This window comes from Rattus rattus, chromosome 18 (genome assembly GCF_011064425.1).
Source record: "Rattus rattus isolate New Zealand chromosome 18, Rrattus_CSIRO_v1, whole genome shotgun sequence".
In the NCBI taxonomy this organism is placed as follows: domain Eukaryota; kingdom Metazoa; phylum Chordata; class Mammalia; order Rodentia; family Muridae; genus Rattus; species Rattus rattus.
Genome location: NC_046171.1, coordinates 18,032,891 through 18,177,069, shown reverse-complemented (window position 1 = coordinate 18,177,069; position 144,179 = coordinate 18,032,891). Strand labels below are relative to the sequence as shown.

At 42.2% G+C, this 144,179-nt stretch overlaps 1 protein-coding gene across 1 annotated transcript; it reads left to right on the top strand.

Annotated features, from left to right (window-relative positions):
* Positions 1-66,140: 66,140 nt before the first annotated feature.
* On the top strand, positions 66,141-110,266 carry Tmem26 (transmembrane protein 26). Its single transcript, XM_032888831.1, has 6 exons — positions 66,141-66,578; positions 82,698-82,776; positions 88,301-88,414; positions 92,168-92,388; positions 105,394-105,470; positions 108,405-110,266. Exons 1-6 carry the CDS (start codon positions 66,388-66,390, stop codon positions 108,821-108,823), a joined length of 1,101 nt encoding a protein of 366 aa, XP_032744722.1. The 5' UTR covers positions 66,141-66,387; the 3' UTR covers positions 108,824-110,266.
* The last annotated feature ends 33,913 nt before the right edge of the window (positions 110,267-144,179 follow it).

The following is a 144,179-nucleotide window of genomic DNA, read 5'->3' as shown; positions in this document are numbered from 1 at the left end:
TCTGGTTTTAGATGTGAAGTTGGTATTTTTTTTTTTTTATCAGTAATGTGTTGTTTTTTTTTTTTCTATGGCTTTGAAGGATTTTTTTTTTTGTTCTTAATTTTCAGAAGTTTAATTTTTATGTATTTTGGCATGATTTCCTCAGGTCTGTTCAGTTTAAAGTTTACTTAGCTTCTTGAATTTGTAACATTGTTGCTTGGTTGTTTTTTTTTCTTGCCAACTTTGGAAACTCTGTCACTTCACAAATATTTATTTCAGTTTTAATTATGTGTATATATGTGTGTGTGTGCACATGCATGTGCACGTGTGTGTGCATGTGCAAATGCATGTGTGTGTATATGTGCATGCCTCGTCTCTTACAGCTTCATTTCACCTCCCCATGCTCTGTGGATGTGTAAGTTCAAAGTCCAGCTGCATCCTGAAGTTAGGTAGAGGGGAAGCAAGCCAGTGTGCACCAGTCTCACTCTTGCCTCCTGGATTTCTCATGTGGCAATCATGGTGATCCAGTGAGTTTACTCTGACAGTATCTGGAGTACTCACTACATTTACCAGGCTGGGTGTGGACTATCATATCTCTTTCCACTCCTATTGACATCAGGGTCATGGAGTGGAATCAAAGGACTACTGGTCTACTTCATCCGGATACGAGAGAGTTTAAAATCAATTCCTCTTCAGTGGGTCCAAAGTGAGTCTCTTTTCTTTCAGTGTCTGCCTACAGTGGAGCCAACAAGGTCAAGACTGGTTTCTAATGTTAGGCTCAGATTTCCTGGTCTTCCGGTTTGGGATTAGCAGGCTTCTCCTGGATCATATTTGGTCTGTGCTTGTTGGCATTTTGAGTTTGAAGGCCTCTTCATTGACCTACCTTGGATATTTGTCAGTGTCAAGAAGGAGACCCACGGACTGTAGTCCCATGTTAAAGTTGTAGCCAGTTTTCATTACTCTTTTTTTTTTCTGATCATTTTTATGCTTGCTTGTCCCTGGTGTTCAATATATTTCATTGGGTAAAAGAAAAGGGAGGAAGAGGAGAATGAAGAGGAGAAGAAAGAAGGAAGAGGAAGAGGAGAATGAAGAGGAGGAGGAAGAAGAAGAAGTGAAGGAAGGGGAGGACAAAGAGTAGGAGGTGGGAGAGAGGAGGAGGAAGAGGAGGAAGAAGAGGAGGAGGAAGAATAAGAATAAGAATGAAGGGACGTGCCTACTCCAGCTTGGCAGAACCAGCATTCTGTACTGTAGAAAGATGTGAAATTTGTGCAGATCCTAGTCAGCCTTTATTTTTTTTTATTTTATATCTTTCATATTAACCTAGTCGGGGATCCAGTTGGGTGACAGTCCTATCCTGTGGAATCAAAACCCATGGGTCAGGAGCAGACAAGGTCGAAGTCCTCACTCCCCTGTTACGAGAAGGCAAGATAGGTGCAGAATCTTTGCCTAAGTCACTGAGGCAACCTTCTAAAACGTGCCTCCCGATGATGAATGGTGAGTGAGGATATTTGATCTAAGGACAAGCGTATTTTCTCTGGATTTATATCCACCATTTGGCAGCACCAGGTTTACTCGGAACACACTTGATGATAAATGTCCCTTTTACATTAATTTTTCTATACCTAAAATAGAGGCCTGGTGCGAAGTGATGGCCAATCCATTCCCAGATAGCTCTGGGTAGGGAAATACTGAGTTCCTCATCAATATTACCTTTCAACCCTCCAGGGAAGATTACCTCTGTAGAGGGTTATAAAGATAAATAAATTCAAAAGATCATCAGTGCAGTGATAAATCTCACCACCAATTCATGATTCTGGGATCCTATTCGACTCACCTGGGATAAGGGAAAAAATGACGATAATCATGGACTTATATTGTTCCTGTTCATTTACATAAGAATATCTTCAGTTGAGCCTAATCACTGCTGTCAGTGCATCTTCAAAGACATGGCTAAGCCTGGAAATATTCACACAGGTAGATGAGTCTCCTACGAAAAAGGACAGGCTTCACCGACTACCGCTGATATATCTGCAGACTAAGCGGATGCTCTGCCTGCATGAGATGTAGCTCAGAGGTGGCCTTTCTCTCTCAGACTGCTGTCCCCAATTTTGCTGGGGACTCCTTCTTGCCACTGCTAAACCCTCTGACATCAGGAGAAGGAATGTAGAGCGTTATGGAAGTAGTTCCTCCCCCAACAAACGACGAATCGAGTATCACAAGTCTAGAGAAAATGATTGCCCATTTTTTCACATACACATCTGTGGTACAGAACATGTTAGTGATCACAGAGGTCAACTGATGAAGTTCTTTGGTCATGAGACAGAATGTACAGCCTTGCCTTTCCAGGGATATCTACCAGTAAGGTCAATGGCTGTGAAGCAGTACACTGTTGGGAGCTCATGTAGAGAACAGAGAACTCAGAACCTTCTAGCAGTTTGTGGTGAGAGGTTCCAATCTGGAACCTTAGACACATTCCAATCTGGTCTCATTTGGTTTAGGGAGGACATTTGTAAGTGGGGATTTCCATGTTGAGTATTTGTGAAGCTTTAGAGCACAGAGGGTGTTTCTTCACACAGTGGAGACTTACCTGTATGCTGTCTGAGAGAGAGAACATCAGGAATGTTGTCAGCGAACCTGGAAGGGTTTCCTAGAGGGTTAGGCTGTTACAGGTGACTCTTAAAGCAACGAGGGATAAAAGTGTCTAAAATGAGGACCATAGTTGTGGCAGAGTCTTCAAATATTAGGTCACCTCTTGAGAATGCAAATTATGTTGGTCATTGACTTTTTTTTTTTCTTTTCTCTTTTTTTCAGGGCTGGGGACCGAACCCAGGGCCTTGCGCTTGCCAGGCAAGCGCTCTACCACTGAGCTAAATCCCCAACCCCTGGTCATTGACTTCTTATCACATAGGGATGTGGGCAGCTGGTTGTAGAATTCTCACCATGATCACGGCCATCTCCTTTTATTGAAAGAAGTGAGCCTTTTGTCCCTAGGGCTCCCTTCTCTCCCTTCTCTTCTCCTTATATAATGACGGTGACATTTTGGAGCCTCTGGCAGACCAAGAAGACCTCCATAGGTTATCTCATTTACAAGGATACAAGGTGGGCTCCTAGCTTAGGAGTTACTGGCAACTCCTAACTGCTGGGAGACAGAAAGTCCATCTTCTTTAAGAGTACGATTTCTGGTGGGTCGACCACACTCCAGTGGGAGGCAACCCATCCAGACACATACAGGCAGCACTAGTTGAACTCAGCGAGTTAAACAGGAGGAAGGGGAAGAGGAGGCGACATCTCAGGTGGGTAGAGAAAGAGGGACAGAGCTGGGAGCTGTTAGGTGAATACATTCAAAAGACAGTGAATAATATTCTCAACTAATACAATTGCAGAAACGAGAAAGAAAAATTTCTAGCTTTTTCTTCCGTCCAACTTCTCCTTAACTCTTATTGAGTGCCCAGGAAATGCTAAGTACAGGGTTTCCCTGCATTTGAGCCTTACTACTTAGAGAAGCACTGTTTTAAGGTGTGGGATTTACTCTCTTAAATATAAGGCTGTGCTTTCTTTGGCTTAATGGTAGGGAGGCTCCAAGACAATGCAACAATTAGCAAACATGGCATCCAGAAGCTTCGGAAGTAAATTCCGCAACCAGTTAGCACCCATGGCTATGTAACCTAAGTGGTTAAACTAAGCTACTCCTGGGGTGGGGGAGGGCAACAGAGGTTCCCTTGGAAGCCAGTCCTCCCTAGATTTTAATGCACATTGAACAGATAAGTTGGTGTTTTCTTTCTTTCTTTTTTTCTTTCTTTCTTTCTTTCTTTTTTTTTTGGTTCTTTTTTCGGAGCTGGGGACCGAACCCAGGGCCTTGCGCTTCCTAGGCAAGCGCTCTACCACTGATCTAAATCCCCAACCCCAAGTTGGTATTTTCTTAAAGACTGTTGGTTCAGCTTAACGAAACATTTGTGGATTTCCTACTGCATGCTACGATGAACAGAAATGGAGAAAGCATAATCTTTGTCCTTTGGTAGCTGACAAATGGTCACGATCTGTTTCTATCAAAACTTGATCCTGAGTTTCTCAAACTTGCACCTTGGGTTTGAGAAAGTGTTGTTTCGGTTCGTAGCTCACTCCTGATCACATCATCAACTTGGATCCTTAGTCTTCCTGGACCACAGGACCTATTGGCCTATGCATAGTTCATTGTACATAGATAGCAATGACTAAAGCTTCTCTGTATGAAGGGCTCTGCAAGTACTCAGGTTATACAGATATGGATCATAAGATCTAGTGCAAATGAGGAGAGTTGGTGGCTTTTGAAAGCCCCAGCCGGCAGCCACCATTCTCAATATTTGTCAACCACTTCTTAAGTGTCCATGGGCAAACAGAATATTGGTCGCATTGTGCATGTCTGTGTAGTGGTATATCACCCAGGCAGCTTTAATACATTGCATTTTGATGCAATCAAGGGAGAATAAACCAGAAATAAAAAGATTATGGTAGATGCATATATTGCTCTGAAGTATGCAATTTGTTCTTACTCATAACAGGGGCAGGATTTCTCTATAGGAAATGAGCGTCCCAGGATACGTTAGATGCTAAAGTCACAGTTGAAGAAAGAAAGTTCCACTTGAAGTTCAGAAGCAGAGAAATGGCCAAGATAGACACATCTACTGGGTCGTGTTACCACTTTCCATGTTGGCTAGCTAAATGATGTGCTCATTAGTGAATGGGTTTAATTAATGAGAAGCTAAAAAGAAAATGCAATATTTTCACAGAGACTTGGAGAAACCATGACCAATCTAGGTGAGGCTTCGGTTCTGTCTTTGTGAGGATTACTCCCAGGAGATAGTCAATGCATGATGCATCGAATTCTCACTTGGTCAGTGACTCATCAAACAAGAACCTGGTAAAAAATTCTCACCCCATTGGACTGTACCCCTTTGCAGAAGAAAGACCAATGTTCAATAGAATCTTGGAGCACTATCTAGGTCTGTAACTACGCCACCGAGTCTAAGGGGTTTCATATTTAGGACTTAATCTTACACATCCTAAAAGCCATCTGGTGTTATTAAAGCAGATTCTTGTCAGGTCAAGTTCATTTAGTGACACAGTCAGTCACATTCTAGGCTGAGAAGACTCCAGGGCTAAGACCCATCCTATAGCTGCTGCAATTAAATTGCTGGGGTCCCAGAGGACAAGAGCGCTGATGATATATTTCCATGAGGTAGGGTAATGTAAGTGAAAATGTTCTGCAAACTGTTTTGGGCCATATATATGCCAGGCATTGGACTTCACTATTACCTTCTCTGTTTGTCGAGGGACCCATTTACAGAACTGACTCCAGCAGCCTCCATAATGTGTTAGGGGCAACCTGGAAGAAGTTTCATTTTCCCTATTTCTCTGTAGGAACAATATTTACGGAGTCCCGGATACCTGTAAAGTACCAGTGTGGTGGGAATTGTAGCAGCTTATAGGACAGTAATGTCATTCTCTGTGAGTGCCTGATCTAGTAAATGTGTATAAAGCTGGGGTCATCTATGTCCAAGAATGGCTATTTGTGTAGAGAACCATTTCTGAAGTTCTTGTCCTAAGTTCTTTGAAGTTTTAAGTTAGACTTTTACTTCTTTGTACTTCAGAAGAGCAGAAAATAATCTCTACAATAAGGCTTAGAGTGGCGCTTCTCAACCTGTGGGGCGTGACTCATTTGGGGGTCAAATGACCTTTTCACCGGGGTTGCTTCAGACCATTGGAAAACACAGATGTTTATATCATGATACACAACAGTAGCAAAATTACAGTTATGAAGTAGGAACAAAAATAATTTTATGGTGTGTGTGTGGGGGGGGTCACCACCTCACTAGAGTGTATTAAAGGGTCACAACATTAGGAAGGTTGGGAACCACTGGCTTAGAGCCTCTGCAGGTAAATTGTCACCTGTGTTTAAGTCTTTGTCGCAATTTGAGAATGTGTTTAGCTGCTTAATTTTACCCAGTGAAACTATACTGACCCAACCACCAATGCAAAACAATAAATAATGCATAAATATTTGCTAATTATCACTGTGTGATACTTATAAAGGTATCATTTCTTTCATCCCCCCCCAACAATAACATAATGACAAAATGTATCGTCTCGCAGATGAGTAGGCTACAGTTTTGGAGAAGATGGAAATCATAGAAGTAGCCAGGAAATCACACACTAGTAACTGAGAGTAGGCAGTGTAGCGGCCACCACAGGAAAGGGATGTCTTGGCTAGAAAGCAAACTTAGTTATCCACAGCATGGATGATACCTTGCAACTGAAAGCCACCCTGTGTAGTAGTTGTCCCCGGTTTTGATGTCCGTGATATCTGACACTCTCTGTGGACATTTGCAGTTGTCACACCTGTGGGAATGCAGTGGGATCTGGTGGGGAGAGCCTCGGGGTTACTGCTTAAGAGGCTTCATTAAAAAGAGGTCCCTTCCCTAACAGAATGACCTAGACTCGAATCACCATAGAATCTGCACCTCTCTTCCTATGCCAAGATGGTTCTGTTTTAGATCAGGGTAGTCACAAAGACACACACCCTAAGAGGTAGCCATGTTTAATCTTCTGTACAGTTGACTGGATTCATAAGTCTCACTTTTTGATGTGTGTTTGAGGGTATCTTCAGGCAAGTTTAACTGAGGAGGGAAGACCAGGGACGTGAGTTGCATCATCTCATGGGGTGGATAATTAAAAACAAAGCTTCATCCCTCTTTGCTTCCCAGCCAAGGATGCTATGTGACCAGCACCACCTTACAACCCTTAAACCAAAAGACACTTTTACGTCCTTCAGTTGTGTCTGATAATTTTATTGTAACTATGAAAACAGTGAATGACACAGAGCCTAAGGCAAGCTTAGGAAACGCCGCTGAACCGTGGTGGTTCCACCGTTATCGTTTAAGATGCATTTTAGAAAGCTTCTTTTATTTTTTTTCCCCTAGAAAGTAAGAGTTGTATCCTCTTTGGGATACTTTTAATCACATTTGGAACTTGTAGAGTTTGACTGGTTAGGTCATCTCCTCACCGGAACCCTCTATACTTCTTGCTAATTTAGCCCCATGTCCTCTAGCTTTCTGAACTATAAAACACCACTGAAGTGGTTCTCACATCTGAAACACTTTCTATCTAATAGGCATATAGCTTTGTCTAGGGCTGGCTAAGATAAATAGCTGTAGCAATTTCAAGGTACTTAAAGTCACATTTCTTGATAATCTCTGAATTTTCAGGGACCATTAGAGATCCCTCTGTGAATCTTCGAATAATGAAAAGTACATTTCGGCAAAGATTTTTTTTTTTAGGTACTCTGCTCTTGCTGCATTGATTTAGAAACACATTTCTAAATCAATTTTTTTTCCCCGAGATTTTAACTTGTAATAAAATGAGTCTTGGCTGAAGTGCCCTTTACAATCTAAATGCTTAGGCTTGAGAACCACAGGCCAAATTGAGAATTAATTAACATTTCGAAGCCATGGTGCTGTATTGCTTAATCCTAAATTGTACTTCAAATGGGGATTGATTTCTCCACTATGGCAAAAACAACTGCTCCCTCTACTTGTGCCCTTTCAAATATAACATATATGGCCGGCGTGGATTTGGAGAATAAGATAAAATCACGTGATCATTATATGTTTTTAATGAAGCCATAATCATATCCCATTACAGAATCTGTGTTTCCCAAGTCATCTTTCCTACCTCAAGAAAACAGGTATTACAAGATGAGTAAGACAGAAAGCCACCCAATATGGAGTGCATTAGGATAATTTATGTATTCCTACAATGCATAATAGACATTTATTTCTCAAAATTCTTAAAGCACAGGTAATAATGGAGCCAGTCAGCAATTTGCCACTTGCAATTAGACACCCTCTTCATATTCTCAATATTCAATTTTTCCTGCTATTTGAGGGAGTAATGATTAATTGATAAAAGTTTAACAAATGCCATAATGGCAGGTGTTCCAAATTACAAAGTCTTCCAAGTGATTCTCCCCAAAACTACTTTATGCTAATTTGTACAACGTTAGTCATAACACTTTATGATTTTACTTTTAAAATGGCTTCTCTTTCAGTCACCCTAATTTAATTAAGAATTTTAACTAGTTCCGTGTATCAAGAACACCAGTGAATTTTAAATTTCTGAGTTTGATTACCATAAGAGATTAACAAGAAGTCTCATAAAAAATGCACGGCTGCCAATTAGAGGCATCAACGCTGCGTAAATTAGAATTTGTTAATTGGTTTAGCAAATGTAAATTCAATTTTTTGAAATTTTATGAACTGAAAAATTGATTATATTTTTGTGAGCCTCCAGAAGTACATTATTAATGCTGATATTTGCTATGGCAGTTCCTGAGATATTGCTTGTGTTTCAGACACAAAACCTGTTTCATTTATTTCAAACAGATATGACTATAGACTTCATTTTTCATCCCCACAGGTTACCCCCGCACCTGCCACAATATTAAATGGATACTGAACCATACATTTTTCTTTCATCTGTCTATGCCCTCCGCAAGACAGACAAAGTGTGCAATTCAGGTACAGTTTGCTGTGTGTGTTTTCACTAATAAGGCACAATGTAATTAATTTCGTTCTCTTAAACGCTCTGTGTTTATGGGAAAAAATGATAGATTCCTTTAAAAGGATGGGTGTGGAATTTGCATTCAGGTATGCAGATTAACACTGCCCGTCTCTGAGAAGTAGACCTAGCTATCTTGCATGTTATAATTATAAGGGGAAAAAATCTATATTTTAGTATGCACTGTGGAACGGGCAGGACTGTTAGCAATGGAAAATCAGAATCTATTCTTAGCCAAGTCTGCAAGCAGCCTGGTCACGATCCGTCCGTCACTCGCTCCCATGCTGGGCTGCTATCAGGAAACGGGAGGGCAGAATTTAGGACAGGCTGGACATATTCTCATGGTGAAATCTTCATCTTGTGAGAGGGAGGGGGCGGCGGTGGGGGTAGAGGTGCACAGCCCTGGATGGCTCGGAGAACCCATCACTTTAAATTTGCTAGATAATTTGACTCATTTGAGAATAGTCATGAACACCCTCCTTTTGCCCCTGAACCTCTCCACCTCCCCCGAGAGCTGTTTTTAAATCTCAGTGCTCTGTAATCTCCCCCGAAGGCTCGGAGATCAGCAGATGTACGTGGTTGCTCAAAATCGATGGATACACCGGTTGTCCAAAATTAGTGTAATTCAATTACTGTAGCCATGATTAGCTTCCCAGAGGGACAGCATGGGGTGAGGCGAGGGTGAAGGAAGCTCAAACTTTCTTTTTTTTTCATCAGTAGGGGTGGGGAGGGCTTAACATGTAAAGAGAATACACTTCCTGAAGTTGGTTCTGCATCTCATCAGCTCTAAGCAGGACCAGAGCCCAGATAACCATACTTGGGAACTAAATTGTGAAAGGGAGGTCCAGGAAGGCTGTGACAAACACCCAGGCTTCAAAGTGCTGTCACCAGAAGCCAGCATCGCTGTAGGGAGCTTACAGGGTGATTTTTTTAAACCCCCAATATTTCTTCCTTTCTATATACTTTTCACCAACATGTAATGCAAGTTTAAAGGAAAAAAAATGGAAACCTCAATTCCCCAAACTAATAAAAATTGTGTTTAGTACATTTGGATCTTAGTGGAATATTATAGTTATTAAGGTAAGGTAGGTTATAAAATACGTGAAAAATATACTCCAAGTTTTTAATTCGTCCTCTAAATATTTCTTAGGTATCGGGTTCTGAATTCGACCTTTTAGCAGTCAGACCCTCGAATTAAAAACTAAATAAATACTAAAAGTCATTTTACGATCAATGATTGCCCCGAAGAAGTGTAAAGCAGATGGAGGGGTCAGTGTGAGGTGCGGGGGACAGTTCTTCGGATACCTCTGTAGGGGACCTTAGTGTCCCGCATGGCTCTGGAAGTGAAGACTCACCTTGTCCTGGTAATGACAAGAACATTCCCAGAGCCGATAACAAGCCTGAGTGCTCGGCGTTCTGAATGGGAACGGCAGATATGAAGGCAGGAAGTGGGCGGGCAGGGCAGGAAGCAAAATAGCTGAGAAGGAAAATGGAGGAGCGCCCTGCTCAAGCCGGAAGCCAAGATCTCACAATGCTTTCCCATCCCACCTCTCATGGGCTGAGTCGTGCTCCCAGCGTTGCTCCTTCTGGGTGTAAGAAAGAATCCCTTCATGGTGGACTTCATGTTTAATAACCAATGATGCCTGGCACCTTGCATCATATCTGACCGACTGTAGACCAGCTGCATCCTAAATATGACCAATATAACCAGAATGCTGTATCTGTGAGCTCTTTGGGATGTTTTGTTGACTATCTGAGGAAGGAATGTTCCAGAATAACAGAAAATGCGTACAATGGTTAAAGGAAACTCCTGACTGGTCGAGCTCACTTAGGGTGCTGTTAACCCCTTTCATCATTCATTTAGGAATTTTATGTGTCTGAGTGTTTTGCATATGTGTGTGTATGTGTACCACATGTGTGTCCGGTGGTCATAGAGGAGGGTACTGTATCCCCTAGATCTGGTTTCAAGCTGTCGTGATCTGCTACGTCAGCGCTGAGAAGCAAACCTGGGTCCTGCAAGAGCAGGAAGTGCTCTTAACTGAACCAACTTTTCTGTATCCGTCCAAACATGTTTTTTTTTTGGGGGGGGGAGAAGTTCATACATGTGTGCACTGTATTTCGATCCGATCCACCCACTGTACCCTCTCTCCATCTCCTCAGAGAGCCCTCATTATCATGTCTCCCTCCAACCTCTTGTATTTCCCCCGCTCTCAGATTTGCTGGGAACATTCTCAGTCTTCAGAGGACTCTAATTATCTACTTTCCAGTTGAAATTTTCCAGGCAAAATGATTGCACTCGAAGTCATAATATATTAGGCTCTTCTGGAGGAAAACAGTATCTGTGTTCCCCACAGCATGGCGGGGTGGTTGACTAATAAACACTTATATGTTGTCTCAAAGATGACAAGGGCCAACTATTACAGTGTATTATTATCATCTCATTCTCTTTTTCCTGAGCTGGAGTGAGCCTTGGGTTATGGCTGGCTCGCCCATTGACTTACGCATGTTCTCTTTACTGGAGGAGTCAAATTCCAGCCTACCACGATCAAAATGTTTATGAGGCTCATTGTGGGTCTGGACTCCCCTCATGCGCAGTGCAGTTTTGAGCAAACACTAAGGCTTGGATTTGAACCTCCTGGTATCTGGCGCTGACCGGCTTCACTTCTGTCATGGTTCGTGTACTCGGGACCTCGTTTCTGTATTCTGTGGACAGCTTGGCCACTTGCTGGCATCGCATAACTGTCCAATGAAAATAGTGATAAAGTTGTGAATTGTTCTCTTGATTTGCCTCCTTATTAAAAAACAGACTAGATAGGAAGAAAAAGGTTCTCATATTTTGGGCAAAAGGTAATTCCAAGCCTTGGCTAATGGGAACATGGACTCTTCTCTCTTCTGCTTAGTAATCATGAAGATGAAGGATCCTGGCTGGATCATCCTTAAATCATTTATAACTCACTAAGTGCTTTGATTAATGGAGAAGCTTGGAGGGCCCTGATTCAATTTTATCTCCTTTGTTTCTTTACTATCTTTGTGCTTTCTTGCATTTAGGAGAAATGGTACAGAAAAGAGAGTCGGGATTTTTTTATATATATAAAAAAGAAAGCTATTAAAAGCTTTTAGAAGGACTTGAGCTTTAATCAAACCTTTCTGTATTCAGGGAGGCCAAATCTCCCCGGACCGGGAGACAGCCCGAACGTTAAACATTTGAAAAGCAAACTAAATTCATGAGCTAAGCCTTGCTTCCTTCCCCTGTCAGCCTTATCATTCCTATAATAGATGCGACATTAGCTCAGCCCCATTCTACGACACAAAGTCTCCATTAGATCACGGTATCAAATTACGGGAGTGCATATTTACCTGACATTTTTCATTTATAAGTGCTACATTACATATGTATTCATTTTCCTAGGCTAATTACCAAAAAAAAAAAATCTCGTTGGTTTAAAAAAAACCATAGCTATCTTCCGTGTTACTGTTCTGGGCTCAGCTCGGCTCAGCAGGCTCTCAGATCTAGCTTAGCCGCTGAAGTCAAAGCTGTACAGGGTGTAATTGCTTTCAGGGGACTCTGGGGCTGGGTTCAACTTTGAGCCCTTTTACGTGGTTATCAGAGCCCCATTCCACATGGCTGTAGGGCTGTGCTCTCTGCTTTCTTGCTGGGAATTACGTAGATGTCTTTCCTCAATGAGTAACAGGGTACCTGCATCTGTTGACGAACCACCTCCTCTCTCTCTATCTGTAAGCTAGACGTGAAAGGTCAAGTCCTTTCAGGTGTTAGCTCATCTCTCTTCTCGATGGCTCACTTGATTAGATTAGGCTCACCCCAGTCACCTAGCGCCATCTTATCATATCCACACCTGGAAACTCCATTCTGCCCTCAAGTTCCCTTGCCATGTAACACAACATGGCTTGCAGTGAGTCAGCGTCACACAACTCTGAGTCAGGCAAGTGTGCTTTTATTCCTGCTTTCTTAGCTTAGGACATACATTAAGCAAGGGTTCCTGTGTTAGCTTGAAAGGTTCGCTTTCATTTTATGTGTCTGAGCATCGGTCAACACATGTCTATGCACCATGAACCTGCAGAGCCCGTGGAGGTCAGAAGGGGGCATGGGATCCTTCAATGTTACAGATGGTTGTGAGTTCCCTTGTGGGTGCTGGGAGCTGAGTTCCGATCTTCTGAAAGGTGACAAGGCCTCTTAACCATAGATCCACCTCCCAGGCCTCAGTTGTCCTCATTTATAGATGAAGGAGGTCAGTGTCTTTGTGGTGTAATTAGTTGAACAATTACTGGTGATGAGAAGGCCAGTGGCTGGAAATGTGAGTTTCTACTATTGTTAGCTTTAGTTGACATCCAAGAAGGCATAGCAAGATATTTAGTCTGGGCACATGAGGATGAAAGATACTTTAAATCCCCTATACAACTTACAATGAGTAATCTTCATTGTTATGGTACCTGGACTTTGAATCAACTAGAAGCCCTACCCTTGCACAGCCTTGTGAGGGCATTTCCAGGGAGGCAGGACCCATCTCAAATGTGTGTAACCCCATCCCATTGTCTCTGGTCCTAGTCTGAATAAAGAGGGAACAGTGAACTGAACACCCACATTCATCTCTCTCTGCTTCTTCCCTGGAGATGCAACTTGACTAGCTTCCTCATGCTCCTGTCAGCATGGCTTCCCACAGTGATGGTCTGTATCCCTCCTCACAGTGAGCCAAAGGAAATCCTCCTCTGCTTAAGTTGCTTCAGTTAGATGCTGTGTCACCGCCATAAGAAAAGTAGGCCATAGGTTAGATGATGGCGCAATTAATCTTAATATAGTTTGTGAAATCAACCATATTCCTGTACCAAACCCCAAACAGATACATACACAGACATTTTAAAAATAGATCTTTATAAAATACCAATTTTACATTTATCTTCAGATCTCTCTCTCTTTCCCTCCCTCCCTCCCTCCCTCCCATTTTGTAACTGCCCCCTACTCCTCATATCAGACTTCATGTTTTAGACATGGGGCATTTTCTGAAATGGAGACATAATAGATTTTCTGAACTATTTCAGGTCTCTAAGACACTAGCATCCACACCATCTAAAGAGGCCTGTGGGGTACACTATACGGGGGTGAGACTCAAATCCTGTGTTTTTTATTGATTGATTTACAGGCTTGTTTTGTGTGTGTGTGTGTGTGTGTGTGTGTGTGTGTGTGTGTGCTGTAACATGTGGCAGTATGTGGCATATCACAGTACTTGTATGGAGGTCAGAGGACAGCACTGTAGAACGGCTCTCTTTTACCATCTGTATGTGGTCCAGGAACTAAACTCACTTTATTAGGCTTGTATAGTACGTGATTCTATTCACTCAGACATCCCATCAGCATGAAATCCTTGACTTTTAAATACCTTTTTCATTCTAAAATTTAAGTATACAAGTGTTTTTCCTGAACACGCCACACGTGCCTAGTGTACGTAGAGGTCAAAGAAAATGTTGGATTTCCTGGGGCTTGAGTTACAGATGGTTGTGAGCCACCATGTAGTTTCTGGGAACCAAACCTGGGTCCTCTGGAAGGACGTCCAGTGTTCTCAATTGCCCAGACATCTCTCCAGCCTGAAATCCTGTATTGGTAACCAGTCCCTAGATGATGCTGATGCTGTCATCCACAGACCATGCTCTGATCAACAAAGCATTAGGCCATCGGTGGAGAAGCCACATCAAACATGAGGAAGGATGTCAATGCTGAGGAAAGCGAAAGCCCAAAGTCTTGTAGAGAGAACAAATGTCAAACACACAATAAAGATGGGAGAGGGCTCTTCAATGCAAACTTAGAAATGATCAAGAATATGGTCTGCAGTTTGACCAGAAACATTTTTTGGTAGGACCAGGAAGTGACAAGTGTTTTCATAAGATTTGTACTGTTTTCCCTGTGTGGACGTGCACATGAAAATCTGGGCAAGGCCATGAAATCATACGGTAGAGAAAGCAGCCCTGGATGATGTGTCCACACACTTAGGGAAGCAAAGACATGGATGGAGTGGAATGGATGGGATGGGATGGATGGGATGGATGGGATGGATGGGATGGGATGGATGGGATGGGTGGGATGGATGGGATGGGTGGGATGGATGGGATGGATGGGATGGATGGATGGGATGGATAGGATGGGATGGGATGGATGGGATGGGATGGATGGGATGGGATGGATGGGATGGGATGGATGGGGGGGATGGGATGGATGGGATGGGATGGATGGATGGATGGGATGGATGGGATGGATGGGATGGATGGGATGGATGGGATGGGATGGATGGGATGGGATGGGATGGATGGGATGGGATGGATGGGATGGATGGGATGGATGGATGGATGGGATGGATGGGAGGGGGGGATGGGATGGGATGGATGGGATGGATGGGATGGGTGGGATGGGATGGATGGGATGGGATGGATGGGATGGATGGGATGGGATGGATGGGATGGGATGGATGGGATGGATGGGATGGGATGGATGGGTGGGGAGGGGAGGGATGGATGGGATGGATGGATGGGATGGATGGGATGGATGGGATGGGATGGATGGGATGGATGGGATGGGATGGATTGGATGGATGGATGGGATGGATGGATGGGATGGATGGGATAGATGGGATGGGATGGATGGGATGGATGGGATGGGATGGATGGGATGGGATGGATGGATGGGATGGGATGGGATGGATGGGATGGATGGATGGATGGGATGGATGGGATGGATGGGATGGATGGGATGGATGGATGGATGGATGGGATGGATGGGATGGGATGGGATGGATGGGATGGATGGATGGATGGATGGGATGGGATGGATGGATGGGATGGATGGGATGGATGGGATGGATGGGATGGGATGGATGGATGGGATTGGATGGGATGGTTGGTTGGATGGGATGGGATGGATGGGATGGATGGGATGGATGGGATGGGATGGATGGGATGGGATGGATGGGATGGATGGGATGGATGGATGGGATGGATGGGATGGATGGATGGATGGATGGGATGGATGGGATGGATGGATGGATGGGATGGATGGGATGGATGGATGGGATGGATGGATGGGATGGATGGGATGGGATGGATGGATGGATGGGATGGATGGGATGGGGATGGATGGGATGGATGGGATGGATGGGATGGATGGATGGATGGGATGGATGGGATGGATGGATGGGATGGATGGATGGATGGGATGGATGGATGGATGGGATGGATGGGATGGATGGATGATGGATGGGATGGATGGGATGGATGGGATGGGATGGATGTGATGGATGGATGGGATGGGATGGGATGGGGGATGGATGGGGATGGATGGGATGGATGGGATGGATGGATGGGATGGATGGGATGGGACGGATTGATGGGGATGGGATGGATGGATGGATGGGATGGGATGGATGGGATGGGACGGATGGATGGGGGATGGATGGATGGATGGATGGATGGGATGGATGGATGGGATGGATGGGTGGGATGGGATGGATGGGATGGGATGGATGGGATGGATGGGATGGGATGGATGGGATGGATGGGATGGATGGATGGGATGGATGGGTTGGGATGGATGGGATGGATGGGATGGATGGATGGGATGGATGGGATGGATGGGATGGATGGGATGGATGGGATGGATGGGATGGGATGGGATGGATGGGATGGATGGGATGGGATGGATGGGATGGGATGGGATGGGATGGATGGGATGGATGGGATGGATGGGATGGGGGATGGATGGATGGGATGGATGGGATGGATGGATGGGATGGATGGGATGGATGGGATGGATGGGATGGATGGATGGATGGATGGGATGGATGGGATGGATGGATGGATGGGATGGATGGATGGGATGGATGGGATGGGATGGGATGGATGGGGATGGGATGGATGGGATGGGATGGATGGATGGGATGGATGGGATGGGGATGGGATGGATGGGATGGATGGGATGGATGGATGGGATGGATGGATGGGATGGATGGATGGATGGATGGGATGGATGGATGGGATGGATGGGATGGATGGATGGGATGGATGGATGGGATGGATGGATGGGATGGATGGGATGGATGGGATGGATGGATGGGGGATGGATGGATGGATGGGATGGATGGGATGGATGGGATGGATGGGATGGATGGGATGGATGGATGGGATGGATGGATGGGATGGATGGATGGGATGGATGGGATGGATGGGATGGGATGGGATGGGATGGATGGGATGGATGGATGGATGGATGGGATGGGATGGATGGATGGATGGGATGGATGGGATGGATGGGATGGATGGGATGGATGGGATGGATGGGATGGATGGATGGGATGGATAGGATGGGATGGGATGGATGGGATGGATGGGATGGATGGGATGGGATGGATGGGATGGATGGATGGGATGGGATGGGATGGATGGGATGGATGGGATGGATGGGATGGGAGGGAGGGGAGGGATGGATGGGGGATGGATGGGATGGGGGATGGGATGGATGGGATGGATGGATGGGATGGATGGGATGGGATGGATGGGATGGATGGATGGGATGGATGGGATGGATGGATGATGGATGGGATGGATGGATGGATGGATGGGATGGATGGGATGGGATGGGATGGATGGATGGATGGGATGGATGGATGGGATGGATGGATGGATGGGATGGATGGGATGGATGATGGGATGGGATGGATGGATGGGATGGATGGATGGGATGGATGGATGGATGATGGATGGATGGGATGGATGGATGGATGGATGGATGGATGATGGATGGGATGGATGGATGGGATGGATGGATGGATGATGGATGGATGGGATGGATGGATGGGATGGATGGATGGATGGGATGGATGGGATGGATGGGATGGATGGGATGGGATGGGATGGGATGGATGGATGGATGGATGGGATGGGGATGGATGGGGATGATGGATGGATGGGATGGATGGATGGGATGGATGGATGGGATGGATGGGGATGGATGGGATGGATGGGATGGATGGATGGGATGGATGGATGGATGGATGGATGGGGATGGGATGGATGGGATGGATGGATGGGATGGATGGATGGATGGGATGGGATAGATGGGATGGATGGGATGGATGGATGGATGGATGGGATGGATGGGATGGATGGGATGGATGGGATGGGATGGATGGGATGGATGGATGGGATGGATGGGATGGATGGATGGGATGGATGGGATGGGATGGGATGGGATGGATGGGGATGGATGGGATGGATGGATGGGATGGATGGGATGGATGGGATGGGATGGATGGGATGGATGGGATGGATGGGATGGATGGGATGGATGGGATGGATGGATGGATGGATGGGATGGATGGGATGGGATGGATGGATGGATGGATGGGATGATGGATGGATGGATGGGATGGATGGATGGATGGATGGGATGGATGGGATGGATGGGATGGGATGGGATGGATGGGATGGATGGGATGGATGGATGGATGGATGGGATGGATGGGATGGATGGGATGGATGGATGGGATGGATGGGATGGATGGATGGATGGGATGGATGGGATGGATGGGATGGGATGGGATGGGATGGGATGGGATGGATGGGATGGAATGGATGGGATGGAGGATGGGGTGGATGGAGGGGATGGGATGAGGTGGGATGAATGGGGTGGGATGGGATAGAATAGAATAGAGTAGAATAGAATAGAATAGAATAGAATAGAATAGAATAGAATAGAATAGAATAGAATGAAAGGGATAAATTGAGAAAACGAGAAGGAAAATGTTGAGTACTTATAAAATACCCTAGAATCAAGAGCTGTAGTTTGGAGCTGTGATCTCAGCACTTGGGAGTCTGCAGCAGGAGCGCCCAGAGTTTACAGAAGTCTAACCACAAAACATGAGTTTTGCCTCAACAACTAACACCACATAAAAGTATCCAAGTCAAATCCGTCGATGGCCCGGTAGCCTTCTATACACAGTACACTTTTCTTGCTTGAAACAATGGCAGACAGGCTGGTTATTCCAAGCTGGGTATTTACACACTTTCTTCAAAATGAGCGAGTGCATCTCATTCAGAGGAAGCAAGTGATGGTTTTGGTTCTCTGTGAGGACATCTGAGCTTTCAAGCTGAGCATCTCAATCCTTAAAGGCTTTTCTGGTTTTGCTGAGTTTGTTTCTGAGACAGGGTCTGTGGTCCAGGCTGGCCTAGAATTCACCAGCCCGTCATGTGCTGAGATTATGGGCATGTGTCACCACATACAGCTTAAAGGTTCTTCTCTGACAAAATTTGATGGTGTGTTGATTGATGTACTTTTTGATATCTCCACGTCGCTATTTGGATTGTTTAATCAGGTTTTCAAAATATCCGATTGGAGACACTCCAGACTGCTAATGGGTGACAAGCCATTGAAAGTGGAAGAGGGCACATAGATGGCTGAACACCATGGCTGAAATGGCTCTCCGAATGTGGGTCTAGATCTACACACAATTTATCCAAAAAAAACAACAACAACAAAAAAAACACTGCCATTTGTTGTGTTTGAGTGTTGGACCAAAGGATACCAGAGCTAGCCTAAAATTCTTGATAAAGGCTGGAGATCTAGTTAAATTCAGAGTGCTTGCTTAGCATACACGAAACCCTGGGTTTGACGCCCAGAGCCATAAAGATTGGGCATGGTGGTGCGTACCTGCAGTCTAGCACTTGGGAAGTGGAAGAACTAAGATAAAAAATGGAGCACCACTTTCTTCCACACAAAAATGCTAAAGTCCAGGCTAGACTATATAAAATTGCCCTTGTCTCTAAAAGACAAGAACATACACCAAAAACTTTACACATGGGCTGGAGAGATGGCTCAGAGGTTAAGAGCAGTGGCTGTTCTTCCTGAGGTCCTGAGTTCAATTCCCAACAAGCACCCATAAGGATATGTGGTGGTGCCCTTTTCTGGCATGTAGGCATACTTGTGGGCAGAACACTGTAGAAGTAATAAATAAATAAATCTTTGGAAAAAAACTTGCATGCTTCCAAGATATGTTTCTGGGATGACCAAATTGCCTTCACACCACAGCTTCTATGTACATTGCGCATGGAATGCAGTGTGGGAGGGTAAAGTCCATCTGTATTCTTTAGCCTCAGACATGACAGGGACTTTCCAGATGGTGGGTCGAGGCCATCTGTGTCACCGATGATTCAATTTACTGAAATAATCATCCTTTTTCATAAAAGTATCTGATTTATCTTAGCGTGCACTTGGCTTAATGTTATCTTAACAGCATCAAAGGGAACATATTTTTAATCTCGTGGTTTAAAATGTTTTTAATTATGTAAATGGGACCAGAATCTACAGCAACAAAAGCTCCTTGATGTGCTTAATGGTTTTCAAGATTGTCAAGAAGTCCCGAGATCAGAGCGTCCAAGGAAACATGTGTTCTACTTAATAGAAGTATTGACCATTTTAGAACCACAAAATAATGAAGTCTTTTAAATGGAAAAACCTTTAGCAAACAACTAGAGATGATAAAAATGAATACAGGGTTGCTGGCTTTCTTACTGCGTTTTAATTATAAAGTACATCATGGCTCTTTATTCTTGGAATAGATTTCTGTCATCTAGTTGGTTAAGCTATTTAGACCAGAACCTGTGCTTTTAGCCTTGTTCAGACAAAAAGCAGCTGTAAGTATGTATAATTAATCTGCCTTAAATTCTAGGCTGAAGACCAGTGGCCTCACATGAATAAAGCCTTACATTCTGTCCTTGCTCGATAGGAAACAGGTGTGGTGACCCAGGCCCGTTATGCCAGCGCTCAGGGGATCAAAAGTTGACAGTCATCCTTGGCTATATGGTGAATTTGAAACCTGCCTGGGTTATGGGAAAGATAATCTAAATTTAGTGTATACCGTGGGGCATTAAATATCTGTTTTGTTATTTAACGCGTGTTCTTCAAATAAAACATAGAGACAAGGCTGCTCCCTTCTGAAAAACATGCTGTCTGGCAGGGTTCCTGCTCATCCTAGTGTCTCTTGCTTTCTGAGATGTCAGTTCACACCGTGGTGACTCAGAACCAGAGGTCTCAGGTTTGGTACTTTGTTCTTGCTTATATTTTAAAAGAAAACGTTTATCACTGGAGGGTGGGCAGTAGCTGAGTCCTGTGTGGTTATTGACTAGGGGTGAGAATAGGAGGTTTCTTATGAGAATACTCAAATTCCTTCCATCTGGACAGAAAGCTGTTGGTCCCTGGTGGTGTCCACAGTAGGCTCATAGCACCCCGATGCTACTGCAGGTGCCTTACAGAGCTGGACACTGTGAAATGGCTTAAGGATCCTGTTAGAGGCTTGTGATGACATAGGAGATTACACAGGTTAAGCTACTCTCTCAAGGTCGCATGCCTATTCAGCATGGGAATCTAGGCAGCCTAGCTGGGGGTGCATCCTGTGTCAAGGCACGATGCTGAAAGGGATCTCGATAGAGCATTATAGATGTGCTCTGGGTCAGGACACCCCGAAAAGAGGGGACTCAGTGGAGTTATTAAAACTAATAAACAACTCCCTTTTGGTAGGAATGATCTTAAGGTGTGCCCATGCCTTATTCAAATAGCCTGGTGTTTCCAGGGAGTCTGAGAAGAGATTTGAGAGAGGTTGAAGGTCCAAGGATAGTTAGTAAAAGTCTGGGAACAGTCCACAGGTTTTTCTGGTAAAATGCTCAGTAGTTGTACCAAGGGTGTAGACGTTGGCTCCCCTTAGAGAGAGCTAATGTCTATGAAAAGTCTCTTTTGGACAAATGTTCCTGAGTTCTACATGCTGGCATTATGTCATTGTGCCTTTTGATTATGAAAATTAAATGTTGAACAAATCATCTTTGAGTAAAGCCTACCTTCCAAGATGATGCAGCTGCCATAGACCCTGTGATTTGAAGTGGTTCCTTGGAGCCTTGTTCCCCAACTCTGCTCTAAAACATTTTAGGGTGCTAATGGGAGAACGACTCCTTTGTCTCTTTACACACTACTGCTCAAAGACACTGCAGTAACCCAGATTTGGATAGATACCTTTAATTAAATAAATATAGGTATGAAAGTTCATAAGGAAACCTATAAGCTAAGATATCCATGGTTAGCATTTTCCATGTTCCTTTGAATTTATGCCAATAGTTGGATATTTAAGTGTATGAGAAATCAGTGAAATTAGACTAGAGATGCACACTGGAGGGGCACTGGAGGGGGTATTTGTTAGCTCATTTAGCTAGGGGGCAATTTATCCCTCCAATCCAGGAAGAACAGATTCAGGTTGTCATATGTTCTGGTTTTTTGTTTTAAAATCAGAGGCAGAGCAATGAATTATCTAAAGTGAGCATTTGCATTTTGTTAAATAATTCAGTTTTCCAGAATATAGTCACATTGATAGACTCTAATAGAACCCGTTTTCCAAACTGGTTATGAAATCAAATATGTCACGATAGCATGTAGAATTCAGAGATATTTGCCGGAAGGAGAAGTTTCACGAATGTTACCTGTCCGTCATGGGAGCCAAGGTTCACTCACATCCTTGGTACCGCTATAAAACTTTCCAGTAGAGGGCGCATCAATTGTGTTGCGCAGTGATCTGGTTGGCAAATGGATTTCCTTTGATAACTGGTGTGCCAGGGAAAGTTTGGAAAAATAAGTTTTGTTTCTACTTACTTCCAAATTCTAAGAGATAAATTTAGAAGCTGTTTCTATCCTGCCCTTGAGGGGGTTGAGGCTAGAGGATCGGATACGTTCAAAGTTGTCCTTAGCTGGAGTTATTAGAACTAAAGAACAACTTCTTCCTTTTGGTAAGGATGATCTTAAGATCTGCCCATACATTATTCAAATAGCCTGTATGGAGGTGCAAGGCCTGTGTGGGTGACCAGCAAACCTGTCTCAATGGAGAAGGGGGGGAGAGGGGGGGAGGAAGGAGGGAGGGAGGAAGCGAGGGGAGGGAGGGGGAGTAGGCAAGGGGGAGGAAGGGGGAGGGGGGACGAAGGGGGGTGGGAGGAAGCAAGGAGGATGAAGAGGGGAGGAAGTGAGTGGGAGGAAGGGGGAGGAAGGAAGCTAGGGGAAGGAAGGGGAGGGAGGAAGTGAGGGGAGGAAGCGAGGGGAGGAAGGAAGGGGAGGGAGGAAGGACAGAGAGAGATAGGTGCTTCTTGGTGGACAGTATAAATAATAGCCTCCTTATTTTATTTAAGGCATCACAGTCTGGGGATCATGGATGCTTTTAATCTCCTTTAGCCATAAAGGGGAGGGACAACATTTGATATCTCCCTCTCTCTCTGTCTCTCTGTCTCTCTGTCTCTCTCTCTCTCTCTCTCTCTGTCTCTCTCTCTCTCTCTCACACACACACACACACACACACACACACACACACACACACACACACACACACACACACACACACACAGGAGTTATTAAGGCTTTCTTGCTCATGTCTTTGCTTTCCCAGGAAACATTACAACTTAAATCCCTACATGTTTCCTTAAGGATTTCTGCTCTCACTCTTTATTTTCTCCTCAGACCTCTGGACCCTGTCCACTCTTCCCATCTCTCTCCTACAACACAGCTGCAATGGAGCAACATGTGCCCATGCAAAACGAGCCAGGCCAAAACACAAAGGCAGCCGCATTTGCAGTTGCTACAAATGGAATTTCAAACAACACTGATGCTGGCTGGTCTATAGCGTGTGGTCATGTTTACTTCATTTGTGCCAGCTGGTCCCTGTCCTGCCCCTGGGTCTTCCCTACCTTATACCCCACCTTAGATAATTTCCTTTTTACCTGTTTTTTTCCCTTATAACCACATGCTAGAATTTAAATAATGACAACTGTATACTGCCCACTACAGAAGCCATGGTGTAACCAAGATGTGATTTGATTGAGACAATGTATGCCTCAAGATCTTGTATTGAATATGACCAATTCAGGACCTAGATTGATTGACTGATTGTGGTGGAACCTGTCTTTTAAACCAAACAAAAACTCTGGATTCTTCCAAGAGGCAGATTTGTTTTTATTTTAATTTTTTTTTTTTTGAAATCTTGCCTTTTGCTTTTCAGTAGAAGTTTGATTCCCCTATGTAGTGGTTTTTATATGCTTGGCCCATGGAGTGGCACTTTTAGGAGGTGTGGCCTTGTTGGAGTAGGTGTGACCTTGCTAGAGGAAGTGTGTCGCTGTGGGGAAGGGCTTTAAGAAGCTCCTCCTAGGGGGTTGGGGATTTAGCTCAGCAGTAGGCACACTTGCCTAAGCGCAAAGGCGTAGGTTGGTCCCCAACTCGAAAAAAAAAAAAAAAAAAAAAAGCTCCTCCTAGCCACTTGTGAGCTAGTCTACTCCTGTTTGCATTCAGAAGAAGATGTTGAACTCTAAGCTCCTTCTCCAGTCCATGCCTGCCTGGATGTCGCCTTGTTTCCACTTTGATGATAATGGACTGAACCTCTGAACCAGTAAGTCAGCCCCAATTAAATGTTGTCCGTTATTAAGAATTGCCTTGGTCACGGCGACTGTTGATAGCAATGAAACCCTAACTAAGACACTGCAGATCACTTGTATTCCATAAATGTGTCTCTTTCATCTAGAACAAGAGGTTGATAAAATTTATCTTTAAAGTCTGTGACGCGTTTGAGTGGGACATTTTTTGTTAAATTCTTGAGTTATTGGTACATAATGACTTCTTCTGCCCAACACTTGAAGACTAAGTAGAAAACAAAATAACTCAAAAGTAGGACATGATATATAAATATGTTAGAGGAAAAGATGTTTCCCTTGGCTTATGTTTTCCCTTCTGGAAGGTCCTATGCTAGAAGGAATTTCTGGAGTCTAAACAATTTATTGCTCGTGGGGTGCCTCTCAATTCTCTTTCTCACTCTTCTGCCGACATTTCCTTCACAGCACAGGTGACATTCGCTCTATGGAGATTCAGAGCAGCAGGAGTATCACGTTCATCACCGGCATTGTCTTCATGCCACGTGGGAAGTGTTATCCACACATGCAAAAAAAGAAAAGGAAATACAGGTATTAATGCTTTGGAAAGAGTTCAGAGGAAAATATTTAACATTTAAGGTTCCAATGGAAGTTAATTTTATTCTTCACCAAAGAATAAGCAGGCTGTCCCCAAAGCATATGTGGAGGAAACTCTGCATTAATCACTTGGGCTGGTGATGGTGGCACAGGGTCAGAGGACTTTCAAAGCGCTATAGGTAAAACAACAGAGTATTAACTGTGGCCACCAGACTATCATAGAGCTGTAGTAACAAGTAACAAGAAAACTAAGAGGAAATGCCCTTTCAGATGAGATTTATGGCAGCACAAGACTAATAACTTACCAGCCTTCCTGAATGTGAAAATCCCCAGATTCAAAATGGTGGCCTAACATGTGGGCTTCGGTAAAAATTCTTTGTTCAAGTTCAGACTTAAAGTTTAACAGAAAAGAAATGAGTTAGTTGTTCCCAGGACTTCGGCATCCATCCACAGAATTTCAGAAGGGTATGTCTAGCACCTATAGGTGAAGAAGCTTTGCAAAGACCTCTGGGTTTTGGAAAACACTCTAATAAATCCTGGGCTTAATGTAAGCTGCAAGTGACTTGGTACTTCAGAGTCACTTGAGCTAACAGACACAACTTTCCTAAATTCTGTGGATAGATGATGATGAACTCACCAAAGCCCTCTGAGAAACTAACCTGTTTCTTTTCCATAAAACTGTGTGTCTGAACTTGAACCAAGAACACCGGATGCTCACATTTGAGGTGCACTGGCATGTGTTAGCTTTATGTGGGCTCTGGAACTTTGGAACTATGTTCTCTTGCTTACGTAGTATGTTCTTGGCCCACCGAGCCATCTTCTGGGCTCGGGTAGCCATGTGTTATTCTGAATTTGAATAGAAAAATATGTGAGCTACATACACCCATGTACAGGCATCGACTTATATATTCTCCTGCACCATGCGATCAAAAATGACGAGCTATAAAACACGGTGTTATGATTTATGATTCTGATTTGAGGGAAACACGTATCAATTATCTACAAATGCCAAAATAACAAAATTATGATATTTTAAAAAAATGCAGTATCAAATAAAACAAACAAACAAAAAAACCGGACCTCTTCCTTCACTCACCTCAGCCCTGTTCCCCAGAGTTAACTGTCATCCATTCTCCTCCTTTCTATTCCAGGTGTTTGAGGATCAAGATGTATACAATTTAGAGATAAACCATCGACAACATTATGTGAGTTTCTATGCAAGCCTGTTGGCAGCTTAGCCTTCAAATGCATTCTCTTTTCATGGAAAGGCAAAGTTCACAGAAAATACAGGCATTACGAAATGGGTTCAGTGTGTCCATCACAACAAGGCTCAGGGCTGGGTGGACAGGTAGAGGTGGGCTCCCTAGGCAGTCTTCATGGAGGAGGCTGTTACCTTTATTGACAGCCATCAACACACCTTTTCCTTTTTGATGCTAAATAGGCTATCAGTCCGTCTCTGCTTCATGTTTGTACTTCGGATTATTATGGGCTGTGTATCTTAGGATATACAGAGTCACTGAATCCAGCCATCCAAGGTAGTTGTGTTGTAATGCTGTTTCATGAAGACAGTAGTTGAAGGGTTAAGGGAGAAAGGGGCAAAACCTGGAGTCAGTGTGATAGGGAACCCGTGGAAGATTGTCTTGTTTGAAATGTAGGGTATTCTTCAGAGAAATCCGAGTTCTGGCACTGGTGTGGATGTGCAGTTGACAGGGGCTGAAGAAGGTGCTGGGTCAGAGTGAATTTCATTCACAGTCATAGCTAAATAATTGCTCTGTGCTAATTTAAGTGACTCTACGGTGGTCCCAGAGAAGCCATAATTGATAAAGCCGTTCGCTTTCATATCTTATATTCTCCCGTCTCGTGTTGAACTAATGGCTGTGAGGAAAGCCTTTGGCAGAAAGAAATTCTACATTTTGGCTCATTTCTGTAGAAGAGTATCCCTGAGGTAAAGTTCAAATCAGAGGAAATGAACGCTCTATTGATGTTACCTCTTCTCTCTCTCCCAGACTCACAGCTAGCTACAACTCTGGCCACTTCCTTTCTGTGCCCTGCCCCACAAACTCTCTTTATTGGGTATCTGCTAACTGCAATATTCATATCTCAAGGACGAGAAGAAGATTTTGCTCCCATTTTTATTGCAGTGTCTAATACACATTCCTATTTTCTCCTTTGTGAACTGCTGATTAGTAATGAAAACTTCACACAACCCTAACAGCGAACATTTTATAGACAGCCCATCTCTGATCATCATCAGGGTAAGACTGCTGCTAGTTTATTTTCTTCCTTTTTAGCTTTAGTTGCTATCTTTCATTATGGAAAGTTATAGGAAATTATTGTAGGAAGCAAATGGATGACCACCTTCTCCAGTATTATTGCCTTTATTTCTCTTAAACAATGCAATGCGTTGCAGACAAAAACAGAGTGTCAGTTAACAACTCTAAGCTGCTCCCTTAATTACTGGACCCTGCACAGCCATATGCTGTCATTACTAGTTTAATTTCCAATGTGTAGACTAAAATGTGAAGTATGTTCAAAGGAATTTTAATCCAGCAACATGGCTGCTCGGGCCAGGGTTCAGATATCTGTCTGGACTATAGACATGGTACACATCTTTAAACTCATGTGTTGGAATTACATCTTTAATACCGCTGGCTAGACTATACAACTTTGATTCCTCTGGTTGGAACACAGACATGCCCTTGGTAAACACCCCAAAATGGCATCTAATTGAGGGGCAGACAAAGTCATCACTTTGTCATCAGAGAAAGATTTGACAGGATGAGTCTGAGATAGGATATGGTCAACTCTCATGAGAACAGATAGGAAAGAGAGGCTACTCAAAGAGCAGTGAGGGAGAAAGAATTCAAGTCAGTTCATTCCAGTTCAGTTCTGTTCATTTTGGACCAGCTCAGTTTGGAGAAGTTCAGTTCATGGAGTTCAGAGTCAGACTTTCTAAGCAGAGCATTTCAGTCAGAAGCTGAGAGAAGCCAATTTGAGTCAGTCAGCATGGAGAGGAGTTTGAACCATTCATCCAGAGACCAGAAAGAGCTAGAAATGGTGAAATTATTTAGCAGTAAGTCTCAGAAACTGAAACTTTTAGGCTTAGGTTAGTGATGGACACTGGAAGCTGAACCCTTCTACGTTCAGGCTTGCAGAAGATTAGATTGCATGGAGGCCAGAAGCTTCTAGGTTTAGGTCTAGGGGTAATTAAAATAGAGAAAGAATTCTCTTGGCTCAGCCCAAGCCATGTAGTCATAAAAGTTGGGTATGGCTCTCATCTCATCTCTTCATCTGAGGAAATAAAAGTGACATTTACATTTAAAAAAGTATGACTTCATCTTCCCTTGTCACCAAAACTCAAGACATATATAAGCAACCAGCATGGTCTACAATTCTTTTCTTTCTCCAACCTTCTCATTCTATTGGTCACTGATTGGGTGAAATAATTTCCAACTGCATCTTGTCATCCCCATGTCTAGGATAATTGTGTAAATAGTCCCCATCTTCAGTACTTTCTCCCCCACAACCCGCCATCTTTGGCAAGCCTTCAAAAGCTACTTAAAATGCACTGGCTTTTGAAAACCACCGAGTAGTTATCCACTACAATTAGATTAAAGGTTCACACTTAGCTATGTCATAAGGCTCTAAAGGGCCCGGTTCCTGCTTATTCTCGAGCCCCTGCCTTTCCTCTCTTCTGAAAACCACTGTCTGTTTATTTCTCTGAACCTTAATCTTGTTTCTCAATACAGATGAAGGATACTTCCTTCCTTGGGATGCTCTCTGTTTCCACCCCGTATGCACACATCTGTCCATCATAAACAGGAAATACTGTTTAAATTTGTTCCTCCTCCATTCACCATTGCCAGCAATAATCGCTTTCATATGTTTACCTTACCATTGCAATCAAAACATCTCTTTTCAGTAAATAATCACTTGGTTAACATTTAGCTAATATTTATGTGCTCCATTAACGGTATAGAGCTTGAACATAGACTTAAGCACCAGGAGAGTATAATCTAGACTGAGGCACAGGTAACAAAATATGCTGAAAATATTTTAAATTTTATACAATTCTTTTCTTTCTTCAGCCTTCTCATTCTATTCAATGATTGTTACATGAACACACACACATACATGCACAGTCACACACACATACACACACACACACACATGCGCATATATATATATATATATATATATATAATGGGCACACGAATGTATTTGTAAGGTAGACTTGACATTTTAATTTATTATGTAAACTTATAGTACTCTTCATATTACATATTTATTTTTTCAAATAATTAAAGGTATCTGCATTTCATGCTTTCAAACCAAATGTCTTATTGCTTTTTAAAGGCTGCAATGGCTTACATTCCCATCAACAATACACGAAGGCACCTTTCTACCAAGATAAGCGGAAAACAGCTCATGACGGACGTCTAAATTGGCTTCTTTGATAGTTGGTGAAATTGAAGGAACAGTTTTAATCTCTCTGGGATTTATTTCAGTATATGGTAGAATGATTAAATTCACTTTCCCTCCTGTTATCCCAGCAACATTTGTTGAATAATCTCCCCCTTCCTCTTTGATTTGTTCCATCATTAATCTTTATCATATTTTGTTATATCGATGGCTTTGATAATGTAATAAATTCCTGTATACAGTAGGACTCACTTCACAGACATCTATTTTCATCTATTCGTTTGTCTTTTCACTCTTGCACCAGTGCCAAGATGATTATATTAATAGAACTTCTTAAAAGTCATCCTCATTAATCTCTTTCAAATGCAAAAAAGAATCCTGATGCTTCAAATGATATCTACAAAGTGTTTCGGCTAGCTACAAGAAAATAAAAAATGGCCACAGAGACTTTGATTTGCAACCCATTTCATGTTGGGTTCCTCTGGATGTCAGACCCAGAGATGAAGATTTGTAGGCCGTGCATTCATTTGGTTCATTTAGAAGTGTGCACGGCAGCAACACCTGTGAGGAACTGAGGGACCCGGAGTAGATTATCTGAATGAGGTGGGAACAGAAGTGTCAAACCATCCCAGGGACCATGGATCTGACACTCTTCCTCAACGCTGACCTTCATTAAACAAAGGCGCAATATCAGACAATCAGACTTCGAATGGATGCTGACTGCCTCATGAAAGGGAGGGCTGTAAGGACAAGGTTGGGGACACTGCTTAGATGAAGCCTCAGCCAGGAGCTGCCAGAGGAGGGCACGCTCAGCCCCTGACAGTGAGCACTTGGCTATGTCCACAGCATCTGGGACATGGCCTTGAAAACCGTGCTTCCTTTCCCGTGAAAATGACATGTTCTCTTACTCAATTACTGGATGTCACAGGCAATTTCCTCAAGCTGAAAGAATGAAGAAAGGAGTCGCAAACAACCAAGTAATGTCCTTACAATGTCTGTAGTCAGAAAAGTAAAAAGTTCGAACTCAGTAGACTGGAATAATAAGCTCGAGTCTATAAGAGAGCTTAACAAAAGCAAATGACAATCATTTCCTTCATATTAGCTGAGAGCCTAATGCGGTTCTTCAAAAAAAATAAAAAGCAAATTGTTCCTTTTTATTCATTTAGTTTTGTTGAAGGCTGTCATCTTGCCTGAGACCAAAGGAAAATTTGAGTCATGACTCGCCACAATTCTGTGGTTGAGCAAGCCTAGCATACAGGAGAGCCTGGGTCCATCCCAGTCACAACCACAGAAGAACAAATACCTGTTGTCTCTTTCTTTCCTTAAAAGTCTTATTTTCAATTATGTGTACCCCTTTGTGTTTGCGAGTGGGGATGTACAGTTGAGTGCAAGGGCCTGTAAAGGCCAGAAGAGGGAGTTAGAAGCTCTGGAAACAAAACTGTAGACTATTGTGAGCCACTGTGGGTGCTGGGAACCAAGCTGGGTTCCTCTGTAGAAGCAGTTAGCACTCATTACTTCTGAGCCGTATTTCAGTTCCTCTTCGTATCTATTGTTATCACTGATCAACTCTGCTATTTATTACATGTCCAGCTATCTTCTGGGCATCTCTTTCTCTCAAAATACTCACTTTTTTCCCTCCCAACCCTCACCCAAACTGTTCCTCTTCACGATGTCTTCAAACCTTCTCTAACATAGCCTGTTTCAGTATGTGGTCAGGACCTGCTATGTCTACCCATGAGGTGCATTAGAGGCTGTCTTGCTTCCGTTGTTAATGCGACTGGGAAAGATCCTGTCGTGCTCATTTGTAAGCAGCTTCACCACCACTGCCCTTCACTCCCAGACCTCAATGTTATTCTCTCCATTGAGGAATTCCCATAACTACTCATAACTCTGGAACTATATTCCAGAGACTCAACTACAGCCCTTGTCTCTCTTCCTTCACACATCTAACAGATAATACTAGCAATGACACATCAGCACAGACATACAAGCTCACTCTGATGACTGCTGCCTTTAGAAGAATGAAATTCAGACACTGATGGTTTGGCTAGACATCTACACACATGTGACCTCACCTAGAGTTTTGGTTTTGGACCCAGCTTTATCATTTCCATGTGCCCCTAGGTTTCGTATTGCCATAGCTTCTCTCGAATCCCTTGGCTCTGTTACAAAGTCTTCCCCCATTTCCCCCAAAGACAGTATAATAATGTTGAGAGTCTAGCTCAGACTTTTTTGTGTGTGTGTTCCCATGGTAGCACACCATGGTATATGGAGTAGAGATCAGAGGACAATAGCCAAGTTTTCTGTGATAAATACCATGACCAAAGTCAGCTTGGGCAAGAAAGGGCTTGTTTTAGCTATCTGTTCCAGATCACAGTCAGCAAAGAGCAAAGACAGGGTAAGAACTCAAAGCAGGGACCTGGAAGCAGAAATTATTTGTTTTCTTTTTGAGACTGGGTCCCATTGTGTAGCCCTAATTGGTCCAGAACTGCTTAGGTTGACAAGTCTGGTCCAGAACTCACAGAGAGGAGATCCATCTACTTCTGCTTCCCAAAAGCTGAGATTAAAGCGTACGCCACCTCAACTAGCCCTGGAAGGAAGAATTGAAGTAGAGACCATGGAGGGACACCGATTATTGGCTTGCTTCCCCTGGCTTGCTTGGCTGATTTTCTTATATAGCTGAGGGCTATTTCCTTCAGGACAACACTGCTCTTATAGTGACCTGGGTCCTCCTAAACTAATCAGAAGTCAGGAAAATGCTTCATAGATATGCCCACAGACCAAGTGATGAAAGCAACCCCTTAGCTAAAATTCCTTCTTCCCAGATATATCTAGAATTATGTCAATTAAAAAAAAACTATGACAGATGACTTACAGGAGTCCTTTTACTCCTAAAAGCATGTGTGTTCTATATTTTGAGTTCAGGTCACCAGGTATGGTGACAAATACTTTTACTCACTGAATCATCTTAACTATTGAACCATAACTATTTAAATTCGAATGAACTAAAAATGAAATTTATGAAAAGATTGAATTCCACAGTCACTGTTTACATGCCCAGTACAGGTTGCTAACGGCTACCATCAGGGTTAAGGCAGACATAAACATTTTCACCTTTCCAGAAAGTTCTTACAGTGATGTTCTGTAGTATCAAATACTTTCAGTCCCATGTACCAAAATGACTTTCTTTCCTCATATGAGCTAACTGTATGATCAAGCTTTGGGCATATGTAATTCACTAAGAAGATGAAGCAGAAGTCAAGGAAGGCAGACTCGAAGGGAAATAAAAGCAAAAGCAAAAGTACCCTCGTAAATTGTTGTGTTTCTGTTCAGAAAACTGGGACTTGGTAACGGAAATCCCCCAGCAGATGCGAGGAGGCTTACTCCTCAACTCCAACAAACGCCATTTGGCATTGGATGTGGCTTGTGGGGGAGGGGCCTCACTGCAACTTCCTATACATTAGCATAGCACCTTGAAGAAGAGAAGAGATATATAAATTGGAAAAGTGTCACCATTGTCAACTAGGAGGGTATCTTTTTTTGACCAAGGGAAGGATTTCTGGGTCAACAGATCCACTGTGCATGGAATGGGTCAGACTTGTTGCCTTATATGGACATTTCTGAAGAAGGGAGAAATTAGTGTTTGTTAACTCAGTGGCCTGAGGTGAAGGGCCCTTGAATGGCCAGCTCTTAATTGTCCTGACTTTTCTATTTCACCTTCTCACACTGTCTCTAGGACACCTAACATCACCACGTCTGATATAAACATCCCACAGGCAATGAGGACGTGAACCTTAGTCTTTGATCTCTTATAAGAATGGAGAATTACCAAAAAACAAGCAAGCAAGCAAACAAACAAACAAAACCTAACTAGTAGACTTCCTTTTATGTGTCAATGGCCAAGACTTTATCAGATACCTGATGGGTGGCTAAATTGCCTATCATTAGCTTAAATTAATCAACAATCACCTATGGGGTTCTTTTTGGGGACAGCCTTTCTTGAGAGCACTATTTTGAAGCCCTCCAATGAGACAGGTTTCTTTCGTAATGTGAGATACATGTGGGCTAGGCAAACCAGTCTGTGAAGGTACAGGCACAGGATTCTCAGAAAAATATCGACAAATTAAGAGTGTAGAGCAAAGGGGTTGGGGATTTAGCTCAGTGGTAGAGCACTTGCCTAGGAAGTGCAAAGCCCTGGGTTCGGTCCCCAGCTCCGGAAAAAAAAAAAAAAAAAAGAGTGTAGAGCAAAACATCCAGGATTTCTAGGGCCTGGAATCTACATCTTATTTCGAGTCGATCGTAGAACCAGACATGATCCATTAAGTGCTGAATTATTCAATCCTTGCTGCTATGACATATAGAATGGAAAACTTAAAGTTATTATGCTAACAATCATTAAGTATTTGAAATACGCCAGTGGACAGCAAATTAAATTAGTTGATGATTCACTGGGGCTATGGAGAGAACCAAAGCCATAGCTAGATATTTTTTTTACACATTTCCTATAACTACTAGAATTGTTCATAAATAATACGTTAAAGTAGTAATGTCCAATGAATGGAAAATTTAGCAAAAGCTGAAATATTATTCACAATTTGCATTTTAGTGGTGCTTTATATTTTTAGAATACTATTCCATTGATCTAGTCTTAAAACTGCTTTGGTACAGGATGTAGATGCTAGTAACTGTATCTTCCCAGGGGAAAGCGTGTAAGGTTAATGATTATTCAAGATCATGAAGCTAATGAATGGGAGAAATGTGACATGAATTCAAGTTCTCTGGCCTCTCCATGCTGGTAATTCCTAAGTCTTCCTAACTGTTTGGTTATTTAAAACATATTATGTCATTGAAAATAATGTAAGGCACCTGGACTTGATTATGGGGTTGCGTTACATGACTTCTTACTCTCCACAATATTGTTTCAGGAACAACCAGCCTCAGCTCCCCTATTCTTAGTTCCCTTGATAGCATCCAAACTGCAACTTCTCCTCTTCCTTCTCTTTTTCCCTCCTGCTCCTCCTCCTCTAAAGCCCCTTCTACCCTTCCTCTTCTTCATCCTCTTCCTCTTCCTTTTCTTCTCCATGTTAACAGGAGTTTGCTGTTCTACCCAGGATTCCAGAGTTCGAGTCACCCTGGTGTCTTAGGTGCTGAGGATTACAGACATGCTCCACCTCCCTAAGCAAAACTACGTCTTGGTGTCACTATATTCGTAGGTACAGGGACGCTGTCTGTGTTCCCTTTTAGCATAGGTTATTTTATTCGGGGTTGCTCACTGCATATAATTTTAGCATTCTCGGTTTTCTGTGGTGTCCAGTTTTTGAGCAAATGAAAGCCTAACACGTTAAGTAATCTAGTTTTTATCTTTGGTCAGTTTCAATTTCCTTTTCTTTCTCGTGGTGTATTCTGCTTCATTTCGTTATTCATTAGAAGCCACTAACGTACCCCCGCACCTTCCCCATGTATTAGACACTGTTGGTTGAAATTGCTCACTTCCCTCTAGGGCAGGGGTTGGAGGGGTCAGTATTTTTCATGTAGCGAGTCCTCAATGACTTTCCCTTCAAACGCTTACAAGACTTATTTGAGATGTGGGCTGTCTTGATCTAGTCTGAATACGCTTTGTGGCTCTGTCTTTTACCTTGGTACCAAAATGTGATTTCACCGGCTCCAAAACTAGAATATTTAATGTCCCCAGAGCTTTCAGCTTTGCAAGATTTGAAGCACTCCCTCATATTCAGATAGCACAGAAACTTACTGTGCATCTCAAATGTGCTTGATACAAGGTTTTCTTTCAACTCTCCAAATGGGCAGATTTTGCATAGAGGAGTGCTTGCAGATACTGTATTAATAACCTCAACATCTGCTACTTGGGGTGGCTCCAAAAAAAAAAAAAACAACAAAAAAACCAAAGAGCTTTCAACTTCAAAAGTCCAAAAAGCATGTTGGAAGGTAAAGATTATATAGGGTCCTGTGTTTGCTAAGGTAAATTTTGTTTCTGACCTATTAATTACTTCTAAATGGTCTTTTGTTTTACAGAATAATACAATAATAATATTTCTCTGATTGTAGATTATAATATAGAATATAGAATGGGTGCCAGATTATAATATAGAATATAGAATGGGTGCCAGATTATAATATAGAATATAGAATGTAGAATGTAGAATAGAATATAGAACATAGAATATAGAATTAATATGCAATATGTATTACATAATAGATAATATATCTAAATAAATATTTATAATACAAAATATGCTCTATACATACATACACACACAAATAAGTTGACTGGAGTGTCCCACATTATCAATTTAAGTTTTCAGCCACAGGAGCTAATAAATTATTTCATCACACAGCCTTCAAGCACAGAAGTCAGTTTCGCTGACTCTACAGAGTAGTAAATGTAGTTATTTACCGCTAGAAAATTCTGCTTTTCAAAAACTAAGTACTAGAATTTAGTCATTCTGCTTTTTGAATACTGAGTACTACAATTATTGGTTCTATTTTTCTTCTTATTATTAAATGTTATTGAAATTCTTGGAGTACGAGCACAAAACACAAAGGGAACTATTTCTAACGTGTGCTTTCATTCACTTAAATTTTCTTGTATTTCAACTTCCATGTCGGCCAACTTTAAGTACTCTAGATATATAACCATAAACACATGTACAGAAATATTTATGTATTGCAGAAGGGAGTTGCTAGAATAGGCGTTCCTGAGTGAGCCTTCTGGTCAGACTCCATATTCTTTGAAGCTGGAGAATGTAGTTTATGAGTGTTCTGAAAGTCTCTTGTGATTGGCCTGTGGAGGAATTCCAAACTAGGCAGGAAGGAAAGCGCGAGCAAGTACACAAAGTCAGAAGAACCCCTAGGATCAAGGACAGTAAAAGATGTGTGTAAGAAGGATAAACGTTCAGCTCAGAAGCACTACTTACTGATTAATTGGTTGTGATTGGTTGGAGAGAAGTTGCTGTGGCTTTTATTTCACATGTCCTACCGCTCGGAGGAGTAGGAGTGGGGTTGTGGCTACCCCTAGAGCTTACATTGGCTTTACAACGGCTGTTGACACTGGACCGGAAGTCATGTGACAGAAACAAGGATTCAGACCAATCACATAATTACAAAGCTAGTGTTTCTTGCAGGATCCAGGTGGTGGGGCGTGGCTTTGGACCTCCCAGGAAGCCACAGCACGGGAGGACCGGAAGGTAAAGGACTGACCCAGACTTGAACAGCCTCTATGACATCAGGAAAGGGAGAAATAGCAGCTGGTGGCTTCAGGGATCTTCAGCCCACACTTCACTTGGTTGGCCAGGGAGTTCCTGAAGGACCTGCCCACAAACTTCCTGTACTTCTCCTTGGTGATCTTTCAGGTTGTGGTAAGCCACTGCTCTAACACGCATAGCTTCCCGGAAACAGGATGCCTGCACAGGAAGGAGCAGAAACTCTTACCGGCCTTGCCAGTATGAGAACCGCCGTCGATCATGTTGAAAGCTGGGATCGGCAGGATGGCTTCAGGGTTGCCAGCCAAGTCATCGATGTGACGGCAAAAGGGTAGCCCCTTCTTCACAGCGCCAGCTTTGCAGACACCCAGAGACACCTCCAGGATGCCATTAGCATCACATTTAGATTCAGGGCCATCCATGTTAGTCATCAATTTGTCTGTCTTTTCTTGTTCCACAGCATTCAGTTCCTTGCTAACCAGAGTGGGTACAATCGTTTTATTGATGTGTTCAACAGCCCCTGAAACATCCTTCCCTGTGTAGCACATCTTGACATGGAGTTCTAAGGTCTTGTAGATACCAGTGCTCAGAACAGACCTTTTAGCTGTAGAGATCAACCTCAACTATGGGATTCCACAAGAGTCAATTATCTCTCTGGAGTGGATATTGCAAATAGGCATCATGAAGTTTTGGCCGTCAGACTGCTATGGGTTTCTGTAGGTATTGAAGAGAGCACTGGCAAGTATTCTTATAATGGAGAAACGTTTGGAAATAAAACTTAGTCTGACCCAGGGGTCATACATACTTGAGATCCCGGCTTTCCAGAACTGGATTCAGAAGGACTGGGACTTGGGGGGATAGCCTAGAAGTTCATCAAGTCCCTCTCTCAGGACAACACAGTCATCTGTGTGCTGGGGATGTGGCTCAGTGACAGAGTATGTGACTGTCTTACACAGGACACTGGGCTCAGTCACCAGTCCTGAAAAAATAAAGCATTAAAAAAAAAAATCAACACAACGCATCAGAAATGTAAGGGTTGATTTTTGTAAATCAGAGAAAAATATTACTAGATGCACGTAGACTATAAAAATTGGATTCATTACTACAGGGCCTCAAACTAAAAGAAAGAAAAATAAGTCAAAGAAGATAGATGGATATAGAAAAAAAAAACTTACAAAAAGAAAACAGGAAAGCACACTGAAGGGACCATAGTTACAGGGAAAAAAATCCTATGATTTTTAAATTATCCGAGGCCACAGACACATAAACTATGAGAGCACAGCAGAGTTGGGTAGCCATTTCGGCCGGTTGCAGAGGTAAAGGCGGCCATGATTCTTTATTACGATGATTGACCAGCCAGATAAATCACAATTCAGCACATTATGGGCATGCGTGCGAGATGGAGGGGGGCACATGCAGGCGACTTAGCAAGCTGTAGGAGGGTGCTGGCTTTATCAGAGGATCCACGTGGACCCATCCTGATATGAAGCTCCTGATCAGCCAGCAAATATAAATGACTTATGAGGATAATATTTCAAGGCATAATAATACAGCTATATCTAGTGTTCTTCTAAGATCCGGGTTATTAAATATTAAATATCAATGCTGTAAATTATAGTAGCAGCTTTATACGACTAAATTAAATTCAAACAAAACCTAATTTCCTTAATCATGGGCTGTAATCCTCCAGGAGCATATGCTATTAACTCAGCTACAAATGGCACAGAAATCGTATGACTTCAGTTACGGTACTCGCTGTCAAGTTCTAAGCTGGGGCAGACTTCTCTGTAAATCTCCTGTAGGGATTTATTTCGTCTGTAATGACAGTGGCTTTTTACAAAGAGAATCATCTTTCCATAATCTGAGTCCCCTTTCTCCAGTGTCTTCCCGTTTCTGTTACCCTTTCCCTTTTCTCAGTGTCAATATTTTGAAAAGATTTATTTTTTTAAGTGTGCATGCGCATACGTGCGATTGTGCTTGTTCGAAAGAGCGAGCGAGCGAGTGAGCGAGCGTGCGTGCGTGCGTGTAAGGGATTTCAGTGTTTACATGAATGTAAATGCCTATAGTGTTCAGAAGAGGACATTGAGCTGTAACTGCTGGTGCCAACGTTCATGAAATAATGATTCTGAGGCTGAATTATAGAGGAATAAATACTTAGGATAAAGCTTGGGCCTGTTTCCTGACTAGCTGACAGCTCCATTACCCATGTGTTCTATTCTATGAGTGCTGCATGGCTTGTTACCTCTCCTCAGAGTTCCCAGGGGCAAATCTGTACCTCCAGCCCTATCCCAGAATCCCCCGTCTCCCTCCCTCCCTCCTTCCCTCCCTCCCCCTTCCCTCCCTCTCTCCTCCCTCCCTCCCTCCCTCCCTCCCTCCTAGAATTTCCACCTCCCTATTTCCTGCCTAAGCTCATAGGCCAACAGCCTTTTATTGATAGGTGAAGCTTCCACACATCTCATAGAGGATTTCCTCTACACAGGAACCTCTGCAACGGGAGTTAAAGGTTAGGTTATTGTGAAATGTTATTGTGAAATGTTATTGTGAAATGTCTTATGTTAGTGGTGGGAACTGAACTTATGTCTCCCCCACCTCCCCCTAGAGTAGAATATGGGCTTTAACAGCTGAGCCATCTTGCCAGCCCCTCAGTTAGTTAGTTTCTTTCTTTCTTTCTTTCTTTCTTTCTTTCTTTCTTTCTTTCTTTCTTTCTTTCTTTTGTTCTTTCTTTCTTTCTTTCTTTCTTTCTAGCAAACTGCTTGCTGGATTTGAATTTTATATTTTGTTTCAAATTTATCACTGGAGTCATTGCAACCTGGGACTTTGCACAGAAAATGAATGAAACGTCTCTGGAAATATTTATAAACCCAATTAACTCTTTACGGCCTTTCACATCAGGGTAGGCCCAAAATAGCAACAAATTGATCAGTGTAATTTGGATCATTTTCCCCCCATTGCTAAATGCCTATGATGGGTTTGTTCAGTGATGAAGTGTATTACGGCTTTTGTAATTAAAAACAAATGGCTTAAGTGAATTAATTTTTACCCATCTACAAATGGTAACTGTTCTTTGACTGGTTCATTCTAAGCATTTTAGGCATAAACTAATAATATCTGATCAGGAATCTAAGTGTCAGAAAATCGGAGCTGGAAAGGAAGTGGTATATTTGTTCCTGTTATAGGGGGAGTTAGGGCAGTGAGAACATGAGGGTCGACCTTTATGTCTGTGAAAAAAATATTTTTATATAATATAATATGATATAATGAATATTATATGTATATATGTGTATATATACGCATATATATATATATATATATATATATATATATATATATATATATATGAAAGCAACTTGGAGAAGGGGTTTATTTTTATTAATGGTCTCAGAAGTCTCATGCCATGGCTGCCTGGCCCTATTGTCTCTGGGTCTGTGGTAAAGAATGCGCACAACATAACAATGCCACTTAACTCATGGCGACTGGGAAGCAAAGACAGAGGAAATGGAAGACAGGCTGGAGTCAGAAACATATGTATCCTTCCAAAGCATGAGCCTAGGAACCTTCCTTCTAGTTTCTATTAGGGTATGAGCCCTCCAGTGGGTTAGCACGTTGATCGAGTCATCCACCTTATGATACGGAGACGTTCTTAAAGCTCAGCCTCAGCTGGGGAGCAAGTCTTCAAAGCGTGAACATCTGTGGAGGCGTTGTGTGTCTTCATCATAAGAAAGTGGATGCCTGGTCAGTGTGGGGTGCTGTGGTCAGTGTGGGGTGCTGTGGTCAGTGTGGGGTGCTGTGGTCAGTGTGGGGGCTGTGGTCAGTGTGGTCAGTGTGGGGTGCTGTGGTCAGTGTGGGGTGCTGTGGTCAGTGTGGGGTGATGTGGTCAGTGTGGGGTGCTGTGGTCAGTGTGGGGTGCTGTGGTCAGTGTGGGGCGCTGTGGCCAGTGTAGGTGTGAAGTGTCCAGGTACAAGTCCTAGTAACAGGAAGATTGTAATCAGCTCCAGTTTGAGCCCTGGAAGTCAAGACTCTTAATGGGAGGAGAGAGGGCTTGAGTTCTAGATGGAGTTCATTGGGGCTTTTCCCGTAGCCCCCACACTGGAGGCTTGGCTGGCAGAGGAGATGCACACATTCCTAGAGAGGAAGAAGTGATCACTACCCATTCTCTGTTTGTGGAACACCCTCAAATGTTATTTTCTTTGTCCTTATTCTCTTTCTGTTTGTGATTGTGTATTCTTCACATAGGAGTTGTCAGGGCTGTAGCATGGGGCAGCTAGCACTTCCAAAAGACTTGATTGAAATTTTGAAGAGGCACCGTTTACCCACGGGTCATAGGGTCAAAGGTCATGGGGCCAAAGGGATGCCAGCCCTGTCCTTTAGTGAGACAGAACAGAGAAGGACAGGGTACAGACTTCTGTTCAAAGACTGTGTGGAGAGAGGCTCTGGGGCGTTGTTTGGGTGGTGGGAGCCACTATACAGTTACTGATGCTGTCTGTTCTTCAAATAGACACACATCCACCATTGCTCCCTGTCATGTGCTTGGGGTGTCATCCCAGGGTGACCTACTCACATAGACAAAACAAGACAGGAATCATTTACTCATTCCCTTTCTTCTTATTTCATATAATTGTCAAACCCCACAGGTTCTCTCTAGTTTGGCTACATCAGCCCTCCCTCCCACCAACTTTATCCCACCCCCTCATGTTAGAAACCCCAAGGGTTCTCTCTAGTTTGGCTGCTGCAACTCGTACCCACCCCACCTTTAATCCCCGCTTTGGTCCACTTAGGAAATGGTCCCTGTCTCTGGCTCCTGCCTTTGTCTGCCCTCCTTCCCCATCAATGTCCAGAGTTCTTTTTAACCCGGGAGTGACAAGGAAGTGTCACAATATACATAACTGTCATCATTTTGTGTCATTATCTGTCTCCTGGGACGAGGCCACTGTAATACTGTTCATGGGTCTAAGCCCTGGGGATCTGCCATTGAGCAGATCTCCATCTCTGATGGTGTTTTAAAGGCTGAGGGGAAGAGACAAACGATCGAGTGCGAATTACACCAGGTAGCAGAAGATGTGTTTAGAAGAAGCAGAGGGTGCAGGTGGTTAGAGAGGGAAGGAGCTGTCGAGTGTGGTCCAGCATCAGTGTGGGCCTCACTAAGGATGCGTTTGAGGGGAGCTCTGGATGAAGCCATGGGGAGCCGCGACCAAGGAGCTTCAAGCAAGGGAACACGGATGGCGCTAAGGCCTAAGGCAGGATAGTGCATGGATTTCTGAGGGAACATAAAGACATCCGACCATGACGCCTCAGCAAGGGTGAGAGTGAAGGGAACCTGGCGGGAGGTGGAGAAAGAGACAAGGTTATAGACGACAGCCAAGGAGCTAGCCCAACGTGATGGTGAGCCGGAAGCACCGTTAGGCAGCACAGTCCAGACAGCTGAGTTCTGTGCCGGAACCATCGCTCCAGTTATTGTGTGGATAACCTAGGGAAGCTGATGACTGGAGAGAGTAAGAATCAGAGACCCCAGCTGGGAGCCTGTCTGTAGTCTAGCCTTGGCGTGGTCTCCTAGGATTGGTCTCAGTGGGTTGTAATTTATTAGGACATAGCACATATTTTGAAAGTTAAAAACAGTCCTAATGGAATGGATGCTGAGGCCATACATGAAAACAGCTCCAGGAAACTCTAAATGTACTGGAAATGCCATTTGGCTTACATCTGCCTCATGCACGAATTGTCTGTCACGGCTTATAACTCACGATGTACTCCTTATCACGTTCATGTTCCTAGTAATCCTAAATTATTTTAACATATCTCTTCTTGTTGACTCACCATAAATGACAGAATTGTATTATGTGTACAAATATTTGTATGTACATACAGATATATATGTATGCATATATTTTTTTAGAATTTTATGATGCATATAATCTTTTATTAAGTCTGTTCTCTCTTCTCTAATACTCTCCACTATTTTTCCCCATTTTGTGTGTCTGTGTGTGTGTGTGCATGTGTGTATGTGTGTGTGTGTGTGTGTGTTGTTTTAAAACTCATTGAGTCTACTGAGCCCTGCTAGCATGTGTGTGAATTCGAGACCATCCACAGGAACATGCATAGCTTCTTGGAAGCTACACCCCGAAAGAAAACGGACTTTTCTAGTCTCAGAAGCTATAGCTGTCCACATTGTTCAGCTAGGGGTGAGAATCCCGAGCACCTGCTTCTACATGCTGGAATTCTGTCTGACTTGATGCTCTGCAGGTGTTTGCATGCTGCCACAGCTGATCTGAGATCACATACACTGATGAAGGTCACAATGGTATATTGTGGTTTCCCCCTTCCCTCCCCCCTCCCCTCCCTCCTTCCCTCTGTCTGTCTGTCTGTCTCTGTCTCTTTCTCCCTCTCCCTCTCCCCCTCTCTCCCCCCTCTCTCTGTCTCTCCTCTATTCTTCTCTTCCCTTCCTCTCTCCTTCCCCTCCCCCTTTCTGTCTCCCTCCCTCCCTCCCTCCCTCCCTCTCTCCCTCTCTCTCCCCCTTCATCCTGACTCAGCTTTTCAAGTGCTGAGATCACATCTGTGAAGCACCTTCCCTAGCTTTCAGGAATATCCATCCTTATACATCGCAGTAGAAAAATTTGAAAACGCACAATCCATAAAATAAATAAATTTACAAAGTATTACAAAATAAATGCACCAGTATTTAACAAAACTGCACACTTTTTTATGTTTGGCAAATATTTAGCAGAATCACGTAATTTATAGGACTGGTAGCCTTACTTTCAGATATTTATGCCAGCGATTCTCTTAGTGAAATAAAAAAGACATATGTCACCGAGGCAATTCATTATAGTTCTACTTAATATCGGCTACTAAGAGTAGCTCAGTGCACATGAAGGAGGTGTACTTGAGTACTTGAGTGTGTTATAGCAATCTATAACAGAGTAAGATGCAGCTTTAAGAAGAGAATGGCTGTATTTATGCAATTCCTTCTTGGATAAGTAGAATGGTGGCTTCTTTACTTCATTCCAAGTGCTTTGAAGTAATCCTCATGGTGTCTTAATGAATGACACAAGTATATTGTGTTACGCTAGGAGTAATTTGTTTTTGTGTTTGCATTCAGAGAAAGAGGCACAGAAATTCAGTCACATATTTATAGACTAATTTACATACCTACGCAAATATAGTCAAAGTTGACTTTATTATGTGGTCCAAGTTATTGAAAGAACAGTGCTTTTTGACTTAGTTATCATAAGCATCTGAGATCGTCAATCTTCACGCAACCCAACTGGCTTTTAACTCGTGCTTGTCCCAGGAGCTCGTCCATTGCTATCCTGTGTGAGCTTTCCTGGATAAAGACTTACTTCTCTGCCTCTGTTCTTTCTCCTTACAGTCTGTTTCCAGAATTCAGATAAGGCTGTAGGTTATGTTGTGCACAAGCAATAATCCATGAAGACAGCATATAATGAGAATTGAGGACTCAAAAGGGCTATTTCTTTTGTTAAGAGAAACAGGCAGAATTTTAAAAACTAGATAAGACTACTTTTTCTGTCTCTTGATTTAAAACGGAACAAACTACACACACTATGCAAACCAAAGTAGGAAAACTGTGGTTTGTCAAACTGGCCACAAGGATATAAGTTACATTTGTAACTCTAGCCGGGGTACACTCGGAAACCACATACAGTCCTTGGCTAATCTGGTTTAAGCTCGTAATAACTCAAGTATTCTCTGGGAGAGCTGGATAAAGTCACCCAAAGGGATTTGCTTTTCAGTTTACGGGAGCTTGTCTCGGTACAGCACTCTGCCGAATCGATCTCTGAGTATTTGATACTCGTTTCTCCTGCAGTGGAAACCATCCACAGAGGACAAGGGGCTGGCAATCACCAGACCACAGGCTCTGCAGAGCTCCTGGAGAGAGATTTCTGGGTGATCAGAACCAGAAGTTCCAGGTTTTAGGTGACCGTACTAGGAAGTTGATTTTCTGTCAGTTTTTAGATGGTGATCCCTGGAACGGCCAGGCCTAGGGGTTTCTGCTCACGTTTACATGTGCCTATGTCGCAAGCTCTCAGATAGTCATCTCTGACAACAAGGTGATGGCAGATCCCCCGATGATGTCTCTGGAAGAGCCTGGACCACAGATTCTGGGGCTCTGCACCGGGAGCTCACATCGTCAAGTTGTGCTCTCACAGAACACCACTGGGCTCTAGTTTAACCTCATCCCTCAGTGAGGCAATTCTTGCTGTAAGTAGAATTAATTTTTTTTTAGATGTTTAGGAATTCCTGAGGAACCTGGGATGCCCAGCTGGGGGTCTCTGGTTTTGAATGTACTGAGTGGGATTTTTCTTTTTTTCTTTCTTTTTTTTTTTCTTTTTTTTTTTCTTTTTTTCTTTCTTTCTTTCTTTCTTTCTTTTCTTTCTTTCTTTCTTCTTCTTCTCCTCCTCCTCCTCCTCCTCCTCCTTCTCCTCCTCCTCCTCCTTCTTCTTCCTCTTTTCTTCTCCTTTTTTAAAGAATAAGCACACATCTCTTTGAAGGCACATCAAAGGAGTGAAATGTCGGAGAATAAACTACCATCTGCCTTCCTCACGATACGATGCGCCCAAGCCTCAACCTTGAACTTAGGATAAGCCTGGCTAAGTTTTATAAGACCAGTCATGCCAAGACTTTCATACATCATAATCAAGCTTTAACAGACTTCATTGGATGTGTTTTCATCTGTGACTCACTGTTTGTCTCTTAGTCATTTTAGAAAAAATAAAATGGGTAAACTTTGTCTTAAGTGCCCTGGGTCAAATTTGGATCGGTGTGATTCATAGAAGTTATCGTGAGGGTTGGAGAGGCAGCTCAATGCCTGCTTCAAGTCTAAGACCAGCAATGAAAGAGGACTGTTGACGCTTCTGAAATGTATTGTTCGAAATGTCATTCGTCTGCCAACCCACTCTCTTCTGTGTCTGGTCATCACCCACTCATTTCACCCCCACAACTTTGGGGATTTGTTGCTGATGTTAGAAGGGCTCCAGGTTGGCAGAGAACATGTTGTTGCCAACTGTGATGATGCTCACTTGTTAAGGACCTGAGATTGGTTCTCAGCACCCATGTTGGTCAGCTTACAACAGCTACAGCTTCATGAAATCTGATAGGACCCCCAGAGCTGTACGCATATGCATGTGCACGCGCGCGCGCGCACACACACACACACACACACACACACACACACACGGAAGTAAATCACTAACAGAAGCCAGTAGAAAAAGCCACCCTAGGGTGTGGTTTATTTGTGAGGCTTTGATGAGAAATAAAGAGACTATGGTATCTTTTGCTTTTGTTTTTGTGGATTTAGAGCTTGTTTGGGAAAAAAATCCAATTTCCAGCCCTATATTGGTGCCTTGAAAGTAGGAAGCACTGAGAACTGTAGTCTGTTTCAGACTCAACACAAAATTCTGAGCTGGAGAGAGAGGCTTCAAAAGAAACAATAAACCACAAAGCTCTCACACAGTTCCTGCTTAAGGTGTAAAGCCTACCTGTCCCATTGGGTGATTTGAAGAGTCCAGGTGGCCTCGGGTACTGCTCTGAAGCCACTGCTGTTTCCTGTGGGCAGTGACTCTTGAGACTAAAACTGCCGTTCAAGAAAAGATGCTGCATTCAGGACTCTCCTTCAGTATTTCTGGATCATCAGCCTTTGATTCAGCAAAGGCTGAGGACACTTCTCCCAGGGGGTCTGCACTGTCTACTGAGCAAATCTGACATGCATCTTTGGAGAATTTAGAAGTCATTACACACACACACACACACACACACACACACACACACACACACACGTACGTGTACTGCTTTTATTTACAGGTTCGCAGGCTGTCATCAGAATGGATGACTGTTGAGGTTAATAAAAAAGTTGAAACAACTTAATATTGCTCCAAACCCCCCTCTGTTTGTCATTTCTTTAGGAATTATGTGACATGAAGGTGTTACATTAACACTAAAAACATTCCAGGACCTGTATTCAACTTTGTAAGAAAAATATAAGTATTACCCAAAGAATGAAAAAATATTTACAAACAGGACCTACCAAGTATTATAGCTCTGAAAATAGGTTGTGTATAATTATGTAAAACCAGCATGCGTGTATGTGCATGCTCATGCATGAACACTCAATACACACAGGAATGCCTGCACACATGCACATACATGCACACACACATGCATGAATACATACACACATGCACATGCACAAATACACCCACATGCACGAACACATACACACATTCAATGCATGCACACACACACACACACGCACACATGCACGTGTGCCTACACACACATGTGTACACACACATATACACATGCATGCATACACACATAATACACACACATGCACACATATACACACATGCATGCATGGAGACACACACAGACACACATACATGCATGCAAAGACTCACAGTCATCATGAGCTCATCCTATCTTCTATTCAACTTCACTACTCTGGAATCAAATGTAAGTGGGTCATGGTGTCCACAACCCTTCCTAATAGAGTGCTAAGTGAAAAAGAGAGCATCTTCAGTAAGGAAAACCTGTCTTCCAGTGTAAGCTATATGTGCAAGTGCATGTTTGTATCATATGATAGAGTCATGCAAGCTTTTAAGAATCAATCTCATGGTTTAACAACCCTTAGGATTCATAGGGAGCAATACTATAAACCCACCATGTTGTCCAGGCCCTCACTAAAATATGGCTACATGCACCTTCTCCCTATGTCTCTCTAGGGTTCAGTAAGCAGTACTTGGTTTCTTAGTTTCTTTCCCTGTTGCTTTCATAAAATATCTATGAAAAAACAATGAAAGGTATAAAATGCTTATTTTGGATCATATTTCAAAGTTATGATCCGTGGAGGGGAAGTTAAGAAGCAGAGAGCAATGAATACATGTACTCAGTTAACTTTATTCCCCCTAAGACACACACACACAGACACACAGACACACACACACACAGACACACAGACACACACACACACACACACACTTTTAAAAATGTATCATTCAGAATCCCAGCCCTGGGAATGGTACCACCCATAGTGGGCGTTTCTTCCCCCACTCAGTTAACTGAATCAAGATAATTCATCACTTTCATGCCAAGTGACCTGCATCCCAGATGTGTTTTGATCTCACAAACTTGATAATTATATTATTAATCACCACAGTCCTCAAAATTGTTTATTCTTTTTCAGCCACCCTCCCTACTACTGGCAACTCCACCATACTGTTTTAAAACCATAAAATGGAACTTTCCCCAAAGACATTGAGGAATTTATGATCCAACTCTCTAACCATCAGGAAAATATGCTGTCTGGTTGATTTTTAAAAGAAGAGCTCCACTTAAAATCTAGTTCCAGCTTGTAAATTGAGCAGAAAAAAATAATGAGAACATACCCACCACTGGACTGATGCTTTAAAACTAACATTTCTCCTCTGAGATCATAACAAACACTTCGAGCTTTCATCTTGGATCAGGAGGCCAAAATAGACTTGGTAACTTAACTAGTAGACCTTCTTTTTTCTTTCAGTTCTAGAGGCCTGAGATCCCAAGATCAAGTCCCAGCAGATTATAGCCTATTGAGCTCCACCTTGGATTTAAAGGGCTACCTCTGGATAAGTGTCCATGTGAGCATCTTCCTACTGCCTCTTCCTTTTAGAAAGCCAGTGTTGTTGGGCTAAGGCCTTATAAGTTCATTTGTTCATGATGATGTGTAAATGCCCCTGTCTCCAAATACAATCGGCTCCAATTCAAATACAAATATAGGTTGGTAAAAACAATTCAGGACATTATGTTATGGTTTTGATAAGGTCTCAGGAGAGGAGCAAACGTCAGCCAAAGACGTCACATCATCTTCTGAGGAAAGAATCCATTTTTTAATTATGTAGAGGATAGTTGTAGCCTGGTGTAGGAGTATAGTGTTCCTATTTTCCTTACTTTTGATTATGTATGATACTGTAGGCGTATGATGGGGATGGTGTGTGAAGAGAATTATGAGGGTTGTGTCGGCAGGTCAATTTCGTTCGTCCACAGGGCACCCAAGAATCAAACATTGTTCTGCAAATCTCTGCAAGCCTGAATTTGGATGAGGTTCACATTGGACCACAGTGTGTGAAGGTCTCAATGCAGCAAACCAAAGATGTGAATAGAAAATGCTGAGTTTTCCTCCAAGAGAAAAAGATTTCTCCTGTCTGCCAGTTTTTTTCTGAAGGAGAACATCTTTCTGTTCTGGAGGTCAGAGAACTGAAACTGAGATCCACAGTTACTTCTTGTTTCTGTGGATCCCTCCCAGTCCTCAGTGTCAAACTGGATCTAGACACTGAAGATTCCGTGGAATGCGGTTGATTCTGTCTCTCTTGAGAGCTCTGACTCATGCAGATGTGAATCTACAGAGCCAGCTGTCTCTTCCTCCTTACTTGTTCATGTGCATTGTGACTCTTGCCTCCTTAGTCATGTCTGTAATTCTGCTGTTGCAAAATTCAGAAGTCAGAAAAATCTCAGCCATAATTTCTAGTTTTATGGCTCCTTGTGTGAATCAGAAGCTTGAGTAATTACACAATATTTAAATGACTAAGAAAAAGGTTTTCTAAATTTTATGACACACATGCCACATGGCCTAGGGGCAATCATTTGACAGCTGTGACATCTAGATTCCACCTCTGTAAAATGGGAATGAATTATATCCCCTTTCATCTCATGGAATCTCTTTCGATCTCATGGTAGCGCATGTCAAAGTTTCTTAAAGGTTGGAGTCTGCCTTGTAGCAGAGTTTGGCAGGAATGCTGCATGGTACACACATGACTTTGTTAGGACGGGTTTAAATGTCTCCAGAACTGGTGCTGCAGGTAAACCTCAGAAGCTAACAGCATTTGCTATCCTTTCAGAAAACAGGGCTGGCTTTCCAGCCCCCACATGGCGGTTCATAGTCATCCGTAATTCTAGTTCCAGGAAACCTGATGACTCCATCCGCACTTACATACGTGAAGACAAACACTACTCATACACTAAAAATAAATAAGCTTTTTAAAAATGTTCTTAAATTTCTAAAACTTAGGAAACTTCTTTTGGAGGTAGCCTCCTATGGGTAACTTCCAGCCAAGGTCCCTCTACCTTCTCATTCATGCACTGTCCTGGTTGACTTGGGGAACTCCACAAAGATGCACTCTTCTGGTGAAGGTTCTAGAATTCCTCCATGACTGATGTTTCTCTAAGGCACCAGAGGATCAAAGGAGGCACATGTATCATTGTTATCTCCAAATTCTTTGCTGACGGATTGATCCTGTGGGCTAGCCTGTTCTATAAAGGTCATGTCTACATGGTGATCGTTTTGTCTTATGTTGCATGGAGGCGTGGATGGAGTACGAATCGTTGCCGTTAACAATGGGAGCAGAGCTTCATCTCAGCTTCTCTGAGATGTTTAGAGCATGTCTTTCAGTATGTTAAGCCCTAACGGTGAGAAGGATGGGCATTTCTTTGTTGCTGTAGAGAACTATAGACCCCGGGGATCAACCCTACAGAAAAGAGCGGTTTGCAAGGAAAAGCAACATCAGATGATAATGTCAAGAGTAGAAAATATGCCAAATCAATGTACTTCCCTCTTCATCCTTTCTCACCTTCCACCCACCACTCTGAGCATGAATCCTTCTGAGAATATTTTCTCAACATTTTTTTTTTGTTCAAATGACACAGGGGAAAAAAAAGAGTTGTGTGACTAGAATCAGCAGAAGGTTTTGTGTTTCTTTTTGCCACTGAGTCATAAAGAAAGAAAACAAAACACACTCAGTTCAACCTAAATCTAACCAATCACATAGCTTTATTAAACACAGCATCAACAGAAAGAAAATATCTAGTGCTTTCCCAGGAAGGACTAGTGCCAAGAATAGAGTAATTTTCTGGCTTTGTGTTCAGTATCTATAAATTTTGCTCCATGTGTTTCACTATGTTACTGAACAGCTGTTGATATTAAACATGAGGAGAAAATCACAACTAGACAGTGAAATGCACCAGGGGTTAGTGGATACTAACTAGCCACACTCCACCAGGACCCTACTTGTAACCTCAGACTAAGCAAAAACATTTTCTTTCCTATTATTCTCTCTCTTCATTTTGTGGCCAAGTGTGTATTGGATACAAAACTTGCTCAGACCAAAACTTGGCAGTGTGAGCTCTTGATTTGACTGCAGTTGGGTTACCACCAATTTGCAAAAATGAAGTATGAATAATAATCTTACTTATGAGAGCGCAAAGTAAAATAAATCTTTGCTTTGCCATCTTATCAAGGAATATAAATCGATCTGGCAGGCAAGTCAACCTTAAGTTCTTATGTAAAGGTTCCAGATGTTGTTACAATTCTGTTTTATAAATATAGCCAACATGTTAGGCATAATGATATCTAAAGATGCCACGGATCTCAGACAGGGCTCTTGCTTGATGGACTCCATTCAAGCCTTGAGCCACATGACTCAGAAACTCGACTGGGCGCACTTGAGAGCATTGCCTCCATGCATACTCTCCTGGTCACTGAAGACTCATGGGTGAACCACCTACTGCTCCAGGAGAAGATTGGAGGTCAGTTCCCAGCAGGTCACCGCTATTTGTACCTTCATTTCCAGGGCGATCTAAGGCCACTGACTTCTTCAGGCACTTACGCTCGTGGTCACATATTGCCACATAGATATACATCACTAAAAATATTAGAAATAATAAAAGTAAATCCATGAAAGGGGGTATTTTAAAAACATTATCACTGCCTGCACCAAGACTACTGTGCCAGCTTGACAAGCAAAGCAAGCCCGGACCCCCAACCAGTGTTGCTCCTTTTCCTGCTCATGACGGACATTTGGGAAGATGTTTTTCCTGTTTGCAACCAGCCAGCCCTCATCAGAAGTTATCCACAACCCATATCATTTTCGTGGTTGGTTATTTATTTATTTATTTATTTATTTATTTATTTATTTAACTCACGTATCATGTCAATGTGCGTGGGCATGCGTGGACAATGGGGACAACTTCCAAGAGTCCATTCTCCCTTTCCGCCATGGAGGTAGGTTTCAGGGGTTAAACTCAGGGTGGTGCTTTGGCTGCAAGCACCTTTACCACTGTGGTGGTTTCAATGAGAATGGCCGCCATGGGCTCATATATTTGAATTCTTGGTTCTCAGTTTGTGAACTGTATAGGCAAAACTAGGAGGTATGGTCTTTGTTGGGAAATGTTTGCCACCAGGAGAGGCCTATGCCAGACAGCTTCTCTCTTCCTGCCTCTTGAGTGAAGATCAGGTACAAGCCGCCAGCCACTGCTCCAGAGCCATGCCTGCTTGCCCCCTGTCATGATGCTTGCCATGATGGTCATAGACTCACCCACTGAAACGGAAAGCAATATCCAAATTAAATGCTTTCTTGTTATCAGTTGGCCTTGTCCTTATATGTGTTCACTGGGCCATGCGTTGAGTTATCTCACCAGCCTTCCTGGCTATTTTATGTTTCATACCTTAGTCTTGGACAATTCTGCACCAGCAATGACTCCAAATGCCAGGGCATGGAGAGTGTCTACCCTATTGAAAGTTGATTATTCTGGGTTGAATAAGGTTGTTTTCATGCATGTATAGACTATGCTTGATGTACATCTCCCCCTGAGCTCTCCTACATCCTCCTATCTCTTGTCCTTATTAATTCTCTTTGTTGCAAGATGGTTGCATTTATGCTTTCCCGCTATCTGTGCAATAGCATTCCATGTGTACGTGTCAGATCCATGACCCCCAACTGAGAGAAAACATGGTAATTGCTTTCTGACACTGACTTGACAGACATAATATGATTTCTTCCTGTTGTATCTACTTTCTTTCAAATGACATCACTCCATCCTCACATCGGAAAGCACTCGGCTGTGTACAGATACCACAGCTTTATGTGTTCCTCTGTCAGTTGCACACCTAGCCAAAGTGCCACGGAGTACCATGTCTTTGTGACATAGTAGCTAACATAGTGAAGAAATAGCCTGCAGAATGGGAGAAGTTCCATATATCCCACAGAGGAGATGAATTAAGAATATGCAAAGAACTCAGAAAACAATGTTTACTACCAATCACACAATGCAATTCATGAATGGGCTAATTCCATAAGCATGTGGTTCTCCAAAGATAAAGCACAAGGGCCAATAAACACGAGAAAGATGATTGACTTCACTACCTATGGAAGAGACGCAAATGAAAATTACTCTGAGATTTCACTTCACCCAAGTTGAAATGATGATCCTCAAGAAAGTAGATTAAAAACAAGTGCTGAGGAGGATATGGGTAAAGTATATACTACTGCTTGGAATTTAAACCAGTGCAGACACTATAGAAGACAAAAAGAAAGTTTCTCAAAAGTACATCCATTGTGTGAGCAAGCTATCTCCCTCTTAGGTATCTGTTGTAAATCTCAGCATCCTTTCTGAGGCTCTACCCTCACCTGCAGTCAGTGGAACCAGATGTTTTTAAATTAAATTACATTTTATTTTAGTGTATTCATGGAGTCTCTTTGTGTGTGTATACCACATGTGTGTTGGTTCCTGCAGAGGCCAGAAGTGAGAGTCAGGTCTACTAAAGCCAGAGGTACAGGGGGCTCTGAGCTGCCCAGTGTGGATGCTGGGAAGCCAACTCAGGTCCACTGGAAGAGCAAGAGGCACTTTTAATGGGCATCCCTCCAACTGGCTGTGGATTTTAATGTCTCTTGTGTCTCTTCATCTGGGATCATCTTCAACCTCGCTTCTCCACCCCTGCCCCAACTGTCCATGCTCAGACTGCATGATCCTCTTCTATCAAATTAGGTTTGAAGAAGTTTTCCTTTTCTTTTAGCATAAAGAAAACATGACTTCCTTGCTGTCTCCATTGTCTTCCAATTCGTTGAATTTCTCTCCCTTCTCCCCCTTTTAAACTCTGACATATTGTATACTTTGAGACTGACACTGGACCTGTTGCCATCAGCCATTTTGGATCTCTCTCCCTCTCTTACACACACACAAGACCCTGTTCTCTGCTGCCTCTAAGAAGGTAAAATCCTGGGCACTGCTGCCCCATTGTTTCCCCTTCTCTACCCTTGGACAGCCACAGGCTACTGAAAGAAATGGTACATCCTAATATATTTGTGGTAATGTCAGAGAGAATCTCCCCTTGGCCTCTCGTCTCCCTTTGCATAGACTTCGCTTTCTGCTCCTTAGAGTCAAGCTCAAATCTTACCCAGGCTCCTTTGGTTCTCCCTCTCAGTCCTTACCCCTCCTTTCCCATAACACCCTCATGTCCTACTTCAATCTGATGACTGAGGTCATCAGGGCTGACTCATGCCAACTTCCTGCCTCTCTCCAGTCTTTGCTTTATCTCAACGCACACCCTTCCTTCCTCCCTGGAATCCCAGAGGACATAGTGTCGCTTCTCCCAATCTGGAATCACCCTCCCCTCTCCCCTTTCTCTCCATGTGTTTGACTCCTCTTCTTGAAGAGGTTTTTGAGACCAGTCTCACGGATGGGTTGGCGATTGTCTTCGGAGCCTTCTGTCAGATTGTCTGCTTCCTGTTGTGAAGTCACTGGGGTGAGGGGCCAGATTCTCCTCACCTAATACTTAGTGAAAATCTGACCCGTAAGGACATAGTTTTATTTATCTGCTTTTTTTTTTTAAGTCACACTTTCTTTCTCAACCAAGCCTGGCTACATTCCCTTAGAAGCCTGGACAAAAATCAAAACCCAAGCTGGCCAACTAGCTGGGTATATGACTCAGGGATAGAGAGCTTTCTTGGCATCCACAAGGCCCTGAGTTCTTCTCCCAGCACTTCAACCAACCAACCAGACAGACAGACAGGAGCAAAAGCAAAAGATGAACAGGTCCACAGCAGGAAAGTCTCAGGCTCTCATACCTTTTTGATTTTAATCAAAAACATTTGTGTTTGCCTTTTGTTGAAAATACAGATATACACAATACCTCTTTTTCTAGAACTTTATGTGTTATTAAGAACAGATGTTTCAATTCACCAGTTTAGTCAACGATTACTACAACAACAACAACAACAACAACAACAATAAGAAAAGCAACACAGAAACATATCAAAATCAAATCTGATAATCTAAAAGTATTGTACTACATAATACTTCTTTTATTCGACAACTCCTAAAGACAAGAATTTACCTTTAAGTTGATCTCAAATAAAATCAAACAACCAAGTAAAACTGTATGCAGTTGGCTCTCCCTCTCCAGGGGTTCCTTATCTGTGGAGTCAACATGCTGTGAACCCCAAACTTCAGGCAGTGTAAAATTCCACAAAGCAAAACTTGAAATATTCATATTGTCAAGGACCCTGCTGAGTCTTCAGGAAGTAAGCCAGAGGGAGCCGTCTCCGCTGTGACCCCACCATGTCAGGGGCCCTCGGCTTCCCTCCAGCACTTTCCTAGACATTGCCCTGCAGCTCGGGCTAGCGCTGTGTAGTTGAACCTACAGAAGAAAATTTCATCTGCACGGAATGTGGCCAGACATTCTCCTCACCATTATTCCCCTGACCGTGCATGTAATCTAAGAGCACTGCATATCATGCACATCTTGTATTAGGTACTATGAGTGACTTATAGAAGATTGGAAAGTACACAGCACGAATTCATATGTGTGTAAAAAATAGTATAAACACCACAGTATTTTGTGGGATCATTTTAAGCATCTCTTAGCTTTCAGTATCCTGGTCCTGGCACCAATATTTTAGTGACATCAATGGACAATTTTATTTATATACCACTTAACACACTGAATGAATTGAACTATGTTCTGACAGTATTTCACATCTGCATGATGTATACTGACCACATACTGGCCTTTTCCCACCTCTCTGCCTCCCCCCACCAACCTCTTCCTCCCCACAAAGCTCTCTGACATTCGTGTCCATTCATTTTGCTTTGTGTCCCACTGAATTAACATTTTTAATACTGTATTTTAGCTTTGATAGTAGTTTTAGATTTATACAAACTTTGTAAAAATAGTAACATTTCTTCCTGTTCCTTCATTCAAATTTTTCTTTCGGGTCAACACTTCACATCATGCTACTTTTTTCACCAATATGGAGTCCACATTGATTTACGCCACTAACCAACCTCTCCCCACCGTACATCAAGTTCACTAGTTCTTAACGAGTGATGCCATTTTTGTGCTCTAGAATCGCATTCTAGTTGCCGTATGGCATTTACTAGTTGCGTCCCTTCTGTTTTAACTGGTTTTATTTGAGGGGAGTCTCTCAACCAGTGTTTCAGAGACTTGTGGGTTTGGAGAAGGATACCCAGCAAGAGAGTGCCCAATTGGATTTTGGGGTATTTCTCACGGTGAGGCAGGAATGAAACATTGTGTGTCAATGCCCTTCTTTCAGCACGGATGAGCATGATCTGAATGACTGACTACTGGTGATATCAACATTGATGTCAGTGTACACACGGATTTTTATCAGTCCCCGGTTTGATTCCTTTAATGGTCATGGATGGGACAAAACTGTCTGGGTCAGCTCCACTTTACTGTAGGGACCTTGAGGTAGAAGTTGCCTTGAAATTGGTGGCACCACACCCCCTCACTGCCTCCTCCGATTACAATGAAAGAAGAGTAGCTGATGCCTTGCCGTGCTTTCTAGCGTTACCCTTTCTCGAGCCACCACAGCTAGCTGCACGCAGTTATATTTTCTATATCGTAACCAGCTTTGGGGAAATTCTACACTAGGATTGCCAATCAGCCAACCATGTAATCAGTGGTGAGGTATATAACTCTCTCACTTTGAATACGTGCTTAAAAGAAAAATCTCTTTTCTCAAGTTGTTATTTTCGTGTCAAACTTTTATGTGCCTTAAGATTCATGAACACTTTTTAATACAACTTTTTTAAGATCATATGTGTGTGTGTGTGTGTGTGTGTGTGTGTGTGTGTGTGTGTGTGTGTGTGTGTGTAGTGTACAGGTGTTGCCCCTGTATGTGAGTCTGTGCACCATGTACCCAAAGGAGTCCAGAGGAAGGCATTGGAAGCCCTGAAACCAGAATTATAGACAGTGATGAGCTGCCATGTGGGTGCTGGGAATCAAACCCTGTCCTCTGGAGGAGCAACCAGTGCTCTTAACCACGGTGCCATCCTCCATGGTCACTTTTTGATCTCCCACTAGAGGTAATTGTCTCATCAAAAAAAGTGATCTGTGACTTCAAAAAACTACGGGTTTGGGTGTGTAACAGAGGTGTTCGCTGGTGAGTGACAGAGAAAGCAGAGCTTGCTGCTAATCTCTACAGCTGGTTCTGCTTTAAACAATTATTGTGATTATAAATATTATATTCTTTATTGTTATACAAATTAATACTTTTAGCCATTAAAAATAATGAATATGTTTAGTCCAGACTTTGCGGTAAATGATCTCACGTCCGGCTCAAAAAACTCTTTGTCAAATCCCATTAGTGCATCGTTAGTGACGTATTTCTAAGTGTTACAGTTTTCCTCTTAACCCAGTTAGCTCCTAAATAATTGAGCCTGGACTATTTATTTAACAAGCTTTAAGAGCACAACAACTGAGCAGTGTTACTCTATTTTTAATTCTAGAAGCTAAATCTGACTATCTCTCAGCCCACATCCCTGTGATACTCGAATTCTAGTACAGAGCTGGCTCTCTGTGCTCTGGGTGTTTTCTGAGGACATCTCTTGGACTCTCTCCCAGTGGAGAATCCCCACTTCCTTTCTCCCCTCCCACGCCTGGAAGCAAGTCCAGCCCTATTCTCTTCCCTGCTCAGTCATTGGCTGATCAGCTAGCTTTATTGACCAATCAGAGAACGATTGGGAAGCAGCAATGTTTACACAACATTGAGGCAGGAAACTCTCAGAGTAAGAATTGTAACCAGATAGGGTACACAGAAGTCAGCATTTGAGTAAGACAAGGGTAATCTTTACATAGTGCACAATAACATCATGCCAACAGTACATTCTTTTTAAAAGGTTTATTTTTACTTTATGTATATGTGTGGTTTGCCTGGATGTATTTCTGTGTATCATGTGCATGAAGTGCCCGTGAAGGCCAGAAGGGGAGATTGTATCTCCTAGAAGTGGAGCTAAAGATGATTGTCACAGACTAAGCAGCTTACCCAACACTAATTCACTTCCCCACATTCTGGAGTCTGAAAGTCCCAGAGTAACAACCAAGATCTGACAGGTTTGACTTGCTCTGGGGCCTTTCTTCTTGGCTTGCAGAGAGAGCGCTACCTTCTTATTTTAACTTTCATATTCTTTCTCTTGAAGCTAATTCTTCTGGAACCCATGGGCCCCAATATCCTTTTATCCTAAGGACAACGATGAGATTGGATTAGTGCTTAGACCAATTGTGGCTCTGCTCTTGTGGATGCATTCTCTATCAAATTCATGAATTACTTACCATACTGTTTAAGAAGTGGGCCTTCACTCATCTCTCATGAATGGGTTAGGTGCCCTGTACAACGACTTGACAAGGAAATTTGTCTGTTTTGCCCTCTCACTCTCTGAAATTCCATAATATCCTGTCCTGTCCTTCAGAAAGTAGACTGTTTATTGGACCAATGGCTCTGCAGAGCCTGGGACTTCCCCAGTACCCAAAATTATAAGACATGAATAGACAGTTGTGTAGACTAACCAGTCTAAACATTTTGTTAGCGTAACATGAATAACTAAGGCAAGGTCATGTTCTAATGTAATTATCTTTCTCAAGATCTTAATTTTAAAACTGATGCTGAAGAAACCATATGTAGAGAATTGAAACTGGACCCATTTTTCCTATTTTGTACAAAGGCCATAATGCAAGGCCTGGGACTTTGATATTTTTTTAGAAAAACATGGAAACTCCTCAGTATATAGACCTGGGTACTTACTTTTTGAATGAGACACTATGAATTAAAAAAAATGGAAAGATACTGACAATTGATTAAGTCAACTTAAAGAGTCTTTGCACAACAGAAGAAACAATATGCAGAGAGTAAGTAAATGGGCTACAGAATGGGAGAGACTCTGTCAGGTTCTCATTTAACACAGAGTATCCAAAATGTACAAAGAAATCAAAATATTGAGAACACAAAGAACATGTAACCCAACCAATAATGGAGCAAACGAACCAAACAGATACTTCAAAAGAAATGCAAATTTCTGAAAATTTGAATACCTGAAAAGTTTCAGTATTTTTAGTCATCAGGGAATGGCAAATTACAATTATATCATAATCTCATCTCACTTCAGTCATAGTAGTTACCATGGAGAGAGTGAAAACAATCAAATAAATAAGGAACATTGGTAAGGACGGGCTAGGGGATCTTCGTGCACTGTTGGTAGGATTGTTAACTAGTCCAGCCACTGTGGAAACCAACATGGTGGTCTCTCAGCATCCTATATGGATCATGCCGCCCAGCTTTACCACTTCTGAGCTTGTACCTGAGGGCGTCGAATGCACCGTGTGATGAAAGCACACGCTCACCCATGCTGATCATGGCACTGCTGATGGTAGCCAAGTTTTGGAATCACCTCAAATGCCCGCCAACAGATGAATGGATACAGAAGGCACCGGGTAGACATATTACACACTGCAAAGCCCTATGCTCCATGAGATAGAACTAGACAAGGACATTTTCAGGGAAATTTATGGAACTGGAGTTTTTATAAGCCAGCCTTAGGACAATCATGAGTTTTCTCTCATGTGTCAAATGTAAAAGTATAGTATGTATGTAGGAAGAGTAAAGTGGTCAGGGTAATGGGGCAGTGGACTTTGGGAGAAGAATGTAGTGTGTCCTCAAGCATGTTGTTCACATATCTAAAAGCATTACACTGACTCTATTGTATGTATTGTTATAAGCTAAGACAATGGAGGACAAAGACAAAATATGACTTATTCTATTTCTAGTTACATTGTGAGATGCTAGGCATTAGGATTTAAAATGTAACACAGGAAGGAGCACTGTTTACCTACAGCCTACTCAGAATTCAAATTTAGCTATATGGATCTGGAGGCTAATTAAACCACTCTGCCGTTCTGGGAGGTGTGCTCACAAGAGTAGCAAAGACTCTAGCAATTTTAGCATTACTTATCACAAAGATGCAACTGTATGGTGGTTTTGCGTCACATGGCAGGATAAGGTATCAAGCTCATATACCCACAGGAATGACACTCATTCCTTTTAATTATTTTAGCCCCCACAAGAAAGCTGACCTTAATGAAAATTCACTGGTGACATCTCTGTGGAATGGCAGGTGGGCTTTGTGTGCCATCATCAACCCTTGTATAACTCCATTTGTTTATTTCACAAATACCTGCTCAGCCTATAATGTAGGGCTTTTTCTAAGAACCTTTCCAGATAGTAGCCAGTTTATTCCTAATGGTAGCCAAGAAAGTAACAGCACAACCCCAGTGAAGTGACTTGACCACAGGCATATCACTTAAGAAGGTAAAGGAGAGCCAACATTTGGAGACGGCAAGTAGAATTTAGACACAACTAGATACTCCTAAACTTTAGCTTCTCCTTCACTAGCTTTCGAAAATAAATGTCCATTATTGATAATTACATTTGAATTTGCTTCCCTTTTTTAAAGAAAAACAGTCACTACAATTAATGATAAGCCTCTCACCACTCTCCATCATTATAAACTTCCTGAGTTACCTGGGCTTATGTCTTGCATGTAAGTCATGTATTTTGAGATAGTAAATGAATTGGCCTTTTTTATGTGCCAGTTTGTGAACCAGGAACCCAAGATTCTACCTTTATAATGGCAGAAAAGGTTCATAAACCCAGAAGAACTGGGGAAAGGAACTCTAAGAACTCCCAGACAGACACAACCTCGGTAGAACCATTAAGTGGAAAAGCCAGAGACAGTGGAGGGGCTCAGCTGCTTCCCTAAGGACACTGGAGAAGCTGACACCATACACCCAGCAGGAGCAGGCTGCTGTGGTGTCAGCTTACTCAGCAGCTGTATCAAGAGCACCAGGAACCGTCAATCACCTCTGTCTCCTTCCTCAAGGGTGCCATCCGCGATTGCTTCAAACTCACATGAGCAGTCCTCTCAAGGGAAGGGCAGGAGACAGATCTTGAATTAAGTGAAGCTGTAGAGGACACCGAGTAGAATGCAGACCTTCTCTGAAGCGACAGCTCATGTGAGGGGTAGAGAGGAGAACCATGGCTTCAGTCACATCTATGAGGCACACATTCTAGCTATCATTGCCTTGTGGTACTCTGAAAGGAAATGGATCTGACAAGTGTTCCATGCTCCTCTGTCTAGAACCATAGCTCATGCAATGGGCAAACAGCAAATGGAGTCTATCTATCTATCTATCTATCTATCTATCTATCTATCTATCTATCTATCTATCTATCTATCTATCCATCCATCCATCCATCCATCCATCCATCCATCCATCCATCCATCCATCTATCTCCATCTATCTATCTATCTATCTATCTATCTATCTATCTATCTATCTATCTATCTATCTGTATAATGGTGATTCCTGTCCCAGAAGATTGTGACTTCTGAGACCAACCTCTCCCTTTGGTAACCTCCAGTTGGACATGTAACCTTGGACTGTATTCCCACTGCACACACACAGATGTCTTCCTAATCGCTTAACAGGGTGAAGACAGTACGGAGCAGGTATGGATAGTTGTATCATGGAACATATTCTGTTAGCATGTAAATGCAGATATGAATGGTTCTACATGTGTCAGTCAACATGCTTGATATACACATACACATGCACACATGCATACATATATATGGACCACAGTCTGTTGGAGGGTATTGCCTACAATCAAGGTATGTCTTCTCTTTTTTGTTAAACTACTCTGGAATTAACATTTGATATCTCTTCCTCTACATCTATGTATCTAGTTTATATCTAATCTGTATCTGTAGCTACAGCTACTTCTCTCTCTCTCTCTCTCTCTCTATATATATATATATATATATATATATATATGCTAAATCTAACTGCAACCACAATCTAGAAGGCAGTAAATGTAATGAAGAAATGACCAAGGAAAAATCAGAATTTAGACTCAGATGAACTGGCAGAACATAAAATATATTTTAAAGGTGTAACTGTGGCCACCAGAAAAAGTATGAATAAAGAGTGCTGATTGATAGATTATCATTCATATCTAGTCTATATCCATCTATGTACCTGTATCTTTATCTCTATATCATCTATATCTGTATCTTTATCTCTATCTATAATTCACTGCTGTTACTATGATAAAACATCTGGAATAAGTAACTTAAAGAAGAAAAAATCTCCCTTCATAGTTTGGGGTCTACAGTACATCAAGGTTGGGGGAATCTGGTAGAGGAACATGAGATGGTTGCCAGGAAACAGAGAGAGAGAGAGAGAGAGAGAGAGAGAGAGAGAGAGAGAGAGAGAGAAAGCCCAGTGCTCAGCCTCTCCACTTTCTTCCCATTTTTTTTTCTTTTTCAGTCTTGTATTACAGCCTATAGGATGCTGCCTACCATTGTCGTAGGTCTTCCCTCTTCTGTTAAACTGCTCTGAAATTGCCCTAGCACATACACTCAAAGTTGTGTTTCCTAAATGATCCTAAATCCAAGTCAGTTGATGGTAAAAGCTGGTTACGGCAGCTTATTTTATCCTATGGTCAACCCAGACATAGATTTTCAATGTGAAAAGACAGAGAGCATCTTCAGTCCTTTGAGAATGTATCAACTACAAAACACAGGCATGGAAACACGGGGTTGAGTAACGTGCACAATCGAAAGAAATAATTCAGGAGGACAGAGTTATTTAAAAGCTGTAAATCATATTGTTAAAGATAGTTTGATAGGTGCGAGTCTACACCAAGCAAGAATAAGCTGGTGTGAAAAATAAGATCTCAATTCACGATTAAATAGCTTTTCACAAATTGAAATACGTTGACAAATTTCACTGCTGAAGCTTAATAATAGTCAAGAGACAAAGGTAGACATGTTCAGAAATGCCATCAGCGTATAGATTAAAAAGACACACAAAAGAAGGCACCTGTCTAGTTTGGTTTTTGTTGCCATGATTAAACACTGAGCAAAACCAGTGTCTCCTGTGGAGGAAAGGCTTTATTTGGCTTCCAGGTTATACATAGACCATGGAGAGAAACCAAGACAAGAACTCAAGGCAGGAACCTGGACGCAGGAACTGAAGCAGAGACCGTAGAGGAACCCTGCTTACTGGTTTGCTTCCCCGGGATTACTCACTTGTCTTTCTTAGACAGCTAAGGTCCACCTGCCTGGGGATGACACCGCCCTTGGTGGACTGGGCTGGGTTATATCAACCAGTAATCATGAGAGCACACCACAGACTTATCCCATGGGGAAATCCTTCAGTTGCCTCTTCTTAGGTGCATCAGGTTGACAGGTAAATCTAACTGTGACCACAATGTAATGGAGAAATGACCAAGGCAAAATCAGAATTTAGACTCAGATGAACTGGAAGAACATAAAATATATTTTAAAGGTGTAACTGTGGCCACCGGAAAAAGTATGAATAAAGGGTGTCGACTGAGACTAATTCTTCTGGGGAATAGATGTGCACCATCAGAAAGTAATTGGCTTTTTCTATTGTTGTCTTGCACATGCAGACAAACATTTATGTATCAAAATGGTATCTAAATAGTATGTACATGAAGTTAAAGGGAGGAATGGAGATTACCACTCCAGAGTTATGTGACTTCTGTAATCAACCTCTCCCTTTGATAACCTCTGGATGGAGATAGAACTTTGAACTGTAACCCTACCATAAACACACAGTTGTCTTCACCATCAAATACCAAGGCAGAAAGAGGCAGGGATACCTGCATCATGGGAAGTATTCTATGTTAGCATGCAAATCCAGATATGAACGGGTTCTACATGCATCAGTCAACACTCCATGACTGCTCAAACAGTTCTACCCAGAATCCCAGGTTGGAGGACCCAGAAAGTTGCGCTAAGGTCCTCATTGGGTAAGGACTGTGGAAAGTGAATGACAGTCAACTGGTAGTCTACGTGGTGGGTGGTGACATGACCTGGTGAGTGACTATCTCCTCACTGTAACAAGATGCTCAACTCGAACTATGCAAGGGAGAAATGATGTATTTTGTCTCATGGTTTCAGAATTTTCATTAGGGCTTGACTGACTTCAAGCCCATGGCAAGAATATCATGATGGAAACAGAGTCAAGTAAATTCACGTCACTCATCTGTAGGTGCGAGGAAACAGGGAGTAGAAACAAGATGCTCCTTTAATCTCACATTCTGTGACGCATCTTCAAGTCAGGCCCAAGTTTCTGCCATCGCTACTATCTTCCTCCAGTGGCTAACATCATTTATGCCAGAGTCGCTCCTACACGCTCAGCAATACCATCAACTAAGGACTGGGCCTTCCACACATGCACCTCTAGGGAATGTTCCAGGCACAAGCCATGAGTCCTGGTATCTAGCCTTGCATTAAAGGAAGTGAATAGAACCCCTTTCCATCTTGAAACCGAAAGCCAGCAAGTTCAGAGTTGCTAGGCTGCGATCCACCACCATCAACTCTGAGAAGATGCTACTGCTTAAGTCCACAACCCACCCGACCCGCTCACCCTCCGTTCTCGGTTCACAGTGAGCCTACGACTGCTTTAGAACCCGTGTTCCCTCCTAACAGCTACTCTTTTTATCTGAGCTGGGAAAACGCTCTACCCGGAAACCCAAATCACAGTATTTTAAAGGGAAGTTTGAGAAAGAATGGTATTCACTTTGTATTCAGAAGGGGAGGGGCTTCTGTTGACAGCTACACGGGAGCCAATGGGAGGTGGCGCTTGTGTTTTTTTGACTAACCCCAGCTGACACGAAAAGGACTGCGTATTAACATTGAGACTCTTTGTTGACCTGTGTGGACATTTTAAATTGCTTAATGTTTCTATACCTTTAAAAGCATTATTGAAGATCCCTAGATATTTCTCAAAGCCAATTTCCTATTTAGACAGACGCAGAAAAAAGGAAAGAGAACTTTAAAAATGTCTTTAATGAAAATTCTGGTCTTTCAGATCCAGATAAATCAGAACCAAGAAAAATGGTTAGAGGACACTGAATGTCTCTTCTTTTACACCCTTTCAGGAGAGTCCTTGGTGGGATATAAGGAGGACAGAGAGGTCCCTGCCGGTGAGGGACAGATGTGTCTCTTGTCTCCGTCAGCCACTCCTTGACATCCTCTTCTTGAACAAAGAAAACCTCACACCAGGGAAGATAAATTCTGTGTTCCTGTAGATCAGGATACAAAGAGTTTCCCCTTACACTCCGGTGTGAGCGCAGTCAAAACAAATTATTCAAGCTACAAATGACCAAACACTGCCCTGTCCAAGTTAGGCTCACCAAGACAGCCAATCTCCTCTCTTTAGCATCCAATCTAATGCCCCATGGTCTTTGAGCCCTAAGTCCACCTACATCCAGCCCAGATGCTTTCTAATAAGTTAAAAACTTTTACTTTTAAAACTTTTAAAAACATTTAAAAACTTTTCTAACACTCTTACCAATCCAGTCTAGTTTCCCTGTGGTGTCTTTCTCCAGGAAACCATAGTAAATCCAATTTATTTGCCTCCAGGGGGATTAGCTTGATTTTGCTGAAGGCTTTGACAGGTCTTAGGGATGCTGCGGCTCTCTCTTCCCTTGCTGGTTTTCCTTGTCTTAATCGCTAAAGAGTAGTGCCAATGATCGCTCTGGTCTCCATCTTCAACCCTATGGACATTGCCTGTGGGTCTTTGATAACATTCCCTGTAGACGTTTCTTTCGGTTACTTGTATGGACAAGAGAGTACTCCTGCTTGCCAGCGCTAGGGCCATAGTTTTCTGAACTCTCTTTGTAACCCAACAAAGAGGGAGTTAGCAGCACAGAGCTTTGAAGGCTCTGGGTAAACCTGGCAAGATTTCAATAACTTAGTTCACTTCACGATTCTTACAATCGTCTCGCCTAGCTGTATAGCCTTTCAATGTAAAAACATAGCTTTTCTGCAGATAGTTTATAGAGACTTTGAATCCGTTTTTTAAAACTGCAATGATAATAATAATAATAATAATAATAATAATAATAATAGTACCCAGAAGGCAGAAAACAAAGAAACAAACATCACACAGGGCTTTGAGGCCCTGACTTCAGTTCTTTTTACTCTGATGCTGGGACATTAACTCACAAATCATCATCTAAAGAGTCCTAGATCCCAATGGATCATCTCCCCTTCTCCTCCTCCTCCCCCCAAGCTCTCTCGCCCCGCCCCCATACTCCATAAGAACTCTAAGAACTAAGCTGAAACCGCAACCTTCTTTTAATTGTTTTTCGAGTTCCGGTTTCACACAGGAGCCCAGGCTGGCCTCGAATTCGCAGCAATCCTCCTGCCTCCACCTCCTGGAGACCAGGAGCCACCAGCTAAGAATAAGTACACCAGGGTTACCCCCATGCTCTGAATGAGACGCTGGGAAAGGTCAGACTGTCCGTTGACCTGTGGTTCCGGGGAAGTTTCAATTCTTCAAACTGGGGGGTTGGGGGGAGAGACAAAAAACAAAAAAAACTTCAGTTCTAAAACTGCTGGGACAGCAGATTCTTTGGTTCTCCTGAGTCCCAGCTTCCAGTCATCGCGAGGGTCAGTTGTGCTCCTCTGAATGTGAGAGCGATCTAGAGAACACTTGGGGAGAAAAGCAAAGAGAGAGGAGTGAGCGCTGTGCCTTTTCCACCTTTTCCGTCGTGCAGCAGCACCTTGGCCATCAGCTCACCTCCACCTCGTTGGAGTGGGGTGCAGGGCATTCTCATGGAATCCCTGGAGTCCTAGGGGTGGGGAAGAGGGCAGGGATTGAGGTTGGCCCCCAGCATCCGCAGGAGGATGGGCTGTACTGAAGAGTAACACCCGAGGGAGCCTGGGTGGTGCAGCCCCAGTTGCCTGCAGAGCCCAGCAGCCAGGAGAAGCTGGCTTTGGATTCTGTCTTTGAAGAGTTCTCTGGAAGTTGGAGGGGCGGGGCAAGCGGCGCTCTCCTGTCCTACTGGAGTCTTGCGCGGGAGTGTGAGCGAGAAAGACAATCACAGTCCCAGAGCTGTCCCGCTCCTGAGCTGAGGTGGACCCCCGGTGCTGCCCACGGGGTCGGTAGGGCGCAGGCGCTGGGCTGACAGAGCGCAAGGGCAGAATGGAGGGGCTGGTCTTGCTCAAGGCCCTGGTCACTCGGCTGCTGTTCCTGTTGCATTCCCTGGTCGCTGTCTGGAGAGTGACCTGGGTGAAGGAAGAGCACCGTTACTGGCTGCTGGCCCTGCTCAACCTCTTGCTGGTCCTGGAGACCGTGCTCACTCTCAAGTTCAAGCGCGGCCGAGGCTACAAATGGTGAGAGTGCCCTGGGGGTAGGGAGGGCGCACAGGGTCCGGGGCATTGTTCGTCATGGTCCTAGCCGGCGGCACCAAAGCCCGGGTCTCCGATGTCTGTGGTTTCCCCGCTGGCATTTGCCGCCTCCCTCCCCCGCCCGGTTGATTTCCCCTGGAGTTTGGCGGGCACGTGGGATACCGGTGCATCGTTTTGGACGTGCCAGTGGTACCTGGGGTCCCAGCGCAGCGCTGGGAAGGCTGGATCCCGGACCGATGGACCTAATTGATTGATCAGTTAAAACTGTCTACCAAGTGGAGCTGATCTCTGGGTGCCCTGCTTTTTTTTTTTTTTTTTTTTTTTTTTTTTAAGTTGGCGTGTGAACCAGGGATGTACCGGCAAGGACCGGGAACCCTTGCGGGGCATCCGCGATCTTTGCAGAGCTGAGCTCTCCTGAAGTGCGGTCCCCCTCCCCCGCAGCCCCCCCCTCCCCAGCACCTTTGGTTTTAGCCTCTTCCGTTCTCGACAGCCCTCACAGCGCCTGAGGTTTTAGCCACTTCCAATTTCTTCCAACCCCAAAGGTCCCCGGCTCACCAGTGTGGAACCAGTTTCAGGTGTCTGGGTTTGGAGGCTTGGGAGCTTGGCAGCCTACTTCGCAGGCCAAGACTTGTACTACAGACACTGGAGGAGGGGCGAGCAGGTAGCGGGTTTTGTCTTAACCTCAGCGTTGAAACTCCAGGTTCCGCTGGCGGCTGCAATCCCCCTCTATAGACCCAATGCAAGTGGAAAGGCTGACACAAAGGTGGTTTGGCCCTTTGCAAAGAGCACCCCAGCTCCCCACCCTTACCTTCCAGGGAGGTTCCAACTCAAACTCCTCCAAGTCAGGTCTTTTTCCACAAAAAAAGGGAAGTATTAGTTTGTTTATTCACTACATACACTTTGCTGTGGTATTAGCCATCATGTTCAGGGGCAGAGAAGCCCCCTCCACAAGAGAGTGCAAAATGGTTATATATTTCATAGCCACCGTGAGGAAAATGGGCTACCTTTGCAGCTGATGTGTACCTGACTTAAAATCTCCGCTTTTGAAAAACTGTCTAGAATTGTCGGTGCTGACGTTCTTGGAGGATTGGGATAGGTAGCATGGCAAGGGTGGGTTTGGTAGTTCCTAATACCTTTCCCACAGGCGAGGCATTTGCGGCCATTTCTAATCTGACTTCTTGATATCGCAAAGAAAAATCCTATTCAATTCCCAAAAGACGTCTGACTCATAGAGGGGAGAAAGAAAGAAGGAGAAAGCGTAAGTTCACCCCACACCCCTATAACAGATAAATCTGAGATTCGATGCTGCTGTTGCATATTTGAAATATACTAGACGGATCTTCCATCGCAGGAGGAAGTCTGAGGCCAAAGATTGTCCCGTGTTAAGTAGTCCTGACACCAACCATGAGTGCTTCTGGGACAAATGTCAATCTCAGGCTCAGAAAGGAGTCAGTCAGCTCAACACAACCTGAAGTAACCCCATCGTTCCCACGAGCAGGCCCAAACCGTTCTGGGCTGGTAGACTTTTAGCCTCTTGTGTGCATTTTGACTGACTGCTGATTCAGGCTATTGTGTCATTTACTCTCAAGAAGGAATAGATCATGTGGACCAAATGTATGTGTGCCAGTGAGTCAGATTACTGGGTAACTGGAGCAGTGGTGGATTTGATGTGTGGGCTGCAGAACTAGACTTGAAATGGGGTAGGTGGTGGGCATTCCTTCTTACTTACCATGTGATGCCAAGGAAGTTATTTGGTGTCTGAAAGCTTGAGTCTCAGATCTACAAATACGTATTTCACAGTTGTCGAAGAATTATGTGAACATATATATATATATATATATATATATATACACATATATATATGTTGATGGTTAACGAATCATAAGAAGTTTTCTTTATATCCTGTTTTTTCCCCTTTTGTTCATATTAAAACATTCTACATTGAAATTTCAGCTAGGCACATTTTGTTCTTATGTAAGTCAAGGAACTTTAACAGAGGAACCAGCAAATAACCGTTGGTTCAGAGTACAAAAACACGGAAACAATCTTCTATTTCAAACTAGAGACCTGGGCCGTGTGTGGTACATTTGAGCACTGGCTCAGAGAAAGTTTCTGGTTCGATATCCATCAGAAATATTCGAAAGCTCGCAGAGAAAAAAGTTGATACATCTGGTTTATTATAAAACTTCAGGAACAAGTGAGTGTTTGCAACCTGGTACAAATAACCCACTCAGAGTTCCTCCTAATGCCCACGCTATACTTTGATTTTACTATACATAAGTCTGCAAGCATGGTCATTTGCGCTGTGGGTAAAAACCACAGACAAATACGAGGACAAAAACCCCTAAAATAATACTCTGCTAAAAGTACACATGGAATTATCCTTGAAATATCAGGACAATGAAATGGGTTTTGACTTGAGATCTTTTGCGTTCATTCTAGGTTGGTGTTTTCTGAGTAAAACACAGCATAATCATTTGCGACTTGACAGTGTTAAGAACAGTTTTCTATCCAAAATTTCCACCCAACAGAACCCAAGAGGGGAAAACCCAACATTATTGCAACATCTCTGCTAAGTATATACAGCGAAAGAGCACATATTATCTAATGGGAAAGTGTTAATTTTATTTAGTTGTATGTGTAGATTCACATGGACCGAGATAGTTCAATAAGTAGGTAAACTTTTGAACCATGGGCTGTTATATTTTGGAACCTGCTCAAAGAACCAAAAGTATCTGTATGGAGAGAAATAGGCAAAACCATTATCATCCTGTCATAGCGGGGAAAACACCATGATTCACATTAAAGAACTAATTGAAAGAATATGGTTTATTTATTTAGACTGATGCTATTGAAAACGGTGTGGTAGATTTTAACCACTAGTCACAGGACCCTGCAGGGACAGACTTCTGTGCAATGGCTTATTATAAGGATGGACTTGGAGGAGAACTGTAGGTCTTCCAATTGGAAACAATCGTTCTTACCACCCAAGAAGAAGAAAGAAAGTAGCTAAGAGCAATTCCAGAGAAAAAGAAGGGGGAAGTGGAGGGATTGTTACTTAACTCTTACGTTTTCTTCATTTTTTTTCTCTCCATTGTCTGTCAAACCATCCTATGAATTGTCATTTGGATAAAGTCAAAGCACACAAGACGGGGTTTCAGTTGCTTTGCAGCTCATAGAGCCAGATAGGAAGAGCCCGTCTTAGAAGCTGCAGCTCTCCCATATTAAAGGATCCATCGAACCCAATAGAATCCAACCAATGGCTATGACAGAGTAGAGTCAAGAGACCAGCCCAACCCTGCAGGCAGAGGTCGGCATGCATGCGCAGGGAGCAGAAACCCCGTTACTATACTGTTACACCCATGGACCTCCTTTGGTCTATTCAAGGCTAATTTGAATGATATTCGTTCTGTTAATATTTAAACCTGGACCCTAAAACGCTAAAAAGAGGGAATTTGGCACAAGTCCCAGTGCTATAAAGGACAGCGGAGATTTGGTTTCCTAGTGTAGCAAGCGTGTGCAGGCCTCCAAGGACATCTTCCCAACCCCTTGGAAGGGAAACGTGGAATTAGATGCTGAGTTCAGCTGCTCAGGGACAAGGAACATTACAGCATCCCGAGGAACTTGCCAGCTGGAGTGGTTAATGCTGGAATCCTATAGAATCCACAGGGTGGGTCTGTGACACACCCTTGCAAGACCCGTAAGGACCATCAGGGGAGCTTGTTCTTCAACCGTGTTACCTGGATCTTCACTTGTGTTTCCGCAAGACGGAAATCAGCATCACTTAGTTTCATCTTTTTTTTTTCTCGATTTTTATTTTCAGTTGTCTGGGCAACGATCCAATAGATCTGAGACTTATCATTTAGGTAAAAATCAAGCACAAGACAATATTTCAGTTGCTTCCCAGCCAATAGTGATAAAAGAGTCCTCGGGGGATAGAAAAATTACCCAAGATTGTGACAAGTTTGAAGCCTGCTCGCCTGGAAGGGAGGCAATATCTGGGAATTTAAAAAGAAAAAAAAAATCAAGTTGAATTTACTGTCAAAAGTACTGAATTTTAAACACACATCTTCCTTCATTAGAGCATCAATAACACAAAGGATATTTTCTGAGCCTTTGAGTTCGTAGATAGTGGTTCTTGCTGTCTCTCCTTTCTGTTTCCTTTACGTGTGGTAAGAACTATTTCTTTGTGTTTGTTTTGTTTTCTGGACGGTCCAATGTCATCCTGGTGACCTTTAACCTGTGCTGTTTTCTCTTCCCGCGAGTGTGGTGACTATTGACATATGCCACCAACCCAGGCTTGACAATTATTTGCGTGGCAACTAACAGCAACATTAAGCAAATATTGAGCCTGAAATTTGTTGCTGTCGCTGTTGTTGTTTTATTGAGGACCTAGCATGATTTTATAATCCATGTTTATATTTCTTCATCTAAAAAAAATGAATATCGAAGTCAGCAAAAAGAAAAGAAAGAAAATCGCATGAATGTTTTCCTGAAGGAGTTTCGTTCTTACCAACCATAGAAAAATAGAACACTTAACATTTCATATATTTCTGCACAACTATAATTTAATTCATACTCAATAGTCACTGGCTCACACTATCATTGATGATAATCCAAAAATAGCTAAATTAGCAAAGACCGCATGCCTGAAACTTTAAAACAAAAGGTAGTGTTTTGATTAAGGGCCCAAATGTATGGAATGAGAACGATTATGAGTCTTTAGCATTTGCCAAACCTCAGGGTCCGATAGAATCCACATAGGTGATCTCGTATAATCCAGCACACCCAGCAATCGCTTTAGTTTTCTCTTTTTAGCGTTTTCAGGAGGGAAACTGAGGCACAGAATTGCTAAGCTTTTCACCTAGGCGCCCGGTGTTAGGATCCAGGAGTAAGGGAGTCAGGAAGAATCCGAGCTCTCTTCCTTGTCTGCTTCAGTCTTCAACCATCCAGAGGAGTCAGAGCCCCGGTGAGCAAATGCAGAGAGGAGAAGGCATTTGAGCAGCAAGGAGATCAAAAGGGCTGAAATCGGCATCTGAAGGGGGGATGCAAAGCCCAGCTAAATAGAGGATGCTCCCATCACAGAACCCTGGTACCTCTCAGGTGGGTGCACCGAGCCTCGGCTTCATTCAAGCACCATGAACCAAACTGGTGTCCACGCTCCTTGTATGTAGTGGGCGCGCGAATGTGGAAGACAGGGAAATGAAAGGAGGAAGGAGATTCCTGCCCTCCGACACACCACACTTTAAATCAAGGGAATCGGAAAACAACCAAGGAAGGATGTAATTGATAAACCAATGAGCTAGCATAACGGCGAACAGACCCTTGGTATAAACGAAGGATGTCTGTGTGATGTGGGCTACGGAATGAGAAACACTCAGGCTCCGCTTGATAGCTGGAGGGGCTCCGGAGAGGTCGTGATATCTGTGAGGTCTGTATTCTTTACGTTTCTCTTGCTGTGAAGAAACACTGGACCACAGACACAGATCGGAGAGAGTGATCTGGAAATGGTACCAGGCTTTAAATCTCAAAGCTTCCCTCGGTGACATATTTCCTGCAGCAGGGCCATACTTCTTAAACCATCCCAAACATTTTCATCCACTGGAGACCAAGTATTCAGACTGCCTCAGACTGTGGGAAATGGTACTCATTCAAACCACCACAAGGGCCCGGACATATTAGAATAATCCAGGGAGGAAAAAGGCAATCAAAGGAGATAATCCTGTGTGCTTCGAGATACTAACAATGCACTGTCAATGGATTATGTCATCTTTTTGCTCTGTTCCTTTAGAGAAATGGTAGCATTTGGTTTTCCTGCTGGTCCAAGGCCAATCCCGTCTCTGGTTCTTGGCCACCTGAGCAGGCCTGGGTTTCATCTCATGCAGTGGGCCTTAAATCCAACCAGACAGTGTTTGTCTTCAATCCCATTGATCTTTGGAAACTCAAGTAGGGTGAAAGAGAGGAGCCTTTGAAGAGAGACCCAGAGACTCCCAGGTGGCCATCTTGGATCATCAAAGTTCTCTCAGCAAATAGATGCTCGGCCTGAACTCACTTGCTGCTCCTATTTCCTGAAAGTTCTCTGCATTCTTAGTTCTTCCAGCAACATTTTTAATGGCCAATCATATTTTCCAGCCCCATCTGCAGCGAGTCAATATATATCCTGAGACTCGAGACATTGTCTTCTGTTTTCTCTGTACTCGTACAGATGGGTCTGTCTTCTGTATCCCAAGCCCCGGTCTTGGTGTAGAAAGTCGAGTTAAGATTACAGTGATTTTGGAAGCACACATCGAATGGCTCACTTCCTCTGACACGGTCTTGTGTCATTCTTGTGGAGACTCAGTCCCAGTTTTCCCCCTATATTACTTCTGTGATAGCCTTTCGAGGTAAAGCCATTGATGTCTGATGGACTGGGGACAGGTGTAATCATTATACTTGAATAAGAGTGGGATATCAAGGAAACTGAAGTGCTGGCTGATGACCAAACTTCATCCATGAGAATACACAACCGAAAACTTCTAGAACTGAAATCAAGGTGACCGCCATCTTTAGAGGTTTCTCGCTCTCATTTTTTTTTTGGGGGGGGGGAGCAAAAATCGATATGGGTAACTCAAATACATCAGCACAAAAATATTCCTATTTTAAAATTTCCTGCGCATCTCCTCATAACAGTGACATTATTACTTACACAGAATTGGGACAAAGGTGAACTGTTTCATTTTCTTGCTCATTAGAGAATTCACATTTCCATCAAGGCTGAGCTCCTTGTGTGGGTGCTGCCCACGACTTTATAAATTCTTCAGAATTGTTAGAATTGAGAGGCTGAAGCCCCAGGTGTATCAACCTGTGTGTGTATCAACCACATTTATTGTGGAAAACCAGTGTTCCTTTTATTCTAAGAATCCTAATGCATGCACCATGAAAGGAAACTATTCGAAGGTCACATAGAAGTGATATCCAGGACACAGGAAATTACTCATACAAGGTGACAGAGTGGCAGAGTAGGTAATGACTTGGTTTAATTTCTCTAGACAATAAACGTGTTACATATGTGTTTATGTGTTTGTGTTTATTCACATAAATACACATATGATATGATATATATATATGTATATATATATACAATTATATAGAATGGTGTTATAATATTATGTTTTAATTGATTTATGTGTTCAACCTCAAAAAGTTAGATGATTTGCAATTGACTTAACTTATTGCACATATTAAAGATTAATAATTCCTAAGAGAATGAAATTTCTCCTCTAGCTTGCACTACTGTCTCTGGTCGAGTTATTCTCTGCTTTCTATTTTCCTGGATATCCTTAGTGTCGTGTGTAATGCTGTGTTCACTTAGATCAGCCACCAGGTAACGTGGTTGCATTATTTTTGAGTAGCCTCTGGTGATGCTGAGGAGGGAGATGAAGGTGACCATCACGGGGTGACAATGGAGGTGATAGCAGTCAGCAGTCACGGAGCACTGGGGACATTTGTACATATTCATTGTCTTCTGTATCCCTCAAATGACTGTAAATTCATTTTCCTTTAAAAGCCCATCTTACTGTGATTTTACCGATGCATGGCGAAGTGACTCGTCTAAGGTCCCTGACAGTGACAGCAAACCAGGATTTCTACTTCATTGTCTCTTCTTGCTATGAGGGATAGGGTAAGTTCCATGAGGCAGGAAAGTTCATGCTAAACACACAGATCACACATTCATGTGAAAGCAGATGTTTTCGTAAAAACTAAATAGGTTATAAAGGAAAGAGAGATGGGAATTCTAGACAGCTTCAGTTCGGTTCTCCAAGGAAACACTCAACCTTGTCTACAGAAAAAGAGTAAACATATACCATTATCTTTATGTCTAAGGAAGTAGATTATATTATTAAATACATAACATTCATAGTGTGTTTTATTTATCACAAACCACAAAATCCCTATAATCATGACCAATTTAATTTCACTTATGCTTAGTAAACAAGCATTTATTCTCAATCAACAAGCCTTCCTCGTGCGAGATGTTGCTATGTCCCCTAGGGATACGAGGTTTTTCCAGTTGCATGTGTATGCCAAGTGCCCTGGAGGGAAACAAAGACTCTTCAACAGATTATGTCCAGGGTGCAAAAGGACTGGACAGCCAGGATGCAGTAGCAAGCCAGCTGTTGTCCGAGAAGAAGCGACAGAAGGACACAGAATGGGGAGCTTTCATGACGGTGCTGACGTCTGAGGGAAGAGGACAGAGTTAAGGACAAAGCCCAAGGAAATGGTGGTGACCGGGATCGTCAAGGTTCTGCTCAGAACCTGTGCATGCAGAAAGATGTCACAGTTTCCTCTGCTCAGAAACATTTTATGTTAAGAATGATACACGGGTCCTCAAATCGATCCATACCTTTTCCCTGTCACGAGTTTAGTTGTGAGGCAGGATCCCGAAGTTCAGATATCTTTATCTGACTGGAATACAGTTGGCCTTGCTTCAAACTTGCTTTGGGAGCTTTGAGATGGAGTAAGGAATTTTGAGATTGAGTGCGGTTCGCAGAGAGCAAGTTTCCCTTTCCGCTTACATCACAATTTGTGAGTGTGGCTTTTATTTAAGAAATATTAACAACTGTGACATTCATAATTCAGAATTTTAACGTTCACCTTCAGAATTATCTCTCTGGACAAAACTTTTGTGTGAGCACTTCTCAAGGAACCTCAAGTACAGAACGATTCTATTGCAGTGTGTAATCCATTCCCAATCTTTTAGGAATTCCTCTTTTGCTAGTGCCCGTCTTGTAGGTTTCTATGAAAAAACTGAAAGAAGAATCTGTCATCTAATTGACAGTATATGTCTATGGGAGTAGGGGGGGGTTCCCATGTGCTTACAGCCACACAGTAATGGCCTCCCTTGCCAGTTGAAGGCACACACAAGAGATCTAGGAACGGGAGTAGAGGAGAGGGGTAGATTATTTAAAAAGTAAATGGATGCTGGCTGAGGTCAAGACAGTAAGTTCTTAGGAGTTCAGAAGCTGTGCTCTGCACATTGGTATCATTTTAGATGTTATAGACAGGCAGGTAACGGACAGAAGCTGAGGCGTGAGCAACTGTATGGCCCCTCATGGGAGGCCCTTACTAAGGAGCCAAGATGGAGGTCACATAGGCTGAAGGCCACCCAGAGAAACCAGCCCATTTACAAAGGGGCCAAGACATCTTTGAGACACAACTCAGGGCCTCCTAGAAGGACAAGTTGGCATACTTTCTCAATTTCCAAGAAAGTGATGTTTCCAGAAATTATACTGGGCATATTGAAGGGGCTTTACCATCAGATTTTGAAACGTGACTGTGTGATCCTTGTATCTCTCTTCTGTTCTGTAGACTGTAAAAAGCCGAGAAGTGAAACAGAAATTCAATCAGAAGTAATTTTTGCTTTGTTTAAATATTACCCACATCCACATTTGTATGCATAATTAGAAGCCTGAAATTTCTTTAAAAAAGAAAACAAATGTAATAAGTTACACTATGGTTAATTTCCCCCCTGTATGTATGTGTATAATGTTCTATGCCTAAAACGAATAGGAGTTACATTTTCAATAAGAAAAGAACCGTAATTGTCATTTTCAGAAAGAGCAAAATAGAATCCTAATTCTAGGCCAATGCTGAGTTGAAATACATAAAATCCACTCCAGCCCTAACATGCTAAATGTCACGACATAATCATTTTATGAAAAGGGTTATAATTTGTAGAAATGACTACTTTGTATGGTAAATAGCATTTTAGTTTTAGTATGAAACGAGAAGAATGCAGTGAGTATGTCTTTTGAAGAACTCAGTGCAAAGCTGGATGTGGCCGTGTGTGCTCACAACCCCAACACTAGAGAGATGGAGGGCGAAGGAGCAGGAGTTCAAAGCCAGCCCCAGGTATCCGAGACCTTGTTTTAAAAGAAAAAAATAAAATAAGGAGAGAGTCAGAGTCGAAATAAGCAAGGCATATACAACCGAGCACATGGTCAGGAAACGAGACCACGTAAACAAATTCGTTAATAGGCCGATAATTACATTAATATACAAAGGCAAGACCCACGAGGTGCTTCTTTGGAGAGAACTTGTATTAGGAATGTTCAGAGGAGTTTTAATTTAGAAAACACAGCTGAGCAAGATAATGTGGTGTTACAGACACAAGCTGGCTGGCAACTTTAATTTTCTGACCCGGGTAACATTAATGAAGATTATTATGCCTTTGACTTTCTCCAAGCCGTTAGCTCCTTGATGGTGGGCTATTGTCAGGTTTGCAGATTTCCCACTGGGATGTTTCATAGTCCTTAAGTGATGTAAGTCAGTGTCCAGCAGTACAATGCGTGGCATTTATATAAATAACTGTCCGGAAACCCAACTCATTTTATTTCTGAGCTGGGTCTCTTAGGACATTATTCATCAAACAAGCTGTTTGGAGCCTAAGTATTTCCAAAGCCATCAAGGTGAATGAAACACACACACACACACACACACACACACACACACACACACAGACACACACACACACATATACCACACCACACACCACAAAAACACACACAGTGCAATTATCTGATCACTCTAAGAAAACTCGTGTGAATTGATTCAAACTCTCCTGGTTCCAAAGGTAAATAGTATTCATGACATAAAATCCATAATACTGTAGACTTGGGACAACAAGTTGCCTCAATTTATAAAGGTGCTTGCTGCCAAGCCAGGGGACCCGAGTTCGATCCTCAGAACCCACACGATGGAAGGAGAGCATCAACTCCGGAAGGTTATTATCTGACCTGCATGAATGTATTGTGTCATGCATGCATGCAGCATACGCTGAATAAACAAATTATAAAAAGCATTTTAAAGGATACTCTGGTCTTCCGAACTAATATGGTGCGGCTGTCTTCTCAGAGTGAGGCACTGAACGTTCATACGAGCAGAAAAAAAAAAAAAAACAACAACAACAACAACAAAAAAAACGAAACAAAAGCAAAACCATTAGTTTCGCTAAATAAAATTTCTGATGAAAATGATTAACTTATAGTTTTTATTTCAAGAAGCTATCTCTAATCAAAGCAGGGCCTTTATCAAGTCACCGTTTGTGGGGAACCCACATGTGCCCAGTTCTCCGAAAGCGAGCATCATTTAATTAGGGGCAGAGCGTCACAATTGTGTGCACACTAAAAGTTAGGATAACCGGGCGGAAGGCGCATAACGAAATGGTATCCAGCACATAACACACACTAACATGCCCACGTAATTATAAATTTTGAAACACATTTGAAAAAACAGCGTAAAGGGAACTTTTGCAACCCGTGTGACAGGGGGAAGTTTTGTAGAGGAGTCTATCTTGCGGACGTGAGCGAGGAGAAGGAAGTTATCAGACTCCATTGTGGCAGAGGACGTCCCAGACTGGCATCAGATACGTTCCTGAGACCCCGAAACAGGGAGGCATTGGAAGAATTCTGTAAAAGCTTGTTGAGGCAACTCAGCCGAGAGGCATGCAGGGCAGGGAGCTGGCTGCTTCCTCAAGCCTACAACGGGCACGGGACCCACACAGCTCTCCGCCTTGTAGAGGTCCAGTGTGAGGCTAGCGCTCGTGTTCGTGGGTTGTGGTGTTCTCAGCTGTGCTAACAACACCCTGTGATTTAAGCGAATGAGCGGTTTCCGTTTTATTTGCACGTGGAGCTGGTGGGGAGGGCCAAAGCTCTGTAACTGAGACTGAAAGGTTGGTCACGTGGGCCACGGTGCTCTGCGAACACCCTTAACCAATCATACGTCTCCAAAGGTAAGTAATGTTCAGCCAATAAGGAAAGGAAGAGGCAGCATTGGGATTGAGCTCTTCCGGGTGACGGCTGCTACTGACCGTTCTGCCTTAGACCGGATGAGTCATTGAACTGGAGAGGTGGGTGGCTCAGTAGTCAAGATCACCTGATGCTCTTCCAGAGGATCCAGCTCTGTTCCTTAGCTTCCACTTCCCGCAGCTCACAACCACTTTACCTCCAGATGTAGGGTGTCCGATGACGTCTTCTGGCCTTTGTGGACACCTGCACACATGTGGTGTGCATGCACACATACACACCAACACACATACATATGCATGTACATAAAACTGTATGTTAACCCTTTTTGAAAAAAATTAATGCTGAATAATAATTCTTCAAAGGTAAGGGCTCAAAGAGCATCTTTGGAACTAACTAGACTGCCAGAAATAAAAGGCCCATGTTCATGTCTGTTGAGTCATCGATTTTTATTCATTCAGTCATTCCTCATCCACAAATACAAGCATTTAAGCAATTAAACCCTTGCTGAACAGGCATTAACCGAACACTAAACAAGACAGTGTGCTGTCTTGGAGGCGAAGATACGAAAACTCAGGGAAAGGGAGCAGGAGGCTAGCAGTCCGCCTTCAGAAAGCTGGTCTTCCGAAAGCCGATCTAACATCCACGTGACTGCAAAATAGCTCCGTGTTCTTTGGGTCTTGTGGACAACGCAGACTCCGGACACTGCCTGCTGTGCTCTGAACATCTAAGTTGGATGCAAATGTGCAGACACGTACAGAAGAGCATCCCCAAAAAGCTTTGGTTTTTGGGGGGGTAGCAGGAGGAAGACGTTCCCTTTAAAGGTGGTTCCCAAACTCCCTTCACAGCTCAGCCACGTTAGGCAGGCTGATCTGAGCAAGGTTTGTTAGAGGAGGCCGTGGAAAGAGAGGAATGTGATTGGTCCCTCAACCTGAGCCTGTCTTCTCACCTTCTGCGTGTCACAGAGCCCTAAGGAAGAGTGGTGGAAGGAAGGAAATTCTGCAAAACTGGCTTTGCCTTAGCAGCACTGAAGCTGGAACCCAAGGCTCCAGAAGGCGCCATACCACTAGCCCAGTCCACATCTCCATTGGTTTTATCTTGCTTTGCTTTAAGTAAGCAGTAAGGTGGGGCTGAAGTTGCTGGTTTTCATAGAATGGGCTCGGGTAAGGCATTAAAACAGATCTTGGAGTCCTGACTATGGCGTGAATGAGGTTAGACTTTCTATATTACATAACACAGAAATTCTTAAATAGCGAATTGATTGTGTGTGTGTGTGTGTGTGTGTGTGTGTGTGTGTGTGTACGGATGCACACGCACATGTGTTTACTGAGCTAATAATCATTTCAGTGTAGGAGGTCACTACATTGAAATGGGGTAATGATACCTTTTCTAATTATAGAAATGGATCAGAGATATTAAGGTTATGGGTTTTTTGACTTCCTTTAAGATCTACTGTGTTCAGTGCCTAACATTCCCCCAGATTAATGACATTTCTAGGGATGTGAGGCTGGAAATTAACTTGAGGTTAACAAACTTTTGTTTGGTCAATGTGCAGTGTGTCCAAACACAAACAACTGACAGGCAGCTTGCCCTCTGACCGGAACTGACGTCCTTCCCCATGTCTCTCAGCAAATCTTCCTCATGTTTCCTGTGATAATATAGGTCAAAGAGTGGATGATTTCTTTCTTCTAAGACCCTGCTCGACATGGGTTTTTGACATTTCTCCGCAGCTCAGACATCTTCCAAGTTAGAGTTTAATAATATCTTGACCCATAACCTTTTGCTTCAAAATTGGTTTTGGCAAGAAATCAAAAGTAGAAGAGTGTCTATATTAAATATTGATTTTTTTAAAAAAGACCTTTTTTTCCCCTTGCCCTTTCTGTTTCTTCTTTTTCCTCAGAAGATTAAGGAAGATAACAAAGGGGAAAAACAGCCTCTCAAAACTCCACCCACTTTTCTTTTTTCCCACTTTTATCTTTTTGTTTGTTTTTCTTTTTCTCTCTCTAGATTATCATAGTGCAGCTTGGGTAACATTTAATCTCACAAGCACAAGCAGGTACTAAAGACATTCTTAATAAAATGGATTAATCCACTAATTTGAGTTTGAGATACTCTTTCAAGGAAGTTTACTCCAGTACCAAATGCAATTTGAAGAAGTAAGTTTGGAAAGCACCTTGTCTACTTCTTTATTATTATTATTATTATTATTATTATTATTATTATTATTATTATTATTATTATTTGGTTTTAAAAGGAAAAATCTTGCTATGCTTTACAAATTGGCCTCACGTTTGCAATCCTCCTGCATCTTAACCTCCAGGGTACTGAGATTACAGGTGAGTGTCACTGTGCCCGAATTACTAGTTCAAAATGATACAAATGAACTTTCATTGCCCACTGTGATAGCTTTGTTTCCCTTCCTGTGATGGAAAACATCCTGACCCAGAGGCAAATTAGAGAGAAAAGGCTTCATTTGGTTTCCGATTCCAGGCCCCAGGGCAGTATTGTGGGGAAGTCAAGGCAGGAACTGAATGTTCCCTATGCACAGTCAGAACACATAGAGAATAAATGCTTGGGGGTTTTTACACGTTTTGTTGTTAGCTGTCTTCTCGCTAACACAGTGCAGAGAGCGGGTGTAGAGGATGGTGCCGCCCACCTTCACGGTAGATCTACCCAACTCAATTGGGTTGAGAAAATCTCTCTCACCCACGCCCACCAGCAACCCAAATAGACAATCCCTCTCTACGAGTCTGTTTCCCGGTGAAACTGAGGAGCAGAGGTAGAATTCTGCAATGAGCACTGTATGGTCCACTCTCCCCTGAGCTCTTTCCTCCAACAGACGCTGAGGCCCGCTGACCCTTGCCAGGCCAATGCTGCTACCGTAGTTTCACTCCAGACTCATGTTCATAAGCCGGGCAGGATTTGGAAATTAAATCACATTCTAAAAGTGACTCCGAGTCCAGTCATGCTGCCTTTCACACGCGAAGGGAGTTGAGAGGGATCTTCCCAACATGCACGCTGAGACAAAGCTATGCAAAGACATCACACAAAAGTTCTCACGTAGGATCCAGAGTGGGAGGCTCACTGAACCTCACCACGGTGACCCTGTATTGCTATAGAGATTCAACTTCTAGAACTCAGAGAAAGTCAACGCCATTGGCAAAGCCATGTAAGTTGGCCCTTGGCGTGAGGAGTTGATGGTCACCATGATTGTCATTGCTGCATGCATTGGGAAAGGAATTAGGAGATTGTCAGCACAGGTCATTTGAATCTGCGTGTGTCTCCTTCAGTGCTCTCTTCAGCTGTCCTTCTGAATTTTGAATCAGAAAGTAATGAATATTGAACAAACCTCTCAAAAATTTCCAAGCCTTTAGATGTTTTCTTCTTTCTTTTCTCTTTCTTTCTTTTCTTTCTTTTTTTCTTTCTTTCTTCCTTCCTTTCCTTCTTTCTTTCTTTCTCTCTCTCTCTCTTTCTTTCTTTCTTCCTTTCTTTCAAGTTTCGTTTTGTTTTGCAAATGCACAAGAGATCACAGAACCATTCTCCATCCTTGTCCCCACCATTTGAGTTTTGTGTTTAGCAAGAGGCTATCATCTGAGAGCTCATAAGTCGACGACTGGGGGTAAAAAAAAAAAAAAATTACTCTCAATTTCCTTGAAATCGCAAAGTTGAAATAAATCCAGGATTTGCTCTGGCTGCAAAATTTGCTTTCTGTAAAACATCTTAAATACCAAATAAGCAGTGTTGTGCCTGAATCTAATTGGTGGTGTCCCAGGATGCCATATTACTGTCAGCTTGTATTAATTGGATTAGGGATTTGGTGAGAACAGCAGCTAGTAGTGGCTTTACAGTTACTGTGTGTCTCTAATCCCTGTGGCAGAAATCATGTAATAATAACCCAGAGTGATAGTGACAGGGCTCCGTCGTTTTCTTGGCTTCTTTTAGGGAGGTGTACGTATGCAAGCCTGTGTGTGTGTGTGTGATGCACATATGTGTCCACATTGTGGGAAAGAAAGGGCAGACATTGGATACCTTCCCCAATACCATCTTCTGCATTGAGGCACGGTGATATCCTTGCAACTAGAATTTGACCATTCAGCAATTCTAGTCAGTCAGGCTGCCCACAGGGTCCTACGTCCCCACCTTCTGCGTACTGGGATTACCCAAGACCACCTGGCATTTACGGGATTCTTCAGATCTGACATTAGGGTCTCAGGCTGTTCAGCACTCTACCTGCCAAACCATCTCCTCCACCACTTCCTTAATCGTCTTCTTTGAAATTTAAAAATAATAAAAAAGCTAAAGTCTCTTCCTCTGCCTTCAGGCTCTCTCCGGCCATCTTTTTGTACCTGATCAACATCATGCCGTCCCTGTGGCTCCTTGAAATGCACCATGGAAACCAGGTATTTGTTTCTAAATAATGGCGACTTTGAGCAGCGATCCATTTTCAGAATAGGTCACAATTTGTTTCGGTTGTGAGCTTTTTCATGGGGATTGGGATTTTCTAGAATTGAAGAAGTAAAGGGCCAGAGGTAAAAGACAGTGACTCCATAATCTATGAGAAATGAATGAGATAATGGAATAGTAGTAGCTGGAGGGATGGCTCAGTGGTTAAGAGCACTGGCTGCTCTTCCAGAGGTCCTGAGTTCAAATCCCAGGAACCACATGGTGACTCACAACCATTTGTAATGGGATCCAATGCCCTCTTCTGCTGTGTCTGAAGACAGCAATGACATGCTCATATACATAAAAAATTTTTTTTATAAAAAGAAATAATAGCAATTACTTCTGAGTTACGATTACTTGACTAATACTACTTGTCGGTGATACCTTAGTTTGCTTAGTCTGCCATAAGTAGATTAAAACCATGACCAAGAGCAACTTGGGGAAGAAAGGCCTTATTTGGTTTATATGCCTGATCACAGTCCATTGAGGGAAGCCAAGGCAGAAACTCAAACCAGGCAAAAGCCCAGGACGGGAACTAAAACAGAGGCCACGGATGGATGCTGCTTACCGGCTTGCTCGCCATGGCTTGCTCAGCTTGCTTTCTTATACAATCTAGGACCACCAGCACTGTCCATTCTGATCCAGGCTCTCCTACATAAATAATCCATTAAGAAAATGCCTCACTAGCTTTCCTATAGGACAGGCTGACGGGGGCATTTTCTCAATTGAATTTCTCTCTTCTTAGGTGATCCAAACTTGTGTCAAGTTGACCAAAAAGGAGCGAGCACAGTGATCTTTGTCTAAGATCCACCCTCCTGTCCCTATAACACGCTAGCTATAATTCATTCGGAAATGTGAAAGGATATATTTTCCCGCTGACCTTTGTATGTACATGTGTGAATGTGGGCTGTGTGTGTGTGTGTACACATGCGTATTTATAATTGTGTTCTTCCTGCAGAAGAGAATGGAAGACACAGGATGTTCTCTGTCACTCTCTCCTTCTGAATCTCAAGGCAAGATCTGTCCCTGAACTCTGTCAGTAAGCCCCAATAATTCTCCTGTGTCTGTCCCTGTCCCTGCCAGCTCTGGGGACCCGGGATCGTGCATCAGAGCTTACCTGTCATACGGCTGTTGGGATTTCCCCTCTGTTCTTTGTTCTTCCACAGCCAACACTCCTAGACACCGAGCCATCCCTCTGTCTCTGTGCATGTGATTTACCTCCTGTATCTTCTATGAACTCCAAGGCGCTATGCTATGAGTCTCACTAAGCTAAGGCTTCCTTCCAGCATCGCTGGAGAAGACGTTTCAAGGAGACAGATAGGCAAAAAGGAAACTGAATTAAACAAAACACCTTTAGCTGTGCCCACATGAAGGCATTCAAACTTCTAGGAACCATTGAAAGCACACGGAGACACAGTAAAACAGAAATCTCTGGGTTGGAGAGAAACTTCTCCGCTGCTAGGAACACTTGCTGCTCTTGCAGAGGACTGAAGTTCAGATCCCAGAACCCACATCTGGCTGTAACAAATCCAGGATCTCTAATGGCCTCTTCGGACCTCAACGGGCACCAGCATGGAAGTGGACGCATATGCGCACGTGCTCGTACACACACACACACACACACACACACACACACACACACACACACACACACACACACACACACACTTAAAAAAAAAAGTAAAAAATGGAACATAAGGGACTTATATTATGAAGTCCATCACAGGGAAAGGTATCGTATATATCCAACTACAGATGACCATGGCTTCCAATCCAATCCCCATTTGTAAAAACAGCTCCCATCATTTAGGTTGGTTTGTTTTCTTGAGCCACAGTCTAGCCTGCTATTTGCTATCTAGCCCAGGCTAGCCCTGAACTTGTCCTAATCCTCCTGCTTCACCTTCCTGAGTTCAGACATGTCCCAGCATACATGGCTTATGTCGCACTTTAGATATTGACCTGCGTCCTCCGTGGACTTGTCTGGCTCAGGGCTCAGGACTAAACCTGTCATTGGTTTTGTGAAACCTCCTGCATAAGCCTAGGAGGCTTCATTGATAAAATGCTTTAGGCAAGATCTGCTCCAAATTGACCCTGTATGGATTTCTTTGTTACAGCTGTGATTTTATATCACGGTTGAGTCTCCACTTTATATGGAACTCTATCTAAAAAGGCTCCCTTCACACTTGAGGCAATTTACCTTGGTGGGTCTCCTTCGAAGAAACTCCCAAGCAAATATCAACCTTTTAGCCATCAAGAAGAACACATTTCTCCTCCTCAGATCTCTTAGTGAAACTCATTAAAGTCTGAGGCAGCCTCAGTGTCTGCATTAAAGAATGTTTGTAGCCATAGATTGGTTGATTCAAGTCACCATGTGTTTGAGGAAAAAAACCATGAAGGGCCAGAGGGCTACTTAGTCTCCTCTCAGGACTATGAAAATAGGCAGTGGTGATTGGAATCAATTTCCCCTCTAACAGATCCAATCATACAACATGGCTGTTCTCCAATAACAATTCATTTCTCTCAAATGCGTTCATAATATAAAAGAATTACACAATTAATTGCTACACAGGTCAAATCCCATTATAACCAATGGCATGCAACCAAAAACTCTCTTTCTAATAATAATAGTAATAATAAAAGAGTTTCGAGCCAAAGGCAAAATGTCTGTGACTTTCATACTACAAAAGAAGTCGAAACTTTGTCGCTGGGATTTGACACTGAAAATAAAAATGAATGTCCGGAGATTGAAGCGGGCGGGGCAAGCAGAGATTAAAAGTTAAAATGAAAGAGAGAGATGAAAATATTTGGATTCTCTTTATAGAAATAAGTGACATGGCAGAACTCAAGGCAATGCAGACATCCACTCTGTCCTTTCGTGATAATCCCTTTGCTCCATAGGAACTGATATTTCAGAGAGTTTTCAATTAGATTTTCTCACTAGATTTAAGGACCCCCATTCATTAAGCCTGGGCAGCCATATCCGTTTTATAGAAGAAAAGCCCTGGGGCTGAGAACGCTTAAATTCAGAACCAATACATGGTCTAGAAGAACACACTCTCTAAAGTTTCTGAGGAGCTTACATAAAAGTCATCTGAATTTTTCCACTATGGGAAGAGTCATTTACTTGTCACTGATGGGACCAGCGAGATAGAGCCCTGACTAAGACATTCTCTGCCCTTGCAGAGGACCCGAGTTCGAGTCCTGACACCCACTGGACACACCCTCCTGTAACTCCAGCTCTAGGAAATCTGACACTCTGGCCTCTTCAGTCACTGGCAGGCACGTTGAAGAAAAATGCAGAGAAACATACACGTAGTTAAAATAAAATGTAAATCTTAATTTCCAATGTTCTCCATTCATTTACATTCCGGTTGTTCTAAATGACCAGTTTCCGAACTTCATTCCTGACATGATGTAATCTTCACAAATACAAACAAAACCATCCTACGGATCGCAGTTCTAACCCCATGAGAGCTCTTCTTCTGACAGAGCACATTGAAAAGGATGGAAGTGGCCTGCTTTCTGTGACGTCCATCCTATGTTTGAGCCGAAGGGTTGCATTAGGTTTTAATGACACGGCCATAAATACATAACATGCTGGTACCAAAAAATGTCCTTCCTAAAATCCCTTTCATGGTGATCACTGAAAGGACATGCCCAAAAGCAGAACAAATCAACTTAGGGATAAGGATTCAAACACCGTATTTGTGGTGGCTGTAATGTTGTATAAAGGAAGGTTCCATTAGTCTTAAACTGAGTAGTGGGAGAGCAAAGGAACCCAATTACCATGATGCTCATAAAGAGACCTTTGCTTCCAAATTAGAAAGCACTGAACTCAAGGGTGATATTTCCCGTAAATAGCAAGGTGTTTGTGCAGTTTTAGAGATAAGGGGACCAGATCTTAGCATCTCACTGGTTTTAATATACACTATATTTTCATGCCTATAAAAACGTGGTCAAAGTTTGTTTCTAGTGACACTGTAAATGATGATACACTGTAAAAGATTAAGTGTCTTGTCACCATTGTCTCTTCTTGAAACCTTAATGGTATTTATGTATACACTGTGCACATGTATGCGTGCATACACACAACATACATGCACATGCAAAGTCACCCAGATCCGCACACATGCACATATGTGCTCATAAATACACACACATATACAGGCATGCACATATGCTACACACATTCATGTACACACAATTGTGCACATACTTATAAACACATGCACACACATACGTACATCTGTGTGCATACTTATTTGCATTTTCCTTTGCATATGCACACATACATGTACATAAGCGTACACACCCCACATGCATGTACACACGTAGTGTGCATGCTCCTAGTTATTCATGCTACTTCATGTGCAACACGAGACACTTGGGCTCAGAGCAGAAAATAAGGCTTATTGGTAAACTTTTGGTGTACTTGTTTATGGAGAGAATAAATAGCATGGCATTGAGACTAATTAAGAAAAAATCATTTCTTATGACTTGAGCTCTTTTTTCTCTCCCCAATAGTTTCTCTTAAGAAATGTGTAGTCCTGGAGTACGGTAGTGATGATGACTGTTGTAATAGTGATGGTGGTGGTGATAGTAGCTCTCTTCCTCTGTCTGTTTCTATGGACTCTCTCTCTGTCTCTCTGTCTCTGTTTTTATCTCTGTCTCTATCTCTCTACGTGTCTCTCTGTCTCTGCCTCCATCTCTTTCTCTCCCTGTGTGTGTTTGTGTGTGCATGTGTGCACATGCATGTGTGCGTGTGTGTAAAACATGTCAGCACTGGAGATGCTTAGAAAGAGTCACACACTCCCTAAAACCCGTCTGTAAAGTATGTTCCCACAGTGGTTACATTGTCAAAGGTTGTCTCTTTGTTTTCTTATAAATTTTTCCACCTCTCACTTCATCTCAGTTCCCCAGTATCTGTCTAGATCAAACTACAAACAACTTGTTTGCAGACACTCACGTACAGATTAGAAGAAAGAAAGATGGTAATCATCTTTTAGGTCAATTCTCAAATTTCCCACAACCCCAAGTTGGCTTCTATGGCAACACTCGTGTCTGGGACACTAGACATGCTGACCCTTTGTTTGTGCCAGTGCCCGGACTGAAGAGTGAAAAGGGATTGGATTTTTTTTAACTGGAGTGGTATTTTTAGATAGAGAGTGTTCTTGGTAAGAAACAAACTCATAAAGTAAATGCTTTGACAGGATATTCCCAGAGTTTGTATCACAATTGTTCCCAACAAAGGTTCAAGGAAGGGACCCCAGTTACCAGCTTTCTAAGATCGCTACAAGATAGGGAGACAGGCAGTGAGCACTCTCCTCGGGTGTCTTCTACCTCATATTCTGGTCCTGTGACGTTTACTCGTTCTGCGTGGATGTCACGTGTCCTTATAATCTCTTGCATGGAGTGAAACTGCTTTGCTGTTCCTTCGTTGTGATGGTTTTTGCAGACCCGCTCTTGCTCTTGATTCTTTAGTATTGCAGCACGCAGTCTGAGATGGCAGCCCAGAACTTCAGCGGAAGAGGAGACGTCAATCAAACCCTGTCATCCCACAGAGCCACCGATGGCATGGGGAATATTCTTGAACTGGTGAGAGCTTTCCCCACCATTTATGAGAAGTTTCCTAAAGCTGCCCAGGTTTGGGGGGCGGGACAAGAATTGCTAAAAAGGACTTCTTTCGTTCATTAAGCCCACACCACCCTCATCTGATGATAACTTTACATTAATGAATTAGGAGCATGCTCTCAACATCAGTCTAGAAACACACTGAAAAGGCTACGGTAGCTATGTACAAATTTATGTGCTCTAATTACCCATCCATATTTTTAAATATAGCTATGAATACATAACTCTTTCATTCATACACAGCCTCCCCTCGTATCATGTCTGGCACCCTGATGATATGTTAGAACGTCTGTAGAGATTTGAAACCGGGTATCATGCAGGTTGGCTGACGACTCACTCCAGAGCTGACAATGACCTTGAACGTTTAATCTCCCTACCTCTGCCTCCCACATGCTAGGATGATAGGCATGTATGTACCTCCACATCGGGTGTGTGTGGTGCTGAGAATTGGCCTCAGGGCCTCATGCGTACTAGGCACCATATCAACTGAGCTCTATCCACAGACCAAATGTTTTTAATTAAAAATTGATGAACTTCATTCGATGTCATTGTCACCAAAGGTCATAGTTTACATTAGAGTTTACATTGGGTATCGTTTATTCTATGGGTTTAGACACATGTACTATAGTCTATCTATCTATCTATCTATCTATCCATCTATCTATCTATCATTTATCTATCTATCTATCTATCATCTATCTATCTATCCATCTATCTATCATCTATGTATCATCTATCTATTATCTATCTATCTATCATCTCTCTATCTACCATCTATCTATCTATCTATCTATCATCTATATATCTATCCATCTATCTATCATTTATCTATCATCTATAGTGTCTATCCAAAATATGTGCTTGCCTGTCAATGAACCTCCATTTTCTACCCACCCCAATCACTCTTAACAAGGGAACCACCTTCTCCTTCCTTCTGTCTCTCTGTCTTTCCCTCCACCTCCCACTATCTCAGAGGTTCTCAACTTGTGTGTCAAGACCCATTTGAGGGTTAAACAAGCTCTTCACAGGGATCTTCTAAGACCATTGGAAAGAACAGATATTTACAATATGGTTAGGAACAGCAGCAAAATGACATGATGTAATAGCAACAAAAATAATTTTCTGGTTGGGGCTCACCACAACAGGAAGAACTGCGTTAAAGGGGCCTCTTTTGTCCTCTTGCCGTTTACAGACTAGGAAATTTTGATTTTAGCGAAGCACAGCTTACTATGTCTTTCTCGGATCTTCGCTTAGATATTGTATCTAAAATCACCACCACGACGCACATCATGCTGGCTTTCCCTAACCTGAGCACTGGACAACTTTGCATTCTACATGCAGTCCTTTGAATTTTGGGAAGAGTGCAAGCTCATTAGCTCCATGGGATTCTTTAATTAATTGGTTAATTAATCAATTAGTTTGCCAGCATTTGGATGCCTAATTATTCTAGGAACTTAAAAAAAACAGTTATCTCCACTGAAATGCATTTGCTAATACATTGAAAATTACTTGTGGGTTTGTGGGGTCTGTTTCTGGGTTCTCTGTTCTGGACCATGGTTCTATGTGTCTGTATCTTTTACACGAAGTGCGCTGTCTGTGTAACTGCAGCAGTAAGTCCTAAGGCTCACACGGCATGGGGGCTTCAGCTTTGTTCTGCTGTGATGTCATGCGAGCTAGTTTGAATATTTCACCTTCCCTTATAAACTCTAGGCTCAGGTCTTCACTCGCCAAAGAACTGATAGAATTACAGTTGAGCTGATATTGAATCCATGCCAAGTCATGGACCACTGGCAGGTTGACAAGGTGGAGCGTCCTTATTCCTGAACATGAGACCTCTCTCCAGTTCGTTCTTCTTTGATTCCAGCCTTCAAGGACTGTGCAGAGTTCAAAGCTAGGGCACAGGCCTCATAGACATGAGGCCCCATGTTTGATTCCCACAAAGCAGAGAGACTGACTTAACTCCTCAGCATTTAGTATTTTCACCATATATGTGTGTGTATATGACACATATATATGTATATCTACATATATGTGTATCCATGTACTAATACATGTATTTTAACAGAGGTATACATGTAGTATGTACTTTAACATTTTGTTAGATTCACAAGCAACTGTTTCATTTTCCACAGTGACAATGTAAGGAACACAGAGTTTTAGCCCCAATATCTATTTCTTTACCAGGATATAGATTGACTTTTGAATGTCAAATTTTATTCTACCATTTGTTTTTAATGTCTGAGAAAGTTTTTTCTTCTTTCTCCCCCCAATTCTTCAAGACTTTCTGCATATAAAAATACGTGTGATGTCTGGAAAAGGAAAATGAATTTCTTTTTTTCCAATGAGTACAACTTTCCCTTTCCATTATATATATATATATATATATATATATATATATATATATATATATATGTGTGTGTGTGTGTGTGTGTGTGTGTGTGTGTGTGTGTGTGTATAATCTATAATATTCATATAACAGAAAAGAATATTTGCTAAAATAGAGTGAGAGAGTGGTTCTTTTTCTTCACACGTCTTATATTTATCAAGTTGATAATGATCACTTTGAAAACAGTTTACAGAAGGGGCTCAAGACAGACAGAGATTTCTACCACCGAAGGGTATTTTCTAAAATAAGTCCCAGCTTAGATTAGAGCGACCCCTGCATTATTATCCGAGTTTTAGTTAGAACTTAACCTGTGCCACTGTGGACAAGTCACTCCAAGTTTCATCTTAACTGAAATGGTCATATTTATCGTGATAATGTCTTGCCCATGTGAGTTAAATGAGTTGTATGGGAAACCACACAGGAGAAATGTCAAGAAGAAAGTGTCAAAAAATAATTATTGATCTTCCTGTGTGGATTTGACCAGTCCTTGGTCATTTCTCTTGCTTTATTCGTGTGTATTTGGTATGAGACCTGATCCAAAGATGACCGTCCCAGGCCGGCTGCCTGTGTAGATCACCTGCAGCCGTTATCCCAATTACTTGTGACATAGATCTTGTAGTCTTTAAATATTTTAGCCTAAGCCAATAGTAATGTACTTTAAAATTTACTTAGAAGTTAAACGGGAAGGATATTTCCTCTTGAATATACCATGGGATCTAACATTTTCTCAAACCTAAGATTAAAGGCAGACTAATATTTTTCTTGCTGAATTATGGACTATTGAGTAAAATACTGATTATTCAGAGTAATAATAGGAAATATTACAATTATTCTCTTCCACTGAGTAAACAGATAAACACTGTTTTGTTTCTAATTAAGGTTTTAAGGCAGTGATGGACAAAGGGAAGACTGTAAAAGTTCCAATGTTAATGAGTTCATATGTTTGAATCATTAAAAGAAAAGAATTGGCTTGTTTTTTATAATTTTAATATGGAACTTATAAAGCTTTGTTATGCGTCACACTTTATTATGGACTATAATAAAACGCCCAACGATCTTTAAAACGTTATTAAAATTTACTCTTTAAACATCACCAAGCATCATCTTACTAGCTGGGTAAGGTTTAAATTAGCCACATGCTAAGTAAGCCCTGCTTTAAAAACCCCATTGTATTCCTTCTGTAAAGCGTTCGGCTAAAGGGAGTGTCATTTTCCTTAGTGAAAAGAAAATGTTGACGAAAACACACTGTTGACCAAGAACTGAAAACCGTGTTGGCGTAGATAATCATTTACACACTGATGGTTCCTAACCCCAGTGTCTCTGTTCAACAGGCCAGAGGCTTCGTTGACAACTTATCCATGGTATGTGAACCAGTCTGGACGTTAGGACTCCACCAAACACTCCTGCTAATATTAATCATTGGACGGTGGCTTCTCCCCATCGGAGGGACCATTACTAGAGACCAACTCTCGGAACTTCTTCTGATGTTCGTGGGGACGGCGGCAGACATACTGGAGTTCACTACTGAGACTCTGAAGGAAAATAATGTCAGGTAAGGTCCTGATCCAACGTCAGCACCACATGCGTGGTCACTGCTGTGTTGTGTGTACTGCACCCGGCTTGTCTGAAGACAGTTTTGTGTCAGGGCTCGAGAGTTGACTTACCTAGTTAATTGTTTTCTACACAAGCCTCGGGACCCGAGTTCGGATCCACAACTCCCATATAAGCAGCGGGCATGGTGCTGTGTGTCTGTATGTGTATGTCTGGGATCACACAACGCTGGAGATAACAGGGACAGGAGAACGTCTAGGGCTCGCTGGAAAGCCATTCATGCTGAATCAGTAAACTCCGTGTTCGGTGAGAGTCAGGTGGTATGATGGATGAAAACACCCCACATCAAACCTCTGGGCTCCGTGAGCACTTAAACACAGGTGCAGACATATCAGTACACATAAGAACACGCATGAACATGTATTCACATATATACCACATGTACTATATATACAATATGTATTTAGGTTCATGCTAAGGACCAATCCTTATAGCAAAAAAGAAATGCAGGAAGGAGGTTCAGTCTAAGAAAGAGATGGGATATACCCACCCTGGATAGACAGAAGACCATCACATAGTTACACCGTAAGTGCCGGAGGATCATGGTGGAACCAGTGACTATAGGTATCTGCAGACTCTCAGGTGTCTCTTTCTTCTTCAACCAAGTGTCAGCAGTATAGCCAATACCAATGTTTCCTTCTGAGATCACATAGTTCCAAGAGCCATAGAGACACCGTCCCTTTCTTCAGCTGAAGAATGTACATTTCCCGGTGAGAAGGAGAATGGAGCAGAGGAAGTTTTATTGTACAAAATTTTATTTTTAGTCCGTTTCGTTCAAAGCCCCCACAGGCTTTCTGATGGAGATTGCCTATAAATTAAAACTTATTGAGTTGGTACTTTTATTTTTGCCACCAGCAAGTAAACTCAGAATCCATGATCACATCTGTTTATGGAACCACTTTCTTCCCATTAGGGATTTGAGTCTCCGTGCCTGAATGTACTTTAAGCTTGGGTTGTTTTGTATGATGCTATAAAAACAAATTGGAATGAGGCTGGCTTTTAATGCTACGGTTTACTTTATCCCACTCTCCTCAAACAACAAAACATAAAACCAGAGCAAAACACGCCAACTTATTAAATAAGCCTAATTTCTCAATTACAGAGTGAATCATCATTTATCAGAGAGAGCTATTTTTTTATACAAGAACCCTCATCGTTTTGTGCACACTAGTTTTTCTTTTAGTTTATTAAATTGACGTCATTTTTGGAGGTATCAAATATGAATTGGATGGCTGTAGTCACGGTGTTTATTTTCGTGTGGTAGTTTCAGTGCCTTATGTTTGATTAGCATTTTACATTGTAGAGTGCTTTCACATTAGTTTGAGATCATTATAATACAATGGAATATGAATGGATCACGATGGAGCCTCTGGAATTATGAGTGTGGATAGTTCCAGAGACCTGACATCTATCTGTAAATGGATGCATGCATGCTAAATACTTACAGAGCACAGAGACAGCACAGGATAGTAAAGAGCTTGCAGAGGGCTGTGTTTTATGGAGCTAGTCATAAAATGAGAGACACGCCATACCCAGTTATCTTAATGGGCTCTGCGCGCCCCATCCAGAAGTATCGTCAAAGAGTAATGGATCCCGTGTTTACCAATAAATGTTGATTATTAAATAAGTTTATTTGATTGCTTGACCCATAAAAAAGCACCCTTGGAAGTCACTCAGCACTGTTTAATTGACTAAGAACTGGTTTGATATTTAACATGTGCCAGGTACCCTGTTAGACAGAGCGTGGGCAACAGAGCTGTAAACACGTTACGAATCGAAGATCACGCAGTTCAGCCAAAACAGGACTGTGTTGGTCCAGCAAGAATTTAGGGAGCGCTCGAGGTTTCAAAACATCACCAATCCCCCTCAATTTTTTTCTGCCACTTACAATTCAATCCGAATCCTTTCTGAGCATATATTTTGGAAATTTTGAAGTTGCATTTCATGCAAGTCAATGCTCAATGAGGCTGAATAAATGAGAGTAGGCCCTTGTGTCTGCAGGCTTCTGGTCTGTGGATAGAAGGTGTTCTACAAATGACTCCAAGTTCATCATAGCACTATAGGGTGGGTTGCATGCAATGTTTTGTAAAAACTTGTGTGTCCTACAAACACTTGCCTATGGATAATATAGGATTTTTTGTTACAGATTCTATTTCAAAATATCTTTAAATATTGTTTTCTATTTTCTCAAATCAAAATATTCCGGGCTTGACAGTAATGGTTTCCCATCTGCCGACCCCTTTGTAACTCAAATTTGGTCAAGTCCCAGCATGTATCTATTTTTCTCTTCAAAAGGCTGGCTTCAAGTTCTAGTTTTTGTTTCATATATAAGAAATGATACAAAAATTCCCAAGTGTGTGTGTGTGTGTGTGTGTGTGTGTGTGTGTGTGTAGATACTCTCCCATTCACCTTAGCATTTCAAGTCCTTTCTCTGCTTTTCCACATGGTTCTCTTGAGTCTTTTATTATTTCTTTCATTATTTTTTAATATTCCCTCTTATATTCTTTCTAATGGAAGTTTTTTCCTTTCCTTTTCTCAGTGTTGTTGCTTTATTGGAGACACCATTTACCCACACAATCCTATTTTGTTTTATCTCCAGGTTTTACCCTATGTCTGATCCTCCTACTTATTAATGAAGACACTTCTGGTTGCTGCCAAAGTATGCCTCATGAATTTACTTTTCTTGTCTTATTCTACTGCCTTCTAGCCTTCCTCTCCACGAGACAGATGCAGTAGAACTGAACGTCTCAGTCTCAAGAGAAACATTTTGTCTTCCTCTGCTAAGGGTGCCCTTGTCGTTTTCGCTGGCACAGACTATCACTATAAACTTGGAGAACGGTATTTTTATTTCCACATTAGTAAGAATTTTTTATTTGTATCGAAAACCGTGGAGTCTGCCTTTATTGATATGATTTTTGTTTTGGCTGTCCTTTATTATTTAAAAAGACTATATTACGTTAACTGATCTTCAGACGTTAAACCACCTTTGACGTCGGGATAAACTGAACTTAGTTGTGCTGTTTGGTCATTTGTGATGTGGTTTTTGGTCTCATTTCTTCCATCTTGTCCATGAGGAATAGTGTGCCACAGTATCACCTCTAAAGTGTCTTGTTTTGGCTTTTGAATCCAGATAACACTGGCTTTTAGAAACACACCCGAAGCATCCTTTTGACTTCTATTTTCTGAAAATAATTTTTTGCATAATTGATATTATTTCTTTCAAGATTTTGTAGACTTCTCCAAGGAAGCAATCCAGGTCAGGCCTTTACCTTATGGGAAGCAATTTCCTTTCCCTCTTCTCCTTCCTCTTTCTCGTCCCCCTCATCTTCCTCCTTCCTTCTTCATCTCATCACGGGATTCGATGTCATTTCTTCCTTTAGGACTAATTAAATATTTTACATTTTTCTGATTTGGGGTTGTGCTTTTCTCCCAAGGATGTTATTTTCTGTCTGTCGTGTTTGGAAGTGCCTCTGACGTTAGCATAAACGTGCTAATCTCTGTGGCCTCTGAGGTGACCCCTCCTTTCCGTTTCCTGGGTTTGAATGTTGGCTCACTCTCTTTGCTTTTCCCCAGAGAGGAAAGGTTTGCTTACTTGATGGGTGAGGATAATCGGCTTATTAATTATTTAATTTATCTGTTTATAGAAACAAATGCGTGTGGGCTTTATTGACTTGATAATTATTCTGTTTTACATTTTTTTGTTTCTGCTTTGATGTTTGATTTTTTTTTTTCCTTTCTTATGCTCGCCTTGGACCATTTGCTGTTTTCATTTCTTACTCAGACCTTAGATTGCCAGTCGTTCTTCTCCGGCATCTGCCAAGTCACTCATCTCTCTTCTAGTATCTCAAATCTAGAGGTGAGGTCAAACTATGGAGTCTTTCAATGATCTTTTACATGGGTCCCTGTCCGGTCGACTCTGAAGGTCTCTGTGCTCATTCCACGCAGTTGCTGTATCTTTCCTTGGTCTGTGAATTTGCTGAGCCTTTTACATTCCATTTTTCTTTTGCGGAAGCACAGAACTGTTTTCCAGTTTTGAAAAGATTAGCTGCTTTGATCCCCTCGTTCCGGGCTAAATCATTTAATCTTTAGTTATAGGTTCCTCGTTTCTGTTTTTGGTGTAGCATGTACTTTGTTGATAACTGGGCACCATCACAAGCTTCTTCATCTGTCACGTCAAAAAATATTTTTATTTTGTGCATAGGAGTTTGCCCTCACATATGTGTGTACTCCACATATGTTCGGTGCCTGCAGTGACTAGCCTGGTTTATGGAGTTACAGGTGGGCGCTGGGAACCGAACCTGAGTCCTCTAAAAGAGTAGCAAGCACCCTTGACCACTGAAGCATTTCTCCAGACAGACCTCTGCCTTTGTTTCCTTAATCTGCACGGTCTATCAACTTCTGGATGACACTGGTTGGGCCTTATTTGTTTGTTTGATTTTATTTACTCATTCGTTTTATTACTTCTTGGCTTTATAATGTCTCATAAATAATATTATTCATTTTCATGTGATTTGTTTTACTTATCTATTTTATTAATATGTTTATTTATTTGATTTTCAGTATTACTTTTAGCCTGAATCTTGCACAGCTCCATTACAATGACGTAGTTTGCAGTCTGTCTGTAACTAGCGCAGAAATGATCGTGGAACCTTTAACTGCTAACGGCCACGCCCATTGAAGATGCGATGTATTCAGATGGGAACCTTCATTTAAACATTTAAACATTTAGGTTCTCTCTGCATATGCCTCTGCTTTATTAGTCAGCTGAGGGTACAGCTCATGTGCCCCCATAACGTTCTTGGTTTTAGAAATTCTCTAATGAATTTGAAGTCTATTCATCACTCACGTGAATTGGCTTAACAGTCTTGAAGTTAGTTGTAAAATTTCACTTCCATTTCTAAACAAACAGTCATGTCTCTGGACTACCATATTTCTAAATGTGAGCTTCCCTGTTCTCTCTCTCTCTCTCTCTCTCTCTCTCTCTCTCTCTCTCCTCTCTCCTCTCTCCCTCCTCCTCCTTCCTTCTTCTTCCTTATTTCTTTAAGACTACCTTTGGAGATGCTATAACTCCCTATATAGATTTGGCTGGTATTGAACTCATGGAGATCTGCCTGCCTCTGCATCCTTAATGCTGGTGCTAAAAGTATGTACGAACATGCCTGGACTGGGTGGAATTTTCAAATTGCATCCTAAGCTAGTTCAGCTCCTTTCAGCAGCAAGGAACCTCTCACTTTTAGAACCCAATCTCTGATCGATCAAGATGGCCTTAACATGTTTTGTTAGGGGTACAGAAAACGACTTGGAGGCAAGAGGTTTTATTTGGCTTACAAATCCTGACAGGATACTGCCCATTAGGCTGGGGAAGGCATGGCTGCAGGGACAGGAAGCTGGCCTGGCAAACAGGAAGCAAAGAGAGAAGAGAGAAGAGAGGCTATAAAACTCTAAACCCCATCTCCAGTGATGTACTTCCTATAGCTAGGCTCCGCCTCCTAAAATTTCCATAACCTCTCCAACAGCGCCACCAACTGGGAACCAAATTAGAGACCAAGTGTTCAAACACAAGGGCCTACAGTGGGCATGAGGCCCTCATATTTCATATTCAAATCACAGTCAGCCTTTTAGAGTCTCTTCCTTAGAGCATTTCTTACAGGAAATCTAAAATGGCCCTTTACTTCTCGCTCCTGTTGAGTTGTAATCTCCTCCCAGATCTCATCTGTCTCACAGATTTAAGATCCACGCCTTCCAGATGTATTAAAGAACCTAATACGCACGCGTCACAGAGAACGATGGGGCTCCATCTTGCTGAGTTCGTGGGAGCATCAGGGCCTCACTTTAAAACTGGATTAGCAAACAGAAATCCCCATCCATTTCAATCAGCCGCCCCACCCCCACCCCTCTCCCTCATCAATCAGCTGCTCCCCCCTCCTGCCCCGGGGGTCCTCCAGGGCTTTCTTTCCTAGGGTTTAAAACCTCTTCCATCTTTTGTTGCCGCCTGTTGCACAAACTACAATCATCTGGAAGAAATTCTTCTCGCCCCTTTAACTCTGCCCTATACAATGTCTCAGGCAGCTGAGCCAGGAGCACGGACACTTTAGAGACTCACCGCTCTTACCTGAAACTATGCTACATTAAGGAGAGCCAATGTTGCTGAATTTGTGGCTTGTCTCTGCTTCATTTCCACGGCATGGGTAGTGATTTTTGACAGCGTGTCTAATATAACCCATATTTGTTAAGGGGGAGAGGCATCTGTTGACCTTTCCATTAGCTGGAGTTTCTCTGTCAAACCTTCATGAGTCTAAATTGAGCAGATTCGGGAGAAATAGTTCATCACCTTTGGGAACGCACTCTGTGATTTCTGAACACAGGTTATTTATTAAAAAAGGAAAAGTGTGTTCCAGCACTGTTACTATATCTCAGAACATTTGACAGTTGCAGCAAAGACCCTTCCTGAGTTTCTCCTGGGCTCAATCTCTCTACAATTTTCTCAGTGAAATCTTTTTTTCCCCCAAAACCTTTGTGCTTTCTCTCCTTTATTGTCTCAATATGTTTGCTACATTTTCAAATGTCCATGAATCCTATTCACAGATGATCTCTTTTATACTAAAAAAATTCTATGAAAATATTAATTTAAGATATTAATTCTATGAAAATATTAATTTAAGATATTAATTTAAGATATTTAAAATATTAAATATTATGAAAATATTATTTTAAGAAAATAATCAGACTGTCGTCATTCTCCATGATGCCAGAATATTTTATGGAAAGCAGCCAGACCCCTGTCACTTTATTTTTATTTTTAACTATTTATTTTTGTGAATCCATGGATGTTTCATCTTGCATGCAGAAAAAAGGTGCCACTTTCAGAAATTTTACTTCTAAATCTTTATCCACTTGGCCAGGAGACAATATTGAGGTCCCCTGGGTGTAGCAGTACAGACAGTGTTGCAGTCTCCATGATCCAGGAATCAATCTGGGTCCTATACAAAGAAAAGCCCCTGTCACTTCTTGTTTTTAATTGAAACCTACTAGTTGGTTGGGATGATCCATCAAATTTAGTAATTCATCTTCACTTTTAATATAAAGAAAAAAAGGATCCAGCTTCTCCTTCTCCCCGACTCCTCTCTCCTCGAAACTTTACTTCTGAATCTTTTTTAATTGTCCCTCTGGGAAGACTCATCCTGATTGTAGATGGAAGCATTTCCTTTGCTGAGATCTGACAGTACCCAGAAAAGGACAAAAAGAAATGAGACAAGCTGAGTATTCGCCTATCTCTGTTCTCTGACTGTAGATACAGTCGTGTGCAATCATCTAGATTATTATATAATTACGTTATATAATTATACTTCATGTGTAATATGTACTATATAATCAGATAATATATAATCTAGATGTAATTATATTATTATATAAACTGTGGATCCTGTGGATATGGAGCCTATTGTATGGGTAATATTCTGAAAGGCTGACTGGCTTACAATGGTGGTAGTGAGATCCTTAGTGATTCTTGCCTTCCACTTCAGATCAGTAGCATATTTATTTTCCAACATTACCCTTCTAGGGGTCACTCTCTTCACTAATAATTCTTTATTCTTCTTAAGATTTCTTTCAGAGGTACCTTTCCAAGGTCATTTTTTTGATAATTTTACTTATTAGCATTCACATTCTTCCATACTTAGTGAGTGGATGGTGCATCTGGAAAACTCTGCCATCGATGTCCATGAATTTTCACCTTGACTTTATCAACTCGATGGAATTTGAAACCACCTAAGAGCTGCATCTCTGGGTTTGTCTTTGAGGGTCCTTCCAGAGAGGATTAACAGAAGAGAGAATGTCTTCTCTGAGTGGAGATAGTGGTGGCACTGTGTCCTAGGCTGGGTTCTGAGACTGAATAACAAAAAAGAAAAGGTGGACAGTTGAGCAGAGAACTAGAATTCATCTCCGTCTGCATCCTGACTGTGGATACAATGTAACCCGTCATGTCCTGCTCCAGCCTCTGTGATGCTGCAAGATGGTGGACCACGCCCTTAAACAGAGAGCCTGAATCAACCCTCATTTCCTTCCTCTTGTCACGTTTGTGACAGCAAAGGAAACAGTAACTAATAGAGAAAATTAATAGGTATACGTGGACGTGTTCAGGTCTAAGGGAAGTCTAGAATTTATCTTGATATAATTTAAACGTGGAATTGAAACACAAAGACTTTTAGACAGAGCATAGCATAAAATAATGTCAATAACAGTTAATTATGGCTTATTTGACAAGATGTGTACCTGGAATTGTTCTAAGTTAATAAGTTATTTAATGTTTGCATTCATACTGCGGCAGACACTGTCCTGATTATCATATAATGAAAACATTTATTTCTAATACAGTCTCAGGACTATATATGATAAAATAAAAGTAACTAAAGTGCATTGGCTCTCCTTCCCCAGACACAGCCTGGGTCAGGTCCTGTATCAAGATATATATTCACAGTCAAATAATACACTTAAACAATCCTGTGAAATCCAGTAGCTATTGTGATTGTCAGCCTCAGGGTACAGAGGAGTAAACAAACAAAACAAACAAAACAAAACAAAAAAAACACCCAAAAAACAAAAACAAAACAAAAAAACCTGCAGATGTTAAATGGGAAGTGGATGCATTGTGGCCAATAAGTGTCAGTTTATGCAGATGTTAAAGGAGAAGTAGTTACAATGTAACCTATAAGCATCAGTCTAGCATGAAAGCTTTTTATTCTGCTCTTCTGAGGGTAATGGAGCTGCTGTTTGCATCCCGAGGAACCAGACCGTGTACTGCCACTACACGCCACCATATTACAGACAAATGTTTTTGGCTGCACTATTGAAGTTTGAGATTACAAGAAATTTCAAAAGTGACCATTTTAGAAAAACCCTCCTCGCATTTATTTCAGAAATCCTCTCTAAAATATCAACCATTTTCTTGCAAGCTCTTTGGGATTAATCCTAACAGAGGCTATCTGCCCCGGAAGTGATGTTTTCTGTCTTTAGGCGATATTTTTAGGAATGATAGATGCGTCTAAAATCCTTTGAGGCTGAGCTTTTGCTCCGAACTTACAGGACAGGGGGTTATTTTATCTCCCCTCACTGGATCCCTTTCAGCACAAGGGGGAATAAACATTTAGCTCCTCGATCTCTTCCCTACCTAACATTGTTCTTAGTTTCCTGGCAATGATAGGTTCTGTCCTTTTGCGCAAGTTATAAATTCCTTCCCTCAAACATGAAGCATGGAACATACTTCCAATGCATGCTGAACATTCTAAAATACGATAGGACTAAAACTTACCATTTAATCCTTGGGAAGGGCACCAGGATGCTGGTGTGATGTCTGTTTTGCATTATCAACTTGATGGGCTTTAGAGACACATCTGGGAATATCGATGAGGGAATTTTTGAACAGATTTGACTGAGAAAGGAAGACTTAGTCTGAATGTGGGTGGCACAGTACAGTCTTTGGTGAATTATTTAGTTTGTACACAGGGTTCCAGGGGACCAGAATGAATGGGAAAGTGTGTGTGTGTGTGTGTGTGTGTGTGTGTGTGTGTGTGTGTGTGTGTGTGTGTGTGTGTGTGTGTGTGTGTGTGTGTGTGTGTGTGAGAGAGAGAGAGAGAGAGAGAGAGAGAGAGAATATGGCAGAGTGCCTACAATAATTTCTATCTGCTTCCTACTTGCAGAATGCCTGTCCGGCCATTAAAGGTGACATCACTCAAACCTTGAGCCAAGATAAATCCTTATTGCCTAAATTTACTTTGGCTCTTTGTTTTGTCACAACCAGGAGGAAATTAACTATTGATATTAGTTTAAAGACTTGATGTGGGCTGGAGTGATGGCTCAGCAGTTAAGAGTGTGTACTGCTCTACATTAGGACTTGAGGTCTGTTCCTAGCACCAAAGTCAGGCAGCTGTGACTCTAGTTCCCGTGGCTCTGCTGCCCCCCTGTGGCTTCCATGGGAATCTACATACACACATACAAATATGCACACACACAGAGAGAGAGAGAAAGAGAGAGAGAGAGAGAGAGAGAGAGAGAGAGAGAGAGAGAGAGAGGGGTGTGGCGGTCACTCTTTTAAGAGGATAGATGCTAAAGATTCAGCTATTTTTTTTTTCTTTTTTCTTTTTTTCGGAGCTGGGGACCGAACCCAAAATGTTATTCTTTTAGGAAAATCTATTTGGACATACTTCTCTGACTTACTGTGTCTTAGTTTCCTTCTTGATCAGACATGAAAATACAGATGCCTTCTTCGTTGAGTTGCTAGAGGATTAAGTATAATCATAGAAACCATATAAAATATAAGTTAGAAATGGAAGGTTTGCCCTGTACAGACACTGACAGGTAAAGAAGTGGTTTAGTCTGCATTCTCAAGGGACTTCCACTTAAAATTCGATTTTACATTTCTTGCAAACTGACCTGTGCTTGCATTTGACTCTGGAAAGCCGTAAATCATGTCCCGCCACAGGTGCATAATTAGATATCAAGGGAGAAGCCACTCACCGCTCCTGGGGAAAGGGATATTTTCTCTCCTGCCTCACCCTAATTTAGGTTATTCAGTCACATCATTTTGGGCTCACGACAGGGTTTTTTTTCTGTATCCATGTACTGCATGCCCATGAGAAACCTCCATCAGCGCCATCAACAAGGTCATTGATCACACACACAGGGGAGCGGAGTCCAGGACAGAGCCTGTGGCGATCAGTTCAAGCGTTCCATTTAGGGACTCATTTGCTCATTCTGAAATCCACCTAGGCACACTCGCTCGCAATATTTCTTAATTTTGTTAATAGGATACCGTGGGAGATGTTTGAGGGAGGCTTATCTAGATCTGAACGTCTATTACCGATTTATAGCATTATCAGTCTGGTAACCCCATGCCAATTTTTTCTTTTGAAATAAAGACAAAATAAGCTCATTTGAGAGCAGTTATTCTTGGCTAACCCACAGGACTCTGGTAATTATCATCTTTTCTGAGGCCTCGCAGATACCTTCTGATGACTCCCTTATATAACCTAAGTAGGTGTTAATGGTAACTTGCCTTCCGTCCTTTGGAATCCTGCTTCACTTTGAAGGTGGAAACTTTTTAATTTCTGTCACCAGCCCCTTCTCCAGATCGACTGCTGAGGCAGATGATGACAGCTTAGAAGTGTCCTTCACAAACTCAGCTCTAATTTCTCAAGGTCTCCACACTTGAAGCATTTAGAGACAGCCCTGAAATCACCTCGTCTAGTTTTCTCTCCATCACACTTTGGGGAGTCTCTGGCCCTCTCTAGGTAAAACTCCTACTTGGGAAAAGTTGGAATAAAAAAAAATCTGTTGTTATATTATGCAGTCTTGGTATGCGTGCCTGTTTGTTTGTTCATCCGTACCTTTGCATTTATGCAACTTCTCTTTTTTTCTGAAGCTACCTTTCCAGATTGTTTTTCTGGGTCTGTGATATTTGGGAGCTTCTTTAAACACAGATCTTTCTTTTGTATGTCCAATTAAGATTTTCTATAAATATATTCTGAATACCTATCATTCCCAGGTATTGTTCTAGGAATTGAGAATATAATAACACACACACACACACACACACACCATATATATATATTATATATATACATATATATAATATATATATGTATTGCACAGAGACACAGACACACACACCACACTCAGACATGCACACACTATACACACAGACAGATGCACACACTCCATACCACACATACATATCCTACACACACAGACACATGCATACACATACACATACCATACACGCATATACCACACATACACAGATACACAAACACACACACACACTACGCACACTACACACACATACATATATCACACACAGAGACACATACACACACCATACTACACATACATAGATACACAAATACACACACACACACACTACGCACACTACACACACATACATATATCACACACAGAGACACATACACACACCATACCACACATACATAGATACACAAATACACACACAGATACACACACACACTACGCACACTACACACACATACATATATCACACACAGAGACAGATGCACACACAACATACCACACATACATAGATACACACACACACACACACACACACACACACACACACACACACACTTTGCCTTTTAGTCCGGACTCTGTGGCAAGTCATTATTTACTAAAATTATCACTGCCATTTTCCTTCCTAAGTGTGGTTTCCCTTTACTATGTTGAGCTTTGGGTAGATAAGCATCAGCTTGCCCTTTTGAGTTGTCTCTTTGTAAATTTTATTTATTTTTTAACTGTGTGTATACGTGTTCGTCTATGTTAATACGTGTATCTGGTACTAGAGGTCAGAGCTCTGTGGACTGGGATTGAAGATGGTTTTAAGCTGCCCCTGGGATGCTGCACACCCAAACAGACCCTCTGCAACGGCAAAGCAGCAGGTGATCCTAACCACTGGGCCATCCCTCCAGCCTCCTGGATTGTCTTTTCAATGGAGTCTTGGAGTCTTGGGGCTATCATTAGCATTTCCAAGAGATCATTACTGAAACTGGGAGTTTGAATATATGTCTGTATTGAATTGTTTCTGATAGCATTTCCATCCTGTGATTTTTCTAAGGTGTCATCAAATTAGAGAAAAATACTGCATAGTGGGCTCTATTTTCATTTTTGTTTATTATGATTATTGTTGTTGTTGTTGTTTTTAAAGAATAGATCATGGATAGACCGTGCTGGTCTCAAACGTGCTATGCAGCCAAAGACCCAATCTTTTGTATGGTTCCATTACCATGTTTTTTTTTTTAAATGCATTTGTTATAACAGGAGATATTTGCCGACTCACAAAAATCTTTATTTAGTTCCTAACAAGCTGTGATTTATTACCTCTCTTGTCTGCACGCGGTCGTGTGGTTAATTGCTAATTTTCAATGCTATTGTCTTCTAGAAATAACCCTACACTGGTCTCGGGAATTCTTGTGGTGTGGACTTGGAGCATGCTCCAGTTTCCCCTTGACCTGGCAGGTAAATGTCTTCCTGTCTGTGCAAATAAATAGAAAATCTTGACTCTTACATAGAAACTATACTAGCACAAAGGGGGAAGGGGAGTGAGGTGGTGTTTCGATAGCCTAGTGATGGCTCTGCTCCAACTTAGGAAGAAGGTTGATACTCAGGAAATCCAAGTGTAGACTCATGTTGGTGTGGGGTAAACTTAAGATACATGAGTGTAGCCAGGTATGATGACAGGTAACTTTAATGCTACGATGGCAAAAGCAGGAGGAGCAGGGGTTCACACACATCCTTGCCTACACAGCAAGTTTGAAGTCAGCCTGCTCTACAGAGAATTCAGTTTCCAGAAAGACCCCCCCCCAAAAAAATTAATAATACTAAACACTTGAGCAGTTAACTACCCTGCTTTATACTCAACCCAGTTAATACTTCTATTGAGATATAGGTGCCTCAATTTTTCCATCTGTGAAATGGGATGACCGAGCAATTCATCACTCAGTAACTCAGTGAGTGCTTAGCGACCTGGCAATGTGTAGTCTCCATACGTTGAGCCAATCACATTTTGAGACCCACATGCAATGTAAGAGGAACAATTTCTAGCCCCAGCATAGGGAATTAAGATTTCCTTTCATGGCAGCTCTTGCTTTAACTTTATCAAGTACATAAATCTTTAAGGGTTGACAAGAAGCAAACTGTTGGGCTGGCCTTCCTTATTAGTGATTTTTTTTACAGCCGCAGTTTTGTCCTACAGTATGGTACCCACCAGCCACACACAGCTGGATGGGTTTGCATTATGTCAAACTAAAGGAACATCTCTTCAGCGACACCGGCCATGTTTTACCCGCTCCTTTGCCCTATGTGGCTCCCATGGTGGACAGCAAAGATACAGAGCCATTTTACAATCATAAAGCATTCTATTGATTGGTGTCAGCTAGGAATTGAGCCCTAACTCATTGGCATGTTAGAGAAGTGATTCAGGAATTCCTCTCCTTGGTGCTTTACTCTTGAGACGCCCCAGACTTTTATAATTCTTTTCCTTAGTCTATTTTATTCTTTGGGACATTCTCTCTGATGGCTTCAGGGTGAAGATAAGTCAGAATAAATACGTTTTGGCATCCACATTAATAGACATATAGGTCTTGAGAACATTCGAGGTCTTAAGTACCCAGTTTCTTGTATAAAATGTTTTCCTGGATAGGTAGGTAGTCGCCTGACTTTTTTCAAGTTAGGAAACCAAACAAACAAACAAAGAACAAAAGTGAACAAAGAAACGAAACACAGTTTGGTTATGGCAATGTATTCTTTGAAGAAAGGGGCAAATAGATCTCTGAGTTAGAAGCCAGCCTGGTCTACTTTGTGAGTTCCAGGCTAGCCACAGCTACATACTGAGATCCTTTCTCAAGAAGAAAAGAAAAGGAAAGAAAGAAAAAAGGAAAGAAAAATACAATCCAATTACAGATTAATAGTCGAAAATAAATATATGCAAACGACTTGCAGAGGTAGGCTTTAGGAGGTACCACAGTATCTGTTATCCAGCCAGAAGCCAGCCAGCTGTCACTCTGATAGACTCCATCCTTTAGATATTGAATAGTATTACCCTTAGGGGGTCTGCCAGGAGGAATTTCCTGAGCATGGCTTCATAGGAATGACACTAACTGACCTTATGTTTGTCTTTCACTGTCATCCACTCGCCTCCTCCTATCTTGTGGCTTACAGACTTGCTAAGAAAGTTTGTATTCAAAAAAAGAATTGTTGCAAATGTGCAGAGGTGACAATTCTCTGCAGCTGTTTGAAAAACAAAGACCAAATGTCGCTTCTGACTAAACCCGCTATTGTACTCTCTAACAAGCAGTACACTGCGTTCACCCATATCAAAGCTCTTTCATGATATTTGCACGATATTGCTGGATTGAGACATCCTTTGTTGGGCAACTCCAAATGGGAGGCTTTATTCTTACAAAAAGGATTACTTTCTACCCTTGACCCTGAATTAAATTTACATCTTGGAAATTAAAACAAAAGTCTCATCTGTTGATGGACTCTCCTTTTGTTCAACCGGGGGAAAAATACCCTATGCAATTAAGCTCAGTCTCATAAACTGGGAGACAAAGGCAGAAGGAATTAGGACCAAATAAAATAATGGCTTTTATTCGGGTTTGCACACATACACGCACCGTCACCAACATCAGAAAAATATGTTTAAGCGTGAGTTAATTTGAATTTGAATTCTAAGCACTTGAGTTTTCGCAGCAGAATTGGCCCACGAGGTTGAGTGAAGCAGTACTTAGGGACAATGTAGAGAAAAAGCATCTGGAATGGTCTGTGCTGGGAACTCTGCCGTTCATATGCTGCATTTACCAGTCAAGAAAACCACTCACCTGCCTCCCCCAAGAGGAAGAATGAAGGAAGAAGCTGAACAGAAAGGGAGACAAGATGTTATCCTAACCGGAAAACAAGCCAATGAGTAGACCCCTTAGGATTCATGCTATCGGGGGCTTTCAAGGAAGAAACTAAAACGCCTGGAGGTTTTATAACATGGCCAATATCTCAATGTTAGAGAACAAGGGAGTCAAGGGAAATGTCAGGCTCCCTGACTTGAGGCCCTGAGCACAGCTTTCTATAGCAAACTACCAAACACACACACGCACGCACGCACGCACGCACGCACGCACGCACGCACGCACGTAAGCGCAATTTCCTTTACACCTCTCTCTCTACAGTCTCTTTAATGGATCATTCCCTACAGGGAGGCTGGAAGATGGATGCTAAATCTTTAAAGTGGATGGAACCACGTTAGCAGGGTGAGGCTGAGGTGGAGAAATGTCTCCTGTTCCTCTACACTAAACCGAACTCCCTCCTTCACAACCAGACCACCCCAACGACTGTCACATGCCCCTCCGTTTTGCATTTCAAAATGCTAACCGTTGTTTCTTCCATTTTTTTTTCCAGTCCAGTTGAAACTGGTATGCCCCGCCTCAGTGAAAGCCAGGGGCTTCCTTAGGGTTTTCCTGTGCCAGTACAGTGCGGATCTATGGGCCATTGGCCTTAGCTTCTTCATCCAAGATGGCCCCTTCCTTGTGGTGCGCCTCGTCCTGATGATCTACTTCAAAGTGATCAACCACATGTTGGTGTTCTTTGCTGTGAAGAATTCCCTGGTGATGGCTCTGCACTTCTACCGCCTTGTGGCTTTGATCATGGCTACCCGTGATTTCATGCAAGATCATCCAGAAAGTCCCAAAACGGAGCACAGTGGCCCAGACCAGCCTTCTGAGAGTGGGCCCAGTGAATGGGAGGACACCTCCCCGGAGGCTCTGCCTTTGCGAACCTCACCGGTCACCTCTGAGGAGTCTTACCCGACAACGCCTTAGTTACTGTTTCTAACATGCAGCGGCAAGGCTTGACTCCTCCCTTCTTGTAGACTGTTTCTCTTCTTACCCCCGCCCCATGTTTGCGTACAACATTTTTTTTTAAGGAATCAACACGAAAAAGATGATCTTGTCTCAAAGTCAAGGTACTGCTCTATTTTTTCATCTGAGTGGAAGGAACTTTGACAAGTGGCTGTCACTATAATCTTCTGCTTCGATAGTGGACATTACACTTCTCTGGGAACCATTCTGAGTGATTGGTTCTTAATGAATTGCTTGAAAAGTTGTAGGCCGGACATCATAGCAACCCTCCAATGACTTAAGGCAGACATTTGCCACAAACTTCCCTATCTCTTGTTCTCCCTGGCTGCCTAATAGTACAGAAACTTTTGACTGGCTAGACTGTCACTCTCCCATCTGAGGCTTTCTGCAATGTCCCTCTGACATTAAAAAAAAGTATACTCAGTGAATTCTGAGCAAAGGAGAGGAAAATGCTCTTAAAATCAACTTGCCATGGGCTGGAATCCGGGAACTAGCATGGCTCAGCTTCCTCTATGGAGAAAAATAGCTGTGGTAGCTGCACAGGCCTTTACAGGAATCCCATTTTCTTGGACCAAGGTGCCATTCTGTCATGGTTCATGTGTTCTTAGAGCATCGTGATGGCTTTGGGCTTGGGTAGCACAAAGTTTACAGCAAGTCACTTGGTTTCTACCAACTTCATAGCTAGGAGATATCAGTGAGACACCTGCAAGTCACACTTTCCACCTAGTACAATTTACAGGACCGTTGGTATTTAAATGCTTGGCTACCCTTTTCCTCATTGTCAAGGTGAATCATGTGATCGGAGTCCAAGGAGCAGTAGCATGCCGTGATGAAGGAGTCTGAGGCCCTTAGTATTACCATGGTTTCTGGTCGCTGCCAGCAGCTGCTGCAGAAGCAACGACAGTAACAGAGATTGGTGTGGGGCCAGGGAAATGCCATCACTGGCCCCAGCTCGGTTTCAGGAACAAGTTGGTGGAAGGTGGTGCCAATCCTATGCCTCCATGAATGTAGAGAGTTGCTACAGGCCACCCTGGGGAATCATGGTGGCTTCATTTTCCATGAATGGAATAGTTTTTCTCTTCCACAGTGCTGTACGTTCTAGGTGGAAATGACTCCAAGCCTTTGAAAGTGGCTCTTCCTTTGAAATACATGGTAAAAATGTGACTTACGTTATTTTAGATCTATGAAACAGCTCTAAAATTGCAGTGTTAGAGTTAAAGGCACCAGTCAAGCCATACTAGAATCCCCAGAAAGACATTTATTCATCAAACTTCCTAGATTGAAGATGACCATTAGACAATCAGTTGGGACAATTATGTTTTTCAAACCTATGAATTTCTGGTATAGTATTTATCCAACATGTTTGATAACAAGTTTTATAAACAAATTCTATTTTATACAAAACCACCACTGTCTTTCTAGTCATTTCTACTTCTTTTTGTTTTAATACTGTCATGGTTGTAAAATGTTCAGCAAACAAATGGAATGCATTAGTAATTTTTCATAATTGGTGTATGCAAGCTAAGGTCAAGATTGTATTTATGTAAGTGAAGAATGTGACAACTTTTAAAGATGCATTATTCAAAGTTCTTGGCAATGACACTCAGGAACATGTCCCATGGTTAAGAGCATGAATTGCTCTTGCAGAGGATCAGAATTTGTCCCCATCTACTCCACGGGTTTTACAACCACTTGTAGCTCCAGCTTTGGCGGCTGCTTCTAGCCTCCGTGAGAAATAACTGCATTCATGTATGTGTGCACTCACCCACAGAGAGATTTATTAAAAGTAATAAAACTATTTTATAATAAAAAAGTCAGTAATGGGATGCAAACAAGAAAAAGCAATACTACTTCTCAAACTGCTTCAGCCACCACTAACTGTTCAGGATGCTTTGTGTTGAATACATGTCATATATGTGCCCCCATAACATACATGTGCCCCCATAACATACATGTGCCCCATGACATACACATGCCCCTATGACATACATGTGTCCCAATGACATATATGTGCCCCTATAACATATATGTGCTCCTATGATATATATGTGCTCCTATGACATACCTGTGCTCCCATGACATACATGTGTCCCTATGACATATATGTGCCCCTATGACATACATGTGTCCCAATGACATATTTGTCCCTATAAACATCTATGTACCCCTATAACATATATGTGCTCCTATGACATACATGTGTACCTATGACTTATATGTGCCCCCATGACATATATGTGCTCCTATGACATATATATTTTCCTAAGATATATATGTGTTTCTATAACACATATGCGCCACTCCTTACTTCCTGATTGCTCACAACATATTTTTTTTTTGTGATTTTCGTCCCGCTGAAAAACAAATACTGAGCCTCCAAAAATAAACCATCAAGTAGTATGACTGTTGCAGGAATAATTTTAAGTGCTTTCAAATCTGAGGCTTGGCTTGGTTTCATGAAAGTCTTTCTTGGGTTTCAATAAAGTATTTGGTAATTAGCCTTCTTCCTCAGGCCTGTCCAAAATCTGGCTTAACTTAGAATGCCGGGAAGTCAGAGAGCACCCAGGACCGGCTTGGTAATTAATGGATGGTCAAAAATAGACACACGGTCTTCAAGGCGCTTCCAGGAAAATCTGCTAAAGACGGCGTTTAACTCAACGGCAGTGTTTCCATTTCCCTATGCTGGCTGCTTTGATCATAGGAAAAAAATGTCTGTTTGCTTAGTCTAGGTTTTATCTCTGATGAAATGCTAAAAATATACTCTGTTGGCTGTTTATAATTATTACTGCTCTTTTACCCTGTAAAACTGTATGTTTGTATTCTAGGCTCGTGCACCTTGTAATGTTTTTAGACATCCAAGCGTTTGTCATAAACGGAACAGAATAGCAGTCATCTGCCTTACGTCAGAGTCTTGAGACTTGCTTACATTCTAGTGAGATAGCTTAATCACGTAGGACAAAGACTCCATCCTCTGTTGCTAGCCACAGGGCTTGCCAAGCCTCCCCCTAACATGAGGGGGCTGCACTTGTAGTTGCTGGAGCCGTTGCTGACTGATTAAAGTGCAAACAAATATTCTTCCTGCAAGCATACTCTTCCACTGGTGGGAAAGCCTGGCGGTAACCATGTTTACACGATGCCGTGCTAACACAACCTCAGGACCTCTTAGAGCTTGTGAGTCTAAGTGTCACAATACTGTGTTTAGGATGAGCATACTTCTCTGTCTTTGATTATTCCACCAAGTTTGGTTGATGTTGTAAAAGACAGTGTTAGAATCCGGAGGCTTAAACTTGTCAATATCACATTGGGAGCTTCCCGGGAGAAGCGTAAAACTATTCTGCCATTGGCTTTGTTATCCCACAAGACCTTGAAGCCATGAAGATATCTCTGTGTGTTGATAGGATGGATTCACTACAGCCACCCTACCTCTTTGTTCAACGGGAGCTGTGGGGAAGAACACCACGGAGACATGAATCTAATAGGAATGCCACGGTTCCGGTATTCAGCGTGGACTCTAAATCATCTCGGTTCTTTCCCATGAGGAACTCTTACCCAGATTCTCCAGTTAAAAGGAAGACGAACTATTGAGACTCAGCCTGTAGACCTCCACTCCACAGCTTCTTAAAATAGAAGGGAAAGGCTCACAGATCAAAGAACCTTGAATTAGCCAGACGAAAAGACACTGTTGGTTCTTCCCCTGTTTTCTTATCTTCCGTTTTGCCTTTTACTTAGAGGGACTTTTGATCCATCCTCGGACATCTCTGAACTTTCAGAATGGCGAGAGCAGCTAAACAATGGCTAAAGATTGAGCCACCAAGGACTTGTATTTTATCAGTTTTTGTCTTTGAGACCTTCCTTACTGAAATAACTCGTGAGCCTCTTTTCTGTGAATATTTCTAGATTTTGCTGGGACAGGCCTTTCTGTTTTATTACAGACATTAAATATTTGTGTACGACTTTCTCCCGGTGCCTATTTTGTTTCCCCTTTGCCTACTTTTTGTGTTTCTCCTCCATGGTTTTTAAGTTCTGTCTTAGTAAGTAAAACTGATCTATTCAAAAGATGATTAAAGCGGCGTTTCCAACCAGCCAGCACAGAATGACCAATTTTATAAATGATGTTGGGAAAATGTTGCTACCCATCTGGAAAACATAAAGTGGTATTTTTATCTCATGAAATCTATAGAAATAAATTCCAGATGGATTAAATCTCATCGTTGTAAAATGAAAACTATAAATATTGGATGGAAATACGGAATGGGTCTTGAGCATGTGGGGGATGGGCAGCATTCTCTGAAGTAAGACCTGGAACCTAGAAGCAACGGACTGGCAGCCATTTCTATGCCAACACCTCACATTTGTGGTAAAAGGTGTCATGGACATACCTCTTAGGAAACTATAAAGACCCAGTGTAGTCAAGAAATAGAAGGAGGGGAGTGAGCCAAAGGTGTATTTATTCATAAAATGTTGAACATTTGAAAAATGCTAAAAGCTATATAACAATTTAATATCTACCTTGAAAGTAAATAAACTTAAAAGCATGTACAGGCAATCATAATGCAACAAATTTTTGAACAAATTTTCTTTACAGTATGAATTAAGGAATCAAAATGAGTAAATCTAAACTTCAGAAGTATAAGAAAAATTTCAAATGATGCTCAGAGTCACAAATGAGTAAATTACCATATATATATATTATATATTCCTCTATAGATCTAACATCATCTCCATGTTAATAATGACTATGTTTTTGCATGTGTATATGTGTGTGCTCCACATGCATGCATGTGTTCTAATGTATAAGCATATGTGAAAGCCTTCAGCCACTTTTCACCTATTATTGGCTAAGCTAAGGTCCCTCCGTGAGCCCAGCACTCATTAACTATCTCAGTCTAGTCAACCAGCTTCCCTGCCTCAGGATCGCCTGCGATCCACCGTACCAGAAAGCGAGTACACGAATCCTGGGGATTCAGACTCTGCTCCTGGTACTCAGAGGGCCAGTGCCTTACCCACTGGGCAATGTCTGACATCCAAGTCTTTAATTTACAGTGACAAGTACTGATTTTAACAACAGGTTTCCTGTTTTAGCAACTACTTCTAATTCTAAAATGTCTCATAATGAAACAAGCACAGAAGAATAGCTGGATTATGTTTTAAAACAGACAAATGAGGCACCGCGTTCAGTATATCTAACTACATTGCGAGTTACAATAGACCAGAGAATTTGGCTCTGACATCTGACTAAGGCAAGCCAAAAATTTGAATGGAATGAAGTCAATAAATATACTGAACTACCCAAGGGATTCGGCTACATGATAAATCACAGGCCAGGAGTAGAATAGTACGAATAGTTTAGGTTTTGTAAAATATTAAATTGGATCTCTACTTCAATCCATATGTCGAAAACGCTTCCAGATGGGATCAAGCGATTAAAGATTAAAATTTTTAAAAAAAGAAAGAAAATGTTGCTTTTGTACTTCAAATGGCAAGAATGACTTTTTAATAAGACATAAAACAAGGACACAGAAGGGATTCACACAGCAGCTCATGGAAAATTACACATCATAAGAACATCACAGGCAAAGAGCTGTACAATGAATTGGGTCATGGAATAATAAAGCAATAATCCAGGTGGATGGGCTCGCCATAAGTATACCTAAGCAAGAGGTTTCCTAAGGAACCAACAGCTCCCATAAATAAAAAAATAATAATAATAAAAATAAGTAAAAAGAAAGCTAAATGTCATTAAAAACTCAAAACGTAAGCAAAAGTCTAATGCATATGTGTCAATACAGAGTTAATAAAATAATCAAATAGACCACAAGGAATAATAAAATAAATAAACAAGTAAAAAAATAAACTACGAGTAATCACTTCTCACTCGTTGTGCAGAAAACGTTTAGCCCATGTTTTATTTGAAGGTGCTATGGTAACGGAAGCTAAGAGAAGTTAGGTGCCACTGTCTGTGGGTAGTGACGGCACACACTGGTAGAATTTTACAATAGAACTCAGAGATGAAAACGAACGTTTGTCATCTGACCTAGCAAATTCAACATGGAAGAAACCATCCGGAAGAGTATGTGTTGGAGTTTGCTGCGAATTCTTTTTTCTGTTCCTCGTTATCTACCCAAGGCATTCTCTGATTGGCTTTCATAAAAAATCTGATGGCCAATTAGCTGAGCAGGAAGTGGATGGCAGGACTTCCTGGGAGGGAGAAAGGAACTCTGGGAAAAAGAAAGAGGAAGAGGCTTTTACCAGGCGGTATCAGAGGAGATCGATGTGACTATGGACCTGGAAGGTATAGCCGGCCATGAGGCTGGATGAGGCTTGGTGGTCCAGTTAACTTAGATGAGCTATTTGAGAGTCGGCCCAGATAAGGCCCGAGCTTTGGAATATGAAAAGGTCTCTGTGCGATTATTTAGGGGAACTAATTGATTAAGGAATAATTGGCATCGTATTAATTTCTAGCCTTAACTAGATCAATTAATATTAATTAATTTTTAATATATAAAGAATTTTAATTGCCATCCTTTTTGTATGAATGTATGACAGACCCTGGAATAATGAATAAATGATGGGAGCATGATTGCCTATCAATTTTAGAAAGATTGGTTGATCTAAAATCATTGATAGGATCAGTTACTTAGAGCAGCACCTCTCAGCCTGTGGCTCTGAACCTGTTCAGAGGGGTTGCCTAAGACTATTGGGATTATCAGATTTTTACATTATGATCAGGTAGCAGAATTACAGTTATAAAGTAGCATTGAAAATAATTTTATTATCGGGGGTCAGCACAACATGAGGTACTGTATTAAAGGGTCGCAGCACTAGGAAGGTTGAGAACCACTGGTTCTCTGGGATTTGTTAAAATTAAGGATGAAAGCAGCCTAGCATGTTGTTCTCTTTGTGTTGTTGGCACTTTCATAAGAAGCTAATACACATGAAACAATGCTCATTTTTAAAGATGATGGGTTTTCTGACTCTAATTTGTTTTTAATGTTTTTTTGTTTCTCTGCAATATATTAAAATATATTTATCTTCATTAAATTATACTTTTCATTTTTTACCTGCATGTATTTATGTGCATGATGTGCATGTAGTGCCTATGGAAGCCAGAAGAAGGTGTCAGAGCCTATGGAACTAGAATTCTAGATGGACTCTGGGAACCAAATCTGATCTTCTGCAAGAGCACTAAGGCTCTTGATGGATGAGCCATCTCTTCAGCCTTGTGTTTATGGGTTTGTGTGTGTGTACATATGTGTATGTATATATGTATATATACATATGTGTATATGTATATTTACATATATGCATGTGCATATATATAATATATGTGTATATATTATATATACACACAAACATATATATGTTGGGTTTTACAAATTGGCAAATTACATTCAATACTTAAAGGAAACTCTTGTTTTCTTGCAAGCTTTTCATGAGTCTGCTCTCTTGTACAGACACTCTGATATCATCTTATCAATAAAGTAGCTATCATTTCTTTTCAATGCAAGAAAATAAAGATCTTACCATTGTAATGGAGAAAAAAATCCCACAAAACCCTTGATAAATCAAGGGCTTAGACCATGTCTAATCCTGTTTGCCTGGTGAAGAATTGAACACATGGGAAAGGAAATCGTAAGTAGATCTATAACAGCCTAGAAAATCAAGCTGACTAAAGGGTTCACTGGGTTCTGATTGATAAGCACCACAAAGATTAAATTATGATTGCCAGTCTGACAAATCCTTACTGTGGGAGATTTATGGAGCTACCAAAACTAACCATACAGAAATTTAGCTTTGAATCACATACCCAAGCTTATTTTCTGGAGAGAGACTGGGTATTGAATGGAGCCTTAGGCGGTAGACAGGGGATGTATATGTCTGAAGTAACCAACGTGTTGGTTTCCAAGTCCATTTCACAGCCCATCTAATTTGAGTATGTGGCCATTTAGATTTTGTCAAATATTTACCAAATGTACAATGGGTTGTGGTGCACTTCTAATGGGTCATATGTAAATCTGATCAAATCATGGAGCAAAACAAAAATTCGTAAGCCAACCATATGTCAGATCTCACATATAGACTTTGTATCCAATGAAGAATCTGGGCCAAGGAAAATTGGATCTGTAAAGCAGATATGTTTTCCCTGTAGAGAACATTGGCTCCTGCCAATAGTGTGGCTGGAAAAATACTGATGGCTGTGGTCCTGGTATCTTGGGGGGTTGTTCCTTCCTTCTGGTAATGATTGCTGCTTCCTATTATGTAAGAGGTCCCATGTGACCTGTATGACAGCTAGCAGCTGCATCAAAAGCTGAAATTATGTCATCAGATCTTTTGGTTTCAAATGGTTCAGGTGACTGGTGGGTTTTACCAGTCTATCTTGATCAAAGGACTTTGTAGATGCTGGCTTTTTCTCCTGTTGTCCCTATATATATCACAGCTGCAGCATGTACACATTATAAGAAGAGCACACCGGTTCTCCTGCTCAGGCACCCACGGCAGACTCAGATGTACCCTTTAACCCCGCTCTTTGTTCTCGAAGGTCTTTCCTAAAGAGCCCTCAGTTCTGCAAGATTTTTGGTTGCTGTTTTCTGGGTATGCTCCTCTCCCATCTTTATCCTGCCATGGATAAACCCAGAGTTCTGGAGAAGAACAAAACAGAGAGAATGAACATGGATTGCAAGGGGGATTTATTTGATTGGTTTACATAATACAGGCTGGAGGCTGGGCCATCCAGTCATGGTCATCTGCACACCAGGGAGAATGACATGAGGTTGGGTGTCTGGGCAGTCATAAAAGCGTTGCTGAAAGCCAAAGGGTTTCGTGGGGAATCCACAGTCTTCAGTCTAGTTTGGAAGGATGAAGAAGCGGGCTTTCAGTGTTGGTGAGGTATGGTGCCAACGCTAACAGCAACACAGCAGATGTGCTTACCAGCAAAGAATGCAGGCGAGTAGGCAAAAACAGCCCTGCCTTGTGCTCAGATGTATTTATGTCTGGGATCCTACCCACTAAAGGTGTTGCTTACTCTAGGGGAGATCTTAGATCAGGAAGTAGCTTCACAGAAAGATCCTGCTTAGTTGATTCCAGATCCAGTCACACATCTCTGACCCAAGTACTTTGGTTTAATTTAGCATTTCAACCTTTCTTCTCACCAAATTGCTACCCTTCTCTAATCAGTTTTCTGTCTGCCCGATTTCAGTCTACAGAATAATTTCCTAAGCTGCTTTCATATTCATGTACCTCCTCTCTTTAAAACACTCCTAAAAAGCCCACTGCCAATCAAATCAAACTTAATGTCCTAAGACATTCCCAAAGACCTGCCAGTCTTGATCCTATGATTCATCTCCATTCTCTACAGTGCAGTCCATAAAGAACTTTCCTGTATCTCTCATAGTCTTCCAACACCATGTGCTTGGAAGCAAAGCTTTTTGTGTTTTTGTTTTGCTTTTTTATTGCAATTTCCCTACAAGTCCCATCTTACTAGTCGGTTCGTATCTAGTTGTCGTCTCCTCTCATGAGCAGCCCCAGTACTCAAGGGAAGAAAGAACCTTGACAGCCATTCGTCCATGCTGGAGCAGAGCACCCAGTCGTATCTATTGATTTCTAGAGTTTCCAATGGATCAATAATGCCAGGGAAGATCAGGTGGACACAAGGCCATGGCTGCTTATTTACCGTAGACCTCAGCTATAGTTTCAGAGGCAACAAGTTCAAGTTTGCTCTTTCTGAGTCTGAATCGGCTGTGTATTTCCTCCAGTGTTCACCAATCCATTACTTCTATTTAGTCTGCCTTGATATTGTCTTCCCACTGATTCCTGGTCCCCACAAAGATGCCGATTACCCCTTCCTGTGGTGTTTCTCAGTTACGGTTCACCAGCTTGTGGGCACCACCCTTTACAAGAGCTTCGGAAGGCTTAGATCGTATTGCACTTTCTGCTTCCCAGCTGAGGGGCTCTCCTCTTTCCCCGAGGTTTATAGCTCGCTGGACTTGTCTCTATCCGACTGTCATCATCTGTACTGTGACAATGTAATTACAATTCTTATCTCTGCTGTCAGGCTTGCAGTGCCTGGAGACCTCAGGTTGTGTTTTATACTCCCTTACAATAAGGGAGTTATGTTCCCAGAATACACTGGGAATTTTTTTTTCTTTAACTTTCTGGTACTACTTGGCACACCCCTGCCTCAGAGCCAGGTATTTCTCATTTGACAACAGTTTACATTGCAAGATCCTTGGGGGAGACTATCACATTTCTCTTTCCCCAGTAGTCTCTCTTACATTTGTGTTATATATTTATTCTAATATACATACACACACACATATATAGAGAGATTGATGAAGAGATGATTGATGTATATGTGATAGATGATAGAAGTTAGATGATTACAAGATATAGAGATAGATTATAGATTGATAAATAGGTGATAGATGGATAAATGATGATAATAAATCATTATAAATAAATAATTATAGAGATGACAAGTAGATGTTAAATAGAGGCTAAATAAATGATAGATTGATACATTATAGGTAGATAAATGATAGGTGATTGGTAGATGACATAAATGATTGATGTATAGATAAATAAGTGATGGTTGGATAGAGGATAGATGACAGATAGATGATTGATTGATAGATGATAGATAGATTGATAGATAGACAGATAGATAGATCACATTAGTTCCCCATTACTGTCTCCCTTACCATGCTCAGCTTTCATTCTGTATAACCTCTTTCTTCTTCCCAACAAGCCCCAATTGTGTGTGTGCATACACACATGTATGTATGTATGTACGTGTGTGTGCGTGTGTGTGTGTGTGTGTACTTGTGTGTTTGGTAAGGCCACTTGTATGACCACAGATGAGATTAATTTACTGAAGGTAAGAGCCACTTGTTAGTGGTTACACCACTGAGGAATTGCAGTCTCACCTCCATTAACCTTCATTAACTGTCTGCAGCCCCTTGGGCACAGAAGAAGCCTTGGGATCCTCCTATGAGACACAGCTGATGGCCTGGTTTTATGAAGACAACCATAGCTGAAGTGAGTCCATGGCTATGGCAGCCATGCTCCAAACAGCTTTGCCTTGCATTCTTCCTCATCCCCCACCCTCCCACTCTTCCCATGCTCTTTCCTTTGGCATTTCCTGATCTTTGCTTAGGGGCGTGATACAAACATCTTGTTTAGGACTAAGCACTGAACAGTTCTTTATCCTTATCATCTTAACCCATGGTTAGCCACTGCATTTTTCCTCCATCCACCTCAAACAGAAGCTTCTCTCACCAAGGCTGAGAACAGTGCTTATTTGTGTACAGACAAACATTTAGAAGGCAATTTGACACCATGCCCATTAAACAAAACTGCCTATGACTTCCTCAGTCATAGGGTTTCGATTTCGTTGTTGTTGCTGTTGCTGTTGTTGTTTTGTTTTTTTAATAGTACAAGACAAAATCTCCTTGCTGTAAAACAGGCTTGAGAGGTCATCAGAAAGTGGTTGATTACACCCTAACAATTTTGCCCCTAATACATCTGTGGGTGTTATTCCCTTATTCCCTATGGTCACCATAGTTCTAGGGGGGCAGCCAAAAGCAATGGCAGAACCTTGTATTGCTTGAGGGAGTGCTAAAGTCTCCTGATTAGCAGCCCATTAAGGAGGCATCCCTTACCACGCACTGGGATTTTCATAGGTTTCATTTAATAACCCCCTTCATCTTTATTTCCTTCTTAGCATTTTGACAAGTCAAAGTTTCTTGTTGAATTGATTCATAGTGTCTCACTTACCTACAATAAAAATGTGGATTTCGAGACTATCTGACTTGTTCATTTCTGTCTATTGGCAAACAGTAGTGGCCCACACACTCGTGTTTCATGTGCGTGCGTGCGTGCGTGCGTGCGTGCGTGCGTGCGTGCGTGCGTGCGTGTGTGCGTGTGTGTGTGTGTGTGTAGACAAAATCTCCTTGCTGCAAAACAGGCTTTAAATGTCATCAGAAAGTGGCTGATTACACCCATAACTGTGCCTCTAATGCATCTATTGTTACCGTTATTGTAGCCCATGGGTAAGCTCATTGTTAACTGCTCCCTCTCAGCAGCCTAGCTAACACCATGAAGTCTATTCAGCAGGGAGGGAGCTTCCAACCAAGTTCTAGTTTGGTTTCTTTATGTTTTGCAACATGTGGCAACTTCAGCAAAGAAGACTTGCCATAGTTACAGTGGGCACTTATTCCCTGACATTACTATTATTGTTACTATTATTGTAGCCCATGGGTAAGTTCATTGTTAACCTCTCCCTCTCAGCAGCTTACCTGGCACCTTCAAACACGGTGAAGTCTAGTCAGTAGGGAGGAAGCTTCCGACTAAGCTCTGGTTTGGTTTCATGATCTCATGTGTATAGTAATTCTTTTACAGTATGAGAATCGCACTTTACAGTTATATGTGTGAGTATATTAATGTGGCATCATTGCTTGTGCATTTCCTGATGTGAACTGTTTTTCCCCCTTAAGGGCATCCATTCCCATCTACTCTACTCCCGAGTATGAACTTAGAAAAGATCCAGTCAGAAAAAGCACAGACTTTCCCACCTGAGTCCTCCCCAGGTCTCTGCTGTTTCTTTGTGGCCTCCTTGTATTTCCCATGGTGAGATGGGAACACCACTCACCACTCCTCACATTTCCCATGGTGGGATGGGAGCACCACTCACCACTCCTCACATTTCCCATGGTGAGATGGGAGCACCACCCATCACTCCTCACATTTCCCATGGCAAGATGGGAGCACCACTCACCACTCTTCACATTTCCCATGGCGGGATGGGAGCACCACTCACCACTCTTCACATTTCCCATGGCGGGATGGGAGCACCACTCACCACTCCTCACATTTCCCATGGTGAGATGGGAGCACCACCCACCACTCCTCACATTTCCCATGGTGAGATGGGAGCACCACCCACCACTCCTCACATTTCCCATGGTGAGATGGGAGCACCACCCACCACTCCTCACATTTCCCATGGTGAGATGGGGAGCACCACTCACCCTCCTCACATTTCCCATGGGGGATGGGAGCACCACTCACCCTCCTCACATTTCCCATGGTGAGATGGGGCACCACCCACCCTCCTCCCACATTTCCCATGGTGAGATGGGAGCACCACCCACCACTCCTCTCTTTTCCCATGGCGGGATGGGAGCACCACCCACCACTCCTCACATTTCCCATGGTGAGATGGGAGCACCACTCACCACTCCTCACATTTCCCATGGCGGGATGGGAGCACCACCCACCACTCCTCACATTTCCCATGGTGAGATGGGAGCACCACTCACCACTCCTCACATTTCCCATGGCGAGATGGGAGCACCACCCACCACTCCTCACATTTCCCATGGTGAGATGGGAGCACCACCCACCACTCCTCACATTTCCCATGGCGAGATGGGAGCACCACCCACCACTCCTCACATTTCCCATGGTGAGATGGGAGCACCACCCACCACTCCTCACATTTCCCATGGTGAGATGGGAGCACCACCACTCCTCACATTTCCCATGGTGAGATGGAGCACCACCCACCTCCTCACATTTCCTATGGTGAGATGGGAGCATCACTCACATTCCTCACATTTCCCATGGTGAGATGGGGCACCACCCATCCCTCCTCACATTTCCCATGGCGGGATGGGGAGCACCCCCCACTCCTCACATTTCCCATGGTGAGATGGGGAGCACCACCATCCTCCTCCCACATTTCCCATGGCGAGATGGGGCACCACCCACCTCCTCCCACATTTCCCATGGTGAGATGGGAGCACCACTCATCACTCCTCACATTTCCCATGGTGACATGGGAGCACCACCCACCACTCCTCACATTTCCCATGGTGAGATGGGAGCACCACCCACCACTCCTCACATTTCCCATGGTGAGATGGGAGTTAGATGGGAGCACCGCCCACCACTACTCACATTTCCCATGGTGAGGTGGGAGCACCACCCATCACTCCTCACATTTCCCATGGTGAGATGGGAGCACCACTCATCACTCCTCACATTTCCCATGGCGAGATGGGAGCACCACCCACCACTCCTCACATTTCCCATGGTGAGATGGGAGCACCACCCGCCACTCCTCACATTTCCCATGGTGAGATGGGAGCACCACTCCTCACTGCTCCTCACATTTTCTCAGCATCACCGTCATTCCCTTCTGCTCTGATGGGGCTTGTTGGTTCTTCATACTCAGAATAGCAAGACCTATCTTCGTGACCTGGTCCTGTCTCTCCTCTCACCATGTCATCGAGAAGCCGTTCCCCATCACCACCAGTTTTCTCATAAATTTCTATATTTCCACACACGCACACCTCAGCTCATGGCATACACAGATTCAAATCGCCTCCTGAATCCATCTTTTCTTGCCTTCCCTGCTTATCAACAGAAATTCCCTCCTTCTAGTCATTCCAACTCAGTGTTGGGGCACCTCTTTGGTCAGCTTTCTTCCTGCACTTGTTGAATTCTAGCAATCCTGGCTTTGTTTTACAGTTCACACAGCTGTATTACTTTCTTGGATTCTGTAGGTCACACGCTCACGGCCACGATGCCAGGTGTACAAGCATAAAGAAGAGGGCAAAATGACCTCAGATCCCACCTTGGTGTCATGTTCATTATCAGCAGTTTGTCAGAAATCATCTTGTGAACTAGTAAAGATAAATGGTTGCTGGAAAGATAGATGGAAATGAGATGATACATCGCTATTAAAGACAAAATCGCATCGCGCTGCAAGAGTTGGAGAAAGTTATCGCTTAAATTTGTAGTCTGAAAAACTTCAGCTCTCAATGTTCTTAATATGGCTTCTCTGAAGACCAGCATAACCTCATTGGGAAAAAAGAAAAATGCCTTAGAACTGTGTGATTTTTGAAGCTGGGCCTAAATGCTTTTACCCTGCGGTAAATGGAAGAATTGAGACTTTATTTTATTTATGATCTATCCCCTGTGCACACTGTTGTGTTACATGGAGTATATATGCATATATGTGCTCACACACACACATACACAGACACACACACACACACACACACACACACACACACACACGAATGGTCAATAGTATCGACAGAAATTTTTGAAGACAGATCCTGTATGAGCTATTGACCATTGTATGAGGAATGCACAGGTAAGTTAGATGTTGCCCATGGTTTGCAGAGATAGATGTCAGCGCTATTTAAAAACAGCCACTGTAACCCGTAACCCTGTAAGCTTTCCTCTGAGCTGCCCACCTTCATTCCCAGAAATATGTCCTTTGGTCCTCGGGTTTTGTATGGATTCTGAAGTTCCCAGCCTTGCCTCTGCACTTTGAAACATGAGAGGCCAGGCACATGGGGAAGGAGATCTGAGGAAGATGGTTTGAAAGGGATGAGAGTTGTTTGTGTTTTGAAAACACATTTTTTTTTGTAGGCTGATGGCCATCGAGTTCTGTGCTATGGCCACTGTCGGATCCCCAAACATTGCAACATCTCGTCTTGAGCCTTATACGATGTTGGCAATAAATCTACCATCTTCCTTTCACAGGCGCGTCCTCTCTTCTGGCAAAGGCTTCTGTCTGAACTCAGCCGTGTTTCCACACTCAAAAGTCAAAAGCCCATTCATGTGCAAACACGGCGGGATACTTAAAAGCATCACGCGCACCTTCAGAAGAGTCCAAAGTGAGTTCCTGGGAGCTTTCCAGGCCAGGAGATACCATTTTGTCACAGACAAGTGAGCAGCAAAATTTATTTTCACAGAAGAGGGGTAAGAACATCGCAGAGAACACCACCACCACCATCAGAATCCAACAATCTCAATCGTAGCAAAACTATTGTATTTGAAAATGACAATTTCTCTAATAAGAACGCTCTCTTATCACTTTGCACAATGCTCACAATGATATTTAGGAAGCGTGGGCTGGAAAGCCTTAAAAGAAAACGCAACTTGAGAGAGATTGTCAGTCTACATAAGAGCAGGCGTCCACCCACGCTCTTTAGGTAAACATTTTTCAACTGCATGATGCTCATTTGGATATGAGAAAACAAGTAAGCGGACGCTGTCAATTTTGCCTGGGAGTCAACAGCAGGAAAAAAAGCAACAGTTGGTGTTTCTGAGTTCCCCTTTGATTCTTGACAAATTTTCAAAAATAGACGGGTGGAGCTCACATTCATCGCTGCCTCTGAGGTGCTCCTGACTCTGCAGACTGGACATGTGCCACCCATTCCCTCACAGTAATTTGGATTTTAAACTCTTATTCCTGCCCGTGAATGAGCCCCTACAAAACAACCTGGCGATGGGCTCTGTGTTCACTGCGCTTCCCTAGAAGACTGCACGTCCAGGAGCGGATCCATTTATTATACTGTATGTGGCATCTCCTGGGTGACAGCCACATTCATCAAAGCTCCGTTCCCGGCGAAGGGATAATGTTCAGGAAATATTTGAGTAGCTATCTTTCTTGCCCCGTGGCTCTTCCCAAAGTTAATTTTAAAAAACCTCCTTTCTACCAGTCTTCCAAAGAATACAAATTTTGTGTCTCCAACTTCTTGGAGAAGCCAAAGCAAACAACTATTAAAACTTTTTTTTTTTTATGCTACAGATCCATCAAAAGAGCTCTTTGTTTTAGCATCCTGCTTTGATGTCCTGCTGCTACTGACTTACCATCACAGACGACTCTATTTTCCAGGTATATTTTGAGTCATGGGCTCTCCAAGTATTGAGCTCAGAGTACAGTATTCTCTTTCCTTAGCTTTCAAAAAGCCAAGAACAGGGTAGGTAAAAGACAGTCACTGGGTTGGCAGTCACAACCCAACCAAGGGCAAATTGAAGATCAAAATGGCCTGTATACAAAGGCAATGTAAAAGAATAGAACAAAATTAAGCACTTTCAGTTTCAACTGTCACATCCTGAGTCCTTGAAATAGTCTTACCTGCTGCAATGTGAGAGTTCAGACAATAATTTCACATTTTTAACTTCATTTCTGCAACCACTTTGGAAGCAAGTTTTAGATAGATTCCTTCAGTGAGAAGGAATGAGCACATGTCAAAATTAAGTATTTTCTTCTCTACTGATTCAAGGTTTTTTAGGCTTAAGTCTGACCAGAAAATTTCATCTGCTGTTTTAATAACGACATCCAAGTGCACCCCACAATAGAGACAACTCCAGGAGCTAGGAGATTGTTCAGTCAGTAAAATGCTACCCTGCAAGCACAGACTTGAGTCTGTATTACCAGCATCATGGAAAAGCAGGTAAAAACCTACATATCTGTAGTCCCGAGGACCAGGAGTGAAGGCAGGTAGCTCCTGGGAGTTCATTGGTTAGCCAGCCTAGCTGGATAGGGTAACACGAAGGAAATTCTGTGAGAAACCCTGTCTCAAAATAGAGAGCAATCAAGAAAGGCACCTGATTTTCACACATTCACACATTCACACACACACACACACACACACACACACACACACACAAACACACCACACCATACCACATGTGCGCGCGCAAAAATCCACACTAAGGTATACCATGAGGGTGTACACACACGTCTTCATGCACGAGCACAAATCCACACTAATGTACACCATGAACATGTACACACACACACACACACACACAGACACACACACACACACGATGGCATACAGGTGACAACTATGCCCGTAGGTGTGATGAAAGTGGAATTATAGTGTAAATTCTTAAGCCATTAACTAGTTTGCTATCAACAGCTTCCACCTCAGAAGCAAGGCTCGACCGGCCCTTTCCAACGAAATGTTCAAATTGCCCACGTTTGTTTGGAGAAAACACTTGCTATTGTCTCTGCGGCACTGGGACTAATTAGGTCAGAGCATTTTCTTTTGATTGTCCCCCTTTTCTGAATTTAATGAAGGTGGAAAAAGAAATAAAGCTAATTTTCCCTCCACATGCTAGAGCCCTCACCACATCTGTAGGACAATTAAGAGCATCCAGAGCACTTGAAATGGACAGGGTGGTGGCAGGAAGTAGGCGGGGCTCTGGAACAGAGCTTGGGAGTTTCCAGGACACAGAAGCCCCGCTTCCCTCGCAGCCCAGCCCCTCCACGTATGGGCTTGAAGAGACCCTCACGGTGAGTCTGCGCATCAGGACTCTCCATCAGGAAACAGAAGGTCCCCTTCTCAAACCTCATTTGCATAAATTGAAACTTATTCCAACTGGCTTGTCTTTGCCATGATGTTCCTCAGCTCTTCTGTCCTGGCGTCCGCCCCACTCTGTCTTCTCCTTCCCCTCAACTCTTTTCCCCTCAACTTCCCCAGACTTTCTCAAATCAAATTGGCATAATTTCCCTCTGTGAAAGCTCAATTGGTGACCTTGGGAAGTCAGAGCGGCTTCCAAAAGGAATTCATTACTGCGCTGAGGTGACATTGGCTTTCATGAAAAAACGAACGTTCTGAAACAAACTATCAGCTTTGGAAAAATAATTCATCACATTTTCTTTTGGTGGGGAGGGGGATAAAATGTCTCGCACTAAAAAGGACCTCTCGCGTCGGTATCCTGGGTGACCTGTCTTGTCATGAAAGCATTGTTGGGACAGTCCGCTGTTCGGAAGCCTGGAACATGGAAGCTTTCATGCCGACTTTCAGGAGAACAAGGTGAATCATGAAAAAACTCAAAATTATTCTCCGGTGGTTCTATTGAAATGATTCTAATTGTTTCTGAGGGTGCACTGGGAGATGCAGCACACGGGACAGAGATGGGAAGTGGAGTTCCTGGGCTCTGTCCAGTTCGGTGAGTGATGGGGACGGCGCTTCTGTTTCCCTGTCCATGGACTCCTCTCACTGGGCAGGGACTGCCACAGTTTGCTTCTTCTCAAGGAGACAGAATACATACCACTTGCTCCAGGATTTAAAGGTTAACAAAATACATGATTTTTTTTCTCAATTTTGAAAGATTACATTGAAAAGCTATTTAAGTCTAAGATTAATGTCTAGTCCGCACGGAAGCTTACTGGGTAAAGTCTCATGCTGCCAGGTCTGACCACCTGAGCTCGATCCCCAGAATCCACATGGGAAGAAGTGACACCTGCAACTTGTTCTCTGGCCTCCACATGCTTACTATGGTAACGTATGTGCGCGTGCATACACACGTGCACACACATGCACACAGGCTAAATCAGACTTAGGAAAACATCCACGTGTCGACTAGCTTAAACCTTACGATCGTGCCATGTTTGCTTTAGACGTTTACTTATTTCAAAGAAGGTGGGGGTGTCGTTTTAATAGTTTTTAAAATTATGTATATGTCTGTGTGCCTGCGGTGGCACATGTGTTTGAATCTAGGAGCCAGCAGTGACTGGAAGATGGCCTCGGACGCTTTGGACATGGGTTTCCAGGCGGTTGTGAGCTGCCCAATACAGGTGCTGGGGATTGAACCTGCAAGAGTAGGAAATGAATGAGCCATCGCTCCAGCCCCATTTTTCTCTTCTTTCCTTTTCTTCTTCCTTCCTTCTCTCCTTCCTTCCATTCATTGATTCATTCATTTTTTCCTTCCTTTCATTCATTCTTTTTTCCTTCTTTTCATTCATTCTTTTTTCCTTCTTTTCATTCATTCTTTTTTCCTTCCTTTCATTCATTCTTTTTTATTCATCCTTTCCTTCCATCCATCCATTCTTTCTTTCCTTCCTTCCTTTCTTCTTCCCATTCATTCTTTTCTTCCTTCCATTCATTTATTCTTTCTTTCTTTTTATCTCTTTCCTTCCTTCCTTTCATTCATCCCTTCCTTCTTCCTTTCTCCCTTCCTTTCATTCATTCTTCTTGTCTGTTTTCTTTCTTATGACTGCATTTAAGTCTGAGTGAGGTGCACGTGAGCACACTTACTCAGGTGGACTCATGGAGGTCAGAGGACAGCTCTGCAGAGTCATTTGTCTTCTTCCACATTTATTTGGTCCCAGGAATCAAACTGAGATCACCAGACTCGTGTTGCAAGTACCATGAGGCCGTCTTGCCTATACCCGACCTCCTCTTCACAAGAATATATAAATTATGCAAGAATGGAGTAAAAACCTTTTTATCCTTTTTCAGTCACACTCCCCTCTCTCCTACCCTAGAGACAAACACTCTCATAAATCAGGTGTGTATCAGTCTTCAGTTATAGAGTTTTATTTTTATCTTAATATGTCATATCTGAAACACATAGTTCTACTCCTGTGTAATTGGCACAATTCCACTTTGCATCCTGTCAGAGTCCTGGCACACTCATGAAAGCCCAGTTCACTTCCCCTCTTCAGCTTGGTGGTCTCCAGGTAAAGGGCAAAGTAATGGGTAAGAAAAAAACAACTTAGTTTGGAACAGGGACCTATAAGCAGAAGTGTAAAAGCTGGACTTCCAAGAAAGCCTGTGTTTCTTGATATGAGGACATGAGTTCAGATTCGTCCTTGCTTTTTATCCTCTGACTCTGGGCCTAAACAAACATGCCTTGCCTGGCACAAGGACCATTAGTTATCTTATAATCTTCAAAATGAAAGATACCAGAGAAGAAACAGAATAAACCGTGAACCCTGTGGAAGGGGTCCTGGCTGCCCATTGGAGTCCGTATGAAACACAAACCAATTAAACATTTCTACACATATTCTGCCCCGTTCCCCTTGGACCCCAGACCGAGTTAGTTGCCTGAGTCTCCAGTCCCTCCCTCTGTGGGCTCACACTGATTTGTGCCATCTACAAAGCCACCTTCAGCTACACTGTAACAGAACAACTGGAACTATTGGATTTTAGAACAGCGCCATTAATACAATCCTATTGGGTTAGGACTGCAGCCAAGTGGTCCTAACTCACAAAGCCTTACTTTGGAGAATTTTACACAAATGCCAATATCCTACCAAGTCGTTCTGAAACTTACTTTCTCCACTACATAATTTGTTTGTCCCCTGTCTACCATGACACCGTGTAGTTGTGTGTGTGTGTGTGTGTGTGTGTGAGAGAGAGAGAGAGAGAGAGAGAGAGAGAGAGAGAGAGACAGACAGACAGACAGACAGACAGAGAGAGAGAGAGAGAGAGAGAGAGAGAGAGAGAGAGAGAGAGAGAGAGAGAGGAGAGAATGGCTGGTCACAGCACTTCATGATTGCTGGAAAGTTACCTCTGAGCTCTATCCCCAGACCTCCGTTTGCCTTTCAAGACAAGATCTCACCAAGTTGCCTTGGCTGCCTTGACATGTAAGAGTTCAGAACTGTCTTACCTGCGTTATATTCCTTCTGCTTCAATTGTTCCAGTCGCTGTGATTAAAACCCACACCAACAGGCCTGGCTATATCTTGTTCCACTATACATGTTCTCATAGCCACCTCATTTCTTATGGGTATTTAGGTTATATTTGACTTTTTAGTTGTCATTGGTTTATATTGTCACGGAATCCTGTCCACCTGCACAGGCAAGGGTTTCTTTGGACACACACACACACACACACACACACACACACACACACACACACACACACACGAGGGCTCTGGCTGGCAGCTCTGAGGCTCTAACTACCAGGTGGTTTTACGTTGACAGTAACTGAACGTCTTCATGAAGTCTGCTCTGATGTTTGAGGATGTATTTGTGTTATACACCAAACAACTCCATATACTTAGGACTTCCTTTACCTTAAACCTGGATCACTTCTTTGCAATGAGAATATTCCGGATCCTCTTTCCTGGCTCTTTTGGATTACTGACTAAAACACCATTGACTGAATCATCCCCCTCCCCACTTTTAATCAGGGTTCAGGTATTCTGCACGTCTCTCTGTTATGTGGTTCCCAATAGTCATTCTCGTCAAGCAGATTCCTAAAAGTCAAATTATTTGTGAATGATCATTTGTCTGTAGTTGTATATAAATGTTTATAGTGGCAATTTGGGGACACCCATATTGGGTCAAAAGTTCTTGCTTCTGTTATTTCATTTGTAAAGGTTTTTTTGGGGGGGACTCTAGAACGAGAAGTAGCTAAAAACGATTCTGATTCCCACAAACTTCATGTTTCCTTCTTTCCTTCTCCCTTTAGAGGTAAAAACCCTCAAATGGGGACTTTTGACCTCTGGGGCCAGGTCTTTCTTGCTGTTGGGTTGTCATGTGCATCACAGGACATGGAGTGATTGATGTCAGTGGCACAGCCACAAACACCAAAAGTGACCCTAGGCATTGCCAAGTGTTCTTGTGGGAAATGTCATAAAATAACCCTAGGTTTATCACTCTAAATGAATACATTGAAATGGAGTCTGAAACTCACTGTCCTCCGGCTGAGATCGGGGAGCACCACAGAGCTGCGGTGGTGTTAAATTGGGAGACAGCAGTCAGTTTGAATGTACGCAGATCAGTCTATGACCACGATGTAAATCGAGATCGGCATTTACTCATCGAAGCTATTTTGCACTGCAGTCAATTAATTTTAAGCAGAATATAATTGCCTCTTAAAAGATAAATGGGGGAGAATTAGATTCTATAATTTGTTGTAGAAATTGTTTATGCCCGAGCTGACAAATTTCAATTTTCCTTCCACTTTTTCTCGTCCCCCTACCCCCATCCTCTTATAGAAAAGACAGTGAGGTGGCCAGGCAGATGTGTAGAGATAACCAAATACAATAACAGCTGGTGCTGAGACAGAGGAGATTCAGGGGTGATGAGAAAACCGCTTACTGGACCCACACGCTGCAGAGGGAAGGCTGTAAATTAGCCCTCCGTACTTTTCATGACCACGAGGAAATAGGAAACCTAGTTGGTCACAATCCCCAGGGAGCATCTGTCAGGGACAATGCTGCTGGTACGGGACCTAGGTCAGACAGGAAGTCATCCCATGGGGCCTGACAGAGGCACTCTGTGTACCCTGCATCAATCAGCATCCTCAACAAACACTGTAATAAGTTGCCCAAGCTTGGAAGAGGCTGTGATTGCCTTTGAAAAAAAAATACTGATTGTAATTTACAACTCTCGTGAATACTCCCGAAATCACCAAAACGGTGTGTGTTTAAGAATCTTCTATATAATACTTTTAAAATAACTCTTGGGGGGTGTCTGTTTGACATTCTGCAGTTGTTTTTTTTTTTTTTTTGATGAATTTATGTCTTTTTGATTCTCCTCTTACAGGCCTTTAAGATTCCATGATTTGTGCCTTGACTCACCCACCCCCACCCCAAATACTCAATGGAGCCATTGTGGGGTCACTGTGGCTTGTGCTACTAACTTAATAGCGATTTATGTAACTTCATTTCCCCCAGTCAGCTCGGTCGCTCACACACTGTAAGTCTCAGGGGCACCTTATAAATTAATAATTGTTAAAAGTCTGTAAGAATAGCTGTGAAACCAGCAGAACCCACACCGGGCAGGTTTCACTTCCTGTTCCAAATTGCTAGCACGGGTCTGTTAGCCAGCAGGGCAAGACAAAGCCTAGGACGTCTTTGCCGACAATACATCCTTAAAAGAAGATTCTACAGACTGAGTCCAGGCGAGATAGCTAAAAATTTCATTTTCCTGTCGTAATCCAGAAAACACTGATATTCATCATCTCGTCATTATTTCACTATCATCACAAATAGTGAAAAGTTGGGGATGCATAAATAAAACCCTGCCCCAGGGGCAGCCTGGAGCTATATCCCAGCAAGTTACCATGCGACTGTATTAGGAGAATTTTAACCGTCATCAATAAAAAATGAGCATTACCGATGTTACGGCAGTTTCCACAGTGACGGCTGTTTCCGCTATTACATCTCTTAATAAAAGGGCAATTCTCTCCCCCCATTATACGGTGTCAACCCCTCCACCTTTCCGACATGAAAATATAATGCACAATCTTACATGGACTCTTCCCTAGTGGAGACGCATTCCCATGGAGACAGAGGCATGGCCATAAGGATACTAAACCGTGGACAGAAAGGACAAGCAAATTACATTAAAAAAAAAAGAAGCAATAACAACCCCGAAATACTTCCATCCCTTTATCCAGAAAGGAATGGAGCTGAATTAAATTGGATGAAAATACGTATTTTACAGAGTGAGCCTGTGATCTTTAGTGGCAGAATTAGGCCAGAGCAATGCCCTTGATGCTACACTGGACATACTGTCTGCTACCCCGATAGAAGCAAATCCCTCATTATGCTCCAGGCTTGCTGGGTCAGGCCTGTGCATAGAGAATGAAAGCAAGACATCTTCCTCCCCAGCAGTGTGCTGGGTAGAGGCCCCTTCCTCTACAGTTCATTGTATTTCCTCCCATTAAACATTTATATTTCTGTTATTATAATTATCATTACCATCATCACCATCACCACCACCACCACCACCACCACCACCATCATCATCATCATCATCATCATCATCATCATCATCATCATCATCATCATCATCATTACTATAACCCAATGGGCACAAAGGTATAGACAATACTGAAGGGTAACTCCTTAAAGAGTATGCACAGGAAAGTTCCAGAAGACAAGATTTGGAAGAGCATTTCTGAGTTACAATCCATCCCCACCACTCCTTAGCTGTCTCCATTTGTGATGGCCTTCCACTCTTAGTACAAGGGCATCTGACCAGCTGCCATGATTCCCTATTCTTAAGAAAAAGTGGGTGCCGTGTCTGTACACACTCTGTATATAGCCAATCAGACTTTAGGAATCAGATTCCCTTTCCCTCCCCATGGATTTAGCAGGTCAGTGGTGGAAAAGCTTCATTCTTTTACGGACAAAGGATCAGAAAAAGCTAACCTGCCCAGAGAAAAGAATGTGAGAGAATCAAATACAAGAGGCGAAGGAGGGCTGCTGACTTGTTGCAGAGCATACAGAGACTTTCAGGGAAGGTCAAGAGATTGAGGTCAGGACCTAGAACCCAGACAAGGAAGGAGAGAACCAGTTTCTACAAAATTGTCTTCTGATCCTCACATGTGTGTAATGGCATTCAGAGACCTACACACATCTACACCAAATACAAAAATGAATGAATGAATGAATGAATGAATGAATGAATGACATTTAGAAATGGGAGCTGAGATTTAGTATTTTAATAAGCTTCCTGAGGGGAGGGGAGAAATCATCTTTGTGGATCCCCCCTTTACAGTCCCCATGAGGTCCCACTGAGCAGCATACTTCTCCTCAGATGTGGTGAGAGTCCAAGGTCTTGGTGCCAGGGTCCTGTCATGCTTCTGAATCTAAAGGTGCAGGTATGTGTCTTAGGGTTTTCCTGCTGTGAACAGACACCATGACCAAGGCAAGTCTTATAAATGACATCATTTAATTGGGGCTGGCTTACAGGTTCCTAGGTTCAGTCCATTACCATCAAGGCAGGAGCATGACAGCATCCAGGTAGGCATGGTGCAGGATGAGCTGAGAGTTCCACATCTTCATCTGAAGGCTGCTAACAGAATGCTGTCTTCCAGGCAACTAGGATGAGGGTCTTAAAGCCCATGCCCATAGTGACACATTTACTCCAACAAGGCCATGCCTAGTCCAAAAAGGCCACAGCTTCTAACAATGCCACTCCCTGGGTCAAGCATATACAAAGCATCATTGTATGAAAAGTCCTAAAACCGTTTGAAACCTTGACTTGCCAAGAAATGACTTCCTGACCCAGGACCTTCTCAGGGTCACCGATAGGAGAAAAGGGACTCCATATGTGGATTCTGGCAACCACGTGTGAACCGTGGCATGTTGGTGCACACATGTATACACACTAAAATAAATACATAAATAAAAGTTACAAAAATTAATTAAGGTGTAATCTTTAAGATTAAAGATTTGGAAGAGAAACAAAAGGTTTTGTTTGTTGTTTTAAGGCCTGATGGATGTTCTTGGTTTTCTGCAATCAATTTGGGTCGACGTTATCTTTTATCTTTGAAGAAAATGCAATCAGTGGCAAAACATCACTTATCTATAAATGAATTCTTACAAACACATGGGAACTTCTAAGACAGAAAAATACAGAGATTATAGTGATAATAATTAACAAATTATGCTTTGATGTATGAATGGGAAATAAGCATATCGAAGATAGAGCCTTTATTAAGGTAGAGCATTTATTACAATAGAGCATTTATTAAGTGCTGCTTTTTGCTGTTGCCAGAGCTTAATAAAGGCTAAGATTAATAAGAAATAAATCCTTGACAAATGCACTTCAAGAGATAAATGGGTGTAGAAATAATAATTACATTGAAATTTAAGGAAACACAAATGCTTACCATCAGGAAATATAAGAAAGAACTTGGAATCTGTCATATTTTCAAGGATACTTTTCAGTGACTAGTAAATTTGGACCAAAAAAAAAATCTCTCTTTGACAGTTTTCTACTACTCTAATCCTGTGGTCTATTTGGCTAAGCAACAAATTAGACAAGGGGATGGTGTTGCAGGACATGCTTTGACAATCCAGCACATCCCAAGGGTGAGGCCACAGCTGAGAACCATGAAGGCCATGAAGTATGGTGTAAAGAAAGCAGGACATGTAATTTCCAACAATCCTTCCTATTATTTTCCCTGCACATAGCTGTGAAGTCTTCCCTTACTGACAATAGTCTCAACTTCTGTGGGCTAAGTAGCAAACATCTGTACTTAGCCCACATAGTCTTAAAAAAGTAAAAGTCTTTCCTGTTTGCATTAGGGTTCTCTAGAGTCACAGAATGTATGGAATGTCTCTATACAGTAAGGGAATTTGTTGATGACTTACACTCTGTAGTCCAGCTCCCCAACCACGGTCAGCAGCAGCTGTGAATGGAAGCCCAAGGATCTAGCAGTTGTTCCAGCCCACAAATCAATCAGACAAAGAAGAGAAACTCTTCCTTCTTCCAATGTCCTTACGTAGGTCTCCAGCAGAAGGTGTGTCCTAGATGAAAGATGTGTATCCCCATGCCTGGATCTGGGACTTGCTTTATCCCAGATGACCTTGAACTCAGAGATGCCCTTGCCTTAATCTCCTGGGATTCATAGCCACTGTGCCTCAAGATCTCCATGCCAAGATCCAGGTCAGAATCTTGTATCTCCCAGCCTCAAGATCTGGATCACAGGTGAGCCTTCCAATTATGGACTGCAGCTCATTCCAGATATAGTCAAGTTGACAACCAGGAATAGCCACTACACTGTTTAAAAAAAAAGAAAGAAAGAAACAACTGTCATGTGTTCCAGTTAAATCAGTTCCGATGATAACTAATTTATATATACCACGCTCTTATACTGGGTAAAATTTTTTTCAGTTATACTAAAAAATACCACCAGAGTCAAGATGCATAACAATGGTCTTATCTACGATCACTGTCTATGTGTTTGTACTTAATCCCATTAGGCCCTGACGACAGTGAGTCTCTATCTTTTCTCTTCATATAAATGGGATAATAGACGCATAGCCTTCTTGCTCCTGCCTTCTTCCATTTTAGTGACTCAACAAACGTTTGTCTAAATTGCAAGTGTATGACTTTTGCCTTTGCTGACTTATTCCATTGTACGGCACTGTGACAACTTTTGTATTGTTTCATTAGTTTGAAGGCACGTGATCGTTTTAACGCATGGGGAAATTCCAAGCAAAAGTGCTTTGCCTATTTGCAGGAGTTTAGTGTATAATTATATCTAATTCTCTTCGAGAAATACCATTGGTTAAGAAAAAAGCATAAAAGAAAGAAGAACAAAGCAGACTTCATTCCTCTTGTCTTGTCAGTGATGAACCATACTCTATTGACAAATGTGCTCACAGGCCCCTAAGACCAGAGATGCTGTGATAATCCCATAGTCACATCCCAAACATCTGTCTCTAAAGCCTTCAAACCATCCTTGCCTTCCAACGGCTGTATTCTTTAGCCCTTAAGCAGGGTTTACAAAGGAACTTAAAATCATGTCAGTGCTTAAGTAGTGCAGATGGCACTTGTAAACCCAACCCACATCAAGCTTCACCTACAGTTACACTACCAGAGTTACACTTGCACATCAAGCTTAACAAAGAAATAAAGAACAAAAGAAGCCATTCCCCTCCAGGAAGGAGAAACCACCCAAAGAGGATCCAACAGGGAAACTTCAGAAGGTTCTGGTTTCTCTGCCTGGCGTGTTATGAAAGTTCCCTAAAAACAGTCATAACCTCATAGGATCTAGCAGGGACTTCCCAGGTAAGTCTTAGATGATAGGCTCGTCAAGAGGAGACGGAAAGTTATAAAAACTAAAGATTTTAAAAAATACAGAGGTGCGCCAATGTTTACGTGGCTAAGAAATAGGAGGCCATATGTGGGAAGAAAAGCTATTTCTACGTAGAACCATCAAATATTCAGTCCGTTGAATATGGTCATGGGATGTTGGATATATAAACTCAAGATGACACGTCATGAAAGACGCAGCTAGGGGGACAATTAAGAGAGAAATCTGGAGACAGAATCCCCAGACTCGGCTCTCGCCCTGAGGAGTTACCGTCTTCTAAGATAACTGAAATCTTTTAGAGAGTCTGGGAGGGTACCGCATGTGTTAAATTACTAAGAACTAAATAAATGGTTTTTATAGATCTGTAGGCATTTCTTCTTTTATGTTATCCAGATGCCTGGGGATAAATGGAGCAAACAGCACGCAAATACATTCAAAGGAAATTAATTAATCAGCAAAACGCTTGTAGTTCAACATCAGAATTAATGAAACTTGCTATGGACACCTTTTAAATTGATTATTACAGATTATAACCAGAAAGCATAAATGTTGAGTCAATGACCTTGGGAGTCTATTTTAACAGTTTTAAATTTTTATTGTTAGGGCCTGGCTATTTTCTGAGTCCAAGAGGCTACCGGAAAGGATAGCACTTTTCAAGGCTAAAAAACTCGGCCTCAGCCTGCATTCCTCTGATTTTGAAACTTACTCATTTTGAAATCGCAAACCAAGCGGGTGCTTGCTAAGGGTATCTCGGAGGTGACCTCAGATTCCAAGTGGGTATGGCAATATGTGGCTGTGGTCCCAGATCTAGGCGATGAAGGCAGGAGGATCAGAAGTTCAAGGTTACCCTCAGATACAGGGAATCTGAGGCTAGCCTGGGCTATAGGAGACCTTGTATCAAACATTCAAAATGAAATAAAACCTTCATTTGTGGAAAATGCATTAGAGGAGCCAGGAAATTAGACAGAGATAAAAGACAGTGAGAAAAATGTAGCACACAAATATTAGTTTAAAAAATAAAAACCCCAGGGCTTATTAAAGGTATACAAGAGTACAGAGAGATGTATAACAATGCAATGAAAGCTCGTTAGAGCTTGGTACGGTGCACATTTGATTCTATGACTAAAAATACAGCCCGCAGACAGACTGGGGACTCTGGAACATTTCAATTTAAAAAAAAAAAAGAGTGATTGCTGCAGTCTTGTAATTATTGGGACTGCTGACCGGTGCTGTTTAAAACTCTCTGTAGTCCACGTTCATCATCCTCTTGTATAAAAATAGGGAAATGGCATATACTGCCTTTCACGAAGCAGGGTTCCTTGTATCATCCAGCCTAATTAACTGGTTAGAATAGACATCCATAAAAAAACGCAGGCTAGCACTTCAGGGTCCATTATCATCACCCTGTGAAGTTGCTCTCCTGAGCTGACTGATTTCTCTCCGTCTGAGATGGAGGATCCTACCCATGGTACCCTGAAAGAAGCCTCTGCCCTAGTTCTCTCTCTCTCTCTTCAGTCCTCTCAGTGGCTGTGACAGGCTGCTAATGGGTTATGTAATGAGCTAAACTCCCCAGAAGCTTGTGTCATATGGTCGGACTTTGGGTTTACAGCTTAACACAGTTTGTTCCATCGAAATTCAGCGGTGCGTGGTCCGGTGTGTGTGCTCTTCTAGAGAGCACACTGTAATTAAAGCTGGTGAACTTTAAAACATTTGCTCCATAAAGCAACCAACCCCCCAAATCATATCAAAAAAGAAAAAGAACAGTGGACCCAAGGAGAAATGTTTTCAGGTAGATGTGTAACTCAGATCTTTCCCACTTGTGCATAAGCTCCCTGAATTAACAACTCTAAGAGTCAAATATACTTATTAATACCTAGATCACATAGCTAGGCATGTTCTCTGACTAGCGCATCACCTAATATCTTGTTTATTTTAATCAAACTTCTTCCACATGTTTGGTTAACTCTGCTCAAGTTCTCCCTTCCTCCTCCTCCTCCTCCTCCTCCTCCTTTTCCTCCTCTTCCTCCTCCTCCTCTTCCTCCTCCTCCTCATTCTCCTTGGTGAAATATGAGCTTCTTTCTCTCCCAGCAATCAATCTTCCTACCAGATGTTCCGCCTTCTATTTCCTGCCTAAGCTTATAGGCCAATGGGCATTTAATTGACAGGTGCTGCATCCATACAGTACACAAGAGATTCTCTCTACATGTTTGCATGATGCACGCTGAAATGTATTTCAAGATAAGCATCTCCAGTGTCCACTGGTCCTTTCAGGAAGACTGTCAATATTGTTTGGAAGCTTGCAATAGAAATAAGCCATTTTTCTCTTTCCTCCTTAAAGAGGATTTTTATTTCACTTGCAGAATATATTAATATGCCATGGGATTTCACTATTTTAAGATATGTTATCAAAAAAGATACTAAACGAGAGTCTTGGAATCCAGCACGTTAATTTTTTTATTTGTTTTGCAACAAATCCCTTTTGGCAGGCAACTTGGGGGTCTTGGATATCATTCCAAGACTGGCTTTCCCCAGCCGTAGGGCTGGGGTGGCAGGAACAACTCCTTATTTTTATTCCAATTTGTCTCGTTGTGAGCAAACAATTTTTGTTCAGTTGCCAAAGAGATATTAGCTACTACTTTATTTAGAAAATTAACAAACTTCCTGCCAGGCCCAGGAGTAAAAAAAATATATATAAAAATATATATATATATATATATTTTTTTTTCCATAAGTTTTCAATTGAAATGGCAACTAATTGTCAAAGACAGCCAAGATAATGCAGAATTTATACTAGGCCCTTATAAATAATACCTGTATCATAGAGATAAGGGACAAAATATATTGGCTATTCAAACATTAGTATAAGGCTTACCAGGACAAATTCTTGTTAACACCAAAATCCAAAATCAAACCAAACCAAAAATCAAAAGTTAATGATGGGCAAAGAAGAACCCATTCAGCCTTATTCACGGTCTCACATGAACAACTAATTCACATACAAGAATAAGAGTCCATGGAAACCACTCCACATAACTGTGCATAAAGGAAGCAGACCATATCAGAGGCGAGACAGTCTGACCCCCAATATTTTGGAAATTAAAAAAAGTAGTCACTAAACAATAAAGCATAAATTCGATGAGTCAGCACACACAAAGATGAGACAGCATTACAGGAGAATGCATGAATGAGCTGGTTCCGCTGATGACGTCACACAGAACGCATCCCATAAACCAGTAAAGATTTCTACCGGATCACGAGAGCAGCCCACTGTGAAGGAAACACCGGAGGATCTGAGAGACTCCGGGAAGAATGGAAAGACGAAGGAAAGTACAAGACTCAAGCATATCAGCTTGTTGTGAACAGTGACGTCTTTAAATCTGGCGCGACTCGATCAGATGTGCTGGGTGGCACGCAGTATAATAACGAATCAAATCAGAAGAGAAAATAATCTTAGAACCTACAAGAAAATCATTAGCTACAGAAGAAGAAAAAAAATGATAGAAACTTCCAGGAAACTCTCTTTAGCAGTAGACATCCCAGAAGTCCGTGCAGTTGTATAGTAGAGGCACTGGGCACAATGTCTGTCGGGCAAGATTCTATGTCCGGCTAAATTTTAAATATGAAAGAAAAGAGATTTTCAACCACATACCCAGTGAGAGTGTTCATACACTCAGCTCAAAGAATAATTAATTTGAAAAAATAAGAAACAACTCAGATGTTGACAGAATGTCACTGAATGTAATTGTTTATTGACTGCTAAAACAATGTGCTATTTTGCATATTTTTACAAGTAAAAGTATAACTTTAATTGAAAATAAGAGAACATATTGAAGAAGTATTTAAAAAATAAGCTCTATATTGTACAGGACAGAAAAATGTCATACACGTGAGAATTTTTTAGATAATGTTAGTAACTGCACTGCTTGTTTTAATTCAGAGTATCTACTGATATATGATATGATATGATATGATATGATATGATATGAAGACAACTTCTAAGCCAATAGAGGAAAATATTAGACACCATTAAAAGTTTTTATTATCTTGAATCAGAATAGGTGAAGAAATTAAAAAAGGGAAATGGAATGAACAGAAAACCCAAAGTCTGATGAGAAAATAAATGTAAATACATTCTTCAGGCTGGGTGGCACTTGACTGTATTTCTAACACTCAGGATATAGAATATATACCCAGGGGGATAGCTGCACATATGAGACCAGCTAGTCTAATCACAATATAGCACTTTTCCGAGCCAGCTAGATTGGAAAAGACTAAACAGATCCATAAAGGTAAGAGATCAGGCTTCCGACAATTGCTCTCTTACATTTATTAATCAACATCCAAGCTAAAACTACCTTAGCAAACTGGAAGTGGATGGATAGGTAGGTAGATAGGTAGGTATGTAGATATATAGATAGATGATAGATCAATAATATATAGATAGATGATACATAGATAGACAGACAGTTAGATAGACAGATAGATAGATGATAGATAGATAGATAGATAGATAGATAGATAGATAGATAGATGATAGATAGACAGACAGACAGACAGATAGACAGATAGATAGACGGACTCCAAATGTGCAAACAATAGGAGAAAAATTCAGATTACTTTTGTAAAGTGCTGGTCTGATGTAAAATTCTGACTAATAATTATGTGAGCATGAAATTGAAACAAAGGGTAATAAAAAGGAATATAATTCTTAATCCATGCACCAGAATCATGACTCTGTATCATGACTACAGGAAGCTGGCCTGCATCTGTACGGAGTCTTTTTCTAAGTTAAACTCCAGCAGAACTGAAAGGTCAAACTTTGCAAACAGCAGATCATAATGAAACAGCTTCACTCAACTGTCAGAAGCTGCACGGGCCGAGCAGGCAGAAGGAAGACCGCTAAGATGTGAATATTTTGAATGAAGTACAAACCCAGAAAAAGTTTTAGAGACAGGGAAGGGGTGGAGGGAGCAGAGAGAGGGGGAGAGAGAAAGAGAGGGAGAAGAGGAGGAGGAAGGGAAGGAGGAAGAGGGAGGGAGGGACAGATGGATTTACAACAAAGGAATATAAAACATGCTTTCATTCCAAGCGCTCAGGAAACATTACTTGCATTAATATATTCCACATTGTCTGACTCTCCAAAATTAAATTAAATTAGTAATCCAAGGGTAAATAGATGCTTTCTATTAGAATGTTTGAAATTTAGAAAGCGTGTCTAAATTGCTTGTAGAAATTTTGAAATATTTAGAGCTGAATAACTACAACATGCATTAAGCAGTGATGAGAAATGTTTAGCTGGCCTTTTATTTAGAAGGAGATTTGAGCCTTGCATGCCTTCGTTAAAAAGGAAAAAAAAAAAAACAAGAATATTTTGAAAGTAATGGATTCAGCTTTCAAATCAAGCAAGAACCAACGACAAGCTCTTAAATACTAGAGAGGAGAAATCTTCATAAATAAGGAAAATTTTAATTCAAAATGAATAAGAAAAACAAATCAAATAAAACCAAACTAAACATTCTTGTTTAAGGAACTAATAAATAATTGCACTCCCAAAAGGAATGAGTAAGAAAAACAGAGGAGTTGAAAACATTATGAACAAACATGATATAATCACAGATATATTTATTTTTTGAGGTCATAAAGGAGCATTGTAACAAAAAGTAAGAGATACTTGAAAACTTGATGAAATACAGTATTGATGTTTTATTATTTATTATCTTTATTTTTGAGACAGAGTCTCACTGTGTAGCCTTGGCTGGCCTGGAGATCACTAGAAATACAATATTTGTAAAGAAAATGGCCAAATCAAAACCAAGAAACTGTAGCAAATGGCCATTAAAGGAATTTAATCTAGAATCAAAATTATTGACTTCCTATCTTATTTTCCAACAAAATGAATTCCAGGGCATGACTACCCTTAAGACCCATTTTGTTCAAACATAAAAGCCAGTAAATACAAAATATTTACCCAAACAGAAAAAAAAGGAGGAAACTGCCAACTTTTTTTTTTTAACGAGGCAAGAAATAACCTTGAAATCAGAATCAGACAAGAACACACATAAAAGCATTAAAATTATGAGTGTAGACAGAAAGTTCCTAAGTAAAACCAAAAAGTAACATGAGCAGTCAATCCACAGAGGAAAAGGCTTACAAGCATTTGACTCAGAATTTACTAGCATTTGTGCAAAAACACATAATTACAACACAAAGACAAAAACATAGGCTGGGGAAGTGGCTCACTGGTTAAGAGTGAGCACACCACATGCTGAGGGCCTGGAGCGCAGTGCTTGTGGCCTACCTCACAACTGTATCTCAGGCTTAGGGAATCTGACGCCCCCTTCTGGCCTCGACAGGCACCTGCAGTCATGTGCACATACACATGAATCACACTGGCATACAGAAAGACTATTTACATAAACAGTTGCAAATATCTAGGAGGTCTGACAATACGAAATATTGGCAGAAACAGAAAGAAACAGGATATCTATCCTTTGGTGGGAAAGTTGTAAATTGCTACGAATGAAACTATTTTGTTCAGCGGTTGGGTAATATCCAATACAACTGAAAACCAATGCACCTTTGTGAACTGAAGCATTACACCCGTGTGTGTGTGTGTGTGTGTGAGTGTGTGTGTGTGTGTGTGTGTGTGTTTAACTGTGTGTGTACTGAATCACTATATGTGTGTACACGAGAATGTGCAATTGACAGCACTGTTGATTTGTGTGTATGAACTGAAGGACTGTGTGTGTGTGTGAGTGTGTGTGTGTGTTTAACTGTGTGTGTACTGAATCACTATATGTGTGTACACGTGAATGTGCAATTGACAGCACCGTTGATTTGTGTGTGTGAACTGAAGGACTGTGTGTGTGTGTGTGTGTGTGTGAACTAAAGCACTGTTTCTAATAACAACAAAATAACAAATTATATCTATAGGAATCTACAGGATCGCTGAAGATGAGGGGACAGAAAGATTGTAAGAACCAGAGGTGGTAGATGGCCACAAGGAAACGGCCTCCCAGGTACAACAGAGCAGTTGTGTATGAACTCAGAGCAGTTGCATGCATAGAACTCATGCACAAGCTCAAGCCAGACCTAATTCCTTCTTGGAGGAGGGAGGTGGCCATGAAGTGTCATCTCTAACTCAGGAGCAAATAGTACTTAATGGCTGCTGGGACGGAGAGAGTCAGCCCTGTTTTGAAGAATAAACTCCCTGG

Coding starts and splice junctions, on each gene's coding strand:
- Tmem26 (XM_032888831.1), top strand. CDS start 66,388: ATGGAGGGGCTGGTCTTGCTCAAGGCCCTGGTCACTCGGCTGCTGTTC. Junction 82,777..88,300: donor AAATGCACCATGGAAACCAG/GTATTTGTTTCT, acceptor TTGATTCTTTAG/TATTGCAGCACGCAGTCTGA. Junction 92,389..105,393: donor CTGAAGGAAAATAATGTCAG/GTAAGGTCCTGA, acceptor ATTGTCTTCTAG/AAATAACCCTACACTGGTCT.